Source organism: Theobroma cacao, chromosome 3 (assembly GCF_053813885.1).
Source record: "Theobroma cacao isolate CCN51 chromosome 3, ASM5381388v1, whole genome shotgun sequence".
In the NCBI taxonomy this organism is placed as follows: domain Eukaryota; kingdom Viridiplantae; phylum Streptophyta; class Magnoliopsida; order Malvales; family Malvaceae; genus Theobroma; species Theobroma cacao.
In genome coordinates this window covers 33,153,481-33,287,755 of record NC_142641.1, presented here as the reverse complement: position 1 = coordinate 33,287,755, position 134,275 = coordinate 33,153,481, and the positions used below count along the sequence as shown (strand labels likewise).

At 33.2% G+C, this 134,275-nt stretch overlaps 1 protein-coding gene and 4 long non-coding RNA genes across 15 annotated transcripts; 4 read left to right on the top strand and 1 right to left on the bottom strand.

The window, feature by feature from the left end:
• Positions 1-19,318: 19,318 nt before the first annotated feature.
• Positions 19,319-20,956, top strand: LOC18604808 (UDP-glycosyltransferase 83A1-like). The gene is made up of 2 exons (XM_088804928.1): positions 19,319-19,805; positions 20,073-20,956. The coding sequence occupies exons 1-2, from the start codon at positions 19,319-19,321 to the stop codon at positions 20,954-20,956; spliced, it is 1,371 nt and encodes a 456-aa protein (XP_088661054.1).
• Positions 20,957-34,745: 13,789 nt separating this feature from the next.
• On the top strand, positions 34,746-118,040 carry LOC148763736 (uncharacterized). 2 transcript variants are annotated; one of them, XR_016025056.1, is made up of 3 exons: positions 34,746-34,849; positions 35,497-35,581; positions 117,788-118,040. It is a non-coding gene; the product is annotated as an uncharacterized LOC148763736 (long non-coding RNA). The 2 variants fall into 2 exon arrangements; XR_016025057.1 differs by lacking the exons at positions 34,746-34,849; positions 35,497-35,581 and adding exons at positions 116,057-116,184; positions 116,835-116,918.
• Positions 43,845-46,287, top strand: LOC148763738 (uncharacterized). Its single transcript, XR_016025438.1, has 3 exons — positions 43,845-44,077; positions 44,729-44,808; positions 45,676-46,287. It is a non-coding gene; the product is annotated as an uncharacterized LOC148763738 (long non-coding RNA).
• Positions 48,976-51,388, top strand: LOC148763737 (uncharacterized). Its single transcript, XR_016025443.1, has 3 exons — positions 48,976-49,208; positions 49,860-49,939; positions 50,807-51,388. It is a non-coding gene; the product is annotated as an uncharacterized LOC148763737 (long non-coding RNA).
• Positions 100,643-133,133, bottom strand: LOC108661310 (uncharacterized). 10 transcript variants are annotated; one of them, XR_016025047.1, is made up of 6 exons: positions 132,035-133,133; positions 131,783-131,884; positions 126,296-126,375; positions 123,338-123,408; positions 101,393-101,477; positions 100,643-101,017 (listed from the first exon to the last, which is right to left on the bottom strand). It is a non-coding gene; the product is annotated as an uncharacterized LOC108661310 (long non-coding RNA). The 10 variants fall into 10 exon arrangements; XR_016025050.1 differs by lacking the exon at positions 126,296-126,375; XR_016025052.1 differs by lacking the exons at positions 100,643-101,017; positions 101,393-101,477 and having other exon boundaries at positions 123,181-123,408; positions 132,035-132,705; positions 132,819-133,131.
• Positions 133,134-134,275: the final 1,142 nt, after the last annotated feature.

The following is a 134,275-nucleotide window of genomic DNA, read 5'->3' as shown; positions in this document are numbered from 1 at the left end:
TCTGGCCAAACCTCGAGCATGTCAATCTTTACCAAGGCTTCAAACACTTTCTCCATTGGGGTTTCCATATCCCGAATGCTCCTTTTAACATACACCTCCCCTTCAATTGCATTTACCCCTACCCCAGCATGATTTGGCAATGGGTTGCTGTTAACGTTCTGTTCTGTCTTCTTTTCAAAGTTCAAGATTCTTGCCTTGATCAGCCCTTGCACTTTGTGTTTGAATGCTGTACAATTTTTGATCGAGTGACTTTCAATTACATAATGGTAATCATAGTGGGCAGAAGCGTCATACCATCTCGGGAATGGTGGTTTTAATGGCTCTATGTATAAAGGTGCCACCAGATGGTTTGCAACTAACTGAGTGAAGAGTTCAGCATATGGGATTGGGATTGGGTCAAACTGCACTTTCTCTTGCTTGTTTCGCCATCCTCTTGATTCACCAGCAGTATTGTTGTTTAAAGGTGTTGTTTGTTGTTTGGTTGAAGCTGCAACGAGTGTGGAAGTAGGTGGGTGAATATTTATGGGGTAAGGTGTCCGTTGGATGGGAGTATAATGGTACAGGTTAGAAAAGGCATTTGGCATGGGTGGATATAGGTATGGGCTTTGTGAAGTGTTATTCACAACTGGGTAGTAAGGGTATGGTGGATATGGCTGGTAAGGGTTGTAGCTTCCTCCTTGGGGTTGTCCCGAAGTGATGGCTTAGGCTTCTCCTTCCTTCTTCTTAAAAGTTCTCCCTTTTTTCGTGTGTGCCGCATCACCTCATTCTATCTTCCCTTGCTTAATGGCAGTCTCTATCATCTCTCCTGAAATCACCATATTAGCGAAGTTCTTTATAGCACTATCGACTAACCGTTCATAGTAAGGGGCTCGCAGGGTGTTAACGAACATCACAGTGGTCTTTTTCTCAGTCAATGGTGGCTGGACTTGAGAAGCCATATTCCTCCATCTTTGAGCATATTCTTTGAAGCTTTCAATGGGTTTTTTCTCCATGTTTTGTAAAGAAAGGCGATCCGGAGCCATATCTGTAACATTTTTATACTGAGCTACAAATGCCCGAGCAAAGTCCTTCCACGTGTGGATTTGATTGCGGTCCAATTGGATGTACCACTTTGCTGCAGCACCAGTGAGGCTATCTTGGAAGCAATGTATCAAGAGCTTGTCATCATGGGCATATGCAGCCATCCTTCTGCAATACATGGTGATGTGTGTGACCGGGCACTTGGTTCCATCATATTTTTCAAAGTCTGGAACTTTGAATTTTGGGGGTATAACCACATCTGGAACAAGACAGAGCTCGATTGCATCCATAAAGCAATACATTCCCATTCTTTCTATCATGCGTAGTCTTTCCTCCAAAAGGTCAAATTTTTGGTGGGTATCGAGATTGTCCTTCGATTCAATGGATCCACACTTGAGCTTATCTTGTTCCTTCGGATCGTCCAGATCAGGTGCAAAGATGGGATCTGAAGGACTTGCCCCTCAAATTAGCCTTTGTTGGGCCTAAGTCGGTGGTGGCCCTGTAGGTATTAGTATCCCAAAAAACGGATATTGACCCAGCGATGGCATGGGGATAGACGCATTTCTTGCTAGTGGTGGTGTGAATCCTGGTGGATATACGGGGTCTGTATTGGTTTCTGTCTGTTGAACATCTTCTGGTACACCAAAACTCCCCGCCACTCTCTTCCCTTTATCTGTCGACATCAACGCTAAAATCTTTGACAACTGACCCATATATCTCTTCTTGCTTCTTCTCGATCTTGTCCATTCTTTCCGAGTGTTCGTCCCCCATGATCTTAGAGCGTGCTCTTGTGTTGTATCTATGTAGGGTTTGTTTCTCTAGAATTTTGTTCTTTGTGGGTCAAATGGATAAGTTAGAATTTTTTTGTTGATGAATGCATTGTTATTTATTATTATTTTATATGAATCATGCAACTATGATGCAAGTGAAATGTGTTTGAAAAGAAAAAAAATAAGAAAAATATTGGCCATCCAACATTTACCATAAGAAAATCCACATCCATAGAACTGAAATATCCGATTACATCATTGTCTAAAACCATTACATAACTGCCAAAAGAAAAAACCAACTTTGTCATATTGATTTTGAACCATCCTGAGGTGATCGATCAACCGCTCACATAACTCATCTCTTGGAAGAATCTCTCGCTTGAGCTCTTCAATCTTGTCTGCTATTACTCGCGCTCTAAATGCCACTTCTCTCATCTGTCTAAGTATCCATCATATTTCAGCTTCTTTCCTTTGAAGGCTTTGTGTGCTCGAATAATTTCTTTCCCTTATTTGGAAATACTCTTACCTTACTGCTTCATACTGTGCCTTGTAGCCCTCCATGGCAGTTTCCATCAAGCCGCAGTCATTTCTCAACTCTTGGATAGTTTGTTATTGTCTTTATACCTCGTGCTGCAAAGTATTGTTGACACTTTGGAGTTCTTGCATTCTGGCTGTTAGAGAAGAATTTGCCACATTCATTCCCTCAAACTTGCTTTGCCACTCATCCCGCTCTTCCAAAGCCATCCGTACCTTTCTTGCCGTCTCTTTCTTCACTTCTTCTAGCTCATCCTCATGTCTCCGCTTCATATTCATCATTTCTTTTTCAAGTCTTTTTCTTGCCAACTCGCTCTCTAGCAAGACATCTTGAGGTTCTGGGTTTATGGGATGTTTTGATGGATTTTTCGGGGGGCATACGACATCTTTCACCCTTTGGTCATGCCAAGTATGATATCTTGTGGTGACTTCATCGGTAAACCTCCCTTGATCCACTCGGCATGTTTTCTTCCAGTCTTGTGCAATTTTCTCAATTTTTTTAGCGTTTTTGGCTCTCCATATGTAAACTCTAATTGGTTGAGCTGGTGAGTCATGGGCACGAATTACTTAGATCTGAACTATCTCCGTACCATTATCGGTGCATAGTTAATGGCTCCCCATGGTCCCATCAGCGGCACCCACGACTTGTCCCCGCATTTATACATCACTTGCATTTGCGGCATCCATGGAGCTCTCCAAGTCACTTCAACGCTCATTAACCTCCGGAGCCTTGCGACACTCTTCTTTCCTCTTGCTGTCGGGCCATTCACTTTCGTAAAACTCAAGGATAGGACAACTCGCAGACAGATAAGACTTTCAAAATTTGCTCTCTTTGCATTCGAAATGGCTTTTGATCCATATGGTTAAGAGTTGGACACATTCGACGAATCGTCCTTCGCCTTTGCGCCGACAGAAATTCAAGGATCTGAAGGTTTTAGCTAAGATGTATGGGGCTGGGTTGATGCTCCTTGTCACCTAATCAAAGAAGTCTATGATTGATACCTCCGCATGACCTAGAACCTTCAGGAAGACCACTAAGCCATAGATTGCCATCGCGAAAGCTAGGAGACCTTGTTCATCCTCTATGTGTTTTTTAATATATCCGTTCAAGAAACTCCATGGAAGGCATTCTGTGTCTCTTTTCTTCTTCAGATGCTGATCCACTTCTACCGTAGTCATTCCTAGCAACTTGGCCAACTTCCTCCAGTGTCCCGTCTTATGGGCCCTCAAATAGATCTTGTCAGACTGCATGTGATCTATCCGGAGTAGAGAGGAGTACTCTTCTATGGTAGGGGTCATGTCCTCCTTATTAAAGACAAAGCAACGGTATGAAGGATCCTAAAATTGGACGATGGCTCGGAGCATCTGGTCGTCAACAGGTACATATAGAAGCCATGCAATGTGTCTATACTTGCTCTGAAAATTGTCTCGATGAGCACGTTTCCATTGTTCCCAAATTCCTATCATCTTTGTGAAGTCATTCTGCTGAAGGTCCAGGTGAACTCTCTCAGGTAAAGTTGGGATATGTCTTTAGGTCAAACAGTCTCATTTTTCTTGTTGAATCTGTCCCATCTGTAACTTTATCTCATAGTCATTTCTGTATATGTTGAGTGGACTTGCTGATGATGATGCCATGGATGTAATCGAGATTTCTTAAGTTGGATGTTGTGTAGCCAATATTTCTCCTATATGCAATTACGATGCATGCAAATGAACATGTAACATGCACATGACAAGCAAAATAAACTTAAATTAGTATGGTAAAAAGAAAGAGTGTTAAAAATAATGAGAATAATAAACGATATCATGGGTATGACTAACGTCATTAGACATTATTTACTCCACGATATTTTATTATCTCATGGGGGAATTTAAAATAAAGAGAGTGGAAGAGATTCCTTCATGTGTACCTATTTATGGGGTATATCCTTACGGGTAAGGCACTACCTAGGGTTAAGTTGTTCTTGGTATTCTATATGCTGAGTTGGGATTATAGACAGAGCTAGGGTTCCCAAATCGTTCCTCACTGTCGTCCATGTGGACTAGTAAAGTACCCCGATCCTCACCCATTACAGGCTTCAATCGAACTAGGTTCGATTTGAGTGGGGGTCTTCACTAGCCCGTGCGGAGGTTATCACCTCACGAGAGCGTAGCTACTAAACTCCCTCCTAAAAAGGACATAACCCGGGTGGAGGGTTTATGCATGAATGCAAAAATGTGTTGTGTGTGTAAATGAAAACATCGAGTTCGGAGTAACAATCTCACATCCCTCTATCCTAAATCCCCCACAATTATTAAAAGCAATAAAGTAATAAATGCGGAATAACGAATGCAACAAACAAAATATGCAGAACAACTCATTAATACTAAGGAAACATTGAATTATTTAAAGCCTTGGATAACCTATTATTATTTAATGGTTCGACTCTCGGTAGTCCCCAATGGAGTTGCCAGCTGTCGTAACGTGCAGGTTCAGGAACCTGACCACCAAATGCGCGTGAAAACTCTAAAACTAGGAGTCACCACCAATCATTTTTTACTAAGTGCGATTGGCCACCTATTGACTCGATTCTAATCGACGAAGCCTTAAATTAATTTTAAGTCCGTCGAAGAAAACCTTAAATTGGTCTACAGTTTTTTAGATCTAGGCTTGGGAGTACGGTTACACCCGGGGAAAGATTAGCACTCCCGACATGCCCGTTCCATGAACGGTACCATTCTTAGATTTTCCTATTAGGCTTTAATTTTTAAGTTCACTATATTTCCTTAATTATTATTCTCTTATTTTATCTCCTTTTTAACCTAAAATGGAATGCAAATGTGAGGTAAAATGAAATGCATGTCGTGAGATAAAAATGTAGGACAAATAACCTTTTATCGAGGATATTCTCCCGGATCCCCCATCATACTAATGGGATATGGGGTATTCTCTCACCTAGAGAATTATTCGAGAAATTCGCCTTAGCAAATTCAACTAATAAATCCCGTCATCGGGGTCATCGTACATTTTCTTTTAAAATAATATTTTCGTGCATAATGAACCTAATACGGGCAAAAGCCTTTTATTAAAGATGTTTCTCGAGCCCTGCCATCATACTGGTGGGACTCGGGGATACCTATTCACCTAAGGAACTTTCCGAGGAATACCCGCATTCGCAAGATCCTCGGAAGATCCTATCATCGGGGCTTAAACTCGAAAACAAAAATATTTATATGCAATGATATGCATGATGCAACATATATATATGCTATGCTAATGTAATTATCTATTTTTTTATCATTTTTATTATTTAATTATTATTTTTATTTTATTTTATTTTTTATTATCATATTTTCTATTTTATTTCTAATTAATATTTTTTATACTTTACATTTTTTATTCTAGGTTATTCTTATATTTTCCTTTTATAATTAGATAAATTGTTTATAATTCCATTTAATGCTTAATTTTGAATTAGTTGTTGTCTTAGATTTTATATTATTATTTATTTATTTTTTATTTTCCTATTTATTTAATGTCATGTATATTGCATTTTCACAAATTAATTATTTGCTATATTTTTGAATTATTATTATTATTTTTATCATCATTTTTTTATCTATTGTTATTTTTTTTTATTGAGTAGTTTTTATATAGTCAAATTCTTTATTTATTAAAAATTTTGGGATCTTGAAATCGAAGCCCTCCTATCGTACTGGTGGAGCCTTGATTCAGATTTCGAACCTAGGAAATATGGGCCCGAGATTGCGACTTCTCGCGTCCCAATCGATCATCTCATCATCGATAATATATTTGTAGTTGATGTCATGGTAATTTTTATATATATTTTTTATATTTTTATTTTTATATACATGTATTTTTAAGGGTTATTTATATATTTGTAGTAAACATTCTCCTAAACTTAAGTTCTTTGCATAACTAAACACTTTCTAAAATGTTATTATTATTATTATTATTTATATATATATTTGCTATCCTTATTTTTATGTTATTCTATTCTTTAGTAATTTCCTAACCCTAGGACTATTATCTAGAAATTTTTAGAACATTATAATAACTTAAAATTAATTTTATATCATCAAGTATTAAAGCTCTAACTAAATAAATTGGGTTAAATCTAAACAAGCCATATCACAACAGTTCAGACAGCCTAAATCACCACAGACCCATTTGGCAAGGAGTAATATTTTACTTGATTGGGCTAAGTGGGCCCAAGCTAACTGGCTGACCCACGATCTTCACTAAGCTCACTGTCTGGTGCTTTGCACAGCCACCCCTGGTATGCCCAAAACGGCATTGTTTGATGCAATAGAGAAAAACCTTCCTTTTTTTTTTCTTCTCCCTTACTGCTCACCTTCTTTCTTCTCCCTAGAACCTTTCATTTTCTCCCTTTTGTTTCTCTCTCTAGCCGTCGGCTGCTCTCCACCTTCTCTTTAAAAGCCTCCACCCTCTCTAAACAAACCCTCATCACTGGCCACCACCTAAGACCGGCAGTGTCGTCGGTGACCCGATCGGCCTTCTCTCTCTAAATCTTTCTTCTTCTCTGTGCCGACGGCTTGGGAGCTTTTTTTCTCTCTCTGTTGTCGCCGGTTACCCCACAGGTTCCCCTTTTGTTACAGCTGATCGACCCTTCAACTATCCTTCGTGGGTGCCGATTGGTAACCCAAATCGGACTTACCTCCTTACCGGCAACATTAAGACCCAAAACTTCCCCTCTTTGACCAGCAGCAAGCACACCAACTAGATCTCCTTTCTTGCCCAAATCAGGCTTCCTCTTTATCGCCCGAATCGAGCTTCGCCCTTCTTACCCCCGACCGCCAAAGCCTGCTCCCTCTTTGCTCAAACCGGTAGCTATAGCCCCTCTTTTTTTCAAACTCTCATTTCCCCCCTTTTAGGCATATTTTTGATTGAGTTCTAATTGTTGATTGTGGTTGTTTCTGGTTGCTAGAAAGCTAGGATTTTCTTTTTGAAAATTGCTGTTGTGATTTTTTGATTTTTTGCTCTCGAATGCCCCTGATCTCTGTGCTACAGTGCCCCCTTTATACTGGGCTGACGGGGGCATGCTCCCACTACTTTGCCAGACGCGAATTTTTCGCGTCTGGCAGAGTGAGGGTGGTGCTTGGTAGGGTGCGTCCGCACCTTGCCAGTCATACCCCTCTCTCTCTCTCTTATTTTTATTATTATTATTTTTTTAATTCATTTTTGTTTATGATTTTTGTTTTATGATTTTTTTTATTTTCTCTCTTTTCTTTCTTTTTCTTTTTTTTAAATGTTTATTTCACCTTAAAAACTAGTGTCTACAGGTAGTGTATTGAAAATGGGATACAAGATAAAAAGGAATGAATGTATTAAGATCACAAAAGGTACACCTTTTCCCCCTCCAATTTGTAGTCCTTCAACACCTTTCATCAGGGCTAGTCAACCCTATCTTCAAAGTGACATGATGCTTAATCTCCTCATGAGAATTGATAGGAAGTTGATTAATCAAGCTGAGAAGATGGTAAAGATTGAAAAAAAACTTCAACATCTTAAAGCTTTGTTAAATCTAGTTAAGGAAACCGAAGTTCCCGAAGCCTTAGTCTCTGCTACGAGGCAATCAAGTGAAAGGACAGTTACAGAATAGTTTGAAAGTGCTACTTTTGGTCATGACAGGGTAATTGAAAAGGAAATACCTAAAAATCTAGATGTGAATCAAGCTGAAAACAAGGATTCTGAAAAGAAGAATGCTAAACAAGAAGAACAGGAAAGGGAAAAGACACCAACCATATGAGTGAATGAGGAAAAAAGAGAAATGGAGAAAGTGCCTACCATTGAAAAGAATGAGGGAAAGAAAGAAAAAGAGAAAGAACCTCAAGTGGAAAAAGAACATTCAACTACTAACAAAGGTGTTGCAAGCTCCCTTTGAGAGTTTGAAGAAATCCTAATTTTTGACTTTATTAGAGATATCATCAGGGAAGCTACAGTTGAGCAAGCACAATAGTAAGCAGAAATGTAACAAGAAGCTTAGTCAGCTCCACCAAAAATAGAACAAACTGTAAGAGAAGCACATCTAGACAAGGGTAAAGCTATTGACATTGCTCCTGTTGTAAAGAAAACTACTAGCAAAGGCAAGAAAACTATGGCCACCAAGACCAAAACCTTCAAAAGAAGAAAGTCTGCTAGACTGACATTGACCTCCACTCAAAAGTCCTCTAAACTTGCAACCCCCCAGTCCATTTCATTGGACTCTCCATCCCGCTCTTTTCCTAAACCTCTCAATGTTCATTTTGGCACTGATGAATTCTCACCCTCATTTGATTCAGATTAAAACCTTTTTAAATGATGCCAAAAAGGGGGAGAAAAGTAGGAAGGTAGAAAAATAGGAGTAGGAATCAAAACTGGTAAATAGACATAGGAAAGACAAAATCAATCCTCAAGTTATTCTTTTATTGACTTTGCATTGGTATGTTTTTTGTTTATTTTGTGATGAACAATTCTGAACAATGTTTGTGTGGTTTATATGTTTTATGATGGTGTTATGTGCTGAACAATGTTTATATGGGTTATGTGGCTATGATGTGCTGAGGTTTTTATATTTTTGTGTTAAACTTACTAAATGGTTGAATGATAACTCTATGATATAGAGTTATTAGAGCTTAATTTTGATAATAATTTTGTTTAGTTCTTGTAGTAATGCATAGAAATTAGTAAGTTTTATTTAATTATTTTAAGGGAGTCAATCTAATCTTGGTTAATTTTATATTTAATTTGGTGTTAATGTGGTTAAGATAGGTTGTTATTGATTTACTTGTGCTTTTGTAGGTGTTTGAAAGAAAACTTTTAATGGAAGAAGGAGAGTAATTTCGAGGTGCAGACTTCCAATGTATATGTTTTACTATTTTGGTCATAATTTTCTCCACAGAGCTCCAAATGAAGCAATTCTTCAACCATTGGAAATCTAAGAGAAAGATCTACAATTTTTATGTTTACCACTTTACCCAGTTCGGTCTTTAAGATGGTTAAAAATCTTTTTGAATTTGGCATACTGCAGCAATCCTAAAGCAATTGCGATTTCTATTAATTAATTTGTCAAAATTGCGACTTATATAGTCTGATAAGGAAATCCCATTTAAAATTGATTTCTTTCTTCACCCAACTTGGTCTAACTTCAAAACCTAAAAACAATCTTTCAAAGAGCTTAAAGAGGAGAAGAAAAGAGAAGAAAAACACCAGATTAACATTTAAGAGTCAAGCTACAGAGTCATTGAAGCTAAGAAGAATTTGCAGAATTCAGGGAGATTTGGAGATCAAGAACACAATTCTTGAGTTTTTCTATATTTCTTTTATTCTCTTATTTTCTTAGTTTTGATTTTAATGTTTATATTTTATTCAATGATGATGTGTGACTTGATGGGGAACTAAATTTTTAATCTAAGATTATGATTGAATTCGATATATAGTTTGAATTATTTATCTCTCTTTTACTTATGTTTGATAGATTTAAATTGTTTATTTTATTCTGTTCTTAATGCTTCTAATTGCTTGATTACCAATTAGATTGAATTGAAAACCTAGGTTAAACCTTGACGAAAGAGATTTAGATAGACCTTGAATAAAATAGCGTATGATCAAATACACTTAGTTGATTAGGTGGTTTGATTTGCATATAGGGTAGACATACACCTATAAGTCATATTTAGCCAGGATTAAAGTACAAACTTAATGAATCTTTCTTCAATTTAATTTGCATAGACATATAGTAAATTAATTGGGAGATGTATTTTTATGAGAAACTCGACAAAGACTTGTAAATAATTTAGAACTCTAAGTTAGTAATTTAATCCATTAAACTGAGTTAAGAGAGAGAGACAATAATCAAATGAAGTATTGAGGGATATTATAATCTTAGGTCTGTTAGTTACATGAGATTTATTTAATATTTAATTTTAGTTTTAGTTTATTAGTTTTAATGTTTCTTTTTTATTTTAATTGTTTGGATAAAATTAGGGTGTTATAATTTTAGTACTTAATAATAGGAATTAAACAATTCTCCGTGGGAACAATACTCTACTTCATTACTATATTACTTGTTAACGATACGTGCACTTGCTTGAGAAATCAACAACATTGAACATTGAATATATACATACATATATGTATATATATGCTCTTGTGTTTGAATGGCCTTATGTTGGATAATTTTATTAGAGCATATGTTTAGGGGAAGCACATACTCAGAGGGAGCAATCCCAAAATTGCACATAAATTATTTTTATATACAGACATTACACTCTTTAATCTAGAAATGATTTGTCATCATCAAAAAGAGGGAGAATGTTGACTCCGTATATTTTTTATGATAACAAAATATTCCTTATTCATTAATGTCTAATCTTGTTATTTAAGTGTGCAAGATTTAATTTAATACCCTTAACAAAGTTGTTAATTAAAGGCAAGTGAAGGAGCTTGCTAAGTTAATGAAGAGTTAATCAATTATGAAGGAAAGAGCAAGTAATGAACAAAACAGAACCTTAGTAACTGATTATCAAGGGACCTTACTCAGTTAAGACATGGCTGTGTGATAAGTTGAAGCAAAACAGAAACATGCTAATCTGTTAAGAGGTCTAGTTAATCGGTTAGAGCATAAGGTCTTAGTATCTTTAAGCGCTAAAAATAAGTTTGAAAATATAGTTAACCGTTGAAAGGAGCCAAAATGGAGAAGTTCAAAATTCGAAGATCTTTAGTTGATTAATGTTGATTGTAATCGGTTATGGTTGAAGGAAGTAAAGCTTTAATCAGTTAAGGGAAGAGCTAATCAATTAGAGAAAAACTGCTATGTAGAAAAGTGAAAACAAAAAGTTTGTAATCGATTAGAGCTTACCATAACCAGTTAGAGGAAGTATGCTAAAGAAGAGAAGTTTGAAGACAGAGAACTGTTAATTGGTTAGAGCCTTCTGCAATCGGTTAGAGCAAAGATCACAGTAGCAGGACAGTGCAAGGCAGAGAAGTTGTAATCGGTTAGTGCTGTCTGTAACCTGTTAGTTGAAGTCTGTCTACTTTTTTGAATTTAAACACTAAAGGACAAAATAACTGCTAGAAGTGCATCAGAGTTGTTTCTAACAACTAGAAACTATCTCTAACAGAAAAATCTGACTCCTCAAGCATAAAAGAAAGCTCCAACGGTCAAAGAAAGTAGATTTGAAGAAAAAAGAGCTACTTTAGGCAAAAAGCCAAATATTCTTAACTAAAAACACTTGTTTTTCATTCCAAATCCAGAAAAAGTGTTTGAGCTTCATTGTAATTTGTCCAGACTTGAAAAGGTACTTAGTTGTACTTCTTTTTTTTTTTTTGAGAAATTAGAGTGTGGGAAGCATTCTAAAGCTTGTTGTAAGGGATTAGAGCATAGGTTAGAAGCTCACCTTGTAAAAGCTTGGTGGAAGCTGTTAATTCCACTGATATAGTGAAATTGGGTTAAAAATCCTTGATTGAGTAGTAGATGTAGGTCAAGGGGATTGAATCACTATAGCTACTCTTGCATTGTCCACTTCGCTTTACCCTTCATTTCTTGGTGTCTTGTAATTCTAATAAGTTCTAACCTTTCTCTTCATCTATTTGATTAAGAGCTCTTCAAGCTCTAAAAGATTGAACAGAAAATTTTTAGTGCTATTCACCCCTCTCAAACAGTTCAACATAACCAACATGTGGCAACTAGTTTGACAACACAACAAGCAATATGGTTGAGAAGAATTATATATGGAAGATATTGGGGAGAGCAAGATGAAGGTGTTGTACTTCATTATGACTACAAATAAGCCATTATGATAGTCAAGAATCTAGTTTATCATATTCAGACCAAGCACATTGCCATAAAACATATATCATTCTAGAAATAATTGAAGAAGAAGAAGTGCAACTATTGTTTTGCCATTCACAAGAGCAACTAGCTGACATCTTCACCAAAAAAATTACAAGGGAGCGATTCCAGCAACTCTGTGAAGCACTAGGAGTCAAGAAGCAGCACATTAAGGGGAAGTATGTTGATGAGTAATGTGTTATCATATTTATTGACGTTATCATTAGTTCATGTGGCTAGAGTTAATGAATGTAAAACTTGATAAGTGTGTGTAGTTAAAGTTGGGTTTCCTATTAGTTTAAGAGTCACTTTTGTGAACTAAAAATATATAGGAGTGCTATGTGCTGGAACATTAAGAGAAAATATTTTGAATGAAAGTTAAGCCACCATTCTCTATTTTCTACTTATTGTAGAAAATTTCAGCAAACAGAAAAACCCACCAAATCCAATATAATATGTTTTGATAAGAAACCTACTCTAGAGATTAGCCAACACTTATACGTATGTTCACTGGACTTCTACTTGAGCCTTATCTTTTACAATGTTTGCTATAAGTTTGGAACTTTGAATGAAGAATCTATCATCAACAGTGGCGGACCTAAGATTTTGCATAAAGGATGACTAAAGAGTAATCATATAATATTATGAATTGAGTCAATAATTTGATGCGAAGCAAAAATTAAAAATTGAGACCCACCATCACCTTTGATTCGTTCCCGATCATTAAGTGATCAAACTCTGCCTATGATTTTCATCAATATGGGTGGCGCAACGAATCCGGAGTTCATATATACAGCTTTTCATTTTATTACCTTCCTTGGGAGAGAATATTCTCCTCATTTGCTCCAAAAAGCATTTCTTAACATGTTATATAGTTTGTCTCAGACGTACTTTATCAAGCTTACTTTATGGTATTACAGTTTAGAGAACGATAGAATACCAGTTCAATATCTAATGTAGCAAAACATTCTTAGTTCATGTAGATTTTATTGTTTATTAATGGTTTTAGAAAAAAGATGCATAGATTATCTCCTCGAAAATATACCAAACAGAAAATATCCGTGATTTAATTATTGTCAGTTTTTATTAGAGACTGGGCAAGGTCTTGTGCTAGGATTGGTACATCTAGTGTAGGCCACTGCCTGCCCCTAAGAGTGCCACTATTTCTTTACTTGGCCTGACTATTTAATTATTGCCAAAGCCAAGGATTTATTTTTCAAGTGCTTCAGCTCTAGATTCTAGTGAAATCATCTTTCATGTACTATACTTAATTTGTCTTTTTCATATCCAAAACTTGTAATTTTATCTTGTTCCATAATGTGAGCATCTATGTCTTTTACCGGTCCCTTTGTTTTTATTAAGATTAATGCTTCTTCTATAATGTGGACATCCATTTCCCTGTATCTAGCCTTCATATACAAGAAATCCCGTTACTGACTGAGAATATTGGATCAATGGAAAAAAAGATGGCTGACAATTAGCATAATGCCCTTGGGGGTGGAGCCTTATTTACTTATGAGGGGCCATGGCCTCCCAAAATTTGTAAAATTTTTTCTATATTATATAAAATTTTTAAAATTTTTTATATATTCCTTGAACAATCCCTTAAAATAATTTTATTTAATAATTAATACAAATAAAGAATAACAAAATGATCTCACATGCTTCACTCAATTTTAATTTTTTTTTTATTTTCTTCTTTCAATTTATATTATTATTTTTATTTATATTTGTTTATGTTTTTTTCATTTCCATTCTATTTGCTCATATGTTTTAAATTTCTATAAATTTTCTTCTCAAAATTTTTACAAATCATCAACTATATTCTTTTCTTTTCATTATGTCATATGTGTGTTTTATCTTCTACTTGCCATGTTATTCTTTTTTCTACTACATAATTCTTAAATTTAAGTTGTAGTGTTGTATTGTTATTTAAAATTTCATCAATGTATCGTTATTTTTATTAATCCTGATTATGTAAAAAGAAATTATATTGAATATATCTTTTTTATATGCTTTACGTTTTATATTTAATTGAAAGGAAATTATCTTGAACATATAACGTTTAAACAATTTTGATCATATAAGAGAAAATTATTAATCCTGTATATAGTATTTAACTATTTATATTACGCATTATAGTTTTATATTTAGTATTATAAAGTTAAATAGAAATAAAATAAGAATATTGAAAGTTAACTGTATTAATTTTTTTTTCAAATTTGATTAAAGTATGAGTAAGTTGAAAATAATTAACAAATTCTTTAAAAGAAAGAATGTAAATTGCTCAAATGATTCTCATATACTTAAGTCATCAAATCTCAATACTTCAACTCATGAACAAGAGTAGAGTGAATTAAAACATCCAAGACTCAATCCTAAAGAAATGTATGCTTTTCAATATATAATTAATAACTAATGAATTTGAATCTAAGAAATGTATACTTCAACTTTACTAAAGAATTATTGTAAATTTTTTTTTCTTAATTAACATGTTATATAAAATTATTTTCTATTATCAATATTTTAATTATTGATTAAGTTCAACACATTAAATTTTTAAAATTTTTATTTTTTATTCCTCTATCTTGGCCCCCAACTTATTCCCTTTGTACAGCTCTTGTTGAAAAGCTACAATGGACTCCCATGGTCAGCTAAAAAAAGGAATAATAATAAAAGTTAAGATAGACCACACGTAGTTTTGGGTTTAGCCCTTCTTGAGGGACTGGATTTTGGGTTATACTTATCCAATCTTGCTAGAAATTCTCTTGGGGAATCAGTTGTAAGTGTAATGGAGAAGGAAAAAATGAACTGTGAAGTATTTTTAATTAATAATTTCAAACTATTTGCAATAAAATTACTCTAAAAATGCTGTAACGATACAAGACTTGTAGTTTGGTTTTTTTGATCCATTACAATTTACAGTCTGTTTTGTTTTTTTTAAGTCTGCATTAAACTTGATCATATTTCCCCCAGTTATTCTCTTATTTGAAACTGATATTACCTTCCATTCACTTCTTTGGCAATGAAAGCATATTCAATTTGACATTGCTTTTGATCATTGGCAGTTTCAAACAGCAACAACTTTAATTTATATCTCTTTATTGATTCTGACCAGAAATTCCCTTCTCCGCCACCAACCCCTTGATTGGGTTAATGTAATGGACAACCAACATTTTCCAAATATAGGCACTTATACAGAGAGTAATGTAGCCTCCCTCCACACCCTCCTAGGAGTAATTAAGAAAATGCTTGCTCATAAATCCTAGAGGGAAATCAACCCAGAAAATGGAAAATGGAGAAATGCGGCGTAAAAGCTTGAATATTTCTCTTAACATATAACTTCAGGAATGGTTTATGAGAGGTCGTCAGCTTCACAGGAAGTGAGTCATACCGAATTGATACGTCTGAATCGAGCAGCAGACGATGGAAGTACTTAATAGGAGGCCAAGTAGATTAATTTAGATCTCTTTCATCCTCTATATGAAATGCCGTCTTTGGATCCGGCGGCTATATGAAGCTCAAATGACACTGCTTGAAACAAACTTTAAACAATGAACAAAGATACGGAGGACTACTCTTTAGACCGTGTGATAGGTTGTTTGTGGGTTTATTGCGTTGGCTTTATTTCTTTTTTCTGCTTTGTTGGCACATCAGGTCCTTCTGATGCACTGCTAGTCCTCACTCCTGAGGGCTCTTTTTGTACTCTCAAGCCCAAGTGGCTTTGCTGTATCAATAAAACATTGCCCTTCAAATAAAAAAAAAAAAAAATACGGAGTGCCGTGTACCCATAGGGAATATCGAGGACGTTTGTATCCGGATTCCAGCTATCATCTTGCTGCCACAGACGTCCAAACTAAAAATCATAAAATTTAGTTACAAGTACAGGTTGCTTTGTTCTTTTCAAAAACAACATATAGGTTAAGGAAAAAGCATTTAGAATCCAAAACAAGAACTTAACTTACAAAGCAAGATGGTAGAGCAGTGACAACATAGCCTCTTGTGCAGACAAAAGTGCATAGAAGATGATCTCACAAGAGAGTGATTTTATTAGTTTATTAAACAATTGGAAATCAAATAGTAGATATCAGTCGGGGTGAATAAAATCAATTTAAATCAATTACTCACCTAAATCAAATACGATTTGGATAAAATGGTTCAATTTAATTGGATCAATTGGTTCAAAATATTTGGTCTAATTAGTTTTTTGATCAGTTCTTGGTTTTAAAATTTTTGGGCCAATTCACCTAAAAAACCAAACTAATTTTTTATATATATAGTAATATATATAATTTTTTTTATATATTAAGAATAATTGATAATAAACTTAATGAATAATATATTTAAAATATATTAGGGTATTGTATGTACGTATATAAATCATAATCATAGTAATTTAATATTATTTTATTTATTTATTTATTGATAAATCTATATTAATATGAAATTACAAGTTATATATTTTAAATGATATAAGTTATATGTTAATACTATAATATATGATAATAAATATTCTATATATCAATATGTTATAATTATTATACCTTAGTAATGTTTCGTAATATAAAATGTTATGAATATATATATAATTGTAAACATATATTTTATATACATATATTAATTTATACATAAGTATTATTATAATTTATAATAAACTTTATTTATATGATTATATTTAATAACTTTTTTAGTTATCACCTTAGATTTTATAACATATTATTTATAATTAGTTATTATTTATGCAAACTTTGATATAAAACATTATAGCATATAAGTTATGTCATTAATTATATATATATATAATAAAGTCATATATCATATATACATATATTTAATTTATACAAAAGTATTACTATAATTTATAATAGACTTTATTTATATGATTATATGAAACATTTTAACATATAATTTTTATCATTAATTATATATATATATATATAATAATGTAATATATAATACATATATTTAATTTATACATAAGCACTACTATAACTTATAATAAACTTTATTTATATGATTGTGCTTAATAAGTGTATTAGTTATCACCTTAGATTTTATAACATATTATTTATAATTAGTTATTATTTATACAAACTTTGATATAAAACATTATAACATATAAATTATATAATTAATTTCATATATATATAATTATGGATAAAGTTTATAAGTTTTAATATTATAATTTGTAAAAAAAAAGTGATAAAATTTTGGTTCATTGGTTCAAAACAGGACCAACTAAACCAATTTTATATTTGATCAGTTTGGTCTTCTTTTATATTTGATCGGTTTTTTAAAAATGATTGATCCATTTGGTTCTTACGTATGGTGGACCAAACCAACCAATCTACTCGTTTGCTTATCCCTAACTATCAGAAGCTAGGTGAAACATGCATAAGGACTATTACAAATATAGGCCAAGAATTAAAGCAAAAAGAGCTATAAAAGTAGTGAGTATATACCATGGACAGGCAATCGCATGTATGTATCCGGATTCCAGCTATCATCTTGCTACCACATGCGTCCAAACTAAAAATCAGAAAATTTAGTTACAAGTACAGGTTGCTTTGTTATTTTCAAAAACAAACATATAGGTTAAGGAAAAAGCAATTAGAATCCAAAACAAGAACTTAACTTACAAAGCAAGATGGTAGAGCAGTGACAACATAGCCTTTTGTGCAGACAAAAGTGCATAGAAGATGATCTCACAAGAGAGTGATTTTATTAGTTTATTAAGCAATTGGAAATTAAACAGTAGCTATCAGTAGGGGTGAGCAAAACCAATTTAGACCAATTACTCACCTAAACCAAATACAATTTGGGTAAAATGGTTTGATCTAATTAGTCCATTGGATCAATTGGTCCAAAATATTTGGTTTAATTGGTTTTTTGGTCGATTCTCGGTTTTAAAATTTTTGGACCAATCCACCTAAAATACCAAACTAATTTTTTATATATTTATATATATAGTAATATATATAATATTTTTTATATATTAAGAAGAATTGATAGTAAACTTAATTAATAATATATTTAAAATATATTAGGGTATTGTATGTACGTATACAAATTATAATCATAGTAATTTAATATTAGTTATATATATTTATTTATTTATAAATCTGTATTAATATGAAATTACAAGTTATATATTTTAAATGATATAAGTTATATGTTAATATTATAATATATGATAGTAAATATTCTACATATTAATATGTTATAATTATTATACCTTAGTAGTGTTTCGTAATATAAAATGTTATGAATATATATATATATAATTGTATATATATATATATATATTATACATATATGTAATTTATACATAAGTATTACTATAATTTCTAATAAACTTTATTTATATGATTATGTTTAATAACTTTATTAGTTATCACCTTAGATTTTATAACATATTGTTTATAATTAGTTATTATTTATACAAACTTTGATATAAAACATTATAGCATATAAGTTATGTCATTAATTATATATATATATAAATAATAAAGTCATATATTATATATACATATATTTAATTTATACATAAACATTACTATAACTTATAATAGACTTTATTTATATGATTATATGAAACATTTTAATATATAATTTGTATCTTTAATTATATATATAATAATGTGATATATAATGCATATATTTAATTTATACATAAGCTTTACTATAACTTATAATAAACTTTATTTATATGATTACGCTTAATAAGTTTATTAGTTATCACTTTAAATTTTATAGCATATTGTTTATAATTATTTATTATTTATACAAACTTTGATAGAAAGTATTATAATAAATAAGTTATATAATTAATTTCATATATATATATAATTATGTATGAAGTTTACAAGTTTTAATATTGTAATTTGTAAAAAAAGGTGATAAAAAATTTGGTCTATTAGTTCAAAAAAGGACCAACCAAACTAATTCTATGTTTGGTCAGTTTGGTCTTCCTTTATATTTGGTCGGTTTTTTAAAAATGATTGGTTCATTTGGTTTTTAAGTATGGTGGACCAAAACACTCAATCCACTCGTTTGCTTACCCCTAGTTATCAAAAGCTAGGCGAAACATGCATAAGGACTATTATAAATATAGGCCAAGAATTAAAGCAAAAAGAGCTATAGAAGTAGTGAGTATATACCATGGACAGGCATCCGCATGCGCTTGTTATACCATTCCCAGCACAAGGACATGTAGCACCTCTTATGAAGTTGTCCCTCCAAATTGCTGCTCATGGAGTTAAAGTCACTTTTGTTAATACAGAGTTCATACATGAGAAAATTATGGTTTCAGTACCTGAAAAAGCTGAGGGGCGGAGCCTGATAAGCCTCGCCTCACTTCCTGATGGATTGGAATTGGAGGATGATCGAACTGATTATGCTAAGTTGATAGAAAGTGTACGCAGGACTATGCCAGGTTATCTTGAGGACTTCATACTGAAAATTAACCAGTCAAATATCAACGAGAAGATCTCTTGTGTTATAGCTGATACATCGGTTGGGTGGGCACTGGAGGTGGCCAAGAAGGTGGGAATCGAAGCTGTTGCAGTTTGGCCTGCCGGAGGACCATGCTTGGCCCTGGCATTACACGTTCCACAACTTCTTGAGGCTGAAATTATAGATCATGATGGTAAGAATGTGGAAAAATCTACATAAAGAAGTAGACTAAGTTTAACTTTCATTAGGCTGAATTTTTATATTTTCTTATTGTAATTTACACAATTCAACATTTATAATTTGAGAATAGCAAAGGCACAAACTGAAGAAAGATCAACTGCAGGTAAAGTTGTGAACTAATATTCATACCAATTTTTATGACTTCGATTTGATGATCAAGGAAATAATTAAAAGTGTCTGGGATGCTTTATCCAATTGGAAATCTTGATCTTCTCTATAGGAACCGTCATGAAAGATGAACCAATCTCGGTGTCAAAAGATGTCCCTGCCTGGAGCCGCTCTGAGATTGGATGGGGTAGCTCTGATCCAGTGATGCAAAAGGTTTTACTTGAATTTTATTCTATTGTCCCTGAGTATGCCAAATTTTATGACTGGATACTTTTCAACTCGGTTTACGAACTGGATTCAGCAGCCCTGAAATTGATTCCCAATATATTGCCCGTTGGCCCATTGCTTGCAAGTAACTATTTGGGTACTTTTGCTGGAAACTTTTGGCCTGAAGACTCAACATGCATAGAATGGCTTGATAAACAAACTTCAAGTTCTGTCATTTATGTCGCATTTGGTAGCACAACAATGGCAAACATGGAACAATTAGAAGAACTGGCACTTGGTCTTGAACTCACTGGCCATCCATTTTTATGGGTTGTTCGGTCTGACTTCATGGATGGATCACTTGCCAAATTCCCAGATGGATTCATAAACAGAGTAGCCAAACGTGCAAAATTTGTTGAATGGGCGCCTCAGGAAAAGGTGTTAGCTCACCCTTCGGTTGCTTGTTTCATGAGCCACTGTGGATGGAATTCCACCATGGAGGGTCTAAGCATGGGGATACCCTTTCTCTGTTGGCCTTACTTTGCAGATCAGTTCTGTAATAAGAACTACATTTGCGATGTTTGGAAGATTGGTTTAGGGTTAGCCAAAGGTGCAAGTGGAATCGTAACAAGACATGAAATAAGTACAAAGATAAAGACATTGCTCTCTTCTGATGCTATAAAGGCAAATGCGCTGCACATAAAGGAACTTGCTAGAAAAAGTTTCAATGAAGGTGGGTCTTCTTTCAAGAACTTCAACAACTTTATTGAACATATTAAGAGCCTTTAGACCTGGCTAATCATTTGAGGAGCAACATGGAAAGAAGACAGATTCCGCCAAAGCTGTAAACCCTAGATAATAAAAGTGTTGTACTTCTTGATTAATCTTCTTAAAGATAGTTGTCAAACTCTATCTAAAAATGAAGATGTAATAAATTGTCTACTACTCAGCAGTCTATAATTCCTTAGATTAACTTCATAAGTATGCTTTGATTTTCTCGGAGGAAGAAGAATATCTTTTGAAACTTATTTCACTTGCATTTCAGTTGTCAAGTACAAGGACGTATTTATAGTTACAATAACTGACTTTTAACATCTAGTTACAAGAGCTACAATTTAATAATACATACATGAACTACATTAATTCAAAATACATGAACAACTATATGCAAAGTGCCAACACATAATGAACTTAGCAAACCAAAAGACAAATGAACTTAAACATATAGGAAAATTCAAATTACTAATTTCAACACTCTCCTTTAATTTGAAATTTTCTTCAATCCTAAGTCTTGCTCTCAATCTACCAAAATCTTCAAACTTGAGAGGTTAAGTAAAATTATTTGCAACTTGATCTTTGTTGAAAGTTTGATCTAGAACAAGTAGAGGAAGAAGAGTTGAAGTTGAGAGGGAAGCAATAGAAATTTGAAGAAGACAATTGAGTAGGAAAAACATCATCGTTCCACCTTTACCAAATCCAAGAATTGTGAAACACTTTATTGGGATGCTGTCTAGTTTACTAGTTCAATGACTAAGTGCTATACGACTTGGTTATCTGTCGTTTAGATTTCTTGGGTTCTAAACAACTTCTTTAGCTAGTTGTTTTAGTTTACTACTTGTCTAGTTCATTTCTCTTTTTGTTATAGCTGTTGATGAGCACACTGTTTGAAGCTTTGATTTTAGTGTTTTTGCTAGCTTTGTTAGTTGTTTTTCGATTCTTGAGGCTACATCTTAGCATTGAGTCAGTTTTTATTTTAAGCACATATCAATACAATTTTTGTTTAATGAAAAGTGTGATTTAATTTACAACTTAGAATTGTTCTTTCTTCTTCTATTATATTCCTTTGTTTTTGACTTGATACTTTTCTTCTTCTCAGAAAATTATATATTTCTCTAAAAAACACAACATGGTATCAGATCAAGTTTTCTCAAGGAGCTTGTAATTTAACTATGATTTTTTAATATTTTTCAAATCAGAATGGCTACTGTGGGCTTGAGTGATGCAACACCTTTTATTTTCTTAGTGTCAACTATCCTTTTTGGGTAGTCAAGATGTGATCGTACTTAAAGGCATTCGATCTTTGGGAGGTGGCTGAAACTAGTGAGGTTCTAGTGTAGAGGCATGCTAATCCCACATTGACTCAAATGAAGCAACATAGCGAGGAGGTTGCAAAACGTAATAAGGTTCTCATCTGTTTGCAGTCAGTTGTTTTAGAGATAATCTTTGCCAAGATTATGAACTATGAAGATCCTAAACAAGTTTGGGATAGTCTGAAGGAAGAATATCAATGGAGTGACAAACCAGAGCAATGTGAGTGCTGAATATTTCTAGACAATTTGAGCTCATGAGGATGAAGGGAGAAAAATGTATTTAGGAGTATATAGATAAATTGTTAAATCTAGTGAATTAGCTCAAGCAGTTGGGAAAAGAAGTTAGTAACAAAAGAATGGTGAACAAGATCTTAGTGAGTATTTTAGAGAGATTTGAAGCAAAAATATCATCTTTGGAAGACTCTAAAAATCATACTTAGATCGCTGTAAATGAATTAGCTAGTGCTTTACTTGCTTAAGAATAAAGGAGAGCTCTCAAGTGTGAAGATGTCACGACCCGGAACCTCCCTAAGGCCCATGACAATTGTCGCAACGTCCTTGATTGACACTCATTATCCGGAATGCCAACCGGAACCCCGCAAGGTTTACATATCAGTTTCTTTCCTTTCCTGTGAGCAATCGTTGTTAAATATCGAGTTTTTAGAGAATATACACTATTTTAGATCAAAAACAATCAAAATAAAATTTTCGCCACACAAGGGTATTTTGGTCATTTTTTTCTCAAAAATTTTGAAACTAGCTAAAACGTAATATACAAGTACAAAACGCATAATTCATATTCAAAATGAGTTTAAAAGTCTAAAATCTTCATTTAAAACGAAATTACGGTTCTTTGAATATAATAAGAAAATAAAAGAAATATTAAGGAAAATATTCTATTTTCTTATAAAACAATATTTATAGAGTTATACTGAATAATTTTTATAGCGTAAAAGCTAAATAAATTTATACATACTGAAATACAGTAAGCCAAAATATTTAATTTAATTTACAATAACAAGAGGGCCCCCGAATAAACAAAAGTAAAGAAGACTGTGAACCTACGGTTTGGAAAATGCAGATCCAATGGTAGTCCTCGATGAAATCAGCTATCTACAGTCTATACTGAACCTGAAATGGGTGGAAAGGAGTTGGGTGAGATTTTACAATCCCAATGAGTAAACAGACATTATCATAAATATCTAAAGGCGAGTAAAATGGAGGCAAGTTTAAACAACAAATTTCAACCCATTTCATAATGTTTCCAATTTATTTCTTAAACCATAAAATATTTGTAATTTACCAAAACAGTTGTTAAGGCTTATGTCTTTTATTAAAACAAGGCTCAAGCCAAAACTAATTCTCGGGGATACCTTGGCCGAGGCATCTAACCGAGTCCGCCAAGGGTGTTAAAATATTCACACGTGAAACACATTTTTATTTTTAAAACAAGCCGTCCCTTGGCGTTGGCCGAGTTACACATTCACGTGGGGGTTCGACGTGAAGTGAGCTCTAATACTACCTCGGGAGTTACCCTCCTCGCCTCTACAACCGGAGTAACTATATAACTGGGTTTACCGTGCCCCTCTAATAGGCAGTCCACGAAAACCCGTCACTGCAGTGACTAACCAACCAATTTTAATAAAATTTCGACAGTATAACGTGGCTTTTATTTATTTATCCAGTCTGCATAGTAAAATCAACTTACATAAATTTCTCAAATGCACTCACAAAATATAGCCACATATACTCATTTCTCATAAGCCATTCCTAAGAAAATATATATTTTTCAAGTCAATTTGTAGCCTCCAATTACTCAATTTCATAATCAATACAATATATTTTTATTTGTCACATTTATTCCTAAAACATCAAAAATCCCGTTTTAATCTCGTTCTCATTTCATAAAATACATAAAGGGCATTTAAAATAAACTCTAGATAATTTACAATAATAATAAGTTTACTCACCGTTTGTACAAACTAAAAGCTTTCTAAGCGCCCCGATCACTACTCGTCGGGTACGACTTCTTTGCCTTTTCCGGAAGGCTCTCCTCCTAGACACATTACAAAAATTTACACAATTCATCACATTGATGCTAAATCACTATATAATTAACTTAAATCCTATACTAATGCATGGTATGAAATGCAATAGCCTAAAATGGCTTAAACGCGGTATTAACCTATTTTTGGCACTTTGCTCGATAAATTGCTAACGCGCTCCATTTTAGCTCTAAATCATCCCATTCTCTCTCCAACATTTCTAACCATTAAATATCAGCCAATAACCTTCTAAAAACAACAAAATCAGCTCACTCCCTTCCTTGAAAAATTCGGCCAAAAATGGGACATTAAGTCGGTTGATTTTCTACTTTGTTTTTCTATCACGTTTAATCGTTTTTCATCATTTTCTCTTCATTTTCCTTAGAATAAAATCAATTCATCATCATTGTACAGCATTGAGCATCCAGCCAAGAGTGGGTATTGTGAAAATTTAATGATTTCTTGCCCAATTTAATTTCTAAACACATTTAACTAACTAAAACTATCAATTTAACTAAAAATCAAAACCTAAAAATTTCAATTTCTCTCCCCTAGAATTTCGTCCAGCCCTTGATATCACTTTTTGATCTCTCTCCTCAAGCATGCTAAATGGAAATAAAGGCATAGGAAAGGTAGAAATCAAGCTAAAATCGAAAAATCTTACCGTTAGACGCATAAACGGTCGAAAACCGCGAATTTCCCTTTGAATTTTCTTGTTTCTCTTTGGTTTTTCTTTTTTTTCTTCCTTTCCTCTCTATTTCCTCTCTTGTTCTTCCTTATGGCCGGCCAGCACTTAAAATTTGGGTTTAAATGGGCTGACTTTTCATTAAAATAATATTATATCATTAAAAAATGCCACATGTCACTTTCCCATTGGCCCATTTTAAAAATTTCATCCATTTGTTTCCAAATTTTTACCATACACTTGTCTCATATATTCATAGCTTAGATAAAATTCTCAGACTCATCCAAAGTCTCGGTGGAGTAATTTTTTTGAAATTTACACTTTTGCCCCCGTAAAAGTCAAAAATTACATTTTTGCCCCAAAAATTGAAAAATTTCCCATAGACATATTTTTGATCCCTTATACTCATACCATTCTCCAATTTGTCAAATTTGATCTAAATTCTCTCAAAATCTCAAATTTTGTCCGTGGGTGGCAACATTACGATTTTGCCCCTACACTCCAAAAATCACCAGAATTAAACTTTTTTACTTCCTATCATTAAATTATACTCCAAATAGTTAATCTTGGTCAAAAATTTCACTCCATGATCAAGTTATTATCTTAGGTGGCAAAATGACGATTTTGCCCTTGAATATCAAAATTTCTAATTTTACCCCAAATGAACCCTCGAACTCCGAATAATCATTTTTAGTCATTCCTGGACTATAAAATATTAAATTTCATCCTACAATTCCTATTTGAACTAGTTCGAGGTTAAATCAATTTAAGTGTACCGTTAGGTACAATATCGGGTTTTGTCTATTCTTAGGTGCTTTTCTAGCGTAATAACATGCTACTCAATGCATGTATGTCATGACATGTATTTATAGGGTCGGGTTTTACAGAAGAACCCGTTGAAAATGCTTTGGTTGAAAAAACTAACGGGTTGAGGGTCAAGGGTGAAAGCTCAAAGAAGTTCAGATGCAAGGGAAGTAACTCTAGATAAAGAAAGCAAGGGAAGAAGTTGGAAAAATATCTTCTTTGCCTTAATTGTAAGAAAACCTAATCATGCTCCCATATATTGTTAGCTCAGGCCTAACTTGAAGTGTAGATCATGTGATCAACTTGGTCATGTACAAAAAAAGTTGCAAAGCCAAGAAAATCAATGGTGAGGAGAAAGTTGTTGTGGCAGAATAGACTGAAGAAGCAGATGAACTATTGTTCATGGCTAAAGAGAGAGCTAAGCCAAGTAAGAAAAATGTGTGGCTATTAGATAGTGGGTGTTCTCATTATCTTACGAATAATGAAGACCTGTTCTCGAAACTTGACAAAAGTTTTATAGCTCAAACTAAGATTGGAAATCATGTATGTTTGTAAATACTTGGGAGAGGTACTGTGGCAGTTGAAACCTTCTTAGGTAAAAAATACATCTCTAATGTTTAGTTTGTCCCTGAATCTGATCAGAATCTACTTAGTGTAGATCAATTAACTAAGAAACATTATGCATTATTGTTTAAGGATGAATTATGCACTATATTTGATCCTTATGGTGATGAGATATTAACTACGAAAATGCAAAATAACTATTACCCTTTGAACTTAATTGAAGTTGAACATGTAGCCTTAATTTGTGAGTGAAGATGATGTTATCGAATTGTGGCATAGGAGGCTAGGTCATGTCAATTACAAATCACTAATGAAGATGGCTACTGATAATTTAGTTGAGGGGTTACTTAATATCAGCAGAATTGAAAAAATATGTCATGTGTGTCAGTTTGGAAAAGAAAGCAGAAAGCCTTTTCCAAAGCAAAGGAGTTAGTATGCAAAGTATAAGCTTAAGTTTGTACATATTAACATGTGTGGACCTATGAGGACACCTTTACTAAGTCACAATAAGTACTATATTGTGTTTATTCATGATCTGACTAAATTTAGTTAGGTATATTTTTTGAAACAAAAATTAAAAGCATCGAGTAAGTTTAAAATACAAGCTAAAAACTTTTTTGAAAGGAAAATTAAGACTTTAAGAGTTGATAATGGCTCAAAATATATAGCCATTGAGTTTGAGAAGTTGTTGGCTAAGCTAGGGGTGAAGCATAAACTTACAGTAGTATACAACTCATCAAAATGGGGTGTTAGAGAGAAAGAATAAAATCTTAGTGGAAATGGCAAGATGTTTGATGTTTCAAAAAGGTATGCCTAAGGTATTTTGGGTAGAGGCTGTTAATACAGCTAATTATATTTTAAATATGGCTTACACTAGAGTTTTGTCAAACAAAACAGCTTACGAAATGTGGTATAAACATAAACCTAGTGTTCACGTATGAAAACTTTTGGTTGTGTGTGTTATGTAAGGATTCCAAAAGAGAAGAGGTCAAAGCTTGATCTTAAGTTTGTATTAGCTATTTTTATTGGCTATAGTGACCTTTCTAAAGGTTACAAGTTCTATGATGTAAAGTCAGAAAAGATTTTTATTAGTAAGGGTGTGAGGTTTAATGAAGGGCAAAGTTGGAATTGGAATAGTGAAACTGTGTAAGATTTTATAGATGCATTTTATAGTACTAATAAGTAGGTGCAAGGTGGAAATTCTGAGTTAGATAACTTGGAGGATGAAAACTTGGTTGTTAAAGGCATTAGATCATTGGAAGACATCTACAGTAGATGTAATTTGGCAATAACAGATCTTACTAGTTTTGTAAAAGCTTAAATTGATGCAAATTGGAGGGTTACAATGGATACAGAGGTGAATATGGTTATAAAAAATGGAACTTGGGTGTTAGTGGACAAGCGAAACAATCAAAATATGATTGGGGTCAAGTGGGTTTATAGAACAAAGCTGAATCTTGATGGCTCAATCAATAAATACAAGGCAAGTTTGGTTATTAAAGGGTATGCATAAACTTATGGCATTGATTTTTTTGAGACTTTTGCACTAGTTGCTACACAAGACACAATTAGGCTTTTGAAAGCTCTTTCAGAAGATATTCCATTTAAATGTCAAGTTAAATTTTCTAAATAGAATCTCAAAGGATGATATCTATATTGCTTAGCCTAAAGGGTATGAGGTAAAAGGTTCAGAAAATAAAGTGTGCAAGTTGGTGTAAGCCTTATCTGGTCTCAAATAGGCGCTTAAAGCCTGTTATGAGAGAATTGGTGATTACTTTAGAGGTGGGTGATTTATTAGTTATTATAATAGATACTGAATACTTACAGGGATTCAAAGCACAGATGATGTTAGTGTATGAAATGATAGACTTAAGCTTAATGACATACTTCCAAGGAATGGAAGTTCAGCAAAGATCTGGACAAATTTGCTTGCATCAGTCAAAATATGCTAGAGATTTACTAAAAAGGTTCAGCATGAGTAATTGCAAAGCTGTATACATACCACCTACTAAGGGGAGCAAATTTAGTAAGAATGTCAATGTAGCCAAAGCAGATGGTTCAATTTAGAGAAACATTATTGTTTATTTGTTGTACTTATCAGCAACAAGACCAGATATGATGTATGCTAATTGTCTTTTGTCAAGGTTTATGCAAGCTCTTTCCTTGGTGCATTACATAGTTGCAAAGAGGATTTTAAGGCATGTGAAAGGCATAGTAGACTTTAAAATGGTGTATTTGAAGAACAACAATGGTAAGCTTCAAGGCTTTATTGATAATGATTGAGCAGGGTGTGTGGAGGATTTAAAAAGCACTAAGGGTTTCTGTTTTTCCCTGGGAAATGTTGTGTTTACTTGGGCTTCAAAGAAACATGAGATAACGGCTCAGTCCTTTGCTAAGGCTGAGTATATTGCCACTTCTATAGCTGTTAACCATGCCAAGTGGTTAAGAAAGGTGCTATCAGATCTTGGTTTTAGTCAATGCTAAGGTACAATTATACATGTAGATAATCAATCAACTATTGTTATAGCCAAAAACCCTATCCATTATGGCTACATGAAACATATATAGGGTGAAATTTCATTCTATAAGGGATGTTGTCAAAGAGCAAGAGATTGAGCTTAGATACTATAAAACTAATGATCAGTATTCACTAAAGGTCTCAACAAAGAAAGGTTTGAGTTGCTTCAAGCAAGGTTAGGTGTGTACCAGGTTTTAGATCAAAGAAGTGTGTTGAAAGTTTGATCTAGAACAAGTAGAAGAAAATGAGTTGAAGTTGAGTAGGAAGCAATTTCGTTCTTTAAGGGATGTTGTAAAAAAGCAAGAGATTGAGCGTAAATACTATCAAACTAATGATCAATATTCACTAAAGGTCTCAACAAAGAGAGGTTTGAGTTGTTTCAAGTAAGGTTAGGTGTGTACTAGGTTTTAGATCAAGAAGGTGTGTTAAAAGTTTGATCTGAAACAAGAAGAAGAAGAAGAGTTGAAGTTGAGAGGGAAACAATAGAAATTTAAAGAAGTCAATTGAGGAGGCGAAAACGTCATTGTTTCACTTTTTCCAAATCCAAGAATTGTGAAATGCTTGATTAGAATGTCGTTTAGTTTACTGGTTTAATGATTAAGGGCTATACGACTTGGTTATTTGTCATTTAGATTTCTTGGGTTCTAAACAATTTCTTTAGCCAGTCGTTTTAGTTTGCTACTTGTCTGCTTCATTTCTTTTTTTGTTATAGCCGTTGTTGAGCACGCTGTTTTAAGCTTTGATTTTAGTGTTTTTACTAGTTATGTTAGTTGTTTTTCCATTCTCGAGGCTAGATCTTAACATCGAGTTAGTTTTTATTTTAAGCATGTATAAATACAGTTTTTGTGTAATGAAAAGAGTGATTCAATTTTCTGTTTAGAATTTTTTTTTCTCTCATATTCTTTTGTTTTTAGCTTGATGCTCTTCTTCTTTATAGAAAATTATATACTTCTCCTAAAAGCTCAACAATCTTGAGTCTTCATGTACTTGAACTTCACTTCCTTTTTGACAATGCATTCTATAATGCACTAATACCTTGTATCTATGTACTTGCTTTGATCATGAAATACCAAACTTTTAGAAAGTGTGTTGAAGTTTAGTCTTTGTTTCAATACTCCACTTGGTGTAAAGATATCAAATTTGGAATGAAGAAGAAGACCTCATCTGCTGCTCACAGAGTCATTTAAAAGACCTTTTGTTTATTTTAAATTTTTCTATTGTTTTGTTTTTCAATTAGGCAATGTGTTAGCCTTTGCACAATTGTAGCAAAAGATAGCTAACAACCTTAATGGTGCTGCACCTTTTGTTATGCTACTTTTTCTTTATTTTTAATGTTTTGTCTATTTCTTTTATATTGTAAACTAATATGTTCCCCTTCACAAGTTAACATAAGTGAGCCTACTTCATTTTCTTTGTTGAGTCTTTTTTACTGGTAATAGATGAGCTTTCTTTCTTGAGTAAGATTTTACCTACAAAACCATTTTTATACTTTTTATGAATCTTTTCATGGTATCAAAGCTAGAGGACCACTTTGAGCTTTACTTTCCAAAAATCAAACCTTTTTCCTTTTATTCCTTTATCATTCTGTTTTTTCTTACTTGCAAATAAAAGCTACAAAGTATGGCTTCTTCAACCTACAATGCCACCGCTCCACCAGTTTTTAATAGGGAAAACTATCCCATATAGGCTGTGAAGATGAAAACTTACTTGAAGGCCTTTGACCTTTAGGAAGTGGTTGAAGTTGGAAGAGAACCACTGGTAATGGGCCTTGCCAACCCCACTATGGCTCAACTTAAAGAACATAGTGAGGAAGTGGCCAAATGCTTCAAAGCTCTATCGTGTATACATTCTACTGTGACAAATTCAATCTTCACAAGGATCATGACTTGTGAAACTCTTAAGGAGGCATAGGACAAGCTAAAAGAAGAGTTCCATGGTACTGATAGGACCAGACAGATTCGGGCATTGAATCTTTTGGGATGTTTCGAGGCTTTGAAAATGAAAAATGGGGAAACCATTAAAGACTTTTCAAATCAGGTCTTGCAGTTTGTGAACTTGTTGAGTCTTCTTGGTGAAAACTTGTTAAAGAAAAGAATCATTAACAAAGTCCTTATGAGCTTGCCAGAGAAATTTGAATAAAAATTTTTTTCTTTAGAGGACTCCAAAAACATATCGACACTATCCTTACTTGAGCTAGATAATGCCTTACAAGCTTAAGAACACAGAAGAGCTTTAAGGCAAGATAACCATATAGAAGAGGCACTAGTGGCTTGAGTCAAGGATTGAAGAAATAGTGACAACTACGAAAAAATTGATGGTGAAAAGAAGGGCAAAGAAAAGAAAATGGTGACAAGAATCAAGGTAAGGAGAAAGGGAAATTTCCTCCTTGTAGTTACTGTAAACAAAGAAACCACATAGAAAACTTTTGCTAGTTCAGATCCAATGTGAACTGTCATAACTATAATCAACAAGGTCATGTTGAAAAGGTGTGTGAGAACAAAGGCACAAAAGCTAGAGAAAATGCTGTTATAGCAAAGCAAAAAGATGAAGTAGAAAATTTTCTTTTCATGGCAAGGAATCCAAAAAACTTTGCAAAAAAGAAACATGGCTTATTGATAGTGCTTGTTCCAATCACGTGATTAGTGATGAATCTTATTTTTGGCACTAAATAAAAACTATAAGTCAATTTGGCAGGTAGGGAATGGTGATGTCACATCCTATTTCCTAGAAGGATTATGACCGACGCATGGACCCAAACGAGCATAATTTGTTAGGCCTAAGCAAGATTTTTACCATAACATCATTAAACATTCATCATTAAATGCGGAAACATCTTATAACATCCATTTACATACAAAATCATCATGCATGCATTCATAATACCCATTATACAATTAAGGAACTTCTCAACTTAATTGCATAAGCTAAAGCATTTGATATATATATATATATATCAACAATTGCCATTGTCTTAGTGCGCAATATCATTATCATCAACAACACCCTCAAGTGTTCATGTAGGTTCTCGAGCCATCATCATAATATCATACATGATGTTATCCATGTAAAATGCCAAACATAGGCTACATTAACTTAACATGTTCGTAATCCATAAATATAACATATGACTAACTTGTTAGCAAAAAGTGACCAACCTTCTAAGCATCAAATGGATGCTGGACACCTACCAAAGAATGAAGACCGAACATTGGTATTCACGACATTGGCTGCTATCAAAATGCTATCACTAATCTGCAATAAAATAAATAGGAAAAATAACATATGAGTCACAAAGACTCAACGAGTGGATACGGGAAAGGGACAAGTTAGGGGATAAGAGTGTTTCGTAAACATACACTTATAATTTCATGCCATTTATAATCAATTTAATCTTAATCTTATGAAAGGTGGTGTTTAAACACGTTTGAAATAGAATATATGATGTAAACAAGTGTGAATAACCACTAGAAAACCTTTTTACCTTTGAAAAGCTTAAAAACAAGTCAATACATTCAATTCTGGAACTCATCTATTGATAGATTTGAAACAAAATGCTTCCTATTACATTCTATCTACTATCTATCGATAGATAGCCTTTGAAATTCTATTTTTCGAGCAAAATTTTGTATTTTTGCAATTCCTTAAGTCCCCTTACCTATTAGGACTATCTCTACGGCTCATTTCATTTCTTTAAACAGATTTTCATGTTAACATCGAGTATAACTCAATAAGATTATTCAAGATGAACTTAACATGCAACATATCATAAAGATAACAATCATAATCATTCCATTAACATTAAACTCACATTGCGATGATACTTCCCCCATTAATTTTGGGCCTGTAATGTATAGCCCTATTGCACCTTAGGCGTTTAAGATACATTATAGGAGTGAAGTTGTCACTACACCCTATGTGAGTGGAATCAATTGCACTCATTAAGCTTTTGTACTCATAGCATTTAATATGTGGAATGTCCATTGCATACATGCTTACTCATCTCATAAAGTATATGAAATTTCACACCATATATACATCTCATGGCATTTCCTCATGCCTACTTTTTCATCATATTGTATGTAAAACATGCATTATATACATAATCTCATAGCTTTCATTGTGCTTCCTCAAACATCTCATGTAGTATATGGAAAACACATCATACACATAAACATAATATCTTAGATGAAAATCATCATACAAGTTATCACACATTTCATGCCTCAACATATCTAGCATACACCTCAGACATTTATGCATTAATCATAAATAATATCTCGTACCCACACTAGTTTTGAAGACTGGAGTAATTGAGTGGATTCAAACATAAGGTGCTTGTCTCCCCTTGTTGAAAACTAATATATAATATCATATTTACATGCATAGTAGGTTGAAAACAAATTTTAAAATATTTTCCTCATCCATAAATAAATTTTTAGTTCATAAATATTTGTAGAAAATCATATTCACTAATAAATTTCAAATCATGCTTCAACTTTACATATCAAATTAGTTTTAAAAGTGATGTATCCACTCACCTTATAGGAAACTCGATTACAACTCTGATTCCATGTAATTCGGTGTGTTTTCATGCATTCTTATCACAGAATATTCGTAACAATCAATTTCTAAACTAATAATCTTGGAATAATTAATCTAGTAACTTTCGAAATCTATTCGCTTTTGATTATAGCCACTTTCTCTCTAAACTAAGTTAGAAATGCATAAATACTCTAAACTTGAAATATCCCATACTTTGATATGGTGATAAATAAAGTTGAGTGAATGCAAATTGAGGTCAATTAAAATGTTTAAAAGTGATAAGAGACGAAAGGAGTAGTTTAGGATAAAATATTTCGCAAGTGAGAAAATAACAATAAAATAATAATAATTTTATCGGAGGAGAATTTGTGAGATAAAAGGCGATTCGGAAGTCAAGTGAGGCATAATAAGGTATTTCAAGTACCAAGGAGACAAGATAAAATTTTTAAAATATTAATATTTAGCCGGATGTCGAAATCAGTCATGAAAAAGGATCATATGGTTGATCCAAGTGGGGGAGAAGATGACAAGCCCGACTCTATAAAAATATTTGTCATGACATACATGTGATGGATAACATGTTTGCATGCTAAGAGAGTCCCGAAAAAAAAATTTACAAAAGTCGGTATTGTACCTAGAGGTACAACAAAGTTGAGTTAAACCTCGAACTAGATCAAATAGAGAATTTATAATGAAATTAAGAATTTTAAAGTCCCAGAATGGTTTAATATGGTGATTCGGAGTTCGAGGATCAATTTGGAGTCAAATTGGAATTTTCGCTATCTAGGGGCAAAATGGTCATTTACCACTTGGGGACAAAATGAGAATTTTTAAAAAAGATTTTTGGCCCCATTTGACTTATTGGAGTAAGATTTGAAGTTTAGAAGTGAAAAATTTTAATTTCGGTATAATTTGGAGAAAAAGGGTAAAATGGTAATTTTGCCATCCGAAATCGAAAATTTAATTTTTGAAAGGATTTTGATCAAATTTAATTATTTGGAGTGTGAAATGAGTATGAGGAGTGAAAATTATGCATTATGGCAAATTTTCAATTTTTAAGGCAAAAATGTAATTTTTGAAAAGTTCAAGGGCAAAAGTGTAATTTTGAAAAATTTACTCCACCAAAACTTTGAAAAAATCTGGAAATTTCACTTAAGACTTGGATAAGTCAAAGGGAATGCATGGTGAAAAAAAAAAAAGTAGGACAAGTGGATGGCTAGAAAAAAAAAATATTAATAAAATATTCAAAATATGAATAAAATAATATTATTCATTAAACAATAAAAAGGCATAAAAAAAATCAGCCCATAACCCATTCTTCTTCTTCACCATTCGGCCAAGCAAGAAACAAGAGAGTGAAAGGAGAAAATAAAACCCTAGCCAAGAAATTTAAAGGGAAAATAGGTGGAAATTCAAAAATCAAGTGAAAAAAAGGTAACATTTCTTAAATTTGTCTTGTGCTTTACCTTTCCCATGCATTTCCCATCATTTTCCATGGTTGAATCATGTGATTTGAGGATGATTTCAATTCTGGTCATATGGGTTTAGAGAGAGAAAGTTGTTAGATAAATTTGATTTTAAGCTATGTTAGTGTTTAGTGTTTGTTTAGCATGTTTATGAGTAAAACAACAAGAAAAATATTTATATTCTCCATGAATTTCTCTAAGCCGAATCTAGCCAATGGTATGTGAGGATGAGGTTGACTTTATTTTAAGAGAATTGGGTGGAAAAATGATGAATTATGAGGTTGGAAATTAAATGGGAATTTTCGGTGCAATAAATTGAAATTTTTACCCACTAGGGGTAAAAGCGTAATTTATAGTCCGAACTGATAAATTGGACCAAATTCACAGTCATTGAGGTATTGTGGATATATAATTGGATAATTGAAATTGAAATGGATGGAATTGGAGTCGAATTGGGGATTTTAGGAATTTACACCGTGTATAGGCGAGTTAGGTTGGACACCGCAATTAAGCGATTGTCTAGACATTTCAAATCCTATCTAGTGCATACGCATGGATAAGAGCTTGAAATAATTTATGATAAATTGACACAATTTATTGAATTTTGTGTCAAAGATTATGGATAGGTGGTGAGTCAATTGTTTCGGGTAAGAGACTGCACCCGAGGGCGGAAGATAGGAGTATTTCTACTCCTAATACTGTGAGTAAACTTATTATCATCTTAATTATCTAGAGTAGTTTTATACAACTATGTGATTTTATGGAAAATGAGTTTAAATGGTAAATTGCTATGTTTTAGGAGAAATTGTGATTTTATAAAATGATTTTATAAATTTTCTGAAAATTCGAATACTGGTTTTGAAAATAGAGTAATTGGAGACTGCCTGCTTGTGTTGTAAATTTATGGTTTTAAATTGAATGGCTTATGACAATATATGAGCATGAATGGCTAAACTGATTTTGGTGTCAGAATTATTTGTATTGTGTATTCAGCCTTGAGAGGCTAGATTGCGATAAATTGCCATGCCATGCTAGAATGAATTTTATTGAATTGGTGGAGTATATATTAATTATTTACTGCAGAGGGGGTTCCGTGGACCAGCCTATTAGAGGGGCACGGTAAACTCCATTATATTATTACCTCGAACGGAGAGACGCGTAGGGTATCTCCTAGGGTAAAGCTTAGGGTTCACTTCACGCCAAACCACCATGTGAAGGGAAACTCAGCCAACGCCAAGGAATGGCTGTATTTTTCTCAAACTAAAAATATATTTTAAGTGTATACAAAATTTTAACAGCCTTGGCGGATTCGGTTGGATGCCCTGCGCAAGGTATCACCGAGTATGAGTTTTGGCACGAGCCAAAGTTTTAAGAAATTCATAAGCCAAGTTGATTACTCGATTTATATGGATTGATTTTATTTGGTTGAAATGAACTGAAAGGTAATGAAATTACAGTATGATGACTTATTTTAATTGTCTCCATTTACTCGGCTTTAGATACTTTAGATGGTATCTGTTTACTCACTGGGATTATAAAATCTCACCCCTTCTTCCTATACATTTTTCAGGCTCAGGATAGTTTGTAGATAATTGAGTAGGACGAGAACTAAGCTCGGAACTGCATTATAGAAAGTAAGAGTTCACAATCTTACATCCTCTTGGTCAATTGGGGCCCACGTGTCATTGCAGATCAAAACTTATATTTTGGTTATCTGTATTTCTATTCATACAATTTTTACTTTACTTTCATGTGCGAAAAACTATTTACGAATATTTCTATAAAAATTTATTTTATGAGAAAATAGAATATTTTATTGATTATTTTTGAATAGTACTAGTTGTTAACAATTTGCTTTCAAATGAACGTTTTAGATACTTATTTTGTTTTTAAATCATTAAATATATATTTTCTGCTTACCTACTACATTTTTAGCAAGTTTTGAGATTTTTGACGAAAAATTACGAAAATGCCCCTATGAGCCAGAAAATAATATTTTATTGTTCTTATTTGAAAATGACTTATGATTTTTTTAAATGCGAGATTTAATAATTGTTGCTCATCGGGAAGATGCGGAAGTTGATGCTAAGCCTTGCGGGGTTTCGATCGGCATTCGGGGTGAAGAATGTTTGTCGAGGCTTCGCGGCGGTTGTCACGGACTCGATGGGGAGTTTCGGGTCGTGACAAAACTAACCTTAGATAGATGTTGAAGGAAATCATAAAAACCTTAGCTTTAATCCTCAATAGAAATGTTTGGGCAAAAATAATAAATTTTCAGTGTTAAAAGTGTGAGCTTTGAAGGTTTTATAACATAAAAATGTCATTTTTAGCTTTAAACTTCAAAACTACGATCAGAATCATCAAAATCAATGATTTTTCATTAAAAATGGGTTCAAAGGGTTTTAGAGAGGTTCTACCTTTCAAAAAATGGCTGAGGGTTGAGAAATCCTCGATTATTGTGTCATATTTATAGTTTGGGAAGTGAAAATATGCTTTTACCCCTTTTATTTTTGTGAAAACGATGTCATCTATTGATAGATCAAGGTTATCTATCGATAGATAAACTTTAGAATCCTTTTTGGAAGCTTTCTAATTGCCATCTATCGATAGATTTGGCTATTTATGGATAGATCTGCTCATTTATCCAAAGATGTTCTTTCAAAACAGATTTGATAAAACCTTTATAGGCTGTACATATCGATAGATGAAGAACATGTATCGATAGATTAGGTCCAGAAAGTAAAAATAAACCTCAGAAATATGTTCAATTGAACTCCTTTTAACACCAAACTTTGTAAATGATCTTAATGCACCAAAACATAAATTTTTCTAAGATTAAAACTTACTTTTGAACATTCCAAACACAAAAGTCATCTCGAAACATTAGACCATGAAATTTCTCATTCATAAAACTAAATTTTAAGTTTTCAAAACATAATTTAACTTGCTCATCTAAGGATTTTTAATTTTAAAAATCCCACATTAGGGTAGGGTTTCATAGGGTATATGCTCCATATTTATGGAAAGGGAAAGATAGGCGTTAAAATGACTACAGGTATTAAGTCTATTCCCAATGTTCATTTTGTCCTAGATGTTAAACAAAATTTATTGAGTGTAGGTCAGTTAACTAAAAAGGATTTATTTTATTATTTAAAGACAAGGCCTGCTCTGTCTTTAATTCATTTGAAAATGAGTTATTCATTGTTGGGATGAGAAACAAATGTTTCCCATAAAGTTTGATGGAAGTTAAGCATCAAGCTTACTCATATGTCTTTAATGATGCTAAGTTGTGGCACCGTAGGCTTGGCCATGTCAACTATCCTTCACTAAAGAGAATGGGAGTTATGAATTATGTTATTGATTTACCTATGTTGCTTGGGAATGAACACTTGTGCAGTTCAAAGGCCACTAATCATGGAAAACAAAATAGAACTCCCTTTCCAAAGAATAGCAATTCAAGGGCCACTAATCGACTACTATTAGTCAACTCTAATGTAGGAAGGCTTATCAAGATAACTTCATTAAATGGCAACAAGTTCTATGCGACCTTCATAAATGACTATAGTAAATTTTGTTAGATATACTTCTTGAAAGTAAGTCTGAAGATTTTAGTTGTTTTCTTAAGTTCGTGACTTTGGTTGAAAATCAAACTGAAAAAAATATTAAGGCACTTAGGATCGATAATGGCTCAGAATATCTCTATTAAGTTCAAGAAATTTCTGTCGCTTAAAGGGATAAGGCATTAACTAACGATCCCTTATAGTCTCTAGCAAAACGGCATATACGAGAGGAAAAATCAGACTTTCTTAGAAATGACAAGATGTTTTCTATTTGAGCAAAAATTGCCTAAAGTCTTTTGGCCAGAGGTTGCAAATGCAGTAAATAATTTGTTGAATATTTAGCCAACCAAGGCTCTTAAAGACAAGAATCCATATAAGGCCTAGTTAAATCCAAGCCATCGTTGCTCATTGGAGAGTGTTTGGGTGCATTGACTATGCACAAATTCCTTAAGTTAAGAAGAACCAAGCTTGATTCGAAATTACAAGTATTAGTTTATCTCGGATATAGTGATACCTTTAAGGGATATCGCCTCTATAGCATCACAAACAAGAAAGTTTTGACCAGTGAGATGTGAAGTTTGATGAGAATATGTGTTGGAATTGAGACAAGCTTGAAGTGGAAAATACTAAAAATAATGATGTGATTACAAGTTTCAATCTGCCTGGGGAAGATGTAAATCAAAATAGTGATGAAAGTATTAATGATGTGGTTGTTCGTGGAACACGATCTTTTCAAGAAATATATGAGCACTGTAATGTTGCAATCGTAGAGCCAAACAACTATGATGAGGTTGCATCAAATGACAGGGGGAAGAAAGCCATGGAAGAAAAAATGTAAATGACTAAAAAGAATCAGACTTGGGTTCTTGTCAAAAGGCCAAAAAATCAGAAAGTCACAAGTGTCAAGTGGATTTTTAGAATGAAGTTGAATGGTGACAAGTCAGTAAACAAATTGAAAGCTAGGTTAGTAGTAAAAGATTTTATTCAAGTTCAAGGTGTTGATTTTTTGAAACCTTTGCCCTTGTTGCTCCTCATGACACCATAAGATTGCTTGTTGCTTTAGTTGCCAAGAAAAGATGGAGAGTTTGGCATTCCAATGTCAAATTAGTAGTTCTTCATGGTGTGATAAAGGAGGACATTTTTGTTGAGCAACTAGAAGGTTTCTAAGAGAATAGTAATGAAAACAAAGTGTGCAAATTGCTTAAGGCTCTTTATGACCTTAAGTAATCTCCTTGAGCTTGGTGTGAGAAAATCAATGGATATCTGGTTAGAAATGGGTTCAACAGAAGTGAGAATAAGCCAACCTTATATGTGAAAAGCTCTGAAAATGCAATGCAGCCTATTGTGTCTTTGTATGTTGACGATATTCTCATTACTAGACCCCGATGGTGAACTCATGAATGAAATTAAGAGTTTGATGCAAACTGAGTTTGAAATGAATGATTTGGGAGAAATGTCATATTTCTTCAGGTTACAAGTATAGTAGAAAACAGATTGCATATTTTTCAATATGGAAAATTGCAAATCTACTCCAACTATTTTCACCATTGGTTACAAACCGTGCAAGGAAAATAGAGGAGCCAATACTAATGCAATCAATTATAGAAAATTGATTGGATGTCTTTTATATTTGTCTAACATTATGTTTGCTATAAGCTTGTAATCATGCTTTATGCAATCTCCTTCATCACTTCATTTGGTTACTGCTAAACGTATTCTAAGGAATGTAAACGGAGCACTGGAATATGGTCTTAAGTTTAGCAAGCATGAAAGAATGGAATTAGCTAGATATTTTGATAGTGCTTGGGCTAGGAGTCTTAATGACTCATGCAGCATTAATGGCTTCTACTTTTCATTTGGCAATACCATGTTTACGTGGAATTCAAAAAACAATATATAGTTGCTTAATCATCGACTAAAGTCGAGTATGTTGCAATAGCTTCAACTACAAGCCATGCCCTGTGGCTTAGAAAAGTATTGTCTGATCTAAAGTTTGACCAAATTGTTGGAACCTCTTTGAAATTAGCCATAGCAATTGCTAAGAACCCCGTTTAACATGGTAGAACAAAATATATAAGGGTCAAGTTTCATGCAATCAGGGAGGCAATAAAGAGTGGAGAAAGCTCAGCTAATTACTGCAATACTCATGAACAAGTTGCTGGCATAATGACTAAAGGCCTAAGCAAAGACAGATTTGAATAGCTGAGGTCTAAATTAAGAGTATTGACTGCAAATCTTATGGAAGTGTGTTGAAGTTTAATCTCTAGTTCAATACTCCACTTGGCACAAAGATATCAAATTTGGAATGAAGAAGAAGACTTTATCTGTTGTTCACATAGTCATTTAAAAGACCTTTTGTTTATTTTAACTTTTTTTGCTATTTTGTTTTCATTCAGGCAACGTGTTAGCCTTTGCACAATTGTAAGAAAAGATAGCAAACAACCTTAATGGTGCTGCACTTTCTATTATGTTGCTTTTTCTTTGTTTTAATAGTTTTTTTGTTGCTTTTATATTGTAAGCTTATATATTCCCCTTCACGAATTAATATAAGTGAGCCTTTTTCATTTTCTTTGCTGAGTCTCTTTTACTGGTAATAGATGAGCTTTCTTTCTTAACTAAGATCTGACCTACAAGACCAGTTTTATACTTTTTTATGAATCTTTTCAAAGTGCTTGTGCAAATTTGTTGTCAGTGTAAATCTTCATAGCTTCCTTTTATGACAATTGTTGTTTCTTCAATAACCTTTTAAGCCAAACAGTTTGACAAGTACAAGTAGTTGCAACAACATATTTGGACTCACAAGTCGAAAATATGTTGAACAAAATATTCTCCTTATTTTCTCCAAGAAAACATTTCTTGACATGTAATATAGTTTCTGTCAAAGGTACTTTAATTGTTATCAAGCTTTGTAATATAGTTTCTGTCAAAGGTACTTTAATTGTTATCAAGCTTACTTTATGGTATTACAATGTGGAAAATGATAGAATACCATTTTCAATATCTAATGTAACAAAACATTCTTATTTCATGTTGATTTCATTGTTTATTAATGGTCTTAGAAAAGATGTGTAGATTGTCTCCTAAAAAATATAACAGAAGAATATCCATGGTGAGATGCACATTTGGTGAAGTTTCTTGCAATACGAGAGGCTATGGTGATATTTGCAGCATTATCTTGGGTTTCTATGGGTGGTATTATTATTAAGAGTGTCTCGAAAAATACCATTACTTGAACGGAGAAGCCAAATTCATTTTCTTGGAAAGTGAGGTAGTTGATTTTACATATTAAAGCTTTCGAAGAAAAGGTAACAGGATGGTAGATAAGGCATATTTGAAAATCAGGTAATGAATGGGTAGATAATCTCACTAAAATGGGAGTGGATAAAACAAATGAATTGATATATATTACCTTTGATTCCTTGGATTTTGATGTGGGTCTGTGGGGAAAACCTTGTTGGTATTTTTCTGTTTGCGTCCTGAAGTATTGGCAGCAAGGTTTTGTTTTCTCTATGGAAAATCTCATTCACACTACCTATGTCTTCCATTACTTGAGGGGGTTTGGTTCTTTCCCATTATGGGGTGCCATGCTGATAGGGTATTTTGGACTTGGTTGTGCATCTACCAATCGTAAGCAGCGAAGTGTGCATGGAGTTGTAAGAGGGCAAAACAGCATAGGAGTAGGGATGTTAATGGGTAAGGTACCCGTTAATTTTGAGGTATTCGAACTCGAACCCGATTAGTAAATAGGATACTCGAATCCCATAATTACCAGAATATTTTTGAAATTTACCACCCCAATCCGAATTGTAATACATACTTATTACTTGATACTTACCCAAAACCTGTTTAAAAACCCAATTATGTAAAAAAATTATTAAAATTCTCTTCATGGATAGCTAATTACCTCAACCCGAATTCGTACCTGTATTTATATACAATAATATTTCCATCCATATTCCATATAATTCACTAATAATTAAATTTACAAAAGCACACAAATGATAAATTTTAAATTTAAATAATAAAATATAAATATCTTAAATATCAACTTAAATAACTAAAACCAAATATCCAAACAACAAATTAAACAGCATTACAAGTGTAATTAACTATATAATTTTATTATCAATTGCATGAAATTAAAAAAAAAAGTTAGGTTCCAAAACTATTCTAATCTCATAACTTCTTTTCAAGTATATATTTTATAAGTTTATATAAACAAAGGGATATATATTATAATTAATAATTTTATAGGGTATAATTTTTGTAATGTTAATACAAAATAGAAAGTAAATATGTTTATATGTTTAAAGTATATATACTAAAAGGATATATACAATAGTGATTATATTTTTTTATAAATTAACACAATATATAAAGTATATATATTAAGAGATATTACAAGTTAATTAATAATCATAGTTTCATGAATTAATTTAATTAACAGTATAGGTTTATCTTTAATTACATAAAATTAAAAAAAATAATTGAGTTCGGGTATCGGTACCCAAGGGGTGGCACCCGAATCCTACCCAAACTCGATACGGGTAGTGAAATTACTACCTGAACCCTACCTGAATCCTATTATAAGGTACCCTAACCCTATATAATCAAGTTGAGTATTCGTGGGTACCTTGTAATAGGGTACCAATTACCATTCCTACCCAGGAGGTTTGGTTTGCTTTTCTTACTTGTTCTGCATCTTCAAAGGGTCTCTACTGGATAACTAGTTTGGCTCACTTAGATGTGTTTGTTTGATGTTCTCTATTATAGCAATGATTTTGTGAATAGGGAGTTTTAATTTCTGTGTGTTTTGTATAGATACACAAGGTATATTGACTTTGGCTATTTTTTGTAAGCTAATCAATGACGATGGTATATTATCTATGTCAAACCCTGCTTTGTAAAATAATTATAATATCATTCACATGCTCGATAGAATGTTTGTATATTTAGGAAGTTCGAGAAATCGTTAAAAGACGATATTGCCCCTAATGGTATCATTAAGTCGATTAAGCCTCGAACTAGTTCAAATAGGAATTTTAAGGTGAAATTAAGAGTTTCACAGTTCAGGGATGACTCAAAATGGTAATTAGGAGTTCGAGGATCAATTCGGAGTCAAATTGAAATTTTCACTATTAGGGGTAAAATTGTAATTTTTCCATCTGCGGATAAAATTTGAGATTTTGAGAGAATTTAGATCACATTTGACAAATTGGGGAATGATATGAGTATAAGGGATAAAAAATATGTCTATGGGCAATTTTTCAGTTTTTGGGGCAAAAATGTAATTTTTGATTTTTACGGGGGAAAAAGTGTAAATATCAAAAATTACTTCACCAAGACTTTGGATAAGTTTGAGAATTTTATCTAAGTTATGGATATTTTAATGAATAATGTGTGGTGGAGATTTAAAGCTTAAAAGATAAGAATTTAAAAAATGGACCAATAATGTAGTGACATGTGGCAAGTTTAGATTATTATATTATTTAACTATAAAAATCAGCCCACACCACCATTTTCTCTTCATTATGGCCGGCCATAGCAAGAAAACAAAGGGGAAAAGAAAAACAAAAACCTAGGGGGAGAAATTCAAGGAAAAATTGGTGAAAATTCAAGGAAACAAGTGACCAAAGGTAAAATTTCTTGATTTTGACTTGTGCTTTACCTTTCCCATGCATTTCCCATCATTTTCCATGGTTGAATCATGTGATTTGAGGATGAATTCAATTCTGGAAAAATGGGTTAGGAGAGAGAAACTTGTTAGATTAATTTGATTTTAAGTTATGTTAGTGTTTTAAGTTAGTTTAGCATATTTAGGAACAAAACAACAAGAAAAGAATTTATTTTCCTCCATTACCATTATTGGCTGAATTTTCTAGGGGAATATTGGCTGATGATCTTGATGTTTATTTGAGGAATTATGATGAATAATGATGAATTATGAGTCTAGAAAAATAATGGAAATTTTTGGAGCAAAAATATGAATTTTTACTCATTAGGGGTATTTTCGTAATTTACTATCAGGACTGATAATTTGCACCACACCGAGGGACATTAAGTCAATTTGGGTGCAATTGAGGTATAGAAACTGAAAAAAATTAATTTGAGATTAAATTGGACGCGTTAGTAATTTAATCGGGTAATAGGCCGAATTAAATCAGCACCGCATTTAAGCGGTAGTCGGATAAGTTGCATGTCATATCATGCATATATACCGAGCCTGAATTGATTTTATAATGGTCAAGCATTGATGTGGTGAATTATGTATTGTACATTGTGGATAGGTGGTGAGCAAATTACACTGGTAAAAGTACCAAAATTGTGCTTGAAGACTGGGATTAGGAGTACATCGACTCCTAGAACTGTGAGTGGACAATTTATCGTCTTAAATATCTAGAGTAATTATACTTGTTTGATGCTTTTATTGAATGGTGAATTTAAATTATAAAATATTATGTTTTCCAATTAAAATGTTTTTTTTATAAAAATGAGATTTATATTGGTTTTGAAATCAAATATTGTTTTGGGAAAATTGAGTATATGGAGACTGTGTTGAAATTTTTGATTTTATATGTTATTGAAATTGGGGCTTATGACACTATGGTAGCATGATGGCTAAATTTTTGGGGTTGGCATGAAATATATGAACAATTTTGGATTGGTCTCGGTAGACTGAATTACATTTTATTCGCCATATTATGCTACTGGAATTTTTATGGGTCTGGTGGTATATTAAACGGTCACTGCAGTGGTGGGGGTTTCCGTGGACTGCCTATGAGAGGGGCACGGTAACTCAATTTTATACTTACCTCCGGGGGGAGATGTTGGGTGAAGTATCTCCTGAGGTATGATTTGAGTGCACCTCACGTTCGGGCCACCTCGTGAGAGTGAGACTCAGCCAACGCCAAGGAACGGCTGTGTGTCAGATGTGAAAACATGTTTATGGGTATGGGTCATTGAACAGCCTTGGCGGTCTCAGTGGGATACCTTGACGAAGGTACCCGCGAGAATGATATTGGCAGGGGCCAAGTTTAAAAAAATTCATAAGTCGGGGAAATTTTGATGAAAAGAAATTATTTGGTATAGATTGAAACGAATTTTGTGTTATGAACATTATTGAGATATAACGTTTTTATATTGTCTCCATCTACTCGGCTTTAGATGCTTTTGATGGTAATTGTTTACTCACTGGGATTATTTAATCTCACCCCTCTTCCTATCCATTTTTCAGGCTCAGGACAGTTTGTTGATAGTTGATTAAGACGAGAATTAATCTCGGAGTTGCATCATAGGAAGTAAGGGTTCGTAGCTCTACACCTTCTTGGTTAGTTGGGGGCCCACGTGTCACTGTAAACAAAATTTCATACTTTAATTATCTTTATTACTATATGAATAAATTTATTTTACTCTTACGCTACAAAAGTTATTTTAGGAAGACTTTGAAAATATTGTGTTTTAAGAAAATAGAATATTTTATTTAATATTTTTATTATATTCAAATAGCTATAATTTTACTTTAAACGAATGTTTTAGACTTCAAAATTTAATTTAGATCATGAAATATGTGTTTCCACTTACATATTACATTTTTTCGGATTTCGAAATTTCAAAAAAAAAAAATGACGAAAATGCCCCAGTGAGCTAGAAAATAATATTTTTATTGTTTTGAGTTGGAAACAACTTATGATTTCTTGAAATGCGAGATTTAATAACTGTCGCTCACCGGGGAGATGCGGAAGTTGATGCTAAGCCTTGCGGGGTTTCGATCGGCATTCGGGGTAATGAGTGCTTATCGGGACGTCGCGGCGGTTGTCACAGGCCCGATGAGAGTTCCGGGTCGTGACAATTAGATTGGTATCAGAGCATGGTTTAAAGATCAAAGATTTTGATTTTAAAGCTTTGGATTTCAAAGTTTTTGATTTTAAAGTTGTTTTAAGAAATCCACACTGACACTGCGTGGCCCAAGTTAAGTTAAGTTAAGTAAGTCAAGTTAAGTTAGGTTATATCGAGTTAGTTGCATATAGAATTTAAAGTCATCTAAGTCTATTCCATTTCTTATTGTAGAGTACCATGCCTCATCGACGTGGGCGTCCACCTCTCTATAGGTCAGTAGGGAGGGGAAGAGGCCGTGCTAGACTTAGTCAGCCAGATCCCGTGGAAAGGGAGTCTGCTGCACCTACGTTTCGAGCAGCACCTGCTGTTGAGCCTACTGAGATTCCTCCACCTCCTCCACCACCTACTGCTACTCCTGGTGTTCATGCCATGTCTCTTGAGGCAGTCCAGGCATTAGCAGCTTTTCTTAATGTCATTATGGGCCAAGCTCAAGCTGGTCGAGTCCCTCATACTGTTCCCCCAGCAGTATCTCCAGTGCCACCACCACCACCTCTTGTTCCACCACCAGTGCCAGATGTCTCCATTTCCAAAAAGCTTAAGGAAGCTAGGCAGCTGGGTTGCACTTCTTTTGTTGGTGATTTGGATGCAACCGCAGCTAAAGATTGGATTACTCAGGTAACGGAGACATTTGTGGATATGAAATTGGATGATGATATGAAGTTAATGGTGGCCACAAGATTACTAGAGAAGAGGGCTCGTACATGGTGGAGCTCGGTAAAATCACGTTCCATTACTTCGTTGACTTGGATAGACTTCCTACAAGAATTCGACGGTCAATACTACACATACTTTCATCAAAAAGAGAAGAAGAGAGAATTCCTAAGTTTACAACAAGGGAATTTAACCATAGAAGAGTACGAGGCTCGTTTTAACGAGCTGATGTCATATGTGCCAGACCTGGTGAAGTCTGAGCAAGATCAAGCTAGTTATTTTGAAGAAAGGCTCCGTAACGAGATCAGAGAGAGGATGACTGCGACAGGCCGGGAGCCTCATAAAGAAGTTGTACAGATGGCTTTAAGGGCCGAAAAACTCACGAATGAAAATCGGAGAATGCGAGCTGAGTTTGCAAAGAGGAGAAACCCGAATGTATCCTCTAGTCAACTGCCCAAAAGAGGTAAGGACACATTTGCTTCTGAGAGTACTGTTTCTGTTCCGGTGATATCTCCTCGACCCCCACTTTCACAGTTACAGCAGAGACCTCCGAGATTTAACAGGTCTGGGATGAGTAGTACTTCCGAGAAGAGTTTTGGAGGTTTAAATAAATGCGAAAAATGTGGTAGATATCATGCTGGGGAGTGTTGGGGCATAAGATGCTTTCATTGTGACCAGCCGGGCCACATTAGGAGTGACTGCCCACAGTTAGGACGGGCTACAGTAGCTGCTCCATCCCCACTAACTCATACGGATATGCAGAGGAGAGATTCCTCTGGAGTACACCCGAGGCAGGGGGTAACTGTACGATCTGAAATGGGTAGCAACACCCCAGCACAACCACCTTTGAGGCCATTGACTCGTTCTTCAACAAGAGTTTTCGCTGTAACGGAAGATGAAGCACGAGTCCGATCTGGAGAAAGTGAGTGAAAAGTTAGACGAAGGTGTAAAATAGTGATAGGGGATGTAAATACCAAGTGATGGACGTGTAAATAAAGGTTTCAAGAATAATATAGTAAATGAGTTCATATGGAATATGGTTGTAAGAATTTCTTACTATATTGTGGAAATTAGAACTCAAAAATACTTGAGGTATACAAAGTTCAAATGAACTTAAATCTTAAGCAATAAATTGATGTCGAAATACAAGAAGGATACAAAGCAATATAGAGGCACGAAAGATGATTAAGGACAAAGGGATGACTCTAAGGAATTATGATACTGCATCGTATGCGATGATTAAATCAAGATAGATCTTGGATGCATAAATGGGATTATAAAGCATATACACATATGTGGGGTTGATATTGTGATTAACTAAAATAAAGAATGATTTTTAGTGAATTAAGATTCCCTATAAAGGAGATAACAGGAAAAGTTCAGCATCGAATAAAAGATAATACCTCGTCTTTTCTTTGAGTTAATAAGTGAAATTTTGAGGACAAAATTTTATTTTAAGGGGGGTAGTGTTGTCAAACCCTGCTTTTGTAAAATAATTATAATATCATTCACATGCTCGATAGAATGTTTGTATATTTAGGAAGTTCGAGAAATCGTTAAAAGACGATATTGCCCCTAATGGTATCATTAAGTCGATTAAGCCTCGAACTAGTTCAAATAGGAATTTTAAGGTGAAATTAAGAGTTTCACAGTTCAGGGATGACTCAAAATGGTAATTAGGAGTTCGAGGATCAATTCGGAGTCAAATTGAAATTTTCACTATTAGGGGTAAAATTGTAATTTTTCCATCTGCGGATAAAATTTGAGATTTTGAGAGAATTTAGATCACATTTGACAAATTGGGGAATGATATGAGTATAAGGGATAAAAAATATGTCTATGGGCAATTTTTCAGTTTTTGGGGCAAAAATGTAATTTTTGATTTTTACGGGGGAAAAAGTGTAAATATCAAAAATTACTTCACCAAGACTTTGGATAAGTTTGAGAATTTTATCTAAGTTATGGATATTTTAATGAATAATGTGTGGTGGAGATTTAAAGCTTAAAAGATAAGAATTTAAAAAATGGACCAATAATGTAGTGACATGTGGCAAGTTTAGATTATTATATTATTTAACTATAAAAATCAGCCCACACCACCATTTTCTCTTCATTATGGCCGGCCATAGCAAGAAAACAAAGGGGAAAAGAAAAACAAAAACCTAGGGGGAGAAATTCAAGGAAAAATTGGTGAAAATTCAAGGAAACAAGTGACCAAAGGTAAAATTTCTTGATTTTGACTTGTGCTTTACCTTTCCCATGCATTTCCCATCATTTTCCATGGTTGAATCATGTGATTTGAGGATGAATTCAATTCTGGAAAAATGGGTTAGGAGAGAGAAACTTGTTAGATTAATTTGATTTTAAGTTATGTTAGTGTTTTAAGTTAGTTTAGCATATTTAGGAACAAAACAACAAGAAAAGAATTTATTTTCCTCCATTACCATTATTGGCTGAATTTTCTAGGGGAATATTGGCTGATGATCTTGATGTTTATTTGAGGAATTATGATGAATAATGATGAATTATGAGTCTAGAAAAATAATGGAAATTTTTGGAGCAAAAATATGAATTTTTACTCATTAGGGGTATTTTCGTAATTTACTATCAGGACTGATAATTTGCACCACACCGAGGGACATTAAGTCAATTTGGGTGCAATTGAGGTATAGAAACTGAAAAAAATTAATTTGAGATTAAATTGGACGCGTTAGTAATTTAATCGGGTAATAGGCCGAATTAAATCAGCACCGCATTTAAGCGGTAGTCGGATAAGTTGCATGTCATATCATGCATATATACCGAGCCTGAATTGATTTTATAATGGTCAAGCATTGATGTGGTGAATTATGTATTGTACATTGTGGATAGGTGGTGAGCAAATTACACTGGTAAAAGTACCAAAATTGTGCTTGAAGACTGGGATTAGGAGTACATCGACTCCTAGAACTGTGAGTGGACAATTTATCGTCTTAAATATCTAGAGTAATTATACTTGTTTGATGCTTTTATTGAATGGTGAATTTAAATTATAAAATATTATGTTTTCCAATTAAAATGTTTTTTTTATAAAAATGAGATTTATATTGGTTTTGAAATCAAATATTGTTTTGGGAAAATTGAGTATATGGAGACTGTGTTGAAATTTTTGATTTTATATGTTATTGAAATTGGGGCTTATGACACTATGGTAGCATGATGGCTAAATTTTTGGGGTTGGCATGAAATATATGAACAATTTTGGATTGGTCTCGGTAGACTGAATTACATTTTATTCGCCATATTATGCTACTGGAATTTTTATGGGTCTGGTGGTATATTAAACGGTCACTGCAGTGGTGGGGGTTTCCGTGGACTGCCTATGAGAGGGGCACGGTAACTCAATTTTATACTTACCTCCGGGGGGAGATGTTGGGTGAAGTATCTCCTGAGGTATGATTTGAGTGCACCTCACGTTCGGGCCACCTCGTGAGAGTGAGACTCAGCCAACGCCAAGGAACGGCTGTGTGTCAGATGTGAAAACATGTTTATGGGTATGGGTCATTGAACAGCCTTGGCGGTCTCAGTGGGATACCTTGACGAAGGTACCCGCGAGAATGATATTGGCAGGGGCCAAGTTTAAAAAAATTCATAAGTCGGGGAAATTTTGATGAAAAGAAATTATTTGGTATAGATTGAAACGAATTTTGTGTTATGAACATTATTGAGATATAACGTTTTTATATTGTCTCCATCTACTCGGCTTTAGATGCTTTTGATGGTAATTGTTTACTCACTGGGATTATTTAATCTCACCCCTCTTCCTATCCATTTTTCAGGCTCAGGACAGTTTGTTGATAGTTGATTAAGACGAGAATTAATCTCGGAGTTGCATCATAGGAAGTAAGGGTTCGTAGCTCTACACCTTCTTGGTTAGTTGGGGGCCCACGTGTCACTGTAAACAAAATTTCATACTTTAATTATCTTTATTACTATATGAATAAATTTATTTTACTCTTACGCTACAAAAGTTATTTTAGGAAGACTTTGAAAATATTGTGTTTTAAGAAAATAGAATATTTTATTTAATATTTTTATTATATTCAAATAGCTATAATTTTACTTTAAACGAATGTTTTAGACTTCAAAATTTAATTTAGATCATGAAATATGTGTTTCCACTTACATATTACATTTTTTCGGATTTCGAAATTTCAAAAAAAAAAAATGACGAAAATGCCCCAGTGAGCTAGAAAATAATATTTTTATTGTTTTGAGTTGGAAACAACTTATGATTTCTTGAAATGCGAGATTTAATAACTGTCGCTCACCGGGGAGATGCGGAAGTTGATGCTAAGCCTTGCGGGGTTTCGATCGGCATTCGGGGTAATGAGTGCTTATCGGGACGTCGCGGCGGTTGTCACGGGCCCGATGAGAGTTCCGGGTCGTGACAATCTACAATCTCTAAGTGGAATACTGTTTCTTTTGTATGTAAAAAGGTTTTATTCTAAGAAATGAATCAAAGTTCATTTTCAAAAAAAATTATTGTCAGTTTTTTATTAAAAACTAGCAAGGTCTTGTGCTAGGATTAGTACAACGAATGCAGGCCATTGCTTGCCCCGTAAGGGTCAGCAGTCGATTAAGGAATACCAGTAACCGACTTTCCTAAATAAATTAATCGAATTAAACCGAACCGATTAAACAACTTTAACTAAATTTAGTTGGTTAAATCGATTTTAACCGATTTAACCAAATTTGTTTAACTTTTTTTTCTTTGTTAATTTATTTAATAATATATTAACAATGTACTTTATGTTACCATATATTACATTATTACTTATAATTTTACTAAATACTAGTATAGTATATTATTAATATGTAATTTTTGGCTCATTATACTTGTTATAGAGTACATATAGAGTATTAATAAGTTACCATATTAAATTATTAATATTAGTTATTTACTATAGTACACTAATATTAATAATTTAATATAACTTACTATACTAATATAAGTTATACTATATTCATATAGTTTATTAATAATTTATAAAAAAAATAAGTTACTATAGTCTATAGTACTCTATAGTATGGACTATATATTGTATATTAATAGATACATTATATATAGTATAATATATTAATAACTTGAGATAAAAATAAGTTAATATAATAAGTTATATTAATAGCTTAATATCACGACCCGGAACTCTCCATCGAGCCCATGACAACCGCCGCGAAGCCTCGACAAACATTCCTCACCCCGAATGTTGATCGAAACCTTGCAAGGCTCTCGTATCAGCTTTCGCACTTCCCCGGTAAGCAATAGTTATCAAATAATCAAAATAAGAAGGATTACAAATCATTTTCAAATCATAACATAACATTTTTTTTTGGCTCACAGGGGCATTTTCGTCATTTTTGTTAAAAACCTCGAAACTTGCTAAAAATGTAGTAGGTAAGCCGAAAATATATATTTAATGATTTAAAAAAATTAAGTATCTAAAACGTTCATTTGAAGTGAAAATTTGACCATTTGAATATAATAAAAATATTCAATAAAATAAACTGTTTTCTTGTAAAATAATTTTCATAAAACTATCGGTACATAATTCTTATAGCGTAAAAGATAATTATATTCATATATACTATAAAGCAAATAACCAAAGCATAAAATTTCTTTTACAGTGACACGTGGGCCCACATCTATCCAAAATGCATTGGAAGCTGGAAACCTACAGCTTTTACCGATTCTGGTCCAAATGAAGGTCCTTGTCAAAGTCAGCTAACTATGGAATTCCCTGAGCTTGAAATGTGAGGAAATGAGGGTGGTGAGATTATAAAATCCCAATGAGTAAACAGATACCATCTAAACTATCTAAAGTCGAGTAAATGGAGACAATTAAAATAAATCATCATACTGTAATTTCATTACCTTTCAACTCATTTCAACCAAATAAAATCCATCCATAAAAATCGAGTAATCAACTTGGCTTATGAATTTCTTAAAAATTTGGCTCGTGCCAAAACTCATACTCGGTGATACCTTGCGCAGGGCATCTAACCGAGTCCGCCAAGGCTGTTAAAATTTTGTATACACTTAAAATATATTTTAGTTTGAGAAAAATATAGCCGTTCCTTGGTGTTGGCTGAGATCCCCTTCACGTGGTGGTTTGGCGTGACGTGAACCCTAAGCTTTACCCTAAAAGATACCCTACGCGCCTCTTCGTTCGAGGTAATAATATAATGGAGTTTACCGTGCCCCTCTAATAGGCTGGTCCACGGAACCCCCTTTGCAGTAAATAATTAATATATAATCCACCAATCAATAAAATTGTCACGACCCGGAACTCCCCATCGAGCCCGTGACAACCGCCGCGAAGCCTCGACAAACATTCTTCACCCCGAATGTCGATCGAAACCTCGCAAGGCTCTCGTATCAGCTTTCGCACTTTCCCGATGAGCAATAGTTATCAAATAATCAAAATACGAAAGATTACAAATCATTTCCAAATCATAACATAACATTTTAATTTTTTTGTTTTTTCAGCTCACAGGGGCATTTTCGTCATTTTTGTCGAAAACCTCGAAACTTGCTAAAAATGTAGTAGGTAAGCCGAAAATATATACTTAATGAGAAAAAAAAATTAAGTATCTAAAACGTTCATTTGAAGTGAAAATTTGACTATTTGAATATGATAAAAATATTCAATAAAATAAACTATTTTCTTGTAAAATAATTTTCATAAAACTATCGGTACATAATTCTTATAGCGTAAAAGATAATTATATTCATATATACTATAAAGCAAATAACCAAAGCATAAAATTTCTTTTACAGTGACACGTGGGCCCATATCTATCCAAAATGCATCGGAAGCTGGAAACCTACAGCTTTTACCGATTCGAGTCCAAATGAAGGTCCGTGTTCAAGTCAGCTAACTACGGAATTCCCTGAGCCTGAAATGTGAGGAAATGAGGGTGGTGAGATTATAAAATCCCAGTGAGTAAACAGATACCATCTAAACTATCTAAAGTCGAGTAAATGGAGACAATTAAAATAAATCATCATACTGTAATTTCATTACCATTCAACTCATTTCAACCAAATAAAATCAATCCATAAAAATCGAGTAATCAACTTGGCTTATGAATTTCTTAAAACTTTGGCTCGTGCCAAAAATCATACTCGGTGATACCTTGCGCAGGGCATCTAACCGAGTCCGCCAAGGCTGTTAAATTTTGTGTACACTTAAAATATATTTTTGTTTGAAAAAAATACAACCGTTCCTTGGCGTTGGCTGAGTTCCCCTTCACGTGGTGGTTTGGCGTGAAGGGAACCCTAAGCTATACCCCAGGAGATACCCTACGCGCCTCTCCGTTCGAGGTAATAATATAATGGAGTTTACCATGCCCCTCTAATAGGCTGGTCCACGGAACCCCCTCTGCAGTAAATAATTAATATATACTCCACCAATTCAATAAAATTCATTCTAGCATGGCATGACAATTTATCGTAATCTAGCCTCTCAAGGCTGAATACACAATATAAATAATTATAACACCAAAATCAGTTTAGCCATTCATGCTCATTTATTGTCATAAGCCATTCAATTTAAAACCATAAATTTGCAACACAAACTAGCAGTCTCCAATTACTCTATTTTCAAAACCAATATTCGATTTTCTAGAAAATTTATAAAATCATTTTATAAAATCACAATTTCCCTTAAAACATAACAATTTACCATTTAAACCCATTTTTCATAAAATCACACAGTTGTATAAAACTACTCTAGATAATTAAGACGATAATAAGTTTACTCACAATGTCTAGAATGCAGACTTTCGAAGCACTCTGTCTACTGGTCCTCGGATGCAATTTCCTTGAATTTATTGGAGGACTCACCACCTTGACACAGTACAAAATCGAGAATTTCACTAAGTTGGTACTAAATCAAAATTAAACTAATTTGGACTACCAATGCATGATATGGAATGCAAAAATGCACTGGTAACTATCTAAATCCGGTATTAGCCTAATTCGTCTTATCACCCGATTAAATTCCTAACGGGTTCGTTTAAACTCCAATTTAATTCTTTTCAGTTTCTATACCTCAATTACACCCAAATTAACTTAATGTCCCTCAGTGTGATGCAAATTATTAGTCCCAACAGCAAATTACGAAAATACCCCTAGTGGGTAAAAATTCGTATTTTTGCTCCGAAAATTCCCATTATTTTTCTAGGCTCATAATTCATTATTCCTTAACCAATTCTCCTAGAATAAAATTAAACTCATCCTCACTCACTACATGGTAAATTCAGCCATTAATGGTTGGGGGAGAAAATAAATTCTTTTCTTGTTGTTTTGTTTCTACATATGCTAAACTAACTAAAAACACTAACATAAATTAAAATCAAATAAATCCAACAACTTTCTCTCTCCTAACCCATTTTTTCAGAATTGAATTCATCATGAAAACATGTAATTTAATCATGGAAAATAAAGAGAAATGCTTGGGAATAAGAAAACTCAAGCTTAATAGGAAAAATCTCACCTTTTTCACTTAATTTCCTTGAAAATTCACACTTTTTCTTTGATTTTCTCTCTCTAGGGTTTTGTTTTCTCCTTTCTCTCTCTTGTTTCTTGCTTGGACGAATGTTGAAGAAGAAGAATGGGTGGGCTGATTTTTTTTTAAGCCTTTTTATTGTTTAATGAAATAATATTATTTTATTCATATTTTAAATATTTTATTAATTCATTTTTTTTCTAGCCATCCACTTGTCCTATTTTTTTCACCATGCATTCCCTTTGACTTATCCAAGTCTTAAGTGAAATTTTCAGATTTTTCCAAAGTTTTGGTGGAGCAAATTTTGCAAAATTACACTTTTGCCCCCAAACTTTTCAAAAATTACATTTTTACCCCAAAAATTGAAAATTTTCCATAATGCATAATTTTCACTCCTCATACTCATTTCACACTCCAAATAATTAAATTTGATCAAAATCCTTTCAAAAAATTAAATTTTCGATTCCGAATGGTAAAATTACCATTTTACCCTTTTACTCCAAATTATACCGAAATTAAAATTTTTCACTTCTAAACCTCAAATCTTACTCCAATAAGTCAAATGGGGCCAAAACTCTTTTCTAAAAATTTCCATTTTATCCTCAGGTGGTAAATGACCATTTTGCCCCTAGATAGCGAAAATTTCGGTTTGACTCCAAATTGATCCTCGAACTCCGAATCACCATATTAACCCATTATGAGACTTTAAAATTCTTAATTTCATTGTAAATTCTCTATTTGATCTAGTTCGAGGCTTAAATCAACTTTATTGTACCTCTAGGTATAATACCGACTTTTGTAAATTTTTCAAGACTCTCTTAGCATGTAAACATGCTATCCATCACATGTATGTCATCACAAATATTTCTGTAGAGTCGGGCTTGTCATCTTCTCCCCCACTTGGATGAACCATATGATCCTCCTTCTTGATTGACTTCGACATCCGGCTAAATATTAATATTTTAATATTATTTTATTAATAAAATATTATTTTATTCTAAAAATTTTATCTTGTCTCCTTGGTACCAAAAATACCTTATTATGCCTCACTTGACTTCCAAATCGCCTTTTATCTCACAAATTCTCCTCCGATAAAATTATTATTATTTTATTATTATTTTCTCACTTGCGAAACATTTTATCCTAAACTACTCCTTTCGTCTTTTATCACTTCTAAACATTTTAATTGACCTCAATTTGCATTCGATCAACTTTATTTATCACCATATCAAAGTATGGGGTATTTCAAAAATTCATTCTAGCATGACATGGTAATTTATCGCAACCTAGCCTCTCAAGGCTGAATACACAGTATAAATAATTCTAACACCAAAATCAGTTTAGCCATTCATGCTCATTTATTATCATAAGCCATTCAATTCAAAACCTTAAATTTGCAACACAAACTAGCAGTCTCCAATTACTCTATTTTCAAAACCAATATTCGATTTTCCAGAAAATTTATAAAATCATTTTATAAAATTACAATTTCTCTTAAAACATAGCAATTTACCATTTAAACTCATTTTTCATAAAGTCACACAATTGTATAAAACTACTCTAGATAATTAAGACGATAATAAGTTCACTCACTATTCTAGGAGTCGATGTACTCCTAATCGCAGTCTCCAAACACAATCTCTGTACTTTTACCAGTGTACTTTGCTCACCACCTATCCACAATGTACAATACATAATTCACCACATCAATACTTGACCATTATAAAATCAATTTAGGCTCGGTATATATGCATGATATGATATACAACTTATCCGACTATCGCTTTAATGCGGTGTTGACCTAATTCAGCCTATTATCTCCAATTTAACTCCAAATCAATTCTTCTCACTTTCTACACTCCAATTATAACTAAATTACCTCCATGATTGTGAATGAGATTCAATTTATCAGTCTCGGTAGTAAATTACGAAAATACCCCTAGTGGGTAAAAATCGTATTTTTGCTCCGAAAATTTCTATTATTTTTCTAGGCTCATAATTCATCATTTCTTAACCAATTCTCCTAAAATGAAAATCAAATTTATCCTCACTCAACACATGATAAATTCGGCCATTAATGATTGTGGGAGAAAATAAGTTCTTTTCTTGTTGTTTTGTTTCTAAATATGCTAAACTAACTTAAAACACTAACATAACTTAAAATCAAATTAATCTAACAACTTTCTCTCTCCTAACCCATTTTTCAGAATTGAATTCATCATAATAACTCAATATTCAACCATGGAAATCAAGAACAAAAGCATGGGTAAGCTAGGTATCAAGGAAAACTAAAGAAATTCTAACTTACCTAGCTTGTTTCCTTGATTTCTTCACTTTTTCTTTGAATTTTCCACCTAGGTTTTCTTGTTTTTCCCTTTGTTCTTCCTCTCTTTCTCTCTCTTCCTTGCTTGGCCGGCCATATGAAGAAAATGGGCTGATTTTATGTGTCACGACCCGGTACTCCCCTCGAGCCCATGACAATCGCCGCGACGTCCCGATTGACACTCATTATCCGGAATGTCAACCGGAACCCCGCAAGGCTTACATATCAGTTTCTTTCCTTTCCTGTGAGCAATCATTGTTAAATATCGAGTTTTTAGAGAATATATACTATTTTAGATCAAAAACAATCAAAATAAAATTTTCGCCACACAGGGGTATTTTGGTCATTTTTTTCTCAAAAATTTCGAAACTGGCTAAAACGTAATATACAAGTACAAAACACATAATTCATATTCAAAATGAGTTTAAAAGTCTAAAATCTTCATTTAAAACGAAATTATGGTTATTTAAATATAATAAGAAAATAAAATAAATATTAAGGAAAATATTCTATTTTCTTATAAAACAATATTTATAGAGTTATACGTGAATAATTTTTATAGCGTAAAAGCTAAATAAATTTATACATACTGAAATACAGTAAGCCAAAATATTTAATTTAATTTACAATAACAAGAGGGCCCCCGAATAAACAAAAGCAAAGAGGACTGTGAACCTACGATTTGGAAAATGAAGATCCAATGGTAGTCCTCGATGAGATCAGCTATCTACAGTCTATACTGAACCTGAAATGGGTGGAAAGGAGTTGGGTGAGATTTTTGCAATCCCAATGAGTAAACAGACATTATCATAAATATCTAAAGGCGAGTAAAATGGAGGCAAGTTTAAACAACAAATTTCAACCCATTTCATAATGTTTTCAATTTGTTTCTTAAACCATAAAATATTTGTAATTTACCAAAACAGTTGTTAAGGCTTATGTCTTTTATTAAAACAAGGCTCAAGCCAAAACTAATCCTCGGGGATACCTTGGCCGAGGCATCTAACCGAGTCCGCCAAGGGTGTTAAAATATTCACACGTGAAACACATTTTTATTTTTAAAACCAGCCGTTCCTTGGCGTTGGCCGAGTTACACATTCACGTGGGGGTTCGACGTGAAGTGAACTCTAATACTACCCCAAGAGTTACCCTCCTCGCCTCTACAACCGGAGTAACTATATAACTGGGTTTACCGTGCCCCTCTAATAGGCAGTCCACGGAAACCCGTCACTGCAGTGACTAACCCACCAATTTTAATAAAATTTCGACAGTATAACGTGGCTTTTATTTATTTATCCAGCCTGCATAGTAAAACAACTTACATAAATTTCCCAATGCATTCACAAAATATAGCCACATATACTCATTTCTCATAAGCCATTCCTAGGAAAATATATATTTTTTAAGTCAATTTGCAGCCTCCAATTACTCAATTTCATAATCAATACAATATATTTTTATTTATCACATTTATTCCTAAAACATCAAAAATCCCGTTTTCATTTCATAAAATACATAAAGGGAATTTAAAAATAAACTCTAGATAATTTACAATAATAATAAGTTTACTCACCGTTTGTACAAACTAAAAGCTTTCTAAGCGCCCCGATCACTACTTGTACAAACTTCTTTGCCTTTTTCGGAAGGCTCTCCTCCTAGACACATTACAAAAATTTACACAATTCATCACATTGATGCTAAATCACTATATAATTAACTTAAATCCTATACTAATGCATGGTATGAAATGCAATAGCCTAAAACGGCTTAAATGCGGTATTAACCTATTTTTGGCACTTTGCCCGATAAATTGCTAACGCGCTCCATTTTAGCTCTAAATCATCCCATTCTCTCTCCAACATTTCTAACCATTAAATATCAGCCAATAACCTTCTAAAAACAACAAAATCAGCTCACTCCCTTCCTTGGAAAATTCGGCCAAAAATGGGACATTAACTCGGTAAATTTTCTACTTTGTTTTTCTATCACGTTTAATCGTTTTTCATCATTTCTCTTCATTTTCCTTAGAATAAAATCAATTCATCATCATTGTACAGCATTGAGCATCCAGCCAAGAGTGGGTATTGTGAAAATTTAATGATTTCTTGCCCAATTTAATTTCTAAACACATTTAACTAACTAAAACTATCAATTTAACTAAAAATCAAAACCTAAAAATTTCAATTTCTCTCTCCTAGAATTTCGTCCAGCCCTTGATATCACTTTTTGATCTCTCTCCTCAAGCATGCTAAATGGAAATAAAGGCATAGGAAAGGTAGAAATCAAGCTAAAATCGAAAAATCTTACCGTTAGACGCGTAAACGGTCGAAAATCGCGAATTTCCCTTTTAATTTTCTTGTTTCTCTTTGGTTTTTCTTTTTTTCTTCCTTTCCTCTCTATTTCCTCTCTTGTTCTTCCTTATGGCCGGCCAGCACTCAAAATTTGGGTTTAAATGGCTGACTTTTCATTAAAATAATATTATTTCATTAAAAAAAATGCCATGTGTCACTTTCCCATTGGCCCATTTTTAAAATTTCATCCATTTGTTTCCAAATTTTCACCATACACTTGTCTCATATATTCATAGCTTAGATAAAATTCTCAGACTCATCCAAAGTCTCTGTGGAGTAATTTTTACAATTTACACTTTTACCCCCGTAAAAGTCAAAAATTACATTTTTGCCCCAAAAATTGAAAAATTGCCCATAGACATATTTTTCATCTCTTATACTCATACCATTCTCTAATTTGTCAAATTTGATCTAAAATCTCTCAAAATCTCAAATTTTGTCCGTGGGTGGTAAAATTACGATTTTGCCCCTACACTCCAAAAATCACCAGAATTAAACTTTTTCACTTCCTATCATTAAATTATACTCCAAATAGTTAATCTTGGTCAAAAATTTCACTCCATGATCAAATTATTATCTTAGGTGGCAAAATGACGATTTTGCCCTTGAACATCAAAATTTCCAATTTTACCCCAAATGAACCCTCGAACTCCGAACAATCATTTTTTTCATTCCTGGACTATAAAATATTAAATTTCATCCTACAATTCCTATTTGAACTAGTTCGAGGTTAAATCAACTCAAGTGTACCGTTAGGTACGATATCGGGTTTCGTCTTTTCTTATGTGCTTTCCTAGCATAATAACATGCTACTCAGTGCATGTATGTCATGACATGTATTTATAGGGTTGGGTTTTACATTAAGCCTTTTTAATAAGAAACAATAAAATAATAAAGGTATGACACATGACATTTTCTTATTGGTCCATTTTTAAAATTTTAAAATTTTAATCCTTTGTATCTCCACCACACAATTAGTCAATGGTCAAAATGAGGATAAAGGAAGACCATGTGCTGGAAAAATGTCTTGGTAGTGGAAAATTACAATTTTGCCCCTAGGGTGGTAAAATTACTATTTTACCATTTTACTCCAAATTATACCGAAATTAAACGTTTTCACTTCTAAACCTCAAATCTTACTCCAATAAGTCAAATTATACTCCAATAAGTCAAATGGGGCCAAAAAATCTTTTCTAAAATTCTCATTTTGTCCCCAAGTGGCAAATGACCATTTTGCCCCTAGATAGCAAAAATTTCGATTTGACTCCAAATTGATCCTCGAACTCCGAATCACCGTATTAAACCATTCTGGGACTTTAAAATTCTTAATTTCATCGTGAATTCTCTATTTGATCTAGTTCGAGGCTTAAATCAACTTTATTGTACGTCTAGGTATAATACCGACTTTTGTAAATTTTTCGAGACTCTCTTAGCATGCAAACATGCTATCCATCACATGTATGTCATGACCAATATTTTATAGAGTCGGGTTTGTCATCTTCTCCCCCACTTGGATCAACCATATGATCCTTCTTCATGACTGATTTCGACATCCGGCTAAATATTAATATTTTAACATTATTTTATTAATAAAATATTATTTTATTCTAAAAATTTTATCTTGTCTCATTGGTACCCAAAATACCTTATTATTCCTCACTTGACTTCCAAATCGCCTTTTATCTCACAAATTCTCCTTCGATAAAATTATTATTATTTTATTGTTATTTTCTCACTTGAGAAATATTTTATCCTAAACTACTCATTTCGTCTTTTATCACTTCTAAACATTTTAATTGACCTCAATTTGCATTCGATCAACTTTATTTATCACCATATCAAAGTATGGGGTATTTCACTTAAGCTTAGGGTATAGTTTTCATTATATTTTGCATTAATTTTGCATTAATTTTTGTATGGTTATATTTATATAAATATTTAATAATATTAATGTCTATTAAGGTGTATTTTATTTTTATTTTTTGATGATTAAATCTAAGTCATTTATTCATACACATGTATAGAAAAAAATGTGTGACTTAATAAATGTAAGAAAATCCTTTTCGATGATTAAATCTAGTCTTTCATTCATATATATATATATATGTATGTATGTATGTATGTATAGAAAATCAGTGTGAGTGCATACATGTTATAAAAACCTTTAAATATACTTATTTCAAAGTTGATTAATTTGGTTAACTGACTTTAAATTTTGTAATTGACCCAAATCGATAAAATCGATATAATCTAATTATCTAAATTAACTGAATTAACTGAAGCCAAATTAATCAAATTTGTCGATTAATTCGATTTTGACTGAATTTTACTCTCCCCTATTGCCCCTTAATAACGCCACTAGTTTCTTGACTTAGGCTTGACAATTTAATTCTTGCCAAAGCCAAGGATTTATTTTTCAAGTGCTTCAGCTTTTGATTTTAGTGAAATCATCTATCATGTACTAAACTTAATTTGTCTTCGTATGCAACGTTTGTAATTTTCTTCATATCCAAGCTTTTGATTCAATTCTTCATATCTTGCTAAGTATTGTCAACATAACAGGATGACTTACAAAAAAGTGAAGGTCTAAAAAAATGAATTACATTATGACATAATGTCACGACTCGGAACCTCCCTCAGGCCCATGACAATCGCCGCGACGTCCCGATTGACACTCATTATCCGGAATGCCAACCGGAACCCCACAAGGCTTACATATCAGTTTCTTTCCTTTCCTGTGAGCAATCATTGTTAAATATCGAGTTTTTAGAGAATATACACTATTTTAGATCAAAAACAATCAAAATAAAATTTTCGCCACACAGGGGTATTTTGGTCATTTTTTTCTCAAAAATTTCGAAACTGGCTAAAACGTAATATACAAGTACAAAACACATAATTCATATTCAAAATGAGTTTAAAAGTCTAAAATCTTCATTTAAAACGAAATTATGGTTATTTGAATATAATAAGAAAATAAAAGAAATATTAAGGAAAATATTCTATTTTCTTATAAAACAATATTTATAGAGTTATACGTGAATAATTTTTATAGCGTAAAAGCTAAATAAATTTATACATACTGAAATACAGTAAGCCAAAATATTTAATTTAATTTACAATAACAAGAGGGCCCCCGAATAAACAAAAGTAAAGAGGACTGTGAACCTACGGTTTGGAAAATGCAGATCCAATGGAAGTCCTCGATGAGATCAGCTATCTACAATCCATACTGAACCTGAAATGGGTGGAAAGGAGTTGGGTGAGATTTTGCAATCCCAATGAGTAAACAGACATTATCATAAATATCTAAAGGCGAGTAAAATGGAAGCAAGTTTAAACAACAAATTTCAACCCATTTCATAATGTTTCCAATTTATTTCTTAAACCATAAAATATTTGTAATTTACCAAAACAGTTGTTAAGGCTTATGTCTTTTATTAAAACAAGGCTCAAGCCAAAACTAATCATCGGGGATACCTTGGGCGAGGCATCTAACTGAGTCAGCCAAGGGTGTTAAAATATTCACACGTGAAACACATTTTTATTTTTAAAACCAGTCGTTCCTTGGCGTTGGCCGAGTTACACATTCACGTGGGGGTTCGACGTGAAGTGAGCTCTAATACTACCCCGGGAGTTACCCTCCTCGCCTCTACAACCGGAGTAACTATATAACTGGGTTTACCGTGCCCCTCTAATAGGCAGTCCACGGAAACCCGTCACTACAGTGACTAACCCACCAATTTTAATAAAATTTCGACAGTATAACGTGGCTTTTATTTATTTATCCAGTCTGCATAGTAAAATCAACTTACATAAATTTCTCAAATGCACTCACAAAATATAGCCACATATACTCATTTCTCATAAGCCATTCCTAAGAAAATATATATTTTTCAAGTCAATTTGTAGCCTCCAATTACTCAATTTCATAATCAATACAATATATTTTTATTTGTCACATTTATTCCTAAAACATCAAAAATCTCGTTTTAATCTCGTTCTCATTTCATAAAATACATAAAGGGCATTTAAAATAAACTCTAGATAATTTACAATAATAATAAGTTTACTCACCGTTTGTACAAACTAAAAGCTTTCTAAGCGCCCCGATCACTACTCGTCGGGTACGACTTCTTTGCCTTTTCCGGAAGGCTCTCCTCCTAGACACATTACAAAAATTTACACAATTCATCACATTGATGCTAAATCACTATATAATTAACTTAAATCCTATACTAATGCATGGTATGAAATGCAATAGCCTAAACCGGCTTAAACGTGGTATTAACCTATTTTTGGCATTTTGCCCGATAAATTGCTAACGCGCTCCATTTTAGCTCTAAATCATCCCATTCTCTCTCCAACATTTCTAACCATTAAATATCAACCAATAAACTTCTAAAAACAACAAAATCAGCTCACTCCCTTCCTTGAAAAATTCGGCCAAAAATGGGACATTAACTCGGTTAATTTTCTATTTTGTTTTTCTATCACGTTTAATCGTTTTTCATCATTTTCTCTTCATTTTCCTTAGAATAAAATCAATTCATCATCATTGTACAGCATTGAGCATCCAGCCAAGAGTGGGTATTGTGAAAATTTAATGATTTCTTGCCCAATTTAATTTTTAAACACATTTAACTAACTAAAACTATCAATTTAACTAAAAATTAAAACCTAAAAATTTCAATTTCTCTCCCCTAGAATTTCGTCCAGGCCTTGATATCACTTTTTGATCTCTCTCCTCAAGCATGCTAAATGGAAATAAAGGTATAGGAAAGGTAGAAATCAAGCTAAAATCGAAAAATCTTACCGTTAGACGCGTAAACGGGCAAAAAACGCGAATTTCCCTTTGAATTTTCTTGTTTCTCTTTGGTTTTTCTTTTTTTCTTCCTTTCCTCTCTATTTCCTCTCTTGTTCTTCCTTATGGCCGGCCAGCACTTAAAATTTGGGTTTAAATGGGCTGACTTTTCATTAAAATAATATTATATCATTAAAAAAATGCCACATGTCACTTTCCCATTGGCCCATTTTTAAAATTTCATCCATTTGTTTCCAAATTTTCACCATACACTTGTCTCATATATTCATAGCTTAGATAAAATTCTCAGACTCATCCAAAGTCTCGGTAGAGTAATTTTTGAAACTTACACTTTTGCCCCCGTAAAAGTCAAAAATTACATTTTTGCCTCAAAAATTGAAAAATTGCCCATAGACATATTTTTCATCCCTTATACTCATACCATTCTCCAATTTGTCAAATTTGATCTAAATTCTCTCAAAATCTCAAATTTTGTCCGTGGGTGGCAAAATTACGATTTTGCCCCTACACTCCAAAAATCACCAGAATTAAACTTTTTCACTTCCTATCATTAAATTATACTCCAAATAGTTAATCTTGGTCAAAAATTTCACTCCATGATCAAATTATTATCTTAGGTGGTAAAATAACGATTTTACCCTTGAATATCAAAATTTCTAATTTTACCCCAAATGAACCCTCGAACTCCGAACAATCATTTTTAGTCATTCCTGGACTATAAAATATTAAATTTCATCCTACAATTCCTATTTGAACTAGTTCGAGGTTAAATCAACTCAAGTGTACCATTAGGTACAATACCGAGTTTCGTCTATTCTTAGGTGTTTTTCCTAGCATAATAACATACTACTCAGTGCATGTATGTCATGACATGTATTTATAGGGTCGGGTTTTACACATAATCTTTCATATTAATAGGTACATAGGTAGTTGGTCCCATTGTCAAAGTCAATCAAATAAAAAAAATCTCTTACATTGAAGATGATTCAAGTTTTTACAACGATAAAGCCATCAAGATGGAAAATTGAAGAATAAATCAAGTTTGTACTTCTCTTTGGATTTTGTGATTCAATCAATTAAATCTCAAGTGAAACAAATTGCAATTGCAAGTTGAATTGTTTTGAAGTTCAATTGGTGACTAGAAAATTTTCAAAACACCAAAGTATTTTGAAGGTTTCATAAGATTATCTTTATAAATTTCTTCACAAGTAAAGAAAGGTAGTAAGAAAATTTCATTTTTATTGCTAATTCAAAATGCATTACAATATGGAAAAAAATTTAAAGGTCTAAATCTTAAGAAAAAAAATGAAAAGCAAAAGCTACATGAATAAGGAAGTAATCAAATCAAGGCTTCCAGTTGAAGTTCTTTAGCTCTTCTCAAGAAGATTCGAACATACTTTGCAATAATTTTAAGGGATTAACTTTGCTTTCATTCAAAATAAGAGAAGACTTGACAGAAGCTATCTCTTCATGAATCTTGGAAATGTTAGAAATTTGAGAATGTGGTGCCTTGGAAAGCAATTATATTTTCATGTTTATTTCTATTTATTTTATTTGTAATGAAAGTACATTTTGATAATAAGATGAAGAGTTTGTTTCAAGTAAAGCATTTATGTCACGACTCAAATTTCGGGCCATGATCGGCGCATGGGCCCAATGGATGTAGTCCACTAAGCCCAAACAAGCCTATTAATATGACCTGTTCATCATTCCATCAAAAGTTGCTAAGTCACATTTCATAACTTTGAATCAAAATAACACTAAGCATTTCCAACTCATAGTGGCATACCAATCAAAGTGTACATATATTGTCTGAACATATATTTTAATAATTTACATTAGTTTGTCTATACACAACAAAAGAGTACTCGACTTCTAGCGGAGAGACCTGGGTGACGTATAGTTATTGAATGCCGAGATACTTACCAAAGAGACGAATCTACGAGGGTACCTCAACCTAGTTATCGGCTGCCTCCTGATCTGAAAACATGAAGTTGAAAATGGTAAGTATAAACCCAGTGAGTGAACATAATAAGGGAACAAGCAAACAAGAGGGAAAGTTTAAAGAATTCATGATGCATTTATTTTCAAAACAATGCAATTTAGTTTCATTCTTATTAAAACCCCTCGTTAAACCCTTAAATGATTAATCACTTGATAGTAATGATTCCATACACAACAAAGAATTTGAAGAATGAGAGCTTCAATGATATACAAGCAAGTCAAATGAAACGATAGGTCTTTGCTGCAGCGGAAAGGCATTCTCGCTGCAGCGAAATTTAGCTCAAGTTTTTAGTTGGACGAGGGTTTCTAAACTGGCCGAGGGTTTCTCTCTAAAATTCCTCATTTCAAACTTAATTAAATAAACCCCTAAATGTTGGGAGTCCATGATCAACTATGGTGTAAATGAAATGAAAAAAAATGGCAAGAATCAGCAAGATAGTATACCAGACAGAAAGTTTCTCGCTGCAGCAAGATTCAAGTGGCCAAAACAAAAAGTTTCTCGCTGTAGCAAGAGGCTCTAGCAAATTTCTCGTTGCAGCAAGAATGCATTCTTGCTGTAACGAGAACCAGGTCAGGCAAACCCCTCAAACCCGAGAGTTTCTCGCTGCAGTGAGAATCATTTTCGCTGTAGCAAGAAACAGAACACCAAAGAAAAGTTATCATTCTCTCAAGAAGAAGGCCATCCTACTAAAATGACAAAATCAACATAAAAACTTAAAAATTCCCAAAGTTCAAGATGCCAAATTTTCACATGCATTACAACAATATAACATATTCATGAACTTTTATTTCATAAACATATATATACACAAATATACATAGATAAACACCAATACCACCATCGTCTCACCCAGCTCTTGTGCATCCCTCCACATTGTGCACATAGTTGGAGTCATCGTGCGCATCTCCCCACATCGTGTACAATTAGTGCCATCGTGTGCATCCCCCTACATCGTGCACATGGGCACTATCACTATCCATCTCCCTCACCACTGTCATCACTGGCATGTGCATCCCCCCACATCGTGTACACGCATAGTTATGATCATCACACAATGTCAGCAATCAATGCACAACATATATTGTCACTACCCGGAACCTCCCTCTGGCCCATGACAACCGCCGCGACGTCTCGATTTACACTCATTACCCAAAATGACAATCGAAACCACGCAAGGCTTACGTATCAGTTTCTTGCATTTCCTGTGAGCAATCGTTGTTAAACATTCTGTTTTAAACAATTACCAGTCGTTTTCGGCTCAAGTAAATCAAAAGACAAATTTTTTTTAAAGGATTTATAGACAAATATTACTATTCAAAATATTGATTAAAATATAGCATTTTTATATAAAACAATATTTATAGAAACACGTGTAAGTAAAATAAATTCATACATACAATAATTTACAAAGTTATAATGTATAATAATAATTACAATGATAAGTGGCCCATAAAAACACCAAGTGTTGGTGATAGTAACCTACTATCTGTGAGATAGAGGGGTCAACTGGAATCCTCGACAAAATCGGGTATCTACAAGCTACCACAGGCTTGAAATATTTGGAAAGGAGGTGGGTGAGAATTTGCAATCCTAATGAGTAAACAGACATTATTATAAATATCTAAAGGTGAAAAAAATGGAGGCTAGTTTAAACAACAAATTACAAACCATTTCATAAGGTTTTCAATTTATTTCTTAAACCATAAAATATTTGTAATTTACCAAAACAGTTGTTAAGGCTTATGACTTTTATTAAAAACAGGGCTCAAGCCAAAAACTAATTGTCACGACCCGGAACTCCCCATCGGGTCCGTAACAACCGTCGCGAGGCCTCGACAGACATTCTTCACCCCGAATGCCTATCGAAACCCCGCAAGGCTCTCGTATCAGCTTTCACACTTCTCGGTGAGTAACAGTTATTAAATCTCGCATTTCAAAAAAAAAATCACAAGTCATTTTCTAATAAAAATAATAAAATATTATTTTCTGGCTCACAGGGGCATTTTCATAATTTTTCGTCAAAAATCTCAAAACTTGCTAAAAATGTAGTAGGTGAGCAGAAAATATATATTTAATGATTTAAAAACAAATTACGTATCTAAAATGTTCATTTGAAAGCAAATTGTTGACAACTAGTACTATTCAAAAATAATAAATAAAATATTCTATTTTCTCATAAAATAAATTTTTATAAAAATATTCGTAAATAATTTTTCGCACATGAAAGTAAAGTAAAAATTGTATGAATAGAAATACAGATAACCAAAATATAGGTTTTCATCTGCAATGACACGTGGGCCCCAATTGACCAAGAGGATGTAAGACTGTGAACTCTTACTTTCTATAATGCAATTCCGAGCTTAGTTCTCGCCCTACTCGACTATCTACAAACTGTCCTGAGCCTGAAAAATGTATAAGAAGAAGGGGTGAGATTTTATAATCCCAGTGAGTAAACAGATACCATCTAAAGTATCTAAAGCCGAGTAAATGGAGACAATTAAAATAAGTCATCATACTGTAATTTCATTACCTTTCAGTTTATTTCAACCAAATAAAATCAATCCATATAAATCGAGTAATCAACTTGGCTTATGAATTTCTTAAAACTTTAGCTCGTGCCAAAACTCATACTCGGTGATACCTTGCGCAGGGCATCCAACTGAGTCCGCCAAGGCTGTTAAAATTTTGTATATACTTAAAATATATTTTTAGTTTGAGAAAAATACAGCCGTTTCTTGGCGTTGGCTGAGTTCCCCTTCACGTGGTGGTTTGGCGTGAAGTGAACCCTAAGCTTTACCCCAGGAGATACCCTACGCGCCTCTCCGTTCGAGGTAATAATATAATGGAGTTTACCGTGCCCCTCTAATAGGATGGTCCACGGAACCCCCTCTGCAGTAAATAATTAATATATAATCCACCAATCAATAAAATTCATTCTAGCATGACATGGCAATTTATCGCAACCTAGCCTCTCAAGGCTGAATACCAATATAAATAATTATAACACCAAAATCAGTTTAGCCATTCATGCTCATTTATTGTCATAAGCCATTCAATTCAAAACCATAAATTTGCAACACAAGCAGGCAGTCTCCAATTACTCTATTTTCAAAACCAGTATTCGATTTTCCAGAAAATTTATAAAATCATTTTATAAAATCACAATTTCTCTTAAAACATAACAATTTACCATTTAAACCCATTTTTTATAAAATCACACAGCTGTATAAAACTACTCTAGATAATTAAGACGATAAAAAGTTTACTTACAGTATTAGGAGTAGAAATACTCCTATCTTCCGCCCTCGGGTGCAGTCTCTTACCCGAAACAATTGACTCATCACCTATCCATAATCTATGATACAAAATTCAATAAATTGTGTCAATTTATCATAAATTATTTCAGGCTCTTATCTATGCGTATGCACTAGATAGGATTTGAAATGTCTAGACAATCGTTTAATTGCGGTGTCCGACCTAACTCGCCTATACACGGTGTAAATTCCTAAAATCCCCAATTCGACTCCAATTCCATCCACTTCAATTTCAATTATCCAATTATATCCACAATACCTCAATGACTGTGAATTTTGTCCAATTTATCAGTCCGGACTATAAATTACGCTTTTACCCCTAATAGGTAAAAATTTCAATTTATTACACCGAAAATTCTCATTTAATTTCCAACCTCATAATTCATCATTTTTCCACCCAATTCTCTTAAAATAAAGTCAACCACATCCTCACATACCATTGGCTAGATTCGGCCTAGCGAAATTCAAGGAAAAGATAAAAATTTTATTTGTTGTTTTGCTCATAAACATGCTAAACTAACACTAAACACTAACATAGCTCAAAATCAAATTTATCTAACAACTTTCTCTCTCTAAACCCATATGACCAGAATTGAAATCATCCTCAAATCACATGATTCGACCATGAAAAAAGATGGGAAATGCATGGGAAAGGTAAAGCACAAGACAAATTTAAGAAATGTTACCTTTTTTTCACTTGATTTTTGAAATTCCACCTATTTTCCCTTTAAATTTCTTAGCTAGGGTTTTATTTTCTCCTTTCTCTCTCTTGTTTCTTGCTTGGCTGAATGTTGAAGAAGAAGAATGGGTGGGCTGATTTTTTTATGCCTTTTTATTGTTTAATGAATAATATTATTTTATTCATATTTTGAATATTTTATTAATTCATTTTTTTTTCTAGCCATCCACTTGTCCTACTTTTTTTTTTCACCATGCATTCCCTTTGACTTATCCAAGTCTTAAGTGAAATTTCCAGATTTTTTCAAAGTTTTGGTGGAGCAAATTTTTTAAAATTACACTTTTACCCCTGAACTTTTTAAAAATTACATTTTTATCCTAAAAATTGAAAATTTGCCATAATGCATAATTTTCACTCCTCATACACATTTCACACTCCAAATAATTAAATTTGATCAAAATCCTTTCAAAAATTAAATTTTCGATTTCGAATGGTAAAATTACCAGTTTACCCTTTTACTCCAAATTATACCGAAATTAAACTTTTTCACTTCTAAACTTCAAATCTTACTCCAATAAGTCAAATGGGGCCAAAAATCTTTTCTAAAAATTCCCATGTTTTCCCCAGGTGGCAAATGACCATTTTGCCCCTAGATAGCAAAAATTTCGGTTTGACTCCAATCTGATCCTCGAACTCCGAATTACTATATTAAACCATTCTGGGACTTTAAAATTCTTAATTTCATCCTAAATTCACTATTTGATCTAGTTCGAGGCTTAAATCAATTTTCTTGTGATAGAAAGTTAGTCTTGCTAATTGTGGTATAGACTCGAAGGGAAGCCACACGATTGTGAATAATTGAGGTAGTAGCTTTAAAGGTGGAAGAGTTGCTAAGATAAAGTGAATTCAAACCGTTGCAATGCCACAGTACTGACTATCAAACGCTGTCACGTTAAGAACCCCTAATGGCTAGAAAGCAGAGCAAATTGAGAGTGGCATGAAGATGAAACACACGAGTTGAAGAATGGTCATTGGTTTTCATGCTAAGCTTTGTTGTTTGGAGTCTTAAGTGCATTGGGAGGTATTAAGATAAAGATGATGAGTGAAATTGCAAAGTTTTTTTTTTATTTTTTTATTATTGCCTTATATATATTGGCATGTAAGAGAAAGAAAAGTTAGAGAATTTTTTAGATGGCTACATAAAAATAAATTAACATGTGGAGTGTTAAGATGAATAATATGATGATTGAAGTCAAATCTTAAGAAATAAAGAAGACAAGAGATTAAGTCTTGTTAAAGACTAAAGAGGAAGCGAGCGAAAGGTTAGATGAATGTATGAGATACTGATAAGAGATGTCAATAGCAAGTGAGGAAAATGTAAATAAAGATTTCAATAATGATATAGCAAATGAGTTTATATAGAATATTGTTATGAGAATATACTGATCTTGTCTTGACCTTGTTGAAAGGAAAGGATTAGTAACAACACAAGTAAACTAGGTGACATGCTAGAAACCCATGGAGATAAATTGAAGCATGAGTAGTTGGGCATGCCTTCATGGAAATGATATACTTGGTGTATAAAAGAGTAAATAAGTGATTAAGTGTTTCAAGAATGTTTACACGCCCTTGAGAAAGAATTATAAGTTATACATGATGGGCATAAGATGCGTGACTTTGAAACTTGCTAAGGAGCCAAATGGCTAAGTTACGGGTTAAATGATCATATGTTGTGAGACATAAATTTAAAATGAATATCCCTAAGGAAATACTTAAGAGAAGTTCTGCCATGGATCTTGTGAAAGCAAGCATTAAGTTATGTAGTTATAAAAAGGAAGCTATAAGCTGAGAGTGGTATAAGTATTAACATTAAAAAGTACTTGAGGAGAATTTAGTTTCAAGTCTTGTAATTTCAAGTACAATTTGTAAATTAGTTAAGGAAGAATGATGTTATATTCATATGAAAGAGTGGAATAAAGGATGATAGAAGTTAACCTTGATAATGAAGTCAGATAATGAAACTTTCTTAATATATTATGGGAATTGGAATTCGAAAATGCGTGAGGCATACATGATTCAAATGAATCTGAGTTTTAAGTGACAAATCAATATCGAAATGCAATAAGGATACAATATATAGGAGACATGAAGGATAATCGAGGAATAAGGATGACTTTTAGGAATTGTAGTATTGCATAAGATGCAATGATCAAGTCAAGATAAATTTTTGAGATACCAATGGGATTATAAAACATACACGCATAATAGATTATAATTCAATGGAGATGACATTGTGATGCAATGATATACAGTACAAGGAAACTTAGGCATATAATTGGAAGCGATAAGAAGAGAATATAAGTATATAAATGATGAGGAACTATACACAGGCATGATGAGAATTTGTATGAATTATGAAGCTTATTCTATTGAATCTTGATTGTGGATGAGAATGAATTAAGAGAAATTAGTCTGAAGGCATTTGAAAATAGAGACTCGTATACATAATGAGGAATATAGACATTTGAATGTATATGTATATGTATGTGTGGAGTAGTGATGTACGCAACTAAATGAATAATGGTTTTAGTGGTTCAAGATTTGAACTCAATATATTTGATGAGTTGTATAGATAATGTAACGATTAAGAATCTTATCAGAAGACGATTTATGGTGACCTAAGGAATTTTGGAGAAATAGTTAAGGGAATATAATCTATAGTACGATTAAGCCATATGAGATGGATTAATAGGATTAAGAAGATTGAAATTTCCTAAATGCAAAGTAAACATGAAATAAGTAGAAATAATTAAAGCCATTAATTTTCCTGAACGCTGAGGATATGTACAGGAATGAGTATGGCGTGTTAATGATGTTGTAAACTACACAATAGTGTATGAGGATAGGATGAATGAATGAAAGTCGAGAAGTTTGATATGGAATGAAGTAATAAGATAGTGATTGGTATACCTAAATAAGAATAAAATGCGATCGAAATTGGTATGATTGAGATGGAGTTATGGTTCAAGCTTAATGATAGTAATAGAAGCATGCTTAATGTCTCAATATAAGATATCATAATTGTGAAGGTTATTGTTGATCTGATTTTAAAGGATAATAATAGACATAAGCGAAATACTTGAGTTGAATTGGAGGTAAATGAGGTGAACAAATCGAAATTCCCTATAAAGGGGAAGACATAAGAATTCGAGCATTATATGAGAAAACAATACCCCCACATTTTCTCTGAGTTCAGTACATGAAATTTTGAGGTCAAAATTTTATTTTAAGGGGGATAGTGTTGTCAAGCCCGATCTTATAAAATACTTTCCATGTCATTCATATGATTGACAATATGCTTGCATACTTGGAAAGCCCTGAAAGAAAAATCGTTAAAAGACGACAATGTACCAAATGGTACAATTAAGTTAATTTAAGTCTCGAACTAGATCAAATAGAGAATTTAAAATGAAATTAAGAATATTAAAGTCCCAGAATGGTTTAATATGGTGATTTGGAGTTCGAGGATCAATTTGAAGTCAAACTAGAATTTTTACTGTCCAGGGGCAAAATGGTCATTTGCCACCCAAGGACACAATGGGAATTTTTAGAAAAGAAATTTTTTTAGCCCCATTTGACTTATTGGAGTATGATTTGAGTATTGGAGTATAATTTGAGGGTTTGGCAGTGAAAAAGTTTAATTCCAGTGATTTCTAGAGTGTAGGGGCAAAATCGTAATTTTGCCACTCGCGGACAAAATTTGAGATTTTGAGAGAATTTAGATCAAATTTGACAAATTGGAGAATGGTATGAGTATAAGGGATGAAAAATATGTCTATGGGCAATTTTTCAATTTTTGGGACAAAAATGTAATTTTTGACTTTTACGGGGGTAAAAGTGTAAATTTCAAAAATTACTCCACCAAGACTTTGGATAAGTCTGAGAATTTTACCTAAGCTATGGATATTTGGGACAAGTGTATGGTGAAAATTTGGAAACAAATGGATGGCTAGAATTTAAGGAATTAATAAAACATTAAAAAAATGAATAAAATAATATTATATTATTTTAGCCTTTAAAAAGGTAAAAATTCCGGAATTCTTATCTTCTTCAGCTGTCCAAACCAGGGGAGAAAAGGGGAAAAAAAAAAACAAGAATCCTACCTGAAAAATTTGGAGAAAATCAAGAGAAATCAAGAAATCAAGCATTAAAAAGGTAAATTTCTTTGATTTTCCTTGTGATTTTCACTACCCATGCATTTTTTTCTCATTTCCATGCAAAATTAGAAAGTGGGTATGGACACCCATGCTGGCCAAACCTCCATGGATGAGTTTTGAGCTTGATTTTTGGTTGATTTTAATTGAATTAAGTGATTTTAGTTAAGTTATATTGAAATATAGCAAAAATAAGCTAGAAATATAATTTTCTCCCATTGAAACCCATTATGCTGAATTTTCTAGGGGAATATTGGCTGCTGATCTTGATGGTTATTTGAGGAATTATGATGAATAATGATGAATTATGAGCCTAGAAAAATAATGGAAATTTTTGGAGCAAAAATACAAATTTTTACCCACTATGGGTATTTTCGTAATTTGTTATCGGGACTGATAATTTGCACCACACTGAGGGACATTAAGTCAATTTGGGTGCAATTGAGGTATAGAAACTGAAAAAAATTAATTTGGATTTTAAACGGACGCGTATATCAATTTATCGGGTAAAAGATCGAAATAGGCTAACACCGCATTTAGGCAAAAATTTAGACATTTTTGCATTCCATATCAAGCATTAGTAGTCTAAATTAGTTTAATTTCAATTTACTACCAATGTGGTGAATTTCTCGATTTTTTTACTGTGTCAAGGTGGTGAGTCCTCCGATAAAGGCAAAGGAATTGCACCCGAGGACCAATAGTCTGAGTATTTCGAAAATCCTAACTCTAGACACGGTGAGTAACCTTACCATCATTTTAATTATCTAAAGTATGTTTTTATTCGGTTTTGGTGAATTTTATGAAAATGAGTTCAAATGGTAAATTTTTATGTTTTGTAAACAAAATGAGTTTAAATGAAAATATTTTATAAATTGTCTTGAAACGAAATAACGATTTTGAAAATAGAGTAATTGGAGACCACTGATATGTTGTAAATTTAAAATTGAATTAATGGCTTATGTTATTGTATTGGCATGACTGGCTGGGCTGTGTTTTTATGAATTATATGAATTTCTTTATTTTACCCTTGCAGGCTGGGTAGTAATATATTAGCCCTGTCATGCTGTCAAAATTTTATTGTATGGTGGGTTTGACTTGCTGCAGTGGGCTGGATTCTGTGGACTAGCCTATTAGAGGGGCACGGAATCCTGTTATATTTTTACCTCGGTTGGAGAGGCGAGTAGGGTAACTCCTGAGGTATAACTTTTAGAGTTCACTTCACGCCAAACCACCTCGTGAAGGGGAACTCGGCCAACGTCAAGGAATGGCTATGTTATCAAAATAAAAACATGACTTTCTAATAGCCTTGGCGGACTCAGTTGGGATAGCCCTCGGCCAAGGTATCCCAAATAACTGAGTATGATAATAATTTTTGGCATGAGCCAAGCTTTTTAAGAAATTCATAAGCCATACTGATTACTTGCTTTAAATAAATTGATTTCATTTGGTTGAAATAAGTTGAAAGATGATAAATTACAGTTTGATGAAATGTTTTAATAGTCTCCTTTTACTCGACTTTAGATATTTTGAGTGATGTTTGTTTACTCACTGGGATTTTATAATCTCACCACCCTCATTTCCACCCATTTCAGGTTCAGAATAGATTGTAGATAACTGATATCGGCAAGGATTACAGTTGAACTTGCCACATCCAAAGACTGTAGGTTCATTTCTTTTGATACTTTTGATCATTCGTGGGCCCACGTGTCACTGTAAATTAAATTCTATACTTTGGTTATCTGTATTACGGTATGTAAGAATTTATTTTGCTTTTACGCTATAAAAATTATTTATGCAGTGTTCTTAAAATATCGTTTTATGTGAAAATTGAATATTTTATTGAATATTTTTATTTTATTATAACAGTCATAATTCCATTTTAAACGAATGTTTTAGACATCCAAAATTATTTTTGATTAAGAAATATGTGTTTTCCACTTACATACTATATTTTTAGATGATTTTTGAGATTTTTGGGATAAATGACAAAAATACCCCTGTGAGACGGAAATTATTATTTCATTTGTTTAAGTTGGAAACAGTTTAAAATCTTTTAAAATGTGGTATTTGGAAACAGTTACCCACAGGGGAAATGAGAAGCTGATATTAAAGCCTTGCGGGGTCTCGGTTGACATTCCGGGTAATGAATGTAAATTGAGACGTCGCGACGGTTGTCACGGGCTCGATGGGAGTTCCGGGTCGTGACAATTAAGTTGGTATCAGAGCTGTTGGTTTGAAAGATTAGAGTTTTGGGTTTAAAGTTATTTTAAAGCTGTTTTAAAAATTTACAGTGTCAGTGTGGCCCCGAGTTAAGTTAGGTTAGGTTGAATAAAATACATGCATAAGCATATAGAGCCTGAGGTTGCCTAAACTCACTTTGTTCCCTCTTATAGATTATTATGTCTCATCGACGCAAACAACCACCTTTCACTAGATCAGCTGGGAGAGGAAGAGGTTGTTTTCAACGTCGTCAGTTAGGTGCAATAGAGGAGGAATCGACTGCATCCACCATTCGGGCAGCACCTGCTGCTGAACAAACCAAGACTCCTCCACATCCTCCACCTCCTCTACCACTTACTAGTATTCCTGCTATGCCTCTTGAGGCAGTTCAGGCATTAGCAGCCTTCTTTACTGCTATTGCTGGCCAGGCTCAAGCTGGTCAAGCTCTTCCTACAGTTCCTCTGGCTGCTCCTTCAGTACCACCATCCCCACCTCCTGTCCCACCACCAGTGCTGGATGTTTCTTATTCTAAGAAGCTTAAAGAGGCTAGGCAACATAGTTGTGTTTCTTTTATGGGTGAGTCGGACGCAACCGTGGCTAAAGAGGTGGTGCGAATGGCTTTAAGAGCCGAGAAGCTTGCGAATGAAAATAAGAGTCTACGAGCTGAGTTAGCAAAAATGAGAAATCTAAGTGTATCTTCTAGTCAGCCACCAAACAGGGGCAAAAACTCTTCTGTTTCAGGAAGTTCACGTAGATGCAGAAATTGTGGGAATTATCATGTTGGGTCGTGCAGAGGGCCTGCACGATGTTTTCATTGTGATCAACTGGGTCATATTAGGAGAGATTGTCCACAGTTAGGACGGGCTACGGTAGCTGCTCCATCTCCACCAGCTCATACGGATATACAGAGGAGAGATTCCTCTGGATTGCAACCGAGACAGGGATGATTTTGACATACCACCAAGGGTAGATTAAATAAGTTGAAATTAGTGCTCTAATAAAGTACGTATGATAGAAAGCTAGTTTGTAAGTTGTAGTTTTCATGATCATGAAATATATAAAGATTATCAATATATGGACATACATTTGGAGTTGTAATTTACAAGTTTGAAGTATTTAAGATATGATTAAATGGAATTAGCATTAGTTAGGGTACGTAAATCTTTTAATTAATTTCTATGGAGTATCCATGATAGTATAATGGAGGAACATCGTGCAGTGATGCTATATGGTGAAATCACTATACAATATGGAAAGGGTATTTTCGAGTGGGATTTATGGACTGATGATAAGTGATGAGCAATTTGAGATACATGTAGCTATGAATAAATTTGGAGATCTTTGCTTAAACAAACTCGTATTAAATGTTATGGTAAGGATATATGAATGCTAGTGGCAAAAAAAAATACGTTAAATCAATGTTTTGATTTCACACTTGTGATAGAAAGTTAGTCTTGCTAATTGTGGTATAGACTCGAAGGGAAGCCACACGATTGTGAATAATTGAGGTAGTAGCTTTAAAGGTGGAAGAGTTGCTAAGATAAAGTGAATTCAAACCGTTGCAATGCCACAGTACTGACTATCAAACGCTGTCACGTTAAGAACCCCTAATGGCTAGAAAGCAGAGCAAATTGAGAGTGGCATGAAGATGAAACACACGAGTTGAAGAATGGTCATTGGTTTTCATGCTAAGCTTTGTTGTTTGGAGTCTTAAGTGCATTGGGAGGTATTAAGATAAAGATGATGAGTGAAATTGCAAAGTTTTTTTTTTATTTTTTTATTATTGCCTTATATATATTGGCATGTAAGAGAAAGAAAAGTTAGAGAATTTTTTAGATGGCTACATAAAAATAAATTAACATGTGGAGTGTTAAGATGAATAATATGATGATTGAAGTCAAATCTTAAGAAATAAAGAAGACAAGAGATTAAGTCTTGTTAAAGACTAAAGAGGAAGCGAGCGAAAGGTTAGATGAATGTATGAGATACTGATAAGAGATGTCAATAGCAAGTGAGGAAAATGTAAATAAAGATTTCAATAATGATATAGCAAATGAGTTTATATAGAATATTGTTATGAGAATATACTGATCTTGTCTTGACCTTGTTGAAAGGAAAGGATTAGTAACAACACAAGTAAACTAGGTGACATGCTAGAAACCCATGGAGATAAATTGAAGCATGAGTAGTTGGGCATGCCTTCATGGAAATGATATACTTGGTGTATAAAAGAGTAAATAAGTGATTAAGTGTTTCAAGAATGTTTACACGCCCTTGAGAAAGAATTATAAGTTATACATGATGGGCATAAGATGCGTGACTTTGAAACTTGCTAAGGAGCCAAATGGCTAAGTTACGGGTTAAATGATCATATGTTGTGAGACATAAATTTAAAATGAATATCCCTAAGGAAATACTTAAGAGAAGTTCTGCCATGGATCTTGTGAAAGCAAGCATTAAGTTATGTAGTTATAAAAAGGAAGCTATAAGCTGAGAGTGGTATAAGTATTAACATTAAAAAGTACTTGAGGAGAATTTAGTTTCAAGTCTTGTAATTTCAAGTACAATTTGTAAATTAGTTAAGGAAGAATGATGTTATATTCATATGAAAGAGTGGAATAAAGGATGATAGAAGTTAACCTTGATAATGAAGTCAGATAATGAAACTTTCTTAATATATTATGGGAATTGGAATTCGAAAATGCGTGAGGCATACATGATTCAAATGAATCTGAGTTTTAAGTGACAAATCAATATCGAAATGCAATAAGGATACAATATATAGGAGACATGAAGGATAATCGAGGAATAAGGATGACTTTTAGGAATTGTAGTATTGCATAAGATGCAATGATCAAGTCAAGATAAATTTTTGAGATACCAATGGGATTATAAAACATACACGCATAATAGATTATAATTCAATGGAGATGACATTGTGATGCAATGATATACAGTACAAGGAAACTTAGGCATATAATTGGAAGCGATAAGAAGAGAATATAAGTATATAAATGATGAGGAACTATACACAGGCATGATGAGAATTTGTATGAATTATGAAGCTTATTCTATTGAATCTTGATTGTGGATGAGAATGAATTAAGAGAAATTAGTCTGAAGGCATTTGAAAATAGAGACTCGTATACATAATGAGGAATATAGACATTTGAATGTATATGTATATGTATGTGTGGAGTAGTGATGTACGCAACTAAATGAATAATGGTTTTAGTGGTTCAAGATTTGAACTCAATATATTTGATGAGTTGTATAGATAATGTAACGATTAAGAATCTTATCAGAAGACGATTTATGGTGACCTAAGGAATTTTGGAGAAATAGTTAAGGGAATATAATCTATAGTACGATTAAGCCATATGAGATGGATTAATAGGATTAAGAAGATTGAAATTTCCTAAATGCAAAGTAAACATGAAATAAGTAGAAATAATTAAAGCCATTAATTTTCCTGAACGCTGAGGATATGTACAGGAATGAGTATGGCGTGTTAATGATGTTGTAAACTACACAATAGTGTATGAGGATAGGATGAATGAATGAAAGTCGAGAAGTTTGATATGGAATGAAGTAATAAGATAGTGATTGGTATACCTAAATAAGAATAAAATGCGATCGAAATTGGTATGATTGAGATGGAGTTATGGTTCAAGCTTAATGATAGTAATAGAAGCATGCTTAATGTCTCAATATAAGATATCATAATTGTGAAGGTTATTGTTGATCTGATTTTAAAGGATAATAATAGACATAAGCGAAATACTTGAGTTGAATTGGAGGTAAATGAGGTGAACAAATCGAAATTCCCTATAAAGGGGAAGACATAAGAATTCGAGCATTATATGAGAAAACAATACCCCCACATTTTCTCTGAGTTCAGTACATGAAATTTTGAGGTCAAAATTTTATTTTAAGGGGGATAGTGTTGTCAAGCCCGATCTTATAAAATACTTTCCATGTCATTCATATGATTGACAATATGCTTGCATACTTGGAAAGCCCTGAAAGAAAAATCGTTAAAAGACGACAATGTACCAAATGGTACAATTAAGTTAATTTAAGTCTCGAACTAGATCAAATAGAGAATTTAAAATGAAATTAAGAATATTAAAGTCCCAGAATGGTTTAATATGGTGATTTGGAGTTCGAGGATCAATTTGAAGTCAAACTAGAATTTTTACTGTCCAGGGGCAAAATGGTCATTTGCCACCCAAGGACACAATGGGAATTTTTAGAAAAGAAATTTTTTTAGCCCCATTTGACTTATTGGAGTATGATTTGAGTATTGGAGTATAATTTGAGGGTTTGGCAGTGAAAAAGTTTAATTCCAGTGATTTCTAGAGTGTAGGGGCAAAATCGTAATTTTGCCACTCGCGGACAAAATTTGAGATTTTGAGAGAATTTAGATCAAATTTGACAAATTGGAGAATGGTATGAGTATAAGGGATGAAAAATATGTCTATGGGCAATTTTTCAATTTTTGGGACAAAAATGTAATTTTTGACTTTTACGGGGGTAAAAGTGTAAATTTCAAAAATTACTCCACCAAGACTTTGGATAAGTCTGAGAATTTTACCTAAGCTATGGATATTTGGGACAAGTGTATGGTGAAAATTTGGAAACAAATGGATGGCTAGAATTTAAGGAATTAATAAAACATTAAAAAAATGAATAAAATAATATTATATTATTTTAGCCTTTAAAAAGGTAAAAATTCCGGAATTCTTATCTTCTTCAGCTGTCCAAACCAGGGGAGAAAAGGGGAAAAAAAAAAACAAGAATCCTACCTGAAAAATTTGGAGAAAATCAAGAGAAATCAAGAAATCAAGCATTAAAAAGGTAAATTTCTTTGATTTTCCTTGTGATTTTCACTACCCATGCATTTTTTTCTCATTTCCATGCAAAATTAGAAAGTGGGTATGGACACCCATGCTGGCCAAACCTCCATGGATGAGTTTTGAGCTTGATTTTTGGTTGATTTTAATTGAATTAAGTGATTTTAGTTAAGTTATATTGAAATATAGCAAAAATAAGCTAGAAATATAATTTTCTCCCATTGAAACCCATTATGCTGAATTTTCTAGGGGAATATTGGCTGCTGATCTTGATGGTTATTTGAGGAATTATGATGAATAATGATGAATTATGAGCCTAGAAAAATAATGGAAATTTTTGGAGCAAAAATACAAATTTTTACCCACTATGGGTATTTTCGTAATTTGTTATCGGGACTGATAATTTGCACCACACTGAGGGACATTAAGTCAATTTGGGTGCAATTGAGGTATAGAAACTGAAAAAAATTAATTTGGATTTTAAACGGACGCGTATATCAATTTATCGGGTAAAAGATCGAAATAGGCTAACACCGCATTTAGGCAAAAATTTAGACATTTTTGCATTCCATATCAAGCATTAGTAGTCTAAATTAGTTTAATTTCAATTTACTACCAATGTGGTGAATTTCTCGATTTTTTTACTGTGTCAAGGTGGTGAGTCCTCCGATAAAGGCAAAGGAATTGCACCCGAGGACCAATAGTCTGAGTATTTCGAAAATCCTAACTCTAGACACGGTGAGTAACCTTACCATCATTTTAATTATCTAAAGTATGTTTTTATTCGGTTTTGGTGAATTTTATGAAAATGAGTTCAAATGGTAAATTTTTATGTTTTGTAAACAAAATGAGTTTAAATGAAAATATTTTATAAATTGTCTTGAAACGAAATAACGATTTTGAAAATAGAGTAATTGGAGACCACTGATATGTTGTAAATTTAAAATTGAATTAATGGCTTATGTTATTGTATTGGCATGACTGGCTGGGCTGTGTTTTTATGAATTATATGAATTTCTTTATTTTACCCTTGCAGGCTGGGTAGTAATATATTAGCCCTGTCATGCTGTCAAAATTTTATTGTATGGTGGGTTTGACTTGCTGCAGTGGGCTGGATTCTGTGGACTAGCCTATTAGAGGGGCACGGAATCCTGTTATATTTTTACCTCGGTTGGAGAGGCGAGTAGGGTAACTCCTGAGGTATAACTTTTAGAGTTCACTTCACGCCAAACCACCTCGTGAAGGGGAACTCGGCCAACGTCAAGGAATGGCTATGTTATCAAAATAAAAACATGACTTTCTAATAGCCTTGGCGGACTCAGTTGGGATAGCCCTCGGCCAAGGTATCCCAAATAACTGAGTATGATAATAATTTTTGGCATGAGCCAAGCTTTTTAAGAAATTCATAAGCCATACTGATTACTTGCTTTAAATAAATTGATTTCATTTGGTTGAAATAAGTTGAAAGATGATAAATTACAGTTTGATGAAATGTTTTAATAGTCTCCTTTTACTCGACTTTAGATATTTTGAGTGATGTTTGTTTACTCACTGGGATTTTATAATCTCACCACCCTCATTTCCACCCATTTCAGGTTCAGAATAGATTGTAGATAACTGATATCGGCAAGGATTACAGTTGAACTTGCCACATCCAAAGACTGTAGGTTCATTTCTTTTGATACTTTTGATCATTCGTGGGCCCACGTGTCACTGTAAATTAAATTCTATACTTTGGTTATCTGTATTACGGTATGTAAGAATTTATTTTGCTTTTACGCTATAAAAATTATTTATGCAGTGTTCTTAAAATATCGTTTTATGTGAAAATTGAATATTTTATTGAATATTTTTATTTTATTATAACAGTCATAATTCCATTTTAAACGAATGTTTTAGACATCCAAAATTATTTTTGATTAAGAAATATGTGTTTTCCACTTACATACTATATTTTTAGATGATTTTTGAGATTTTTGGGATAAATGACAAAAATACCCCTGTGAGACGGAAATTATTATTTCATTTGTTTAAGTTGGAAACAGTTTAAAATCTTTTAAAATGTGGTATTTGGAAACAGTTACCCACAGGGGAAATGAGAAGCTGATATTAAAGCCTTGCGGGGTCTCGGTTGACATTCCGGGTAATGAATGTAAATTGAGACGTCGCGACGGTTGTCACGGGCTCGATGGGAGTTCCGGGTCGTGACAATTAAGTTGGTATCAGAGCTGTTGGTTTGAAAGATTAGAGTTTTGGGTTTAAAGTTATTTTAAAGCTGTTTTAAAAATTTACAGTGTCAGTGTGGCCCCGAGTTAAGTTAGGTTAGGTTGAATAAAATACATGCATAAGCATATAGAGCCTGAGGTTGCCTAAACTCACTTTGTTCCCTCTTATAGATTATTATGTCTCATCGACGCAAACAACCACCTTTCACTAGATCAGCTGGGAGAGGAAGAGGTTGTTTTCAACGTCGTCAGTTAGGTGCAATAGAGGAGGAATCGACTGCATCCACCATTCGGGCAGCACCTGCTGCTGAACAAACCAAGACTCCTCCACATCCTCCACCTCCTCTACCACTTACTAGTATTCCTGCTATGCCTCTTGAGGCAGTTCAGGCATTAGCAGCCTTCTTTACTGCTATTGCTGGCCAGGCTCAAGCTGGTCAAGCTCTTCCTACAGTTCCTCTGGCTGCTCCTTCAGTACCACCATCCCCACCTCCTGTCCCACCACCAGTGCTGGATGTTTCTTATTCTAAGAAGCTTAAAGAGGCTAGGCAACATAGTTGTGTTTCTTTTATGGGTGAGTCGGACGCAACCGTGGCTAAAGAGGTGGTGCGAATGGCTTTAAGAGCCGAGAAGCTTGCGAATGAAAATAAGAGTCTACGAGCTGAGTTAGCAAAAATGAGAAATCTAAGTGTATCTTCTAGTCAGCCACCAAACAGGGGCAAAAACTCTTCTGTTTCAGGAAGTTCACGTAGATGCAGAAATTGTGGGAATTATCATGTTGGGTCGTGCAGAGGGCCTGCACGATGTTTTCATTGTGATCAACTGGGTCATATTAGGAGAGATTGTCCACAGTTAGGACGGGCTACGGTAGCTGCTCCATCTCCACCAGCTCATACGGATATACAGAGGAGAGATTCCTCTGGATTGCAACCGAGACAGGGATGATTTTGACATACCACCAAGGGTAGATTAAATAAGTTGAAATTAGTGCTCTAATAAAGTACGTATGATAGAAAGCTAGTTTGTAAGTTGTAGTTTTCATGATCATGAAATATATAAAGATTATCAATATATGGACATACATTTGGAGTTGTAATTTACAAGTTTGAAGTATTTAAGATATGATTAAATGGAATTAGCATTAGTTAGGGTACGTAAATCTTTTAATTAATTTCTATGGAGTATCCATGATAGTATAATGGAGGAACATCGTGCAGTGATGCTATATGGTGAAATCACTATACAATATGGAAAGGGTATTTTCGAGTGGGATTTATGGACTGATGATAAGTGATGAGCAATTTGAGATACATGTAGCTATGAATAAATTTGGAGATCTTTGCTTAAACAAACTCGTATTAAATGTTATGGTAAGGATATATGAATGCTAGTGGCAAAAAAAAATACGTTAAATCAATGTTTTGATTTCACACTTGTGATAGAAAGTTAGTCTTGCTAATTGTGGTATAGACTCGAAGGGAAGCCACACGATTGTGAATAATTGAGGTAGTAGCTTTAAAGGTTGAACAGTCAATGCTGAAGTACTGTAGCTATTGAAAATTTTCTTCATCAAAACTATTTGTCTACATTCAAAGTCACCTCATCAATCATTCTCAACCAGTGGGTTTCCTTTCTAGACATATATCATGAGTTCCATAAGTATAGGTACCTTCTATTTTCTTGTCATATACACTAAGCCAGATTAATACTTTCGTCTCATGTCATCTTTTGACTTTTATCAACATTCATAAAATTCCACCTCAAAACATCCTTTCCATACAGTGTAATAAATTCATGATACATATACCACTCCACACATAAGTTGCTTACTATCTACAACTTTCCTCAAATTTATTGTCATCCTTATCCAATTATCTTCTTTGTCTTATACTTCAATAATTTTATTGACTTTCGGTATAATTAACTACGAAAACAGCCCAGCTTTCTCCTCACCTTATTCTCGCAATCCTTACTGAATCAAAATTTTATATTCCCCATATTCCATAATTTAACTTCATTGGGTTATATTTGGCCCAACTATTGCCTCATAGTGTCATAACATCACTGAATAATCCCCTTCATGTTTAAATTACAATCATTAACGTAATCACATTATCCATTTCGAATGTCATTTATAACCTTATTGCTTCCTTCTATAACCTTCCTCAATAATTATATTACCAATTTATCCTTATCATACTAAAGATTTTCATATACCTTCAGTTACTTAAACAGCCATTTTATAATACATTCTAGTCATATACTTTTAAAAGCCAAACTATTTTTCCTTCTTTGTACAGATCATTATTATCTCTTTTACACAACATCTACTTAGAGTTAAGGTACTGTAAAATCCTACGAAAATATTACATGTCCTTGGGATCATCATCTTAATCTGATCTTATCGGAAGATTTTACTCTGAGTCCTCCTGAAGATCCTCTTTCGGGTTTTCCTCCTCTTGAGATTTTTTTCTTTGCTTTTCAATCCAGGCTGGTTGTCTTCTCCTAATTTCCTCGGCACTCACCGGTGCAGCATTTCTTCCACATCCAAGAGGAAAATGGCGTACAACGTTCACCCCCTTCCTAGAACGAATATCTCCCCTTGCAATTGCCTTCCTCGTATGTTCTCTATGGTACTCTTCGGATTGTTTCAAAAGGAAATTTATTTCAGTTTTCAGAATATTGGAGCTACTCTCACTTTCAAAATTCTGGCTATTCTCAAAACTTTCCTTATTATGGACCCATTCTGTTACGTTCAGAGTAATTCTATTATTAGGAATTCGGGATGGACCACCTTCCGAATCACCTAGATCAGGGTGTCATTTGCTTCTAGCTGTAGAATCTAGAAATCCTTCGCTATCACTATGAGAGGTATCGAGACTACCACCTCTTCTAGACATGGTGTTTATGTCACTAGTGCACCTCAAAACCTATATGCAATCAAATAGTAATTGTTTAATTATTTATGCATCTCAAAAGTAGGTAGATTTCTATATATAGATGCATACATTCTATTAAATATAACCTAACTTAACTTATCTTAACTGAACTGGACTTGGGGCCACGCAGTGTCAGTGTGGATTTCTTAAAACAACCTTAAAATCAAAAACTTTAAAATCCAAAGCTTTAAAACCAAAATCTTTGATCTTTAAACCATGCTGTGATACCAATCTAAATAGTCACGACCCGGAACTCCCCATCGGGCCCGTGACAACCCGTCGCGAGGCCTCGATAGACATTCTTCACCCCGAATGCCTATCGAAACCTCGCAAGGCTCTCGTATCAGCTTTCACACTTCCCGGTGAGCAACAGTTATTAAATCTCGCATTTCAAAAAAAAAATCATAAGTCATTTTCTAATAAAAATAATAATATATTATTTTTTGGCTCACAGGGGCATTTTCGTAATTTTTTGTCAAAAATCTCAAAACTTGCTAAAAATGTAGTAGGTGAGCAGAAAATATATATTTAATGATTTAAAAACAAATTACGTATCTAAAACGTTCATTTGAAAGCAAATTGTTGACAACTAGTACTATTCAAAAATAATAAATAAAATATTCTATTTTCTCATAAAATAAATTTTTATAAAAATATTCGTAAATAATTTTTCGCACATGAAAGTAAAGTAAAAATTGTTTGAATAGAAATATAGATAACCAAAATATAAGTTTTGATCTGCAATGACACGTGGGCCCCAATTGACCAAGAGGATGTAAGACTGTGAACTCTTATTTTCTATAATACAGTTCCGAGCTTAGTTCTCGCCCTACTCGACTATCTACAAACTGTCCTGAGCCTGAAAAATGTATAGGAAGAAGGGGTGAGATTTTATAATTCCAGTGAGTAAACAGATACCATCTAAAGTATCTAAAGCCGAGTAAATGGAGACAATTAAAATAAGTCATCATACTGTAATTTCATTACCTTTCAGTTCATTTCAACCAAATAAAATCAATCCATATAATCGAGTAATCAACTTGGCTTATGAATTTCTTAAAACTTTGGCTCGTGCCAAAACTCATACTCGGTGATACCTTGCGCAAGGCATCCAACCGAGTCCGCCAAGGCTGTTAAAATTTTGTATATACTTAAAATATATTTTTAGTTTGAGAAAAATACAGCCGTTCCTTGGCGTTGGCTGAGTTCCCCTTCACGTGGTGGTTTGGCGTGAAGTGAACCCTAAGCTTTACCCCAGGAGATACCCTACGCGCCTCTCCGTTCGAGGTAATAATATAATGGAGTTTACCGTGCCCCTCTAATAGGCTGGTCCACTGAACCCCCTCTGCAGTAAATAATTAATATATAATCCACCAATCAATAAAATTTATTCTAGCATGACATGGCAATTTATCGCAACCTAGCCTCTCAAGGCTGAATACCAATATAAATAATTATAACACCAAAATCAGTTTAGTCATTCATGCTCATTTATTGTCATAAGCCATTCAATTCAAAACCATAAATTTGCAACACAAGCAGGTAGTCTCCAATTACTCTATTTTCAAAACCAGTATTCGATTTTCCAAAAAATTTATAAAATCATTTTATAAAATCACAATTTCTCTTAAAACATAGCAATTTACCATTTAAACCCATTTTTTATAAAATCACACAGTTGTATAAAACTACTCTAGATAATTAAGACGATAATAAGTTTACTCACAGTATTAGGAGTAGAAATACTCCTATCTTCTGCCCTCGGGTGCAGTCTCTTACCCGAAACAATTGACTCACCACCTATCCATAATCCATGATACAAAATTCAATAAATTGTGTCAATTTATCATAAATTATTTCAGGCTCTTATCCATGCGTATGCACTAGATAGGATTTCAAATGTCTAGACAATCGCTTAATTGCGGTGTCCGACCTAACTCGCCTATACACGGTGTAAATTCCTAAAATCCCCAATTCGACTCCAATTCCATCCATTTCAATTTCAATTATCCAATTATATCCACAATACCTCAATGACTGTGAATTTCGTCCAATTTATCAGTCCGAACTATAAATTACGCTTTTACCCCTAATAGGTAAAAATTTCAATTTATTGCACCGAAAATTCTCATTTAATTTCCAACCTCATAATTCATCATTTTTCCACCCAATTCTCTTAAAATAAAGTCAACCTCATCCTCACCTACCATTGGCTAGATTCGGCCTAGAGAAATTCATGGAGAAGATAAATATTTTTCTTGTTGTTTGACTCATAAACATGCTAAACTAACACTAAACACTAACATAGCTCAAAATCAAATTTATCTAACAACTTTCTCTCTCTAAACCCATATGACCAGAATTGAAATCATCCTCAAATCACATGATTCAACCATGAAAAAAGATGGGAAATGCATGGGAAAGGTAAAGCACAAGACAAATTTAAGAAATGTTACCTTTTTTTCACTTGATTTTTGAATTTTCACCTATTTTCCCTTTAAATTTCTTAGCTAGGGTTTTATTTTCTCCTTTCTCTCTCTTGTTTCTTGCTTGGCCGAATGTTGAAGAAGAAGAATGGGTGGGCTGATTTTTTTATGCCTTTTTATTGTTTAATGAATAATATTATTTTTTTCATATTTTGAATATTTTATTAATTCATTTTTTTTTCTAGCCATCCACTTGTCCTACTTTTTTTTTCACCATGCATTCCCTTTGACTTATCCAAGTCTTAAGTGAAATTTTCAGATTTTTTCAAAGTTTTGGTAGAGCAAATTTTTCAAAATTACACTTTTGTCCCTAAACTTTTCAAAATTTACATTTTTACCCCAAAAATTGAAAATTTGCCATAATGCATAATTTTCACTCCTCATACTCATTTCACACTCCAAATAATTAAATTTGATCAAAATCCTTTCAAAAATTAAATTTTCGATTTCGAATGGTAAAATTACCATTTTACCCTTTTACTCCAAATTATACCGAAATTAAAATTTTTCACTTCTAAACTTCAAATCTTACTCCAATAAGTCAAATGGGGCCAAAAATCTTTTCTAAAAATTCTAATTTTGTCCCCAAGTGGCAAATGACCATTTTGCCCCTAGATAGTGAAAATTTCGGTTTAACTCCAAATTGATCCTCGAACTCCGAATTACCATATTAAACCATTCTGGGACTTTAAAATTCTTAATTTCATCATAAATTCTCTATTTGATCTAGTTCGAGGCTTAAATCAACTTTATTGTACCTCTAGGTACAATACCGACTTTTGTAAATTTTTCGGGACTCTCCTAGCATGCAAACATGCTATCTATCACATGTATGTCATGACAAATATTTTTATAGAGTAGGGCTTGTCATCTTCTCCCCCACTTGGATCAACCATATGATCCTTCTTCTTGATTGACTTCGACATCCGACTAAATATTAATATTTTAATATTATTTTATTAATAAAATATTATTTTATTCTAAAAATTTTATCTTGTCTCCTTGGTACCCAAAATACCTTATTATGCCTCAGTTGACTTCCAAATCACCTTTTATCTCACAAATTCTCCTCCGATAAAATTATTATTATTTTATTATTATTTTCTCACTTGCGAAATATTTTATCCTAAACTACTCCTTTCGTCTTTTATCACTTCTAAACATTTTAATTGACCTCAATTTGCATTCGATCAACTTTATTTATCACCATATCAAAGTATGGGGTATTTCACTAATCCTTGGGGATACTTTGGCCGAGGTATCTAATCGAGTCTGCCAAGGTTGTTAAAATATTTACATGTTAAACACATGTTAGTTTTGAAAATAAGCCGTTCCTTAGCGTTGGCCGAGTTACACATTCACGTGGGGGTTCGACGTGAAGTGAGCTCTAACACTACCTCGGGAGTTACCCTCCTCGCCTCTACAACCGGAGTAACTATATAACCGGGGTTTATCGTGCCCCTTTAATAGGCAGTTCACGAAAACCCCTCACTGCAGTGACTAAACCCACCAACTTTGATAAAATTTCGACAGTATAACGTGGCTTTTATTTATTTACCCAGCCTGCATAGTAAAAGACAGCTTACATAGATTCCCACTGCGATTATAAAATATAGCCACATATACTTATATATCATAAGCCATTCATAGGAAAATATATTTTTCAAGACAATTAGCAACCTCCCATTTACTCAATTTCATAATCAAAAGTTTCTTATTTCATATAATCAACACAATATATTTATTTGTCACATTCATTTCTAAAACATCAAAAGTCCCATTTTAATCTCATTTCCGTTTCATAAAATACATAAAGAGCATTTAAAAATAAACTCTAGATAATTTACAATAATAATAGGCTTACTCACCGTTTGTACAAATTAAATGCTTTCTAGGTGCCTCGATCACTGTTCGTCGGGTACGACTTCCTTGCCTTTATCGGAAGGCTCTCCTCCTAGACACATTGCAAAAATTACACAATTCACCACATTGACGCTAAATCACTATATAATTGACTTAAATCCTATACTAATGCATGGTATGAAATGCAATAGCCTAAAACGGCTTAAACGCGATATTAACCTATTTTTGTCACTTTACCCGATAAATTGGTAACGCGCTCCATTTTAGCTCTAAATAATCCTATTTTCTCTTCAACATTTCTAACCATTAAATATCAACCAATAACCTTCTAAAATCATCAAAATCAGCTAACTTTCCTCCTTGAAAAATTTGGCATAATGGGTTTCAATGGGAGAAAATTATTTCTCTAGCTTATTTTTGCTATATTACAATATAACCTAACTAAAATCACTTAATTCAATTAAAATCAACCAAAAATCAAGCTCAAAACTCATCCATGGAGGTTTGGCCAGCATGGGTGTCCATACCCACTTTCTAATTTTGCATGGAAATGAGAAAAAATGCATGGGTAGTGAAAATCACAAGGAAAATCAATGAAATTTACCTTTTTAATGCTTGATTTCTTGATTTCTCTTAATTTTCCCCAAAATTTTCAGCTAGAGTTCTTATTTCTTTTCCCCCTTTTCTCTCCTGATTTGGAAGGCTTGAAGAAGATGAGAATTCTGGAATTTTGACTTTTTTAAAGGCTAAAATAATATAATATTATTTTATTTATTTTTTTCATGTTTTATTAATTCCTTAAATTCTAGCCATCCATTTGTTTCCAAATTTTCACCATACACTTGTCCCACATATCCATAACTTAGATAAAATTCTCAGACTTATCCAAAGTTTTGGTGGAGTAATTTTTAAAATTTACACTTTTGCCCCCGTAAAAGTTAAAAATTACATTGTTGCCCCAAAAATTGAAAAATTTCCCATAGACATATTTTTCATCCCTTATACTCATACCATTCTCCAATTTGTCAAATTTGATCTAAATTCTCTCAAAATCTCAAATTTTATCTGCGAGTGGCAAAATTATGATTTTGCCCTTAAACATCAAAATTTTCAATTTTTTCCCAAATGAATCCTCGAACTCCAAACAATCAATTTTAGTCATTCCTGGACTGTAAAATATTAAATTTCATCCTACGATTCCTATTTGAACTAGTTCGAGGTTAAATCAACTTAAGTGTACTGTTAGGTACAATACCGAATTTCATCTATTCTTAGGGACTTTCCTAGTGTAATAACATGCTACTCAGTGCATGTATGTCATGACATGTGTTTATAGGATTGGGTTTTACATATATTTATATATATACCAACATAATGTAGTAGTACATGAATCCATAACAGTCACATATCACAACATAGAGACAATTTATCAAGGGCTTGTTCCCGAACGAGTTTTGAAGATAAAATAAATAAAACAAATAAAACGCTTTAAGGATTCAATCAAACATATTTGTAAACACATCCCAAAACCTTTTTGATGCAAGTTCACTCACCAGTATTTTTTTGAACCTTTAGTCGACTCTAACTTTCCTAATAGTCCAAATGGGACGGTGCGGCTTCGTTGGAACCTATCATCATGTTAACATCACAATTAAATCAATTCCAATACTTATAAATTCTAAAAGCTATCTCTTAACTAGCTTCCAATTGCCATCTAAGTGGCTATCTATTTTCACTATCCTAATCACTCTTAAACGAATGAACAACCTAAACTACTAGACATTCACAAGTCTAAGTACTAATCATTTTCAACACTAAAAAATCAAATTCTAATTCACTATTCACCTTGGTAGCTTTACAATTGAAATTCTTTCCAAAAACTTTCAAGCCCTTATTGAAGCTCCCTATTTCTCTCTCTAAATGCCTAGCTAGTGAGAGAAAGTATGGAAGTAAGACTTATCAAGGGTTTTGAAGTGAGAGAGTGAAAGAGCACAAGGGTTCTATGCAAAAGTGCACAAAAGCTTGAAAATTTGAGCTATTTCAAGAGAGGTTATGAAGGTTTCATATCAAGCTTCCATGGAGGATAAAGAAACGTGAAAGGGAAGAAGGAAGGAGAAGAAGAAGCTGCTAGAAATGTGAAAAGAAGTTGTTGGAAGCTGATATTTATAGCTCAAGCTTATCCAACTTCACTTAAATTATGAAAATTCCCTTAGCAAGTTAGCTTATTCTTCTCCAATCCTTTATGCAATCTTTTTAGTCTTTTGACACTGAGGCCAGGTCCACAAGGGTTTAAAAATACTCGGGTTTACGAAAACTTAAACTTTTGACCCGAGGTGAAAAATGACCATTTTGCCCCTACCTCAGGAATCATCATTATCTTTATTTTCTTCGTCATTTTACCCGTATTTCATCATTCATTTATGCCTTAGGCCTACTTAGGCCATAATATTGTTTAAAAACTTACTTTTAGGGGCTTATTAAGGAAATGACGAAACTACCCCTAGCCCGTGTTATTGCGTCTATGCCTAGTTACAAGCCTATAGAGGTCGAGGTCTCACAATTTATTATCTAGTTATAAAGGTATCAAGATTCTATTAAAGTATCAAAATACATTTGTATGAAGAGTTATACATAGGAGACATGTATTTTAATTGAATCTAAAATTGTTTATAGTCATATGATAAAGTTGGTTACTTTATTATGGTTACTTTATTATGTTAAGACTATAGTGTTTAGATCACTTCGAATGTAAAGAATATGATTCACTTCGAGGAATGATAAGTCTCAAATCATCAAAATAGCTAATTTCGAGTAATGACACTATAATTTGAACTGGATTTGTGTGAGAATATTGTTGATTTTTTATGCAAGTGTACGTATCACAAACAAGTGATATAGTGATGGAGTAGAGTATCATTTTCCACAAAGAATTGTTTTACTTTTTATAGTTAAGTACTAAAATTAACACACCCTAATTTTATCCAAACAATAAAAATTAAATTATTCAAAATCAAAATTAAATTTAACAAACTTAAAATCTAAAACTAATCTAAAATTAATTGACAAAATTATTTTATTAAACTTGATTGACTACCAGACCTGAGATTATGATATTTTTCAATTCTTCATCTGAATATTGTTTTTCTCTCTTAACTTAGTTTAATGGATTAAGCTGCTAATCCAGAGTCCTAATTTATTTACAAAACTCTGTCGAGGTTCTCATAAAAATACCTTTCACAATTAACTTACCAAGTTCATATTCTAATTTTGGCTATGTATGGCTTATAGGTGAATGTCTACCTGTGGCTTATAGGTGTATGCCTACTCTATATGCAAATCAAACTACCTAATCAACTAAGTGGATTCGATCATATGCTATTCTATTCAAAGTCTACCTAAATCTCCTTCGTCAAGATTTAATTTAAATTTCCAGATCAGTCTAATTGGTGATCAGGCAATTAGAATCATTAAGAATAAAATAGAATAAACAACTTAAAACCATCAAATATAAACAAAAGAGAGATAACTAGACAAAGATTAAGTTTAATTATAATATTAGATAAATAAATTAGTTCCCCATAAAGTTATACATCATCATCAAATTAAGTTTAAACATCAAAACCAAACCAAGAAAATAAAAGAATAACAAAAAGATAAAAAAAACCTAAGAATTGTAAGCTTGATCCCCAAATCTTTTTGAATCCCTTGATTTCTTCGTAACTCCAATGAGAATTTTTTCAAAGATTTTGCGGCTAATTCTTTGGTCTAAATATGCTGTTTTGTACCTCCAAGAGTCCTCTAAAAGGTTGCTTAAATAGGGTACAAGTTTGTGACAAGAAAAAAGTTTAATTTGAAAAAAACTCTGTTTGATTTCCTTCGAGCACTACAGCTCCCAAGCCCTAGAGCCACGACCTTCACTTCTTTGTCTTGATGTCCACTCTCATGGTCCTCTTCAGCGTCATGGCTCTTAACATCTCGTGTCATGGCTCTTAGTGTTTGCCTTGACATTTGCTCTTCTAATGCAATCCTTCAACTTTGACAAAGATTTCAACCACTTTTTGATTATAACTGGGTGAAGTGGAAAACACAAAAGTTGTAGCTTTTACTCTTAGATTTTCAATGGTTTAAAAATCACCTCATTTGGAGTTCTGTAGAGAGAGTTATGGTTGACATGTTTAGTAAAGGTTTGTATCTCACATGAACACCCAACTTGACAACTTTTCACCCTTGCTATTGCACACCTATAAAATTAGCAAATTAATCAATAACAACATATCTTAGCCACATAAACACCAATTCAAGCACAAATTCACTAAGATTAAATTGACTCACCTAATTAATTAACTTAAAATAATTAGATAAAACCTAATTCATTTTTATGCATTACTACAAAAACTAAGTTAAATTATGATCAAAATTAAGTCCAAATAAATCTATATCATAGACTTATCAAAGAATCAAGTTTAAGTTTGACAGTTACTTAAACCTTAATTTCACACCTATGCATCCACTTTTGATAAAACCATAATGTAAAGCCCGACCTTATAAAATACTTGTCATGACATACATGTGATGATAGCATGATTGCATGCTAGGAGAGTCCCAAAAAATTTACAAACGTAGGTATTGTACCTAGAGGTATAACAAAGTTGATTTAAGCCTCGAACTAGATCAAATAGAGAATTTGAGATGAAATTAAGGATATTAAAGTACCAGAATGGTTTAATATGGTGATTTGGAGTTCGAGGATCAATTTGGAGTTAAATCAAAATTTTCACTATCTAGGGGCAAAATGGTCATTTGCCATCTGGGGATAAAATGGGAATTTTTAAAAAAGAATTTTTGATCCCATTTGACTTATTAGAGTATGATTTGAGTATTGGAGTATGATTTGAGGTTAAGAAGTGAAAAAAAATTATAATTTCGGTATTTTTCAAAACATAGGGGGGTAAAATGGTAATTTTACCACCTCAGTGGCAAAATTGTAATTTTACACCACCATGACATTTGTCAAGCTCCAGAATTCTACCTATTATTATTTTATGCTATGGATAAATATTAGAGCATTTGTGGTGGTGAGAAAAGGCTTAAAAATTAAGTTAAAACAAGTGGACCAATAAAAAGGTGACATGTGTAAAAAATTTAATATTTTTATATTGCCATTTAAAAACTAGCCCACACTCTTCCACTAAGCATTTCAAGGCCGACCAGCACCTGTAGAAAAGAGAAGAAAAGAAAAGAAAAACCCTAGGGAGGAAAAACTAAGGAAAATTTGTTGAATTTTCAAGAAATTGGTGACTAAAGGTAAGATTTTTAATATTAAGCTCGAAATTCATCTTGCCCATGCATTCTTTTCCATTTTCCATGAATTAAATTAAAGTTTTCATGAGGGGCAATATGCTGGCCAGATTTAGAGAGAGAAAGTTGGTGATGAATTTAGTTGAATTTCAAAGTAATTTAGTCTTTTTAGGTGTTTAGTAACATTTAGTATGAAAATTAAGCAAGAAATTCACATGCCCATTATAGAACCTATCTTGGCTGAATTTTATGGGTGAGGATTGATGATGAATTTGGTTGTTTTTCATGCCATTTAGATGTATTTGGTGCTTAGGAATACCGAAAATCGAAAACGGGTACCGAAAAATTTTACTCGCGTTAGTTAGCAATTTGCACCATAATGAGAGATATTTTGGTAATTGCACTTAGAATAGATTTTTATTGAAGTGTGTGGAATTTTGGGGAGTACTGGAAGTGCAATAAATTAATTGGAATCGAATTGGATGTTTAGACCAATTAAATAGTGTATAGTGCGCGATAGGCCGAACACCTCCCATTTCATTGCATGCATTCATATAGAACATAGAATAGTTTTGTGACGATTTAGCATAAGTATATTAAATTTCCTGTTGCACATTATGTATGGGTGGTGAGCCCTCGGATAAGGGCAAAGGTATTGCACCCGAGGATCGAGACTAGGAGTGTTGTAAATTCCCATTAAAATGAGTAACCACTGTTCATCTTATCTATCTAAAGTATTTTTTCAATCGATTTTATGATTTTAAGAATATTGAACCTAAATGAATTTTATGTTCTATGACTAGTAACCGATTTAAGGAATAAGGTTTATGAATTATTTTACAATTCAATAATGTTTTTGAAAATGAGAGTATGTGGAGACCAACCTTTGATGTTGCCTATATATTTAAGTTTACGTATCAATGTTTGGAATTGATGATTTATGAACTGATACGTGATGACATATGTGGTTGGGTTTTTGAGTTGTGAAATATATAAACTGTTGTTTTCCTTTGATAGGCTGGGTAGTATTATGTTAGCCACGTTATGTTGTCAAAATTTTATTGATTGGTGGGTTATTTAGTTAGCCACTGCAGTAGGCAGGTTTCCGTGGACCAGCCTATTAGAGGGGCACAGTAAACCCCGTTATATTTACCTTAGTATGAGAGGCGCGGAGGATATCTCCTAAGGTACGATAAAGTTCACTTCACGTTGAACCACCACTTGAGGATGAACTCCGTCAACGCCAAGGGATGGCTAAATTATGTTTTTATGAGTAGTTGTTAACTTAAAAACTTGGCAGACCCAGTTGAATGCCTCGGCCAAGGTATCACCGAGTATGATTTTTGGCACGAACCAAGTTTTTGAGAAAATTATAAGTCGAGATGTGTATTATAATGAAATGTGTTGTTATATATATATATGATTTGAAACAAGTACAAAATGTTGTGGATTATGGTATGATGAAAAGTTAACTGTCTCCATTTATTCGGCTTTAAAAGTTAATGATGGACTTTGTTTACTCACTGAGTTTATGAAAACTCACCCTTTCTTTTTAACCATTTTAGGTTCAGGATAGTCTGTAGGCAGTAGATTTCATCAAGGATTTCTTTTGGACTTACTTCCTTGAAAATCGTAGGTCTACCTTCTTGCACACTTTTGGTTATCTCGGGGCCCATATGCCATTGTAAGATAATTTTGAATACCTGGTTTACTGTATCACTATGTGTATGAATTTATTTTGTTCTCACGCTACAAAAACTATTTATGCATAATTCTATAAAAATTATTTTATAAGAAGATAGAATATATTATCGAATATTTTTATTTAGTCTAATTAGCCAACTTTTCACTCCAAATGGATGATTTAGATTACAAAAATTTATTTTTAATAAAAAATGGATATCTTTCTACCATACGTTGTATTTTTATCAGGTTTCGAAATTTTCAGGTAAAAATAACCAAAATACCCATGTGTGGTCAAAATTTTATTTTGATTGTTTTTGATATAAAATAGTTTATATTCTCTTAAAACTCGATATTTAGTAACTATTGCTCACAGGGGAAGTGGAAAACTGATGCAAGAGCCTTGCGAGGTTTCGGTTGACATACCAGGTAATGAATATTTATCGAGACTTCGCGGCGGTTGTCACTGGCTAGAAGGGAGTGCTGGGTCGTGACACATAATCTTGATAGATAATGAACTTGTGTTTTGTCTCCTTATAATCTTTGATATGCCATGGGCATGATTATCATGTAGCGTTGATCTAGACTCTACATGTTGGGATTATAATCGAGGTAAGTAATAGGAAACATGTATAAAAAAAGCAAAGTTCATAACATTAACATCATTTCTAGTGATTTTAGGAAGATTGGTGATTAATTTGGGCCTAGTGGATTGATGAATTAATTGCTCATCACATCTTGAAACTTAAAAGATTAGATCTAAAGTATTGGATCACCAATTGGATGAAATATGAGATTATAGGACAAAATTGACATAAAAGGTAAAATGGTGATTTCACTTTTTGTCATTAGAAGGTTATGAAGGTTCGTAGTATAAGGTTTGCAATTGGACAACCAATATTAAATACTATGGTAAAATACTTTCACCCCTAACTTTTAGTCATAATTCCACATGGGTCCATTAGTTTTCGAAATGGATAGCTTACCCCAAAAGTGTAAACATCGTTAACAAAAAAATATGAAATGACTAAAATGCCATTTCTTCTTTCTCCCATTTATTTTTCTTTCAAACAATGTGGCTGGCTGACGACACTCCCATTCTGTCATGACTCAAAATTCCCATCGAGCCCGTGACAACCGTCGCGATGTCTGGATTGACATTCATTACTCGGAATGCCAATCGAAACCTCGCAAGGCTTTCGCATCAGTTTTACTTCTCCCCTGTGAGCAACATTTATTAAATACCATGTTTTAAAGACAATCAAAAACAATCAAAAAGTAATTTCTACTACATAGGGGTATTTTGGTTATTTTACCCAAAATTTTCGAACCTTGGTAAAAATATGATATACGAGTAATACACATCGATTTCATGTCTAAAAATAAGTTTCGTTGTCTAATTCATCAATTTAAAATGAAATTATAGCTATTCAAATTAAATAAAAATATTAAATAAAATATTACATTTTCTTATAAAACAATATTTATAAAACTCTGTGTAAATAATTGTTGTAGTGTAAAAGCAAAATAAATTCATATATATAATAGCACACTAAGCCAGGTATACAAAAATATTCTACAATGACATGTGGCCCCAAAAATAACAAAATAAACAAGACTATAGACCTGCGATTTCTAAGGGTGCAAATCCAAAAGCAAACCCTCGACATAATCAGTGGTCTACAGACTGCCCTGAGCCTGAAATGGCTGAAAAGAAGGGGTGAGTTTTTATAAACCCAGTGAGTAAGCAAATTTCATCTATAACATCTAAAGTTGAGTAAATGGAGACAATTTAAAACATCTCAGTATAATATGATTCATAACATCAAATCTCATTTCAACCGATATAAATCAATTACATTTCATCAAAAATAATCAACAAGGCTTATGACTTTCTTAAAAACTTGGCTCGTGCCAAAAATTAGTACTCGATGATGCCTTGTGCCGGGCATCCAACTGAGTCCGCCAAGGCAGTTAAAAAGACATATACACATAAAACATGTTTTCATGTTTAAAAACATAGTCATTCCTTAGCGTTGGTTGAGTTTCACTTTCATGTGGTGGTTCGGTGTGAAGTGAACTCTAAACTTTACCTTAGAAGATGCCTTCCGCGCCTCTCGTACTAAGGTAAATATAACGGGGTTTACCGTGCCTCTCTAATAGGTTGGTCCACAGAAACCCGCCCACTGCAGTAAGCTAAACAAATAACCCACCAAATCAATAAACATTTCGACAGCATGACATGGCTAATTTAATACTATCTAGCCTGTCAATGTAAGACAAAGCAATTTATATAATTTACAAAACCACAATTTCAGCCATTCATGCTACCACAATTTCATAAGCCATCATTTCAAATCATGTATATATATATAATACGAATGTATAGCCTTCACTTGCTCTATTTTGAAAATCAACATTTAGTTTCAGAATAATTTATAAATCTCATTCATTTAACCAACATTTAAAATGTAAAACATAATAATTTGCAAATTAAGTGCCTTATTCTTTAAAATCATAAAACAAGTATAAACCACTTTAGATAATTAAGATGAACATCTGATTACTCACTATAATGGGAATTTGGAGTGGTAGAAGTACTCCTATTCTCAGTCCTCCGGCATGATATCTTTGCCCTTATCGGGGGGTTCAACACCTATCCATAATACACGATACGTAATTAAATACATTTGTGTCAAACTGTTATAAAACTATTTCAAACTCTATATGAATGCATGAAGTTGAATGAGAAATGTTTAGATAGTCACTTAAATATGGTATTCTACATAGATTCAATTGTGATCAAAAGGAATTTGTATTCGACCTAATTCGAACTATACACCATTGATTTAACCAAAACATCTGATTCAACTCCAAATATATTCATTACACTTCCAATAATCTAATACACCAAAGCATTACAATGAACTTGATTTTTGATGTCACGACCCGGAACTCCCCATCGGGCCCGTGACAACCGCCGCGAGGCCTCGACAGACATTCTTCACCTCGAATGCCGATTGAAACCTCGCAAGGCTTAGCATCAACTTCCGCATCTCCCCGGTGAGCAACAGTTATTAAATCTCGTATTTCAAAAAAAATCATAAGGCATTTTCAAATAAGAACATTAAAATATTATTTTTTGGCTCACAGGGGTATTTTCGTAATTTTTCGTCAAAAATCTCAAAACTTGCTAAAAATGTAGTAGGTAAGCAGAAAATATATATTTAATGATTTAAAAACAATTAAGTATCTAAAACGTTCATTTGAAAGCAAATTGTTGACAACTAGTACTATTCAAAAATAATAAATAAGATATTCTATTTTCTCATAAAATAAATTTTTATAGAAATATTCGTAAATAATTTTTCGCACATGAAAGTAAAATAAAAATTATATGAATAGAAATACAAATAACCAAAATATAAGTTTTGATCTGCACTGACACGTGGGCTCCAATTGACCAAGAGGATGTAAGACTGTGAACTCTTACTTTTTATAATGCAGTTCCGAGCTTAGTTCTCGTCCTATTCGACTATCTACAAACTGTCCTGAGCCTGAAAAATGTATAGGAAGAAGGGGTGAGATTTTATAATCCCAGTGAGTAAACAGATACCATCTAAAGTATCTAAAGCCGAGTAAATGGAGACAATTAAAACAAGTCATCATACTGTAATTTCATTACCTTTCAGTTCATTTCAACCAAATAAAATCAATCCATATAAATCGAGTAATCAACTTGGCTTATGAATTTCTTAAAACTTTGGCTCGTGCCAAAACTCATACTCGGTGATACCTTGCGCAGGGCATCCAACCGAGTCCGCCAAGGCTGTTAAAATTTCGTATACACTTAAAATATATTTTTAGTTTGAGAAAAATACAGCCGTTCCTTGGCGTTGGCTGAGTTCCCCTTCACGTGGTGGTTTAGCGTGAAGTGAACCCTAAGCTTTACCCCAGGAGATACCCTACGCGCCTCTCCGTTCGAGGTAATAATATAATGGAGTTTACCGTACCCCTCTAATAGGCTGATCCACGGAACCCCCTCTGCAGTAAATAATTAATATATAATCCACCAATCAATAAAATTCATTCTAGCATGACATGGCAATTTATCGCAACCTAGCCTCTCAAGGCTGAATACACAGTATAAATAATTATAACACCAAAATCAGTTTAGCCATTCATGCTCATTTATTGTCATAAGCCATTCAATTTAAAACCATAAATTTGCAACACAAACTAGCAATCTCCAATTACTCTATTTCCAAAACCAATATTTGATTTTCTAGAAAATTTATAAAATCATTTTATAAAATCACAATTTCTCTTAAAACATAGCAATTTACCATTTAAACTCATTTTTCATAAAATCACACAGTTGTATAAAACTACTCTAGATAATTAAGATGATAATAAGTTTACTCACAGTATTAGGAGTAGAAATACTCCTATTATCCGCCCTCGGGTGCAGTCTCTTACCCGAAACAATTGAGTCACCACCTATCCATAATCCATGACACAAAATTCAATAAATTGTGTCAATTTATCATAAATTATTTCAGGCTCTTACCCATGCGTATGCACTAGATAGGATTTGAAATGTCTAGACAATCGCTTAATTGCGGTGTCCGACCTAACTCGCCTATACACGGTGTAAATTCCTAAAATCCCCAATTCGACTCCAATTCCATCCATTTCAATTTCAATTATCCAATTATATCCACAATACCTCAATGACTGTGAATTTCGTCCAATTTATCAGTCCGGACTATAAATTACGCTTTTACCCCTAGTGGGTAAAAATTTCAATTTATTGCACCGAAAATTCCCATTTAATTTCCAACCTCATAATTCATCATTTTTCCACCCAATTCTCTTAAAATAAAGTCAACCTCATCCTCACATACCATTGGCTAGATTCGGCCTAGGGAAATTCATGGAGAAGATAAATATTTTTCTTGTTGTTTTACTCATAAACATGCTAAACTAACACTAAACACTAACATAGCTCAAAATCAAATTTATCTAACAACTTTCTCTCTCTAAACCCATATGACCAGAATTCAAATCATCCTCAAATCACATGATTCAACCATGAAAAATGATGGAAAATGCATGGGAAAGGTAAAGCACAAGACAAATTTAAGAAATGTTACCTTTTTTCACTTGATTTTTGAATTTCCACCTATTGTCCCTTTAAATTTCTTAGCTAGGGTTTTATTTTCTCCTTTCTCTCTCTTGTTTCTTGCTTGGCCGAATGTTGAAGAAGAAGAATGGGTGGGCTGATTTTTTTATGCCTTTTTTATTGTTTAATGAAATAATATTATTTTATTCATATTTTGAATATTTTATTAATTCATTTTTTTTTCTAGCCATCCATTTGTCCTACTTTTTTCACCATGCATTCCCTTTGACTTATCCAAGTCTTAAGTGAAATTTCCAGATTTTTCCAAAGTTTTGGTAGAGCAAATTTTTCAAAATTACACTTTTGCCCCCGAACTTTTCAAAAATTACATTTTTGCCCCAAAAATTGAAAATTTGCCATAATGCATAATTTGCACTCCTCATACTCATTTCACACTCCAAATAATTAAATTTGATCAAAATCCTTTCAAAAATTAAATTTTCGATTCCGGATGGCAAAATTACCATTTTACCCTTTTTCTCCAAATTATACCGAAATTAAAATTTTTCACTTCTAAACCTCAAATCTTACTCCAATAAGTCAAATGGGGCCAAAAATCTTTTCTAAAAATTTCCATTTTGTCCTTAGCTGGCAAATGACCATTTTGCCCCTAGATAGCGAAAAGTTCGGTTTGTCTTCAAATTGATCCTCGAACTTCAAATTACCATAATAAACCATTCTGTGAGTTTAAAATTCTTAATTTCATCATAAATTCTCTATTTGATCTAGTTCGAGGTTTAAATCAACTTTGTTGTACCTCTAGGTACAATACCGACTTTTGTAATTTTTTTTTTTCGGGACTCTCTTAGCATGCAAACATGTTATCCATCACATGTATGTCATGACAAATATTTTTATAGAGTCGGGCTTGTCATCTTCTCCCCCACTTGGATCAACCATATGATCCTTCTTCTTGACTAATTTCGACATTCGGCTAAATATTAATATTTTAAAAATTTTATCTTGTCTCATTGGTACCTGAAATACCTTATTATGCCTCACTTGACTTCCAAATCGCCTTTTATCTCACAAATTCTCCTCCGATAAAATTATTATTATTTTATTGTTATTTTCTCACTTGCGAAATATTTTATCCTAAACTACTCCTTTCGTCTCTTATCACTTTTAAACATTTTAATTGACCTCAATTTGCATTCGCTCAACTTTATTTATCACCATATCAAAGTATGGGGTATTTCAATCTCCCCCACTTAAATAGAATTCGTCCTCGAATTCCCGTCGATGTTGCGTTATCAATTTCCTTCTATGATCCTACTCCTTGTTCCTTCTATAGGGACATTCAATTTATTTACCTCATTCACCTTCAGTTCAATTAAATGCTTTATTTATGGCAATTATCATCCTTTGAAACTGGATCAGTAATACTTTTCACAACCATGATATCTTATATCGAGACACTAAGCATGCCTTTATCACCATTATTAAATTTGAACCATAACTTCACCTCAATTATACTGATTTCGATCACATATCATATTTACTTATGTATACCTAATTATCATTTTATTAATTCGCTCCGTACCAAATTTCTGAACCATGATTCATCCATCTTATACTGGTGCATACCCTTCCTTTATTAGAGTTCCATTAAGAACTTAAACAATTCAAGGTTTACCTTCAAAGTCACTCATAACTTTAATCGTTCATTGCATGTCCGTTAACACTTTAGCTCACTGACTTCTCTAGACACTATTTCAAAATCTCTCAATTACTGAGAACCATTCTTCACTTTAGTTAGTAAAATTATCAATTTCATATATACATATATACATGCATTTTCAAATGTCAACATCTCTCTTTATATATAGGAATCCATGTGTTCACATGCCTTGGACTACATTCCCCCTTTATTCATCCGTATCCCAATCCTAGTTTCAATATAATAATTCTTATAGTGCATGTCAACCTTCTTATTATACTTGTGTATAACTTCATATCATTCATATCATTTCCAACCATATGTTTGAATTTCCTTATACTATATATCATTCATCACAATGTCATCTCCATTGAATTATAATCTATTATGCGTTTATGCTTTATAATCCTATTGATGCCTCAAAGATTTATCTCAACTTGATCATTGCATCTCATGCAATACCACAATTCCTAAGAGTCATCCTTTTGTCCATAATCATCTTTCATGCCTCTATATTACCTTGTATCTTTCTTGCATTACGATATTGATTTGTCACTTAAGACTCGAACCCATTTGAATCATGTATGCCTCAAGCATTTTCGAATTCCAATTTCCATAATATATTAGGAAAGTTTCATTATCTGACTTCATTGTCAGGGTCAACTTCTATTATCCTTTGTTCCACTCCTTCATATGAACATAACATCTGTCACGACCCGGAACTCCCATCGAGCTCGTGACAACCGCCGCGAAGCCTAGACAGACATTCTTCCCCCGAATGCCCTTCGAGACCTCGCAAGGCTTTCGTACCAGTTTTTCCATTTCTCTCTCTTCTTTTCTTTTTTTTTTTAAAAAAATAAAATAAAATAAAAATATTAATTAAAATAATCTAGTTTAATGTAAAACAATATATATATATATATATTTGAAACATCAATAATTAATTTTCTGCACATAAAAACAAAATAAATTTATACATACTGTAATATAGAAAATTGGAGTATGTAATTTAAATTACAATGACACGTGAGCCCCCAAATAACTGAGAAGGTTTAAGTTTATAACCTTACTTTCTAGGATGCAACTCCGAAATTTACTTCTCGATGCAATTGATAGTCTATTGCCTATTCTGAGCCTGAAAAATGTATAGGAAGAAGGGGTGAGATTATAAAATCCCAGTGAGTAGACAAACATCATCAAAATAATCTAAAGCCGAGTAATATGAGACAATTAAAATAATTCATCTCAACCCATATAAATAATTGGATTTCATCTAATTACTCAACATGGCTTATGCACTTTTCAAAAACTTGGCTCTTGCCAAAAATCCATTCTCGGGGATACCTCGCGAAAGCATCTTACCGAGACCGCCAAGGCTGTTTATTGTCACACACACAAACACATTTCACCTCTGACAACACAGCCGTTCCTTGGCGTTGGCTGAGTCCCAACTTCACGTGGTGGCCAGCGTGAAGTGTACTCAAATCCTACCTCGGGAGTTATCCTACGCGCCTCTCCAATCGAGGTAAGCTCAATAATTGGGAACCGTGCCCCTCTAATTAGGCTGGCCCACGGAACCCCCGTCACTGCAGTGCCCACTTTATAATCCACCAACCAATAAAATCACAATAGTATGACATGGCTCACATAACACATCCAAGGCAAATAAAGCAGTTCACATATTCTTAAAATCATAAAAATAACCAGTCATACCCACATTTATCATAAGCCATTAATGTAAAATCATGGATAAACAACACAATCATAGTATAGGTCTCCAATTACTCTACTTTTGAAATCATTATTAAATTTTCAAAAATATTATAAAATTATTTTATAAAATCCCATTTTACCATAAAACACAATAATTTTTCAATTAAACCATTTTTTCATAAAATCACACAATTAAATAAATCTACTCTAGATAATTAAGACGATAGTAAGTTTACTCACTGTACTAGGAGTAGATATACTCCTATTCTCGGTCCTCGGGTGTAGTCTTTTACCCGTATCAAATAGCTCACCACCTATCCACAATACATGACACAAAAAATTCAATAATTTGTGTCAAATCAATATATATTATTTCAGGCTCTTATCCATGCGTATGCACTAGATAGGGTGTGAAATGTTTGGACATTTGCTTAATCACAGTGTCCGACCTAACTTGCCTATATACGGTGTAAATTTCTAAAATCTCCAATTCAACTCCAATTCCATCCATTTCAATTTCAATTATCCAATTATATCCACAATACCTCAATGACTATGAATGTGGTCCAATTTATTAGTTCGGATCACAAATTACGCTTTTACCCCTAGTGGGTAGAAATTTCAATTTTTTTGCACCAAAAATTCCCATTTAATTTCCAACCTCATAATTCATCATTTTTCCATCTAATTCTCTTAAAATAAAGTCAACCTCATCCTCACACACCATTGGCTAGATTCAGCCTAGAGAAATTCATGGAGAAAATGAATATTTTTCTTGTTGTTTTACTCATAAACATGCTAAACTAACACTAAACACTAACATAGTTCAAAATCAAATTAATCTAACAACTTTCTCTCTCTAAACCCATATGATCAGATTTGAATCCATCATCAAAACACATAATTTAACCATAGAAAATAAGGAGAAATGCATGGAAATGATAAATCTTAAGCTAAGCTTGAAAAATCATACCTTTAAACACTTGATTCCTTGAAAAATCACACTTTTTCTTTGAATTTTCTCACTCTAGGGTTTGTTCTTATTTCTCTCTCTCTCCTGCTGGTTTTGGCTGACCCTCCCAATGAATAATTCTGGAATTTTCAAGCCTTTTAATAGGCTTAATAAAATATTATTATTTTATTTACCTTTTGAATATTTTATTATTTTATTTTTTTTCTAGTCATCTTTTTGACTTTATTTTTCTACCACTCAATTCTCTTCACTTATCCATGTCTTCCATGAAATTTCTAGACTTTTCCAAAGTTTTGGTGGAGCAAATTTTTAAAAATTACACTTTTGCCCCCGTAAAGTGAAAAATTACATTTTTGCTCCAAAAATTGAAAAATTACCAAAATGCATAATTTTCACTCCTTATACTCATATCATGCTCCATTTAATCAAATTTGATCTAAATTCTCTCGAAAAATTCAATTTCGTCCTCGGGTGGTAAAATTACGATTTTGCCCCTAGATAGTGAAAATTCCGGTTTGACTCTGAATTGATCCTCGAACTCCGAATTACCATTTTGAGTCATCCCTGAACTGTGAAACTCTTAATTTCACCTTAAAATTCCTATTTGAACTAGTTCGAGGCTTAATCGACTCAATGGTACCATTAGGGGCAATATCATCATTTAACGATTTCTCGAACTTCCTAAATATACAAACATTCTATCGAGCATGTAAATGACGTTATAATTATTTTACAATGCAGGGTTTGACAACACTACCCCCCTTAAAAAAAATTTTGTTCCCAAAATTTCACTTATCAAACTCCAAGAAAAGATAGGGGTATTAGTTTTTATCCAATATTCAACATCTCATGTCATCTCCTTCGTTTGAGCATTCTTCCACAATCCTTTAACTATTGAGATGTTCTTTTCGTTGCTCTACCTACATCACTCATCATACATGAAATTTAAATCTTGAACCACTCAGGATCATTCTTCACTTTAGTTACCCATATTACTAATCCCTACACATGTGGGGTTGCACTTTCATTCTCATCAATGCCTCAAAGATTCATCTTTCATGTCTTATGCATTTCTGAACTCCAATTTCCACAATACATTAAGAAAATTCCATAGCGATATTTTACATAAACTCATTTATTATATTATTCTTAAAAGCTTTATTTACACTCTCAGAACTTAGTATTTACATCTCTTATCATTATCTTACATTTCCACCTAACTTTTCATTCACTTTCTCTAGGTTGGACTCGTGCTTCATCTTCCATTACCGTAAAAACTTTTGTTGACGCACGAGTCAGTGGTTTGGAAGGTGGGTATACTGGGGTGTTACTCTCCACATCAGGCCGAATAGCTACTCCCTGTCTCGGTTGTGCTCCAGAGGAATCTCTCATCTGCAAGTCCGTACGAGTTGATGAAGATAGAGCAGCTACAGTGGCCTGTCCTAACTGTGGACAATTAGTTCTAAAGTGACCCGTCTGGCCACAATGAAAACATCGCAAAGGCCCCCAACACACCCCGCCATGAAATCTTCCACATTCTCTACATCTATCAAAACCTCCGAAACTTTTTTCAGAAGTAGTCACTGCAGATCCGCTGAATCTCGGAGGCCTCTGCTGCATTTGTGAAAATGATGGTCGAGAGGATGTTACCGAAACAGAAGGAGCACTCCCTGAAACAAATGAGCCTTTGCTCCTCTTTAGTGGCTGACTGGAGGACATATTCAGATTTTTCCTTTTTGCCAACTCAGCTCGCATTCTCTTATTTTCATTTGTGAGCTTCTCAGCCCTTAAGGCCATTTGTACTACCTCTTTATGGGGCTCCCTACCTGTCACAGTCATTCGCTCTCTTATCTCATTGCGGAGCCCTTCCTCGAAATAATCGGCCTGATCCTGTTCAGTCCTCACTAAATCAGGCACATAAGACAACAGCTCGTTAAATTGAGTCTCATACTCTTCTACAGTTAAATTCCCCTGCTTCAGACTCAAAAATTCTCTCTTCTTCTCTTTTTGATGGAAATGGGTATAATATTGACTATCAAATTCCCTCAGAAAGTCTGACCAAGTTAGGAGAATAGTGGAACGGGACTTCACCGAATTCCACCATGTACGGGCTCTCTTCTCCAATAACCTCGTAGCCACTATCAGCTTCATCTCATCCTCCAATCTCATATCAGAGAGTGTCTCTGAAACCTGATTAATCCAATCCTTAGCTGCGGTGGCGTCCAACTCACCCACAAAGGACACGCAACCCAGTTGTCTAGCCTCCTTCAGCTTTTTAGAAATAGAGACATCATGTGCCAATGGAACTGAAGGAGTAACTGGTGGCACTACAGGTGGGACCTGACTAGTCTGAGCTTGACCAGCCATTGCGGTAAAGAAGGCTGCCATTGCCTGGATTACCTCAGAAGACACGGCAGGAATGCTAGTAGGTGGCGGAGGAATCTCTACCGGTTCAGCAGCAAGTGTTGCTCGAAAAGGAGACACAGCCGATTCCTCTCCTCTAAGGTCTGGCTGACCCTGCCTAAGACGACCTCTGCCCCTCCTAGCTGATCTAGTAGGGAGTGGGCGCTCACGTCGAGGAGGCATGGTAATCTAAAAAGGAAACGAGGCAAGTTTAAGTAATCTCAAACTCTACATACATGCAACTCTACCTAACCCAACTTAACTTAACCTAGTTTAACTCAACCCGGGGCCACACAGTGCCAGTGTGAATTCTTAAAATAACTATAAAAATCAAAAACTTAAAAACCATGCTTTGTTAACCAAAAGCTCTGATACCAATCGAATTGTCACGACCCGGAACTCCCATCGAGCCCGTGACAACCGCCGCGAAGCCTAGACAGACATTCTTCCCCCGAATGCCCTTCGAGACCTCGCAAGGCTTTCGTACCAGTTTTTCCATTTCTCTCTCTTCTTTTCTTTTTTTTTTTTTAAAAAATAAAATAAAATAAAAATATTAATTAAAATAATCTAGTTTAATGTAAAACAATATATATATATATATATTTGAAACATCAATAATTAATTTTCTGCACATAAAAACAAAATAAATTTATACATACTGTAATATAGAAAATTGGAGTATGTAATTTAAATTACAATGACACGTGAGCCCCCAAATAACTGAGAAGGTTTAAGTTTATAACCTTACTTTCTAGGATGCAACTCCGAAATTTACTTCTCGATGCAATTGATAGTCTATTGCCTATTCTGAGCCTGAAAAATGTATAGGAAGAAGGGGTGAGATTATAAAATCCCAGTGAGTAGACAAACATCATCAAAATAATCTAAAGCCGAGTAATAGGAGACAATTAAAATAATTCATCTCAACCCATATAAATAATTGGATTTCATCTAATTACTCAACATGGCTTATGCACTTTTCAAAAACTTGGCTCTTGCCAAAAATCCATTCTCGGGGATACCTCGCGAAAGCATCTTACCGAGACCGCCAAGGCTGTTTATTGTCACACACACAAACACATTTCACCTCTGACAACACAGCCGTTCCTTGGCGTTGGCTGAGTCCCAACTTCACGTGGTGGCCAGCGTGAAGTGTACTCAAATCCTACCTCGGGAGTTATCCTACGCGCCTCTCCAATCGAGGTAAGCTCAATAATTGGGAACCGTGCCCCTCTAATTAGGCTGGCCCACGGAACCCCCGTCACTGCAGTGCCCACTTTATAATCCACCAACCAATAAAATCACAATAGTATGACATGGCTCACATAACACATCCAAGGCAAATAAAGCAGTTCACATATTCTTAAAATCATAAAAATAACCAGTCATACCCACATTTATCATAAGCCATTAATGTAAAATCATGGATAAACAACACAATCATAGTATAGGTCTCCAATTACTCTACTTTTGAAATCATTATTAAATTTTCAAAAATATTATAAAATTATTTTATAAAATCCCATTTTACCATAAAACACAATAATTTTTCAATTAAACCATTTTTTCATAAAATCACACAATTAAATAAATCTACTCTAGATAATTAAGACGATAGTAAGTTTACTCACTGTACTAGGAGTAGATATACTCCTATTCTCGGTCCTCGGGTGTAGTCTTTTACCCGTATCAAATAGCTCACCACCTATCCACAATACATGACACAAAAAATTCAATAATTTGTGTCAAATCAATATATATTATTTCAGGCTCTTATCCATGCGTATGCACTAGATAGGGTGTGAAATGTTTGGACATTTGCTTAATCACAGTGTCCGACCTAACTTGCCTATATACGGTGTAAATTTCTAAAATCTCCAATTCAACTCCAATTCCATCCATTTCAATTTCAATTATCCAATTATATCCACAATACCTCAATGACTATGAATGTGGTCCAATTTATTAGTTCGGATCACAAATTACGCTTTTACCCCTAGTGGGTAGAAATTTCAATTTTTTTGCACCAAAAATTCCCATTTAATTTCCAACCTCATAATTCATCATTTTTCCATCTAATTCTCTTAAAATAAAGTCAACCTCATCCTCACACACCATTGGCTAGATTCAGCCTAGAGAAATTCATGGAGAAAATGAATATTTTTCTTGTTGTTTTACTCATAAACATGCTAAACTAACACTAAACACTAACATAGTTCAAAATCAAATTAATCTAACAACTTTCTCTCTCTAAACCCATATGATCAGATTTGAATCCATCATCAAAACACATAATTTAACCATAGAAAATAAGGAGAAATGCATGGAAATGATAAATCTTAAGCTAAGCTTGAAAAATCATACCTTTAAACACTTGATTCCTTGAAAAATCACACTTTTTCTTTGAATTTTCTCACTCTAGGGTTTGTTCTTATTTCTCTCTCTCTCCTGCTGGTTTTGGCTGACCCTCCCAATGAATAATTCTGGAATTTTCAAGCCTTTTAATAGGCTTAATAAAATATTATTATTTTATTTACCTTTTGAATATTTTATTATTTTATTTTTTTTCTAGTCATCTTTTTGACTTTATTTTTCTACCACTCAATTCTCTTCACTTATCCATGTCTTCCATGAAATTTCTAGACTTTTCCAAAGTTTTGGTGGAGCAAATTTTTAAAAATTACACTTTTGCCCCCGTAAAGTGAAAAATTACATTTTTGCTCCAAAAATTGAAAAATTACCAAAATGCATAATTTTCACTCCTTATACTCATATCATGCTCCATTTAATCAAATTTGATCTAAATTCTCTCGAAAAATTCAATTTCGTCCTCGGGTGGTAAAATTACGATTTTGCCCCTAGATAGTGAAAATTCCGGTTTGACTCTGAATTGATCCTCGAACTCCGAATTACCATTTTGAGTCATCCCTGAACTGTGAAACTCTTAATTTCACCTTAAAATTCCTATTTGAACTAGTTCGAGGCTTAATCGACTCAATGGTACCATTAGGGGCAATATCATCATTTAACGATTTCTCGAACTTCCTAAATATACAAACATTCTATCGAGCATGTAAATGACGTTATAATTATTTTACAATGCAGGGTTTGACAACATCATTCTTCCTTAACCAATCTATAAATTGTACTTGAAATTATAAAACTTAAAACTAGATTCTCCTCAAGTATTTTTCAATATTAATACTAATATCACTCTCAGCTTACAGCTTCCTTTTTATAATCACATAACTTAGTGCTTGCTTTAATGAGATCCAGAGTAGAACTTCTCTTGAGTATTTCCTTGGGAATATCTATCTTAAACTTATGTCTCACAACATGTGATCCCTTAACTTGTGATTAGCCGTTAGGCTTCTCAGCAAGTTTTAAAAATTTTACGTTTCATACTTGCTGTGTATGATTATAATCTCTTCTCAAAGATGTTTATGTATTCCTAAAACACTTAATCTTAAAGGTATATAAATACGTACTCATCCATTCAATCCTTAACTCATCTTCAGAGGTTTCCAGGGTGCCACACAATTAGCCTCATGTTGTTACTAACCCTTGTCATTTTACTGTATCAAAACAGATATTACAAATTCTCATAATGATATTCTACATAAACTGATTTTCTATACCAGTCTCGTAATTCTTCCTTCACACTTTCATTACTTGGTATCTCATCTCAATATAGTCATCTCAAGAATCTTTTAATTTTTTTTCTTTTAATTATATGCCCATATACAAGGCAATAAAGAAGTTTTTCAATTCATTTGGGTAAACATTCTTCAGAATATTCAACACTCATAGATAACAAAACACAATGACCAATAACCAAAATTCAATTGGTAAACTCATTATCATGTCACTCCCATCTTACTCATGCATCATAGGCGTTAGGTATTCGAAGCATTACAGCGTTGAATAGTCAATGCTAAAGTACTGTAGCTATTGGAAATTTTCTCATCAAAGCTATTTGTCTGCATTCAAAGTCACCACATCAGTCATTCTCAACTAGTGGTTTCCCTTTTAGATATATAGCATGAGTTTCATAAGTATAGGTACCTTCTATTTTCTTGTCATACACACTAAGCCAAATTAATACTTTCATCTCATGTCATCTTTTGACGTTTATCAACATTCATAAAATTCCACCTCAAAACATCCTTTCCATACAGTGTAATAAATTCAAAATACATATATGAAATACCCCATACTTTGATATGGTGATAAATAAAGTTGAGCGAATGCAAATTGAGGTCAATTAAAATGTTTAAAAGTGATAAGTGACGAAAGGAGTAGTTTAGGATAAAATATTTCGCAAGTGAGAAAATAATAATAAAATAATAATAATTTCATCAGAGGAGAATTGGTGAGATAAAAGGCGATTCGGAAGTCAAGTGAGGCATAATAAGGTATTTCAGGTACTAAGGAGACAAGATAAAATTTTTAATATATTAATATTTAGCCGGATGTCGAAATTAGTCAAGAAGAAAGATCATATGGTTGATTCAAGTGGGGGAGAAGATGACAAGCCCGACTCTATAAAAATAATTGTCATGACATACATGTGATGGATAGCATGTTTGCATGCTAAGAGAGTCCCGAAAAAAATTTACAAAAGTCGGTATTATACGTAGACGTACAACAAAGTTGATTTAAACCTCGAACTAGATCAAATAGAGAATTTACGATGAAATTAAGAATTTTAAAGTCCCAGAATGGTTTAATATGGTGATTCGGAGTTTGAGGATCAATTTGGAGTCAAACCGGAATTTTCGCTATCTAGGGGCAAAATGGTCATTTGCCACCTGGGGACAAAATGGAAATTTTTAGAAAAGATTTTTGACCCCATTTGACTTATTGGAGTAAGATTTGAGGTTTAGAAGTGAAAAATTTTAATTTCGGTATAATTTGGAGCAAAAGGGTAAAATGGTAATTTTACCATTCGGAATCGAAAATTTAATTTTTTGAAAGGATTTTGATCAAATTTAATTATTTGGAGTGTGAAATGAGTATGAGGAGTGAAAATTATGCATTATGGAAAATTTTCAATTTTTGGGGTAAAAATGTAATTTTTGAAAAGTTCGGGGGCAAAAGTGTAATTTTGAAAAATTTGCTCCACCAAAACTTTGGAAAATCTGGAAATTTCACTTAAGACTTGGATAAGTAAAAGGGAATGCATGGTGAAAAAAATAGGACAAGTGGATGGCTAGAAAAAAAAAATGAATTAATAAAATATTTAAAATATGAATAAAATAATATTATTTCATTAAACAATAAAAAAGGCATAAAAAAATCAGCCCACCCATTCTTCTTCTTCAATATTCGGCCAAGCAAGAAACAAGAGAGAGAAAAGAGAAAACAAAACCCTAGAGAGAGAAAATCAAAGAAAAAATGTGAATTTTCAAGGAAATTAAGTGAAAAAGGTGAGATTTTTTCTATTAAGCTTGAGTTTTCTTATTCCCAAGCATTTCTCTTTATTTTCCATGATTAAATTACATGTTTTCATGATGAATTCAATTCTGAAAAAAATGGGTTAGGAGAGAGAAAGTTGTTGGATTTATTTGATTTTAATTTATGTTAGTGTTTTTAGTTAGTTTAGCATATTTAGAAACAAAACAACAAGAAAATAATTTATTTTCTCCTCCAACCATTAATGGCTGAATTTACCATGTAGTGAGTGAGGATGAGTTTGATTTTATTCTAGGAGAATTGGTTAAGGAATAATGAATTATGAGCCTAGAAAAATAATAAGAATTTTTGGAGCAAAAATATGAATTTTTACCCACTAGGGGTATTTTCGTAATTTGCTGTTGGGACTGATAATTTGCATCACACTGAGGGACATTAAGTTAATTTGGGTGCAATTGAGGTATAGAAACTGAAAATAATTAAATTGGAGTTTAAATGAACCCGTTAGGAATTTAATAGGGTGATAAGACGAATTAGGCCAATACCGGGTTTAGATAGTTACCAGTGCATTTTTGCATTCCATATCATGCATTGGTAGTCTAAATTAGTTTAATTTTGATTTAGTACCAACTTAGTGAAATTCTCGATTTTGTATTGTGTCAAGGTGGTGAGTCCTCCAATAAAGGCAAGAAAATTGCATCCGAGGACCAGTAGACAGAGTGCTTCGAAAGTCTGCATTCTAGACATTGTGAGTAAACTTATTATCGTCTTAATTATCTAGAGTAGTTTTATACAACTGTGTGATTTTATGAAAAATGGGTTTAAATGGTAAATTGTTATGTTTTAAGGGAAATTGTGATTTTATAAAATGATTTTATAAATTTTCTAGAAAATCGAATATTGGTTTTGAAAATAGAGTAATTGGAGACTGCTAGTTTGTGTTGCAAATTTATGGTTTTAAATTGAATGGCTTATGACAATAAATGAGCATGAATGGCTAAACTGATTTTGTTGTTATAATTATTTATATTGTGTATTCAGCCTTGAGAGGCTAGATTACGATAAATTGCCATGCCATGCTAGAATGAATTTTATTGAATTGGTGGAGTATATATTAATTATTTACTGCAGAGGGGGTTCCGTGGACCAGCCTATTAGAGGGGCACGGTAAACTCCATTATATTATTACCTTGAACGGAGAGGCGCGTAGGGTATCTCCTGGGGTATAGCTTAGGGTTCACTTCACGCCAAACCACCACGTGAAGGGGAACTCAGCCAACGCCAAGGAACGACTGTATTTTTCTCAAACAAAAATATATTTTAAGTGTATACAAAATTTTAACAGCCTTGGCGGACTCGGTTAGATACCCTGCGCAAGGTATCACCGAGTATGAGTTTTGGCACGAGCCAAAGTTTTAAGAAATTCATAAGCCAAGTTGATTACTCGATTTATATGGATTGATTTTATTTAGTTGAAATGAACTGAAAGGTAATGAAATTACGGTATGATGACTTATTTTAATTGTCTCCATTTACTCGGCTTTAGATACTTTAGATGGTATCTGTTTACTCACTGGGATTATAAAATCTCACCCCTTCTTCCTATACATTTTTCAGGCTCAGGACAGTTTGTAGATAGTCGAGTAAGACGAGAACTAAGCTCGGAACTGCATTATAGAAAGTAAGAGTTCACAGTCTTACATCCTCTTGGTCAATTGGAGCCCACGTGTCATTGCAGATCAAAACTTATATTTTGGTTATCTGTATTTCTATTCATACAATTTTTATTTTACTTTCATGTGCGAAAAATTATTTACGAATATTTCTATAAAAATTTATTTTATGAGAAAATAAAATATCTTATTTATTATTTTTGAATAGTATTAGTTGTCAACAATTTGCTTTCAAATGAACGTTTTAGATACTTAATTTGTTTTAAAATCATTAAATATATATTTTCTGCTTACCTACTACATTTTTAGCAAGTTTTGAGATTTTTGACAAAAAATTACGAAATTACCCCTGTGAGCCAAAAAAAATAATATTTTATTGTTCTTATTTGAAAATGACTTATGATTTTTTTGAAATACGAGATTTAATAATTGTTGCTCACCGGGGAGATGCAGAAGTTGATGCTAAGCCTTGCGAGGTTTCAATCAGCATTCGGGGTGAAGAATGTCTGTCGAGGCCTCGCGGCGGTTGTCACGGGCCCGATGGGGAGTTCCGGGTCGTGACAATATATCACTCCACACATAAGTTGCCTACTATCTACAACTTTCCTCAAATTTATTATCATCCCTATCCAATTATCTTCTTTGTCTTATACTCCAATAATTTTATTGACTTTCGGTATAATTAACTACGAAAACAGCCCAGCTTTCTCCTCACTTTATTCTCGCAATCCTTACTGAATCAAAATTTTATATTCCCCATATTCCATAATTTAACTTCATCGGGTTATATTTGGCCCAACTATTGCCTCATAGTGTCATAACATCACTGAATAATCCCCTTCTTAAGACGAATATCTCCCCTTGCAATTGCCTTCCTCGTATGTTCTCTATGGTACTCCTCGGATTGTTTCAAAAGGAAATCTATTTCAGTTTTAGAATATTGGAGCTACTCTCACTTTCAAAATTCTGGCTACTCTCAAAGCTTTCCTTATTATGAACCCATTCTGCTAAGTTCTTAGGAATTCTATTATCAGGAATTCGGGATGGACCACCTTCCGAATCACCTGTATCAAGGTGCCATTTGCTTCTAGCCGTAGAATCTAAAGATCTCTCGCTATCACTATGAGAGGTATCGAGACTACCACCACTTCTAGACATGGTGTGTATGTCACCAGTGCACCTCAAAACCTATATGTAATCAAATAGTAATTGCTTAATTATTTATGCATCTCAAAAGTAGGTAGATTTCTATCTGAAGATGCATAAATACTATTCAATCTAACCTAACTTAACTTATCTTAACTTATCTTAACTTAACTAGACTTCGGGCCACGCAGTGTCAGTGTAGATTCTTTAAAATAACTTTAAAACCAAAGACTTTAAAATCCAAAGCTTTAAAATCAAAATATCTGATCTCTAAACCATGCTCTGATACCAATAAAATTGTCACGACCCGGAACTCCCTATCGGGCCCGTGACAACCGCCGCGAGGCCTCGACAGACATTCTTCACCTCGAATGCCGATTGAAACCTCGCAAGGCTTAGCATCAACTTCCGCATCTCCCCGGTGAGCAACAGTTATTAAATCTCGTATTTCAAAAAAAATCATAAGTCATTTTCAAATAAGAACATTAAAATATTATTTTCTGGCTCACAGGGGTATTTTCGTAATTTTTCGTCAAAAATCTCAAAACTTGCTAAAAATGTAGTAGGTAAGCAGAAAATATATATTTAATGATATAAAAACAATTAAGTATCTAAAACGTTCATTTGAAAGCAAATTGTTGACAACTAGTACTATTCAAAAATAATAAATAAGATATTCTATTTTCTCATAAAATAAATTTTTATAGAAATATTCGTAAATAATTTTTCGCACATGAAAGTAAAATAAAAATTATATGAATAGAAATACAAATAACCAAAATATAAGTTTTGATCTGCACTGACACGTGGGCTCCAATTGACTAAGAGGATGTAAGACTGTGAACTCTTACTTTTTATAATGCAGTTCCGAGCTTAGTTCTCGTCCTATTCGACTATCTACAAACTGTCCTGAGCCTGAAAAATGTATAGGAAGAAGGGGTGAGATTTTATAATCCCAGTGAGTAAACAGATACCATCTAAAGTATCTAAAGCCGAGTAAATGGAGACAATTAAAACAAGTCATCATACTGTAATTTCATTACCTTTCAGTTCATTTCAACCAAATAAAATCAATCCATATAAATCGAGTAATCAACTTGGCTTATGAATTTCTTAAAACTTTGGCTCGTGCCAAAACTCATACTCGGTGATACCTTGCGCAGGGCATCCAACCGAGTCCGCCAAGGCTGTTAAAATTTCGTATACACTTAAAATATATTTTTAGTTTGAGAAAAATACAGCCGTTCCTTGGCGTTGGCTGAGTTCCCCTTCACGTGGTGGTTTAGCGTGAAGTGAACCCTAAGCTTTACCCCAGGAGATACCCTACGCGCCTCTCCGTTCGAGGTAATAATATAATGGAGTTTACCGTACCCCTCTAATAGGCTGATCCACGGAACCCCCTCTGCAGTAAATAATTAATATATAATCCACCAATCAATAAAATTCATTCTAGCATGACATGGCAATTTATCGCAACCTAGCCTCTCAAGGCTGAATACACAGTATAAATAATTATAACACCAAAATCAGTTTAGCCATTCATGCTCATTTATTGTCATAAGCCATTCAATTTAAAACCATAAATTTGCAACACAAACTAGCAATCTCCAATTACTCTATTTCCAAAACCAATATTTGATTTTCTAGAAAATTTATAAAATCATTTTATAAAATCACAATTTCTCTTAAAACATAGCAATTTACCATTTAAACTCATTTTTCATAAAATCACACAGTTGTATAAAACTACTCTAGATAATTAAGATGATAATAAGTTTACTCACAGTATTAGGAGTAGAAATACTCCTATTATCCGCCCTCGGGTGCAGTCTCTTACCCGAAACAATTGAGTCACCACCTATCCATAATCCATGACACAAAATTCAATAAATTGTGTCAATTTATCATAAATTATTTCAGGCTCTTACCCATGCGTATGCACTAGATAGGATTTGAAATGTCTAGACAATCGCTTAATTGCGGTGTCCGACCTAACTCGCCTATACACGGTGTAAATTCCTAAAATCCCCAATTCGACTCCAATTCCATCCATTTCAATTTCAATTATCCAATTATATCCACAATACCTCAATGACTGTGAATTTCGTCCAATTTATCAGTCCGGACTATAAATTACGCTTTTACCCCTAGTGGGTAAAAATTTCAATTTATTGCACCGAAAATTCCCATTTAATTTCCAACCTCATAATTCATCATTTTTCCACCCAATTCTCTTAAAATAAAGTCAACCTCATCCTCACATACCATTGGCTAGATTCGGCCTAGGGAAATTCATGGAGAAGATAAATATTTTTCTTGTTGTTTTACTCATAAACATGCTAAACTAACACTAAACACTAACATAGCTCAAAATCAAATTTATCTAACAACTTTCTCTCTCTAAACCCATATGACCAGAATTCAAATCATCCTCAAATCACATGATTCAACCATGAAAAATGATGGAAAATGCATGGGAAAGGTAAAGCACAAGACAAATTTAAGAAATGTTACCTTTTTTCACTTGATTTTTGAATTTCCACCTATTTTCCCTTTAAATTTCTTAGCTAGGGTTTTATTTTCTCCTTTCTCTCTCTTGTTTCTTGCTTGGCCGAATGTTGAAGAAGAAGAATGGGTGGGCTGATTTTTTTATGCCTTTTTTATTGTTTAATGAAATAATATTATTTTATTCATATTTTAAATATTTTATTAATTCATTTTTTTTTTCTAGCCATCCATTTGTCCTACTTTTTTCACCATGCATTCCCTTTGACTTATCCAAGTCTTAAGTGAAATTTTCAGATTTTTCCAAAGTTTTGGTGGAGCAAATTTTTCAAAATTACACTTTTGCCCCCGAACTTTTCAAAAATTACATTTTTGCCCCAAAAATTGAAAATTTGCCATAATGCATAATTTGCACTCCTCATACTCATTTCACACTCCAAATAATTAAATTTGATCAAAATCCTTTCAAAAATTAAATTTTCGATTTCGGATGGCAAAATTACCATTTTACCCTTTTTCTCCAAATTATACCGAAATTAAAATTTTTCACTTCTAAACCTCAAATCTTACTCCAATAAGTCAAATGGGGCCAAAAATCTTTTTTAAAAGTTTCCATTTTGTCCTTAGCTGGCAAATGACCATTTTGCCCCTAGATAGCGAAAAGTTCGGTTTGTCTTCAAATTGATCCTCGAACTTCAAATTACCATAATAAACCATTCTGTGAGTTTAAAATTCTTAATTTCATCATAAATTCTCTATTTGATCTAGTTCGAGGTTTAAATCAACTTTGTTGTACCTCTAGGTACAATACCGACTTTTGTAAATTTTTTTTTTCGGGACTCTCTTAGCATGCAAACATGTTATCCATCACATGTATGTCATGACAAATATTTTTATAGAGTCGGGCTTGTCATCTTCTCCCCCACTTGGATTAACCATATGATCCTTCTTCTTGACTAATTTCGACATTCGGCTAAATATTAATATTTTAAAAATTTTATCTTGTCTCATTGGTACCTGAAATACCTTATTATGCCTCACTTGACTTCCAAATCGCCTTTTATCTCACAAATTCTCCTCCGATAAAATTATTATTATTTTATTGTTATTTTCTCACTTGCGAAATATTTTATCCTAAACTACTCCTTTCGTCTCTTATCACTTTTAAACATTTTAATTGACCTCAATTTGCATTCGCTCAACTTTATTTATCACCATATCAAAGTATGGGGTATTTCATTTGACTAACTTCACCATGTTTCAAAATTCATTCCGATTCTGAACTAACATACTAATCAATGTGTCATGATCTGGTACTCCCTTCGAGCCCGTGACATCCGTCGCGATGTCTCGATAGACATTTATTACCCGAAATGTCAACCGAAACCTCGCAAGGCTCTCGCATCAGTTATACATCTCCCCTGTGAGCAATAGTTACTAAATATCATGTTTTAAGGGAATATAAACTATTTTTAAATCAAAACGAACAAAAAATAATTTTTGCCACACAAGGGTATTTTGGTCATTTTTACCAAAAAATTTTGAAACCTAGTAAAAATATAGCATATGATCAAAAAATATACATTTCTTATCTAAAAATAATTTTAGTAATCTTAATCATCCCTTTATAATGAAATTATGGCTAATCAAACTAAATAAAAATATTAAATAAAATATTCTATTTTCTTATAAAACAATATTTATAGAACTCTGCGTAAATAATTTTTATGGCGTAAAAACAAAATAAATTCATACATATAGTGGCACACACAGCCAGGTATACAAAATATTCTATAATGACATGTGGGCCCCGATATAACCGAAAATATGCAAGACTGTAGACCTTCGATTTCTAAAGATGCAGATCCAAAAGCAATCCTCGACAAAATCGGCTGTCTACAGACTATCTTGAGCCTGAAATGGGTGAAAGGAAAAGGTGAGTTTTTATAAACCCAGTGAGTAAGCAAAAGTTCATCTATAACATCTAAAACCGAGTAAATGGAGACAATTAAATCATCCCATCATAATATAATTCATAACATTCAAAACTCATTTCAATTCATATAAAACTATTACATTTCATCAAGAACAATCAGTAAGGCTTATGACTCTCTTCAAACTTGGCTCATGCCAAAACTCGTACTCGATGACACCTTGGCCTGGGCATCCAACCGAGTCCGCCAAGTCTGTTAAAACGATATATACACATAAAACAAGTTTTATGTTTAAAAACGTAGCCGTTCTTTGGCGTTGGCTAAGTTTCACCCTCACGTGGTGGTTCGGCGTGAAGTGAACTCTAAATATACCTTAGGAAATATCCTCCGCGCCTTTCATACTAAGGTAAAATATAACGGGGTTTACCATGCCCTTGTGATACCCCATATTTTGAAACAGTGATTAATAAAATTGATCGGATGCAAATTGAGGTCCATTATAATGTTTAAAAGTGATGAAAGATGAAAGGAATAGTTCAAGATAAAATATTTCGCACGTGAGGAAATAATAATAAAATAATAATATTTTTATCGAAAGAGAATTTGTGAGATAAAAGGTGATTCAAAGTCAATTGAGGCATAATAAGGTATTTTAGGTACCAAGGAGACAAGAGGAAATTTTTAGAATAAAATAATATTTTATTAATAAAATAATATTAAAATATTAATATTAACCAGATGTCGAAATCAAAATCAGTCATGCAGAAGGATCATATGGTTGATCCAAGTGGGGGAGAAGAAATACAAATAAATTTTTGGAAATGAGCGACGAAAGTGAAATACGCGTGTTTTGCTAAGTCGAGCCAACGCGGATAAGTGAGTATTTAAATATTATGGTAATACCGCGTTGAAGTGCAATTTTGATAATTTGGTAGTACACGTACAGAGCAATGAAGATAGATAAAAATTGAAATTTTTAGACGTATTAAAAGGATCGAATTTGAAATATAAAGATTGAAGGATATGTAGTGAAATTAATGAGAGAAATAAAATGAACATATAGTAAAATAATAATAGTATATATAAAAAAATATATAGATAAAGATAGACCAACATGGGCAGCCGCCCATGTGGTCAATAAAAAGAGTCAAAAGACTCTTTGATTTGTTTGATGGAGGGAGGCCGACCATGTGGAATAAAATGGAGAAGGAAAGAAAAATGGGGGTGTCGGCCAAATTGGAAGAAAACAAATTGGAAGGTTCATGAAACAAAAAAAAAAAAAGTAAAGTGAAAAAGACATAGAAGAAGAGAGAAGTCGGTTGTGAGGGAGAATAAAAGAGAAACAAAAGAACAAAGGAAAGAAAGAAGAAAGAAGCTGTCACGACCCGGAATTCCCCATTGGGCCCATGACAACCGCCGCGAGGCCTCGATAGACATTCTTCACCCCGAATGCCGATCAAAACCGTGCAAGGCTCTCGTATAAGCTTTCGCACTTCCCCTGTGAGCAATAGTTATCAAATATCAAAATTCAAGGGATTACAAATCATTTCCAAATCAGAACATAACATTTTATTTTTTGGCTCATAAGGGCATTTTCGTCATTCCATTTTTTTTTGAAAATTTCAAAACTTGCTAAAAATGTAGTAGGTAAGTAGAAAATATATATTTAATGATTTAAAAACAAATTAAATATCTAAAACGTTTATTTGAAATGAAAATTTGACCATTTGAATATAATAAAAATATTCAATAAAATAACTATTTTCTTGTAAAATAATTTTCATAAAACTATCGGTACATAATTCTTATAGCGTAAAAGTTAATTATATTCATATATACTATAAAGCAAATAACCAAAGCATAAAATTTCTTTTACAGTGACATGTGGGCCCACATCTAACCAAAATGCATCGAAAGCTGGAAACCTACAACTTTTACCGATTCGAGTCCAAATGAAGGTCCTTGTCAAAGTCAGCTAACTATGGAATTCCCCGAGCTTGAAATGTGAGGAAATGAGGGTGGTGAGATTATAAAATCTCAGTGAGTAAACAGATACCATTTAAACTATCTAAAGTCGAGTAAATGGAGACAATTAAAATAAATCATCATACTGTAATTTCATTACCTTTCAACTCATTTCAACCTAATAATATCAATCCATAAAAATCGAGTAATCAACTTGGCTTATGAATTTCTTAAAACTTTAGCTCGTGCCAAAACTCATACTCGGTGATACCTTGCGCAGGGCATCCAACCAAGTCCGCCAAGGTTGTTAAAATTTCGTATACACTTAAAATATATTTTTAGTTTGAGAAAAATACAGTCGTTCCTTGGCGTTGGCTGAGTTCCCCTTCACATGATGGTTTAGCGTGAAGTGAACCCTAAGCTTTACCCTAGGAGATACCCTACGAGCCTCTCCGTTCGAGGTAAGAATATAATGGAGTTTACTGTGCCCCTCTAATAGGCTGGTCCACGGAACCCCCTCTGTAGTGAATAATTAATATATACTCCACCAATTAATAAAATTCATTCTAGCACGACATGGCAATTTATCGCAACCTAGCCTCTCAAGGCTGAATACTCAGTACAAATAATTCTAACACCAAAATCAGTTTAGCCATTCATGCTCATATATTGTCATAAGCCATTCAATTTAAAACCATAAATTTACAACACAAGCAGGCAGTCTCCAATTACTCTATTTTCAAAACCAGCATTTGATTTTCCAAAAAAATTTATAAAATCATTTTATAAAATCACAATTTCTCCTAAAACATAGCAATTTACCATTTAAACACATTTTTCATAAAATCACACAATTGTATAAAACTACTCTAGATAATTAAGACGATAATAAGTTCACTCACAGTTTTAGGAGTCGATGTACTCTTAATCCCAATCTCCAAGCACAATCTCTGTACTTTTACCAGTGTACTTTGCTCACCACCTATCCACAATGTACAATACATAATTTACCACATCAATGCATGACCATTATAAAATCGATTCAGGCTTGGTATATATGCATGATATGATATACAACTTATCCGACTACCGCTTAAATGCGGTGTTGACCTAATTCGGCCTATTATCTCCAATTTAACTCCAAATCAATTTTTCTCACTTTCTACACTCCAATTATACTTAAATTACCTTAGTGACTGTGAATGAGATTCAATTTACCAGCCCCGATAGCAAATTATGAAAGTACCCCTAGTAGGTAAAAATTCATATTTTTGCTCTGAAAATTTTCATTATTTTTCTAGGCTCATAATTCATCATTTCTTAACCAATTCTCCTAAAATGAAAATCAAATTCATCCTCACTCAACACATGATAAATTCGGCCATTAATGGTTGTGGGAGAAAATAAATTCTTTTCTTGTTGTTTTGTTTCTAAATATGCTAAACTAACTTAAAACACTAACATAACTTAAAATCAAATTAATATAACAAGTTTCTCTCTCCTAACCCATTTTTCAGAATTGAATTCATCCTCAAATCACATGATTCAACCATGGAAAATGATGAGAAATGCATGGAAAAGGTAAAGCACAAGACAAATTTAAGAAATGTTACCTTTTTTTTCACTTGATTTTTGAATTTTCACCTATTTTCTCTTTAAATTTCTTGGCTAGGGTTTTATTTTCTTCTTTTTCTCTCTTGTTTCTTGCTTGGCCGAATGTTGAAGAAGAAGAATGGGTTATGAGCTGATTGTTTTATGCCTTTTTATTAGTTTAATGAAATAATATTATTTTATTCATATTTTGAATATTTTATTAATTCATTTTTTTTTCTAGCCATCCACTTGTCCTACTTTTTTTCACCATGCATTCCCTTTGACTTATCCAAGTCTTAAGTGAAATTTTCAGATTTTTTCAAAGTTTTGGTGAAGTAAATTTTTCAAAATTACACTTTTGCCCCCAAACTTTTCAAAAATTACATTTTTGCCCCAAAAATTGAAAATTTGCCATAATGCATAATTTTCACTCCTCATACTCATTTCACACTCCAAATAATTAAATTTGATCAAAATCCTTTCAAAAATTAAATTTTTGATTTCGAGTGGAAAAATTAACATTTTACCCCTAACCGGTCAATTTTTCGGATTGACTCCAAATCGGACCTCAAACTTCGAATTGCCATATTAAACCATTCTGGGACTTTAAAATTCTTAATTTTATCATGAATTCTCTATTTGATCTAGTTCGAGGCTTAAATCAACTTTGTTGTACGTCTAAGTACAATACCGACTTTTGTAAATTTCTTTCGAGACTCTCTTAGCATGCAAACATGCTATCCATCACATGTATGTCATGACAATTATTTTATAGAGTCGGGCTTGTCATCTTCTCCCCCACTTGGATCAACCATATGATCATTCTTCTTGACTGATTTCGACATCCGGCTAAATATTAATATTTTAATATTATTTCATTAATAAAATATTATTTTACTTTAAAAATTTTATCTTGTCTCCTTGGTACCCAAAATACCTTATTATGCTTCACTTGACTTCCAAACGCCTTTTATCTCACAAATTCTCCTCCGATAAAATTATTATTATTTTCTCATTTACGAAATATTTTATCTTAAACTACTCCTTTCGTCTTTTATCACTTTTAAACATTTTAATTGACCTCAATTTGCATTCGATCAACTTTATTTATCACCATATCAAAGTATGGGGTATTTCATTCTCCCCCACTTAAATAGAATTCGTCCTCGAATTCCCGTCGATGTTGAGTTATCAATCTCCTTGTATGATCCTACTCCTTGTTCCTTCTATGGGGACATTCAATTTATTTACCTCGTTCACCTTCAGTTCAATTAAATGCTTTATTTATGGCAATTATCATCTTTTGGAACTGGATCAGTAATACTTTTCACAACCATGATCTCTTATATTGAGACACTAAGCATGCCTTTATCACCATTATTAAATTTGAACCATAACTTCACCTCAATTATACTGATTTTGACCACATATCATACTTACTTAGGTATACTTAATCATCATTTTATTAATTCACTCCGTACCAAATTTCTCAACCTTGATTCATCCATCTTATACTGGTCCATACCCTTCCTTTAATAGAGTTCCATTAAGAACTTAAACAATCCAAGGTTTACCTTCAAAGTCATTCATAACTTTAATCGTTCATTACATGTCCGTTAACACTTTAGCTCACTGACCTCTCTGGACACTATTTCAAAATCTCCCAATTACTAAGAACAATTCTTCACCTTAATTAGTCAAATTATCAATTTCATATATACATATATACATGCATTTTCAAATGTCAACATCTCTCTTTCTATATAGGAATCCATGTGTTCACATGCCTTGGACTACATTCCCCCTTTATTTATCCGTATCCCAATCCTAGTTTCAATATAATAATTCTTATAGTGCATGTCAACCTTCTTATTATACTTGCGTATAACTTCATATCATTCATATCATTTCCAATCATATGTTAGAGTTTCCTTGTACTATATATCATTACATCACAATGTCATCTCCATTGAATTATAATCTATTATGCATGTATGCTTTATAATCCTATTGATGCCTCAAAGATTTATCTTAACTTGATCATTGCATCTCATGCAATACCACAATTCCTAAGAGTCATCCTTTTGTCCTTAATCATCTTTCATGCCGTTATATTACCTTGTATCTTTCTTGCATTACGATATTAATTTGTCACTTAAGACTCGAACCCATTTGAATCACGTATGCCTTAAGCATTTTCGAATTCCAATTTCCATAATATATTAGGAAAGTTTCATTATCTGACTTCATTTTCAGGGTCAACTTCTATCATCCTTTGTTACACTCCTTCATATGAACATAACATCATTCTTCCTTAACCAATTTATAAATTGTACTTGAAATTGTAAAACTTAAAACTAGATTCTCCTCAAGTATTTTTCAATATTAATACTAATATCACTCTCAACTTACAGCTTCCTTTTTATAATCACATAACTTAGTGTTTGCTTTAACGAGATCCAGAGCAAAACTTCTCTTGAGTATTTCCTTAGGAATATCTATCTTAAACTTATGTCTCACAGCATGTGATCCCTTAACTTGTGATTTAGCCGTTAGGCTTCTCAGCAAGTTCTAAAAATTTTACGTTTCATACTTGCTGTGTATGATTATAATCTCTTCTTAAAGATGTTTATGTATTCCTAAAACACTTAATCCTAAAGATATATAAATACATACTCATCTATTCAATCCCTAACTCATCTTCATAGGTTTCTAGGGTGTCACACAATTAGCCTCATGTTGTTACTAACTCTTGTCATTTTACTATATCAAAATAGATATTACAAATTCTCGTAATGATATTCTATATAAACTGATTTTCTATACCAGTCTTGTAATTCTTCCTTCACAGTTTCATTATTTGGTATCTTATCTCAATATAGTCATTTCAAGAATCTTTCAATTTTTTTTTCTTTTAATTATATGCCTATATACAAGGCAATAAAGAAGCTTTTCAATTCATTTGGGTAAACATTCTCCAGAATATTTAAAACTCCCAAATAACAAAACACAATGACCAATAACCAAAATTCAATTTGTAAGCTCATTATCGTGTCACTCCCATCTTACTGATGCATCATAGGCGTGAGGTATTCGGAGCATTACAACGTTGAACAGTCAGTGCTGTGGTGCTGTGACTACTAAAAATTTCCTCATCAAGCTATTTATCTGCATTCAAAGTCATTACATCCATCATTCTCAACCAATGGGTTTCCCTTCTAGACAAATATCATGAGTTCCATAAATATAGGTACCTTCTATTTTCTTGTCATACGCACTAAGCCAGATTAATACTTTCATCTCATGTCATCTTTTAACTTTTATCAACATTCATAAAATTCCACCTCAAAACATCCTTTCCATACAGTGTAATAAATTCATGATACATATACCACTCCACACATAAGTTGCTTACTGTCTACAATTTTCCTCAAATTTATTGTCATCCCTATCCAATTATCTTATTTGTCTTATACTCCAATAATCTTATTGACTTTCGGTATAATTAACTACGAAAACAGCCCAGGGTCCTCCTCACTTTATTCTCGCAATCCTTACTAAATCAAAATTTTATATTCCTCATATTCCATAATTTAACTTCATTGGGTTATATTTGGCCCAACTATTGCCTCATAGTGTTATAACATCACTGAATAATCCCCTTCATGCTTAAATTATAATCATTAACGTAATCACATTATCCATTCCGAATGTCATTTATAACCTTATTGCTTCCTTCTATAACCTTCCTCAATAATTATATTACCAATTTATCCCTATCATACTAAAGATTCTCATATACCTTCAGTTACTTAAACAACCATTTTATAATACATTCTAGTCATATACTTTTAAAAGCCAAACTATTTTTACTTCTTTGTACAGATCATTATTATCTTTTTTGCACAACATCTACTTAGAGTTAAGGTACTGTAAAATCCTACAAAAATATTACATGTCCTTGGGATCATCATCTTAATCTGATCTTATCGGAAGATTCTACTCCGAGTCCTCTTGAAGATCCTCTTTTGGCCTCAGGAAATACCCTACGCGCCTCTCCGACCGAGGTACATATATAACCAGATTTCGTGCCTCTCTAATAGGCTAGTCCACAAAATCCGCCCACTGCAGCAAGCTAAACCCACCATACAATAAAATTTACAATAGCATGACATGGCAATTATTTCACAATCCAGCCTCTTAAGGCTAAATACACAGTTCATATATTTCAACACAAATACCAATTCAACCATTCATGCAAATATTGTCACAAGCCATTCGATTCAAAATACAATTTATAACACAACAAGAAGCAATCTCCAATTACTTTTGAATTTCTTGGTTAAAATGAAATCACGTTTTAAAGAATTCAAATTTGATCTTCAAGGGGATATTTTAAATCTTTCTCAAAATATCGGTCCCCACATCACGTTAAAACTCTCTTTTCGTAAAATATTCATTGTAAATATTTGCATTATATTTTGTATCAAAATAGCATGGTGAATATGTAATAAATTTCATGAATGCACACCACACAAACAATAAGGCACAATTTCCTTTGTTATAAATCTTTTCGAAAAGCTTGTTTCTCGGTTTAAAACACTTTACGTCTAATATATATATATATATATATATATATATATATATATATTTCAAATGATTTCTAAAAATAACTTACACCCACAATTCTTTAAAATTCTATCAACGCATGCTTTCCATAAATTTTGCAGTTCACGTAAAATATATGTACATGTATATATATACGGAATTCTTTAAAATTGACACCCCCTACTCACCTCATAATAGTGGAATATTACTTCACTATTGATTCGTACGCGTATAATTATTCCTATTTGTCGATCACATACCTCGTTCGGCACACCTCCACGACAACTTTCCTAGCAACAATTTAAACTTAGTATACTTAATCACACATTTATATGGGTAGCAACTTAATTAAAAATTCCTTAAGCAACATGCATAGTTTTCATCCAAAATATGCATAATATTAAACTACCCATAAATCTTAAAATATAAAATTAACTTACCATTGGGCCTTCTCCATGGGCTTCTCCATTTTTCCTATTTGGGAAAAACCTATTTTTTTTATTTTCTATTAGGCCATGCCCACTTATTTTCTATTGGGTCATGCCCATTTATTTTCTATTTGGGTCATGCCCATTTTTATTTTCTATTTGGGCCATGCCCATTTTTATTTTCTACTTCTTTTCTTTTCTTTTCTTTTTTCTTTCTTTTTTTCTCTCTTTCATCGTCACTCCCTTCACCACCATGTCTTCCTCTCTTCACCACCGTGGCTTCCTCTCTTCCTTGGGTCATTTTCTTCCTCCTCCGGTGGTAGCACTTTCAGCTCTCTTTTCCTCAAAAATTTGGCAGCACCAAGCTGGTTTTTCTCCCTCAAATTGGCAGCACAATGCTGTCCAATTTTTCTGCACAAATTGGCAGCAAACAGCTCCAATTTTTCTGCACAAACAGCTCCAATTTTTCTGCAGCAAACAACTCTAATTTTTTCTGCACAAACAGCTCCAATTTTTTCTACAGCAAACAACTCCAATTTTTCTGCACAAACAGCTCCAATTTTTCTACAACAAACAGCTCCAATTTTTCTGTACAATTTTTCTGCAAATAGCTCCAATTTTTTTGCACAAATTGGCAGCACTTTGCTGACCTTTAATGGCAGCAAAACTTCCAAAATTTCCAGCTGCAAATTCACACAATTTCAGCAGTAAAAACCTTGAATTTTCAGCACCAAAATCAGCCATAGAAACCTCAAAAATTCCAACAATTAACTTAAAAAAAAATCAGCTGTCCTACCTCAAAATTTTTAGCTTTCTTCTTCCTCCAAAATTGCAGTAAAAACTCTCTTTTTTCTTCCTCAAAGTGCAGCAAAACCATTCTCTTTGCTCTTCCTCTCTCACGGTTCTTTCTCTCCCTTTTTCTCTTCATTTCTTTCTTCCTTTATTTTTCTTCTCTTTTTCTTCTTCACTAACCGACTTAACTTTTCTCTCTTCCTTTTTCTTTCTTCACATAACCGGCCCCCACCTTTCTTTCTACACTCTTCTCTTTTGTTTTCTTTACTTTTTGGTCTTTCTTCCTTTCTTTTGTATGGCCAGCCATTCACTTCACTTGGTTCCAATTTAATATTATTCCAAATAACTTTGACTTTTCTTCATTCCCATCCAAACCACATTATTTCCATTCTTGACTCATGTGGTCACTCATGTACATATAAAAATATTGTTTGACTTTTCAACATCTTTTCTTCATTATTTTATCATCCATTTTATTTTCATTTTATTTTTATTTCTTCAAAACAATAAAATTTACATATTATGCCTTAACTTCATTTTATTTGGTATTCAATCTTCCAATTTTCGTATCTTAAAATTTGATCATTCCGACACATTTAAAAATTTTAATTTTCTTCTATCTTCCTTTTCTTACAAGTGTATAATCAAAATATCAAGATCGCATTTCAACGCGGTGTCACCATAATATTTAAATATTTACTTACCTGCGTTAACTCGATTTAATAAAATCACGCTGTCACAATTATCGTCGTTTTCCTTCAAAATTCTTCTTTACTTCTTCTCCCCCACTTAAATTAGTCATATTCCATTTTTCATGACTAATTCCGATAACATATAAAATATTAATATTTTAATATTATTTTATTAAATAAAATATTATTTTATTTCAAAATTTTTCACTTGCCTTCTTTGGTCCCAAAATGCATTAATACATCTCGGTTTACTTCCGAATCATCCTTTAGTTTACTAATTCATCTTCAATGAAAATATTATTATTTAATTATTGTTTCTGCACGCGCGAAGCATTTTATTCTTGAACGTTCCTTTCATCCTTTGTCGCTCTTTAGCACACGCCAATTCACATCAAACAATCATTCGTTTGATCAATAAGGTCTTATTTGTGTCCAACAAGGGTGCGGGCTATTACATCTTCCCATTTTAATCTTCACCAAGGAAAATTAACTATGAGTCCACCAAGGTGCGTAATGGGTTAAGGCTAATTTTTAAGTTTGTTAATGATAGCTAATAATTAGATCTATGGGCTGTTTTATTGTTGATGGTTATATTGTGGTTAAAATGTGATTATTTGTTACTAGTGTGATTAGAATAGTGCAAATAAATGGCTAGCTAATGACTTGAATGTTGGCTTTGTAAATTTACAAGTAAATTAATACTTGGAATGGGAATTAGGGGTTGTTTTGATGGGTTGAGATTGTTGGAGGGAGAAATGATTAATAATTA

Coding starts and splice junctions, on each gene's coding strand:
- LOC18604808 (XM_088804928.1), top strand. CDS start 19,319: ATGGACAGGCATCCGCATGCGCTTGTTATACCATTCCCAGCACAAGGA. Junction 19,806..20,072: donor TGAAATTATAGATCATGATG/GTAAGAATGTGG, acceptor TCTTCTCTATAG/GAACCGTCATGAAAGATGAA.